General features: G+C 40.3%; 5 protein-coding genes and 1 long non-coding RNA gene across 8 annotated transcripts; 2 read left to right on the top strand and 4 right to left on the bottom strand.

Moving 5' to 3' along the window:
- Nucleotides 1-7,552: 7,552 nt before the first annotated feature.
- hsd17b10 (hydroxysteroid (17-beta) dehydrogenase 10) lies at nucleotides 7,553-14,834 on the bottom strand. Its single transcript, XM_067593301.1, has 6 exons — nucleotides 14,757-14,834; nucleotides 12,881-13,045; nucleotides 9,369-9,533; nucleotides 9,153-9,281; nucleotides 8,947-9,055; nucleotides 7,553-8,092 (listed from the first exon to the last, which is right to left on the bottom strand). The coding sequence occupies exons 1-6, from the start codon at nucleotides 14,778-14,780 to the stop codon at nucleotides 7,902-7,904; spliced, it is 783 nt and encodes a 260-aa protein (XP_067449402.1). The 5' UTR covers nucleotides 14,781-14,834; the 3' UTR covers nucleotides 7,553-7,901.
- Nucleotides 14,835-17,491: 2,657 nt separating this feature from the next.
- Nucleotides 17,492-21,018, bottom strand: LOC137185070 (uncharacterized). The gene is made up of 2 exons (XR_010928743.1): nucleotides 20,897-21,018; nucleotides 17,492-20,451 (listed from the first exon to the last, which is right to left on the bottom strand). It is a non-coding gene; the product is annotated as an uncharacterized lncRNA (long non-coding RNA).
- A 3,430-nt stretch (nucleotides 21,019-24,448) lies between these two features.
- Nucleotides 24,449-48,535, bottom strand: fam120c (family with sequence similarity 120 member C). Its single transcript, XM_067593300.1, has 17 exons — nucleotides 46,971-48,535; nucleotides 44,976-45,222; nucleotides 44,719-44,801; nucleotides 42,614-42,742; nucleotides 40,617-40,719; nucleotides 40,438-40,511; nucleotides 39,812-40,083; nucleotides 37,730-37,892; nucleotides 37,544-37,627; nucleotides 37,122-37,293; nucleotides 34,810-35,059; nucleotides 33,564-33,678; nucleotides 32,290-32,499; nucleotides 31,913-32,153; nucleotides 31,652-31,787; nucleotides 30,951-31,014; nucleotides 24,449-30,812 (listed from the first exon to the last, which is right to left on the bottom strand). The coding sequence occupies exons 1-17, from the start codon at nucleotides 47,484-47,486 to the stop codon at nucleotides 30,558-30,560; spliced, it is 3,114 nt and encodes a 1,037-aa protein (XP_067449401.1). The 5' UTR covers nucleotides 47,487-48,535; the 3' UTR covers nucleotides 24,449-30,557.
- A 2,022-nt stretch (nucleotides 48,536-50,557) lies between these two features.
- Nucleotides 50,558-59,078, top strand: LOC137185067 (isocitrate dehydrogenase [NAD] subunit gamma, mitochondrial-like). 3 transcript variants are annotated; one of them, XM_067593297.1, is made up of 12 exons: nucleotides 50,558-50,689; nucleotides 53,676-53,723; nucleotides 53,936-54,038; nucleotides 54,198-54,295; nucleotides 54,409-54,524; nucleotides 54,897-54,957; nucleotides 55,127-55,259; nucleotides 55,355-55,488; nucleotides 55,647-55,749; nucleotides 56,414-56,560; nucleotides 58,051-58,206; nucleotides 58,521-59,078. In XM_067593297.1, the coding sequence occupies exons 3-12, from the start codon at nucleotides 53,997-53,999 to the stop codon at nucleotides 58,620-58,622; spliced, it is 1,092 nt and encodes a 363-aa protein (XP_067449398.1). In that variant the 5' UTR covers nucleotides 50,558-50,689; nucleotides 53,676-53,723; nucleotides 53,936-53,996; the 3' UTR covers nucleotides 58,623-59,078. The 3 variants fall into 3 exon arrangements, with proteins under 3 accessions (XP_067449398.1, XP_067449399.1, XP_067449400.1); XM_067593298.1 differs by lacking the exon at nucleotides 50,558-50,689 and adding an exon at nucleotides 52,677-52,773; XM_067593299.1 differs by lacking the exon at nucleotides 50,558-50,689 and adding an exon at nucleotides 52,805-52,890.
- Nucleotides 59,079-68,058: 8,980 nt separating this feature from the next.
- On the top strand, nucleotides 68,059-76,464 carry LOC137185066 (vasopressin V2 receptor-like). The gene is made up of 5 exons (XM_067593296.1): nucleotides 68,059-68,697; nucleotides 68,835-69,080; nucleotides 70,212-70,358; nucleotides 70,463-70,736; nucleotides 75,628-76,464. Exons 1-5 carry the CDS (start codon nucleotides 68,428-68,430, stop codon nucleotides 75,822-75,824), a joined length of 1,134 nt encoding a protein of 377 aa, XP_067449397.1. The 5' UTR covers nucleotides 68,059-68,427; the 3' UTR covers nucleotides 75,825-76,464.
- Nucleotides 76,465-77,973: 1,509 nt separating this feature from the next.
- LOC137185065 (monocarboxylate transporter 1-like) lies at nucleotides 77,974-103,798 on the bottom strand. The gene is made up of 5 exons (XM_067593295.1): nucleotides 103,631-103,798; nucleotides 91,563-91,886; nucleotides 84,235-84,378; nucleotides 83,331-84,131; nucleotides 77,974-83,059 (listed from the first exon to the last, which is right to left on the bottom strand). The coding sequence occupies exons 2-5, from the start codon at nucleotides 91,777-91,779 to the stop codon at nucleotides 82,770-82,772; spliced, it is 1,452 nt and encodes a 483-aa protein (XP_067449396.1). The 5' UTR covers nucleotides 91,780-91,886; nucleotides 103,631-103,798; the 3' UTR covers nucleotides 77,974-82,769.
- Nucleotides 103,799-104,028: the final 230 nt, after the last annotated feature.

Here is a 104,028-nt window from a genome sequence, read left to right as displayed (position 1 = left end):
CCATCAAACTCCCTCCTCCTCCTTGACCTGCTTTTGTTTTAAAGTTGATATTTTGGGCAGATTGTTTCATGAGTTTTCAACACTTTTGAAAGGAATGTGGTGATAATAATATAAAATATAACTGACAATGGTATAAAATAAAAAATGTAATGAAATAAAAGTGTCTCAACCTAGTTAGTATATTTCAGAGGAAGAATAGAGTGTAATCAGAAGTTTTAACTTTTTCTTTCTGTTCAACAGGGTGGAGACGTGTGACTCAAACTTTCCACTTCAGGAAACAACTTTCAGAGCAAGTTATAAAAACAGGAAGGCCAACAGGAATCCTGATCCCAGACAGGTACCAAGCATCCCTGTGGGACTTTTGGTGCCTGTTCTACTTGCATTTAAGTCATGTTGAAGTGTTTAAACAAACATACATGTATACATGTCTGGAGAGGATCTTTGACCCACACCACATGTTTCTCTAACCTTAACAAACAGATTATTTTAACCCAAACCATCATCTTTCCCTAAACCTAACCAGATCTTAACCGTAGTGTTGTCACATCATAAAACATCACCATATTAACAGTGATGTGTAACAGTTTTGGAAAGAACAAATGATGTTGTCCTGCTGATTACTGCTGATAGGGCACCAAATTAGAAAACACTCCCATGTGTCGTTCTGGAGTCACATGTTCAAATGACATATTTTGTCATTTAATTTGGAGGATCTGTTGATGGATTGACATGATATTTGGCTCAGACATTCATATCCCCCTTACAGAATGAATTGTTATAACTTTGTTGATCCCTTAACCACATGACCAAATACCTGCAAATCAAATGACATCCCCATCAGCTTCAGCTGTACTTAATTAGCAAATGTTAGCATTCTAAAACACTGAACTTAGATGGTGAATGTGCCCCCCCCCCCCCCCTTCCCTTTCTGTGCCCTTTGTTTTTTGTAGTTACAGCATAGTTTCATACTTTCAGTTTTTATTTGACGCACACATTGGGTGGGGGGGACACTGGTATATATGCAGCCTGATGATGATGAACTCCAGTAGTTATACTGAGAACTTTCCACATATAACATCCACAAACAGCTTAAACCAAGCAACTTCATTCAGGTAAGTACTCTATCATGTGTTTTTGATGCAAACAAAACTTTATACGTGCCTTAAAGTACTAAATAATGAAGAATTGATCAGTAATTGAACTTTTTGAGGCTCATCTGTCAGCTTTCAGCTCTAACTTTTAAAGAATCACTACTCTGTTTTTGTCACATCTCAGTACACAACTATGCTGCTTATATAATACAAACGATATAAAAATTAATTTGCAATAGATCTGTACAGTATATTTCCATCACCACAGTTATTTTAACTCTAATTGAGATGATTTATTATCAGTTCTGATCTGCTGGTTTCATTTCCTTTTTCTTTCAGACTGAACGATTTGTCCTGAAGATGTCAGGTAGGCAAACATCATCTAGAAGAACAATGTCCTGTAGCAGTTTACTCTCCTCATATAAATATAGTATAATGAGGACGTCCTAGGAGACAGTTTACCTTTTTCATACACTTTTAGTAAATTTCTAACTTCCAACAAATGTGGGACATTTGAAGGGGATCTTTTTACAGCCAGTATGAACTGGAGGAAAGACTAGAGCGAGGAAAACCTCTTTCAGTGTTTATATGAGCACTTGACTGTTGTTTTTACACAGACTTGAAAAATTGTGAACTTATCCTTTAATGTAGAATTTCTCTTTTACTGTTACTCCTATTTCAACTTGACAGAGCACACACACGTGTTGTCACTATCACTGATTTGGGAAGTAATCTGCTCAACAATCACAAAACTCCTTCAAAACAGAAACTCATCACAACAGGACTGAAACCCTACAACAATAATAACATTGTGAAAAACAAACTACTCAACTGAAACCAATATTCCAATATTTGTGTAATACGACTGATAAATTAACAGAAACATTGGATTGAAATTAGTAATTTAACACAAAAAAACACTAGTAATGTTGGGTACCAGGGCCTAGTGAAAAGGGAAAGGAGCAATCTTTTATAAAGTCATGAAGTGGGATATTTGGTAATTAATGTCTAAACAATATTTGATTTTTGAAACATGACTTCACAATTTAATTCTCTTCTCCCCAAAATATTAACATGATATTCTTAAAATCTTCACACCACACAATCATTTTTCCTGGTTACGTCCTTCTCTTGTCATCTTTGAGATAAAATGCAGTGTCATTTTGTTTGCAGGACGTGCGGCTTTGCAGCATGGTTCAGAAGTCTCTCTTGGTGACCCCAAGATACTGGACCCATCTGATGAAGATGTTAGTGCTGGTTTCTACGGGGGCGCTGACGAGTTCAAAAAAGCACAGAGAAAAGGTGACTTCAAGCCCAGGGAAGGATTATATGCCGTTGTAGGAGTGGGCTATTCTCACGTGAAGAATGGGGATGTTGAGGCTGTGGTGAAAGGGCCCAACATAGGATTCGGAGTCTCTGGGTCGTCTGACGGTGCCAGAGTGTTTTACAATGCAGAGGCGATTAGCACCTCCCTCTCTGTTGGTCCAGCGAAGGCTACAGTCGGTCTATCAGCAAACACTGGCGTTGACATCAGCGTGACTCAAGTAGAGGCGAAGTTTCTGGGCACAGGCTTCTCCTTTGGTCGTAAAATGGGTTTTTCCCTGTATGGCTCTGGGTTTGAACTTGAGTTGTGGTAGAATGAGGCTTCATTCCAAATGCAGCTCTCTCCCACTTTGTCTTGTTCCTTCTATTCCAGTAATTAAACCATGTTAGTAGCATTTGAAGTTTGCTGCATTATAAATAAAACATGATATTTTAAACCTCCACCACGATTTATTTCTTTTCTCCAGTATTTATGCATGTCAATGTTCTCACTGTACTGCTTTTCAATAATGGAGAGTGCATGAATAAAAACTGTACTTTTACTTTTCAGAGGCCTTTGCCTCTATGATTGTTCCACTTCCTGCCAACACACCTGTTCTACCCAATAAAATCTCATACTCAAGCAATGTTTACTTCTTATTGTCTCTATTTTGACAAACATCTTGCAGCATGCAGTAGCAGAATAAGATTAATAGTTAATTTACCTCTAAGCACAGCAGACACTTGGCAGTAAATGTTTGCGGGACTCAAAACTCAACAATCTCAGTCTGCTGCTGACTTTGTTTGCATAGTTTCATACAGAGAACTGGCTCACAGCTGTGAATCTATTACCAACTTTGTTTTAAGGCTGGGACAAAACTAGTGTTTATTTTTAGATTAGGGGGGATTCATTTATAAAACAACTGATTAATTATTTATTTTATAAAATATATTTATCAATTCAAATACTAAAAGTCTTTTAAACTCCAAACAATTTTGTGACAGTGTCAAAACCTTTGAAACTACTTGTACTTGTGTTGGTTTCAAAATGACGTGAGTGTTTCACTGTTATTTTAAGGGAGCATTATCAAGACAGTAATGTGTGGTTACATAGGCTGGTGCACAATGTGCGTAACTCCGCTTGATACACACACAAGACATGCAGCAGCGCACAAACATGCAAAACATTACAAATAAAAGGATTACAATGTGAAAAAATATATTATTGTGTATATTAACATATTTTTAAAAATACATATCATAATGCTTAGTCATAATATTTATCAGAGTTAACTAATTGCAGTATGACAGATAAAATTGTTTAATTATTTGACCAAATCGTGGCAACACACGTTGGTATTTAAACAGACGGATAACAACAGATCACACACAGATTGACTTTCCTGCAGCGTCAATACATGATGACATGAGGAACATATGAGGAAATAAATGAGGTGACAACAATGATTAAACTAAAGAAGGAAATAAATCTGGACAGTTTCTATCTGCTGCCAGCAGCAGGATCAGCACCTTGGAGAGCTCAACAAGTCCTGATAACTGAGTTGATGATTCTTTACATGATTAAAATTAATGATTTAATTTTTGAACAATATTTAACAAATATTCTTTAACATTTTTGACAGTACAGTGATCAGGTTTCCATACTTTCAGCAATTTGACCTTTTACTCCATGACTGAACAAAACGATTTTAAAGAAGCCAAAGCTTTAATTAAAAAAAAACTTTTTCGAAAAACAAACGAAGATAAATTTGCAACAAATTAATGAACAGGATCTCAAACTGGTGGTCTGGGGCCCACGGGAAGGTCCAGGAGCAGCAGGGGCCAGTGTGCTCGTTATGGATCGTGCGCTTTCACTTTGCGCACGAGCAGATCCGTTTCCTCTGCAGAGAAAATCCGCCAAGGTGCAAGCGCATCTGGCTCTTAAAGGGAATGGGAGTGATTGGTTTATTGCATGTTACGCTGAAAACACACCCATGATTAATTAGAAGACTATGGACAACCCCTTTGCACCATGCACCTGACGCATCGACAGGTAAGTACATAAATTACTTTTTTTACATTTTAATCCACTGGGCTGATTCCACTCAAATCCAAATTCTTAGACAAAAAATGTAATTAGATCACAAGAATAAAGTTTAAAGTTTAACAAAAAATATATGAAATTATATGAAAACAAAGTCATCATATATGTATATTTTAAAGTTGCAGTAATAATACATTTAAAAAAGATAAATAATAAGAGGCGAGATAGGATCACTAACTGGACTTTTACCTTCTCAGCCTCTCTGAACTGGAACGTATAATCTACTCAGGTTAACATAGAGGGAACTAAACTGTTACAAAGCTCTCAAAACATACAGAACAACATTAAAAGAACGGGTTCTCAATTTTTAAACTCTGTCTTAAAACAATAGTCAGAAGCCCAAATGAACAATGAAACCAGTTGTTTTTTTTTTTTGTTTTTTTGCTGTAATTATTCCTTCTGTACATACTGGCCATTAGAAGATCCCTTCATAATGTACTTACAATGTAAGTGATGGGGGACAAAATCCACAGTCCTCTTTCCGTACAAAAATGCATTTAAATGTTAATATGAAACTTCAGTCGTCCAAATGAGTCAAATCTAGTAGATATCTTTCAACATTAGAGTCTTTTTAGTGCCAAAGTTCTTCATTTTGTTACTATACTTCCACCGCAGCTCAACAGGGAAACACTGTCCGAGGAAACACAAAGAGGGAATTTGATGCTAAAAAGACTGTAAATGTGTCAGATATCCACTTGATATGACTAACTCAGACTGCTGAAGCCTCATAGAAGCTTCAGAAACCTCTGTCACTGTTCATATGAGTACCTGAATGTTTTTATAAGATAGACTGACAGCCACAATTACCTACCAAATTATACAGAATGTAATTTACTACAGAACAGTTTTATCCTTCCTACCTCAACTTGACAGAGCACACACACCTGTTGTCACTATCATTAAGGATAATGATAGGACGTAATTAAGGTTAAAGACGTAATCTGCTCAACCATCACAAAATTCCTTTGAAACAGAAACTCATCACAGCAGGACTGAAGCCCTTCAACAAAAAACAACATTGTGTAATGTTGGGTACCTGAGCCTAGTGAAAAAGGAAAAGAACAACCTTTAATAATGTCCTAAAGTGGGATATTTTGGTAATTCATTTCTAAACAATAATCTTCTCTCAAAATATTATTTTTGAAACATGACTTTACAATGTAATTCTATTTTCTCCAAAATATCAACATCATATTCTTTAAATCTCCACACCACACAGTTATTTTTCCTGCTTACATCCTTCTCTAATCATCTTTGAGATGAAACACAGTGTCTCTTTGTTTGCAGCCCATGCAGTTGTGCAGGGAGGTACAGAAGTCACTGTTGGTCTACCCGGGGCACTGGAGACGCTCGACAACATTGACCGGCCTGGTAAAGCTTTTGCTACTGGTACCTACGCCAGTGCTGGCACATTTGCAGATGGATTTGAAGACAAACCTGGGAAGCACCTTCCCAAGGCAGGAGTGTACACTACTGCAGGAAAAGGCCATGCTCAAGCTGAGTGGAGCGTTTTTGATGCTGAGGCCAAAGGGCCCAACGCTAGCGCAGGAGCCGGAGTCTCTGTGCTGTCTGGTGCCAAAGCCTTTGCCAAAGCAGAGGTGGCCAGTGCTTCAGCCTCTGCTGGTCCAGTGAAGGCTACAGTCGGTCTGGCAGCAGACACCGGTGTCGGCATTGGCCCGACTGGTGTAGAGGCGAAGGTGCTGGGTACAGGCTTCACCATTGGTCCTAGAATAGGTTTTTCTCTGTTCGGGACCGGGTTTGAAATTAATTTGTGGTAGTCTGGCTTAATGCCAAATACAGCTCTTTCTCCCTTTGCTTTTTTTTCTTATATTCCATAAATGAAACTTCTTTTGTAGCATGAAATTTGCTGCATTTTTAAATGAAATTTAAATCCCCCTCCACTCAAAAGTTATTTTTCAAGCATTTTTTCAATTATTATTCAAAGTAGAGTATTTTATATACATCTTAAAACAAGTCTGGAGGGGATTTTTAACATATCAAACCTCCATTACTTTGAACTCTATTGGTTTAATATCTCTAAAATCAAAACTTGTGAGATCAGAATGACTTGAAAGACACCTTAAAGTGATAAAAGAAGATAGATGGTTAAATAGAATATTCCCCATAAATATGGACATTGTAACTGTGGATCATGCTAACTTTGTACTCACCATCTCCATTGTAGAGATTTGGGGGAACAAGGAACTGCACAAAACATTGTATATTGATGAGCCCTCTTAAAGGTTTCGAAATAAGTAGATTTTTAACTTTAAGGGGGCTAAAAGATGATTTTCTGTTATCTGCAATGTTATATCATCAGATATCTATGTTAAACATGAGGTTGACATATGCAGAAATGCCCCCTGCAGGTCAGAGACCAGGGCTTCATCCTGCTCTGAACAATTTGTTCGTAGCCTTGGTTGCTAATTTTTCCATATGTTGTTTGCATTGTTCACGCTCATATTTCAGCTTAAACATGTATGATTGTATTCTAGAGGTTGACATTTCAAATAAAGAAAAAGTATTGAAATCCTACTCCTGTTGTTTGTTTCATGGTTTGTCGATGTAGCCTCTGAAGCCAGCACAAGCCTCAGAGGGGCAGCCAATCAGAACAGAGTGGGCTCATCAGGAGGCGGAGCTAAAACAGCTTGTTTCAGACAGAGGCTGAACTGAGGGGCTGCATAAAGAGCCAGTAGAAGATAAATAAGGAATTTTTTGAACTGTAAATCATGCAAAGATATTTCAGTAGAGCCCCAGAAAAAAATATAGACCTGGATATGTGCATATGTCCTCTTTTAATCGTTTCAAATGCTTCTTGGTTTGTTTATATGTGTGAGGCTGTGGATCGCTGACCATTTAGTGACACTTCATGCAAAAGAGGAAGTAGCAAACAAGATAAAATGGTTTTGCATATGTTTCTAAACTACAAGGATAAAATGACAAACGCAGCTTTCCCAAGTTTACGCTCTTGTTTCCCTCAATCTCTGCCACAGAGCTGGCCAGAGTGAAATATGCTGGAATTTTCCTTCAGAAAAAAATAAAAGTGGTCTTGGAATAGATGATCAAACTCATCTGAGGTTTATTATAATCTGGATTAGTTTACAAAACGACCAAAGTGGAGTGCATAAAGTACTGCAATGTTTTGAATGAGTTTCACTTTCACACTCTTTCTCTCTCACAGTCTCGCACACAAAACTGATTCAGTGGTGTTTGTGATCGATAACAGTTTATATTTACTGTACGCAGCTTTCTACAACGTAAAACACGTCAAGCAGCCCCACAAACACACACATTCAGACGCAAAGATTCAACAGTTTTTCTTAAATGGAGGCAGTTTATGATCGGTACATTTTGCTCACGTGGCCACAAACACACACGCACAAAACACACACACACGCTTCGTCTCAGGGCTGCATGCGAATGGCTCCGTCCAGTCTAATGACTTCTCCGTTAATCATGGGGTTCTCAGCCAGTGATGTCACCAGATGGGCAAACTCAGCGGGGTCTCCCAGGCGCGAGGGGAAGGGCACCTGGCGGGCGAGAAAAGAGCGCACCTTCTCTGGAAGACCAGCCAGGAGAGGAGTGGAGAACAGACCTGAGGAAGAAGATGAATTTACACGCAAATGAAATGTCACCGTCCAATCATTTCAATCAGTGTTCATATCTTCAGTTTTAAAGACACTGATGTTTTTAGATGTTTGTTTCCACATCAATACAGCAAAATGGTACAAATGGACAATCTGGATAAAACACAACATCTTGATATTTTACACTTTGATGAAATGTCTTTACAAAAGGTTCCTACTGATTAAAACAATAGTTTAGACTCGCAGGTCTTTAATAAACGCTGTTACATTGGAACATTATGTCACTGAACGTTATTAAGCTTTAATTACTTTTTGTTTAGTTTATTCGTTTACTAAAAACTACAGTGCTCTGATGTTTTAAGAAATGACTGAACCTTTGAAAGTTTACATTTGTATCTTGGTTTGAGTGGAATAGTCCAACATTTCAAGAAATATGCTCATTTACTTTCTGTTCTTTCTCATGTCGGTTAGCTTAGTTTAGCATAAAGACTGGAACCAGCTAGCCTGGTTCTGTCCAGAACTAACAAAATCCTCCTAACAGCACCTCTAGAGATCACTCATTGACATATTACCATCTTAATTATTGATAATTACCATCATCTTCAATCCACAATGTTTTGTTTTTTGCACTCAGTTGGTGCAGATTAGACAAACGAGATATTACGTAAGAGCCACAGAGAAGTCAGAAAGTATTGAGAGATGGAATAACATCACATTGGTTTTATTCTTTTCATACATGTTGAAAATAACAAAAATAATATTGTCTAATCCTTTAACTATGAACAGAAGAGGTCATCTCTTGTTTTTTTTTTTAAAACTTTCCCTTAATTCACGTTTGCACAGTTGAAGTCTGATCACTAACCGGGTGCGATGGTGATGACCCTGATGCCCATAGGTGCCAGATCTCTTGCGATGGGGAGAGTCATTCCCACAATTCCTCCTTTAGAGGCTGAATATGCTGCTTGGCCGACCTGAAGCAAAATAAAGAGAGAGAGTAAAAAAAACAGCTGTTAAACAGAGTGAACACTTATTATTTTTTTATGTTTATGTGTGTGTGCTTTAAATCACCTGTCCATCGAAGGCCGCCACGCTGGCGGTGTTAATGATGCATCCTCTGTGTCCGTCTGCATCAGGCTCGTTCTTCCCCATCGCACCCACAGCGAGGCGAATCACATTAAAGGTTCCTGCGATGTTCACCTGCAGAACATAAACAGAACGAACACATGATCGTCTGATGAGCTGCGACTGCTGTTAGTTCTTCTACCGTCCGTCCGTCTGTCTTACGTTGATAACGCGCTGGAAGTCCTCCAGGCTGTGAGGGACGTCTTTCTTAAAGTTGTAGGTTTTGACAGCGACAGCGATGCCGGCGCAGTTCACTGCCAGGTCCAGTTTCCCAAACTTCTCTCTGGCCAGGGACACGGCCGACTGCACGTCTGCCTCCGATGTCACCTGGGAAATGACAAGTATCCTTTTAGACGTCACATTTACATGCATCCTGAATGATAAGATAAATATAACCAACGTCCTGAATTTAGATGCAACCACTATTCTAAATAGTTCATTTTGCAAATACTCTGTAGGTCTTACCATTGTCATTGTTGGTGAATGCTTTATCTGATCTTTTTATCATGCTTATCAAGCTTATTTGTCTATCTTAGCTCCCTTGTGTTTTTTAATTCCTTTTGTGTGCCGTACAGGGTCCAAAAATAACACCCGCCACGCGTCAAATACGTGAAGATTTTCTGTTTGGAGAGTAAATCTCAGAGGGCTCTTTTATTTTATTTTATTTTAAACACTTCTAAACAGTGCTGTGAAAGTGTTGGGGCGCTCACGGAGAGGGTCTGACACTGTGTCTACACAGAGAACGTAGTGTGACAAACACGTTTAGCAGAGCAGCAGCAGCAGCGAGTGCTCCGTCTGTGCGTCTACACAGGAGGCGTTCAGGTACAGTGTTGAGTGTAGGTCAACCGCGTTTTAGATGTGCTCAGAGCCCAATCACAATGACTGTAGTTACATGTGTAAAAGTCTGTACAGCACTTTGGTCAATTACAGTTGTTTTTACATGTGCTCTACAAATAGACTTGATTTGATTAACTTTTGATCAATATATTAAAATAATTTTGCTTTAAGTTTTGCTCAGGCCTTTTCTTCAAGTTTTATTTAACATAATATCTTATTATCTCAATGAAATGTGCTGAGACACATATATATGTGACACAAAAAGGCAGTTTATTATTTTGGTTGGTAAAATATATGCTTGGCAGGTGATTTTTTCATCTACCAGTCCTCTTGGCAGGTGAGTCTAAATGTTAATTTCGGACGCTGGTGCTGTTTATTGTATTATTTATTTGTATGTTATTGTGTTGTGTGTATAACAAGCTGCTCTAAAGAAATTAATAAAGTTGTTTGTATTGAATTGAATACATCTATAAATACACCAAAGATGCACTGAATATATATTTTGGTTCATTTTTTCATGTAGGTGAGGAACTACAGAAAGATCTGTCATAAATAAAGTATCTGCTGGGTCAACGTGTCCCGTCTGCACTAGTGATGGTGCTGGATTATGTGAGAGTGCCATCTGCTGAGCAGAGAGAATATTACAACTCTGATATATTCATATTTTATATGCGTCTTTTTTAATTTCCACAAGTGGAATCAGTCCACATTTTAAGTTAAAACATGTCCTGAAGTTCAATACTTCATATACTAATCAATACTGAGTACTTTTAGAGAATTCATTAAGGGTATGATTGATATGAGTTTCATGTGTTTTAGCACTGTTGCTCTTGAATAATACAATGATGTTTGGATTAATATAGATCTGATGTATTATTCTTATTATGTCTATATTCATGCTGGATATTTTACCTTTTTTTACCTTTTTCATTATTTTTCTGTTGTCTGGCTTTATGATGTAAACTCTGCACACTTCTAAATGACGGCTCCGGTACCTCAGTGTGTTCTTTAAAAGTGTCAATAAAGATTTTTTTTTTCATAACTTTCTAAATATTATATTTTCCTTTAAAGTCATAATCCTTAAGATTTTCACGAAACCTCTTTTTTTAATACCGCTTGTGGTCGTCATTCTTTCTGCAGCAGTTCAACGTGTTTACATTCTGTAATTACGTCTGTAATGTAGTTTTCTTTTCTGTTAGTGGTGGAGTCCGTCTTCCTCGTGCTGAATTTAAAACAGCCTTTTCACGTGCACAAGGGATTCACAGGAAATGATGCATGTATGTAATCCAGGGTTACTGTAGTTTTATCTCATTGATATCTGCCTCCTTATAAACTGATCACTCTCTTACAGTCATATCAGAGCCGTATTGAGTTACTTCTAACCCAATGTTTCCTTCTGCTGCTGCTTCATATTAAAAGTATTCAAATACAAAACACAAGGTGGCTTTTATTGTGAAGAAGCAACAGGAGACTTAATGTTTATGTCATCGAGTTTAGCAGCCACAGTCAGCTTTAAATGCAGAGCTGCAGGATGCACACCAACAACTTGTCAGCAAGGTATCCAATACTTTACCGTTGTGTGGAAAACTATTCTCTCTGTGTGCAGCGTGAAGTCAGAAGGCGGCTGCTCAAGTCATGATGTACAAATGGACGATTACTGACCGACTTCTTTATAAAAATAACTCGTGAGCTTGTTTGGTTTCACTGTAAACGGATATACCGGCTGTGTATCTGTTGTATTTATGACAGAGTAGCTGCTCTAAGAGTGTTTGCTGCACCCAGAAATCTTAAGGATCATAACTTTCTTTCATTAGAGATGGCGTGAAAAAAATAAGTGTTAAACTGTAACTGGTGGAGCTCAAATTATGCATTATGTGAGTAAAACTACAACGTATATATGATTTGTGTACAGACTCTAAAACAGAAGGAGCTTCAACATATTAACATGAGGTGTGTGTCCCCTGAGGCAGGGGTCCCTTTATGATTCCAAGGACCGTTTTTGTATTGATAGTTGAGGCTCCGGGGGAAGGAGGGGCGGGGGAGGGGATCTACCATTTTTAGACAGAGGTCTATCACGTCAGTTTTGATTATGTCAGTTTAGAGTGAGACAAGGAGAGAAAGGGGCATGACATGACAGGGACTGATGAGGAAAATACTCTGCAAAATTCTGTTATTTACCCTCCAAATAGCTAATAATAGCCTACAAAGTTGTATAATTAATCAGTTTCCCTCGTGGCCCGGTTACCAGTCTGCAAACCAGGGGTTGGAAACTTTTTTGTTTCAACTCCATCATATTGGTTATTGTGTGCCATGGACGTATTAAGGAACACGGGAGTGTTTTCTCCCTAAACTTTATTCAAAAACCGCACTAACGAAATGTCACGCTGGCCAGTGTATTCTGTGTCTATTCATGTCGTATTCTGATTGGCTGGTTTGTGGATGTGGGGTCGTAGCAGCAGTCACATTATGAGAATTTGGTCCTAAATTTCAGAATTTTGCTGTTTTCGGTCGTCTGTGCACTTGTCTCATAGCTTGATGTAGGAGAACAGTTTTGGGTTGGACCAAAGATTTTACCGCATGTCTCTCAGGATTGTCAACTTTGGTCTCAAACAGCCCAAAATCCCACAGTGTAAAGGGGCCATAAGACACTCTGACACCTACATCTATTGAGAAACAACAAGAAAAAACATAGAAATACAAAGATTGTGTACTTTTCATACATAAAAGCTCTGTATTAACTGACTTGTATCATCTTCTCTCTCTGAAACATACACGTTAATGATTTTGTATGAGTGAATGTGTCCAAATCTACTGTGTCTGGTGAGTTTTGGACTCACGTCTGCAGGAGCGAAGGCACATCGGTCTCCCAGGCTGGCTGCCAGAGCTGGTCCGTCAGAGGAGGGCAGGTCCAGGATCACAGCGGACGCTCCGTTCTTCACCAGACGCTCCACGGTGGCCCGACCCAAACCGGACGCACCGCCCGTCACCAGGCCAACCATACCCTGCTCAACACGCACACACACACACGTCAACAGACATGGACAAGGACAGGAGGAGAGAAGTGCAGGAAAAAGGAAACAGAGACAGATAAAAACAAACAAACAAACAAACAAAAAGAAACCTGGGTCACTGAGAAAGATGAGAGGAGAAAATCAAAACTGCTCTGATTAATTTATAATGCAAAAAAACCCTCAAAAAACAGCTAGTACTGTAAAAAGTTAAACGAATATGAAGATTTAATACAATGTAAACAGACTAATTATTCTGTCATTTTGGATATTTTCAAAAAGAATATCCCCTCACCCAGATATAATGCACAGCAGAGTACGGAAATGAAACCTTAAAAATGTGGAGTCTCTACTTGCAAAGCACAATAATTATGCAATAAAAGTGCATCATAAAGGATCTAATGATCATTTGTTTTGATTCAAGGGGATCACCCACAAAAGAAGGCAGGTTTTAAAGGGTTAAACTAAAGTAAGGTCAAACATTTGCCAAATATTCCTCAGTGTCAGCTTCAAAACTCTGACGATTTTCAGCTTTTATTTGTTTAGTGTGATAATAAACTGAATATATTTTGACTGTTAATCAGACAAGAGATTGAATAAGTATCATCAGCTTGATGTAGTGAAAGTATTACAGTAAAAGTAGTGGTTTGGTTCCTCTGATTGATTTATTATTATATATGACATTGTTAGATTATTAATAGTGAATCATCAGTGTTAGAGCAGCATGTTACTGTTGTAGCTGCTGGAGGTGGAGCTAGTTTCAACTACTTTATATACAGTTAGATAGTTTAGTCCAGTGGTTCCCAACCTAGGGGTTGTGCCCTCCAAAGGGTCAGCAGATAAATTGAAGGGGTCGTGAGATGATTAATGGGAGATGAAAGAAGAAAAAACAAAGTTCTGATACACAAATCTGTTTTCAGTTTTTGAACTTTTTCTCTAATCTTTGATTTTTGCTGAAATATTGGATCATTTGAACATTTATTAACATTAAACAATGTGAGAGGTTTAGAGGGAAAAATCACTATTTGGTGGAGCTGTTAACAACTCATAGACATGTGAAATGTGACCCCGACTACACACTGCTTTTTGTAAGACGTCAAAAGCTAAAAAGGTCTTTAATAATGTTGTATTTTAAAAGCTTGTTATATTATCCATTGTGTCAAATCTTCATCTGAAAAGTAACTAAAGCTGTCAAATAAATGTAGTGGAGTAGAAAGTACAATAGTTCCCTCTGAAATGTAGTGTAGTGGAAGTATACAGTAGCATCAAATGTTATCTCAAGTAAAGTACAAGTACCTCAATATTGTACTTAAATAGAGTACTTGAGTAAATGTACTTAGCTACTTGCCACCTGTCAAAACCAAAACTAACTGCATGTCTAGCTAGCATTAAATATAAGCACCATATTACATTTGTTTTGTAATTTAGGTGGATGTAAATAACGTGTCTGTAAAAGTCTCCGGTGTCATCGTGATAACCGAGAGGCCGGTTATCAAACACCGGACTGAGTGACTCCAGCATGTTAACGTTAGCTGCACAATGAAACTTCTGAACTACGAGGAAAAAGCAAACAAGCGGGACGAAAAAACACACAAACATCACGACACAAGCCTGTCACAAGTCTCATGCATCATATCCTCTCGGAGAAAACACAGTGAGTGATGCTGTGTGAAGCGATAATAGGTTTTATTATTTCTCTCCTCACCTTGACACACCGAATGTTCGCCATGTTGGTTCTGTGACGTCACGTCGAAGATCGTCTATGCGACAGAGGAACCACTGAGAGTGAAAAATGCTCGACCGTTTCCTGCTTTTTAAACGTATTCAGGATGTGTTTAAAACATTTCAAGAAAGATATCCACATTAATTATTTCTTTTGTAGTAGATCCACCTGAGGTTATTTATTTTGCTACTTCCCCTTTTGTGAGACCATAGTTGCGCTTTTATTGGCAGAATCATTGATGGCCATTTCATTTTTTTGTTGGATAATGCATTATTTGGCACCATATATTTGGTATGATAACAAAAACTTGAGCGTATACTTCCAATCTTTTCATTTTATTGTAATTTTCATAAATGTCACATGAAATTTTACAGGTAAAAAGTCAAATTTAATGGTATGCACAAAGGAAGTCAAAGAATACACTTATAATTTAAGTAAATAATTTATTAGTTAAGGCAGAAATTCATTGAAATTTGTGGTTTTTAATCCTTATATGAAATTGTATGAATGGTATTAAATGCTACATCCTAGCCTAAAACTTATAGCATTTCTTCTGTACATCTTATAATGTATACAAAATTCAAATTCAAAGGGCTTCATTGGCACGAAGGTTTCAAGAACAATGTTTCCAAAGCATCAAAGTACAATTTGTCCAAATATTTGGCCAATACACAATAATAGTAATATGCTTTATTTGTATACAAATATATTAACTGATATATACTTTATTATACTTTATCTAAATTTGTTATAATATACAAAGAAGATATTTGATCATTTATTTCAATAAAGAAGGTGGGAAATAAGATCAATTATGGGTTCAACATCATTTAGCTCCAGCTCTCGCTCTCACATACACATTAAAGATTTTTGTGCATTTGGATCTCTAAGATTACGGCTCTAAACCATCAACACTGTCCTCCAGTGCAGTGCTAAATACAGCTTCCTCTTGCAACATTTGCATACTGAGGTGTTGCAGAAACATAAATATTCATAATTGTCATAATAATAACCAGTACTCGATTTGATCCCTTCATCCCCTGGTAGCAGAGAGAGGGCAGGGCAGAGGGGTTGTTTAGTTGAATGTTAGTCTAGTCTGCCTGACTCATTGATCCTTTATCTGACTGAGGTTTGTTCAAGTTAGAATCTATGGCTGAGACCATGGCTCTGAAATATCAGTAGCCCAACTGTGCTGTGTATTGATAAATCCATGACGCTGTCCATGGTGCTGAAGTAGCAGACGAATTTGTAATTGCATCTTTTTCTCTCAGTCCCGCCCTTCTGTCAGTTTCGTCTTGGATCTATATTATTCTCTAAACTATAAACTATAAATACCCAATTCTATATTATATTTTATATAATAAAATAATTTATGTAGTGGCAAATTGCAACATGTAGTCATGGGGTGCTCCCATTGGGCCATCCCCCCTGTTAAAAATGAACAAAGCACCGATTGATAATAACAGTAAAAATTTGGCCACTTTTGTGTTGATTTTGTTAGTTTGGGCTCAGACTTTGGGAGAATATGGCTGATGGACAGTGGTGGAAATGTATACAAGCTGTATTCAAATTCTTTACTCAAGTAAAAGTAGCAATTCAACACTGTGAGAAACCATTATGAGCAAAAGCATTCAAAATCATACCCAAATAAAAGAAGCATTATCAGCAAAATGTACCTAAAGTACGAAACATAAAAGTACTCATTATATGCAGTACATGCTGGAGGATGACTAAAGTCATCGTGATATTATTATATTACATTATTGAGTTATTACTAATGCGTTACAGCATAAACAGCTTTTAACTGTTGTAGTTGACTCTGCTGTTTAACTTGAAGATGTCTTGTAAGTTAGCATTGCTTTAATAAACAAAATAGAAGACTGAAATGTCTGTGTCATAAAGCTGTAAATAATTAGTGTTGAAGGATTGTGAAGATTGTGTTCAGGCGTCACTATAACCAAAACGAGTTGGAAATACCCCTCCTCCAAACCATCTACTCCTTACAATGCTGAACATAGAACTGCGTTTTGCTTTATGCAAGCTTCTTCCTATTGCCAGGTTAATAAATGCAGGACAAAGATGAATGACTACAGAGATTTTTCATCAGTAATTTATAGCCATGCATCACAGTTTATAAACTTATTGTGGGTTTGCATGTGATCTACAAAGGTTATTAGTAACTACAATTATAAAGTAATTGTGGTAATAAAAACAGTTTCCTGCAGAAATGTAGTGGAGTTGAAATATAACCTAATACATAATGATAACTTAAATATAAGTTCCTCATTTATTTATTCCTCGTTTGACCTGTGAACGTGGTATTCTGTTAAATCACGGTACATTTCTCGACTGATGACTGGCTCCAGAAATTCAGTCAGTGTGAGAGCTCTGTCATGTTAAGTCTTCTTTGGTCGCAGCGTGGAAGAGCAGAAAGGCACGTAAGCTCCGCCCACTCGGTTCTGGTTTGACCAATGGGTGAGCGTTTCAGGGAACGCCCCCCTCCGAGTACATATGAAGGATGCTGACCAATCACAGCAGCCCCTGCGGCTCACTGAGGTCAGTTCAGGCGACCAACTGATGCTTCCTCAGCTCGACTTCAGGAGATTTTACAACATATTTGTACTCAGAGATGACCAAAACATTTAAGACAAGACTACAAATCTCCTGTCACAACATAAATGTTAAGATATGACAAACAGCAAAGCAAACAGACAACATTTACAAAGAAAAAGAGCCTTTATTTTCATAATCTGAATACAAAAAACAGGACAAACAGTAAAAGGAGCAACCCTGCATACAGCTGACTGTACAATACAGAACTGAAAGGAACATAAGATGGATAACTGAGGTCTTTCGGGTTCGTTTATTTGTGTTGTATATTGTTGTTTTGTGGCATTTTAAAAATGTATGCATGGTTTTAAGTGTATGCTAATTTGTAAATACATATGTATGAGTATAAATGTATGGGTGCATGCGTGCATATAGATATATATGTACAATCATGTAGATATATTTCTATTTTTTATTTTTCTTAATGTAAATTCTGCTTCTATTCAGTTGATGAGTCAACAGATGATACAGATGTGTGGTTGAAGATGAAAGAATCTGTAAATATTGTGAACTGAATGAGGCAGAGAACGAGATTATTGTAATTCTTTATATCATGATCTGTGACAACAAAAATTGTTTAAAAAAAAAAAAGTTCATCTTGTTCCAGATTTAGACTTAATTAGAATTGAAGCTGGAGCTTTAATTGAATTTTCTTTTTGATGTTTTTACATTTTCTGAACATATTTCTAAAGCACAGTAGTACGGCTGCAACTAACAGTTATTTTCATTATCAATTCATCTGTCGATTATTTTCTCAATTCATAGATTGGTCTTTAAAATGTCAGAAAATTGTAAAAAAATAAATAAATAAAACGTCAATCACTGTTTCATAAAACTCAAGATGCGAATGTCTTGTTTTGTCTAGATTAACAGTCCACAACTCAAAGATGTTCAGTTTACTGTCATAAAAGATGCTGAAACGAGAATATTGGCTCTTTTTTTTCAAAAAATGAGTCAAAATGATTAATTGATTAGTAAAATTAGCAATTCTTTAACTGATTAATCGTTTGCATCTCTAATTTTCTGACATTTTACGGCCCAAACAATTAATCAAGAGAATAATCGACAGTTGCAGCCCAAATTTATCTTAATATCATAGAAGATAATGAAATTCATTCTGTCATTTGACAAATCACTGCAGCTCTTACAAAAACTAGACATGCAACACACACTTTCTGCAACTTCTCATTCATTAACCAACTCAAGGCTACAATAAGGGCTTTCAGGAGGGAAACGATGCACACATCTGAAGCGCATTAAGCTGCCACAATGTGGAAGGCAGTAAGTTGTGTGGTTGTATCTCCAAAATAGGGGCTGCAATATCCCACACCCCACAACAACACAACTTACTACCTCACCACAGCACAGCTACACCAACACTGTAGATCTGTCGTCTATGTGGGAGGGGAGACCTACAATTTGTACAGATTAAGACTGGATCTTCATCAAATACGTGTACAACTGAGCTGCAGGAGGAGGGGGGGGGGTATCTGAAGCTAAATCATTGGATTGATCAATGAGACAGGCGTTGTCTTCTGGCCGGTGTCCAATTTGTCAACAGCCGGCGATACATTAGGACAAGACACAGCTTATAACCAGTGAAATGAATCCAATGTTCTTTGAAGCGCTTGATGCAATTTTTTTTTTTTTTTTTTTTTTTTTAAAGCACTGTCACCAACGGCAACAGAGGCTTCAGTCACCGTGGCAACCGAACGCAAGATGCGGATAGGCTGTCGGTCTCTCGTCATGTAGGGGATGGTTTGGTGGTCGTGAGAAAGACAGTAGGCTGTATAGTTATCTCCCAGATCTGGTGTGATCCTAAAACTATACAAACTACTACCTCATCCCACAGCCCCCTCTTCTTCTTCTTCTTCTTCTTCTTCTCTGGAGTCCAAATCATTGATATCATCACACTTCTACATTTAAAACCTTAGTGTCCCTGCTCTCTTGTTCATTTGTGCCAAATTTCTCTTGACACGTCTTTGACAGGAGCAGGAGGGAAAGATTAAAAAGGACAGGTTCATACTTTTTCCAAGTCTGTCTTAAAACAACAGTCAGGTGTCCATCATCATTCCTCCTGTTCATACCGGCTATTAAAAGATCCCCTTCAAATGTGCTTTCAATGTAAGTGATGGGAGCCAAAATCCACAGTGTGTAAAATGTATTTAAGTTTATCTGAAGCTAATATGAAGCTTCAGCCACCAAAATGAGTCAAATCAAGTAGATATCTTTCAACGTTACAGTCTTTTTAGTGCCAAAGTTCCTCCTTTTGTTACTATACTTCCACCGCAGCTCAATAGGGAAACACAAAGAGGGAATTTATTCATTTGACTCTTCAGCTGAACAGATTGACAGAATATTTTACAGATGGATTATTAAACTATTTTTAAAAAAACAGATTAATGGTTTAAGTCATTTTTAAGCACTGGTTGCAGCTTTTCTGCTTTGTATCATTCTAAACTGAATATATTTAATTTTGGACATTTGGTAGGACAAAAAAAAGACATTTATTTTGAAAAGACTTATATTTTAAGAAACTATTTTCTGTGAGGCTGCAACTAACGATTATATTCATCATCGATCAATCTACTAGCGATTGGTCGTTTTGTCTTTTAAGTGTCAGAAAATGGTACATTTTCAAAGAAGTGTCGATGACTTGTTTCCTAAAGCTCAAGATGCAACCTGAAATGTCTTGTGTTGTCTTGACTAACAGTCCACATCTCACATATATTCAGTTTCCTGTCATAAAAGACTATAAGAAACCAGAAAATATTCACATTCAAGAGGCTGGAACATCAATTGTGGATTTTGTCCCCCCATCAGTTAAATGCATTATGAAGGGATCTTCTAATGGTCAGTATGAAGAGGAGGAACGATTACAGCAAGAAAAACATGTCTCACTGTTCATTTGGGCACCTGACTGTTGATTTAAGACTTGAAACGTTGTGAACCTGTCCTTTAAGGTGTGAGAGAGCAGAAGAGGTGACCAGTCCTCAGAAAAATGATGCAGCCTACTTCACAGAGGCTTCCTGTCCTTGAAGGAGGGTCTCCAGAGCCAGACGAGAACCTTGGGGACAAAAACAAACACATGTATCATAAGGAGCAGCCACAACCAAACCGCATAATAAACTAAACCAGCAGAGCATCAATCATTAAGCGGCCGCTAACTTCTCTCCTAACTCAGGTGAGGCTAACAGGCTAACCTGGCCACCATCTTAGTTAACGTTAGCTGCCTGGTTCGAGAAAACAGTCGCTTCTGGACACTGCGGTGATGTTTAATACACGAGTAAGAACAAGAAGCAGCTCCTGTTCTTGGCAGGCGGTTAATTAGCGTCGGGATCCAGCTAGCCAGTTAGCCCGAACAAGCTAGCAGGAATTGGCGGTTCTCGACACCCGCCGCCCCGCACACTCTCACGCACCCGCGGCTGTGTGTAATCTGTTAACAGCGTCGGCTTCTCTGACTCGTCGTCGTCGTGTTGCCCGGTGCCAAAGTGAAGCAGCGGAGGGTTTACCTGAATGCTTCGTGTAACCCAGGTGGCTCCGTGTATCATCCTCGCCGTCTTTCCTAAGCGGAGCGGGTCTGCTGCTGCTGCTGCTGCTGCTGGTGGAAATATCGCGAGATGTACAGGTCCGTGGAGCGCGGCCCGCAACGAGATTTCAAGTGCTGCCTCACATCCAACCACACAGTATGGACGTATAATAAGACCTTAATAAGATCTAATAATACGTCCATGAGCAAATCTCACACTGGGACACGTTGCTTTAACCATACAGGGGGAGACTTTACCATTAGGCTGGATTTATGTTTATTAAAGATCCCCTTCAAACCTGATTCAAGATGCATATGAAATACTTTGAATAATAATTTGTGTCTGGTATGTTTTTTACACCAAAAAAAACAATTATCTTGTTAAAATCATTATCTATGAATGTGCAAATATTATTTCAATAGTTTAACAGCTGGACACAAGATGTCTCACAAGTCCATTCTTAGTGTTTGTGCACGGAGGTTTCAAGCTTCCACATCATACTTGTGTTAGTTACATATTGAACCAGGATTGGTTTCCAAACTGTGATGTCATAAATCATGGTTATAGGCCCACCCCTTAAAATTGGATTTTCAATGAGCACATTAACTTTCTACTTTCAGCAGATGAATATGAAAACAAACTCTGCACATAAATCATTCTGCATGGTGAAGCTCAAACATTTTTGAGGGGAACTTTAAGAATGACTATTTATTTGTATGAAGAAAGAAAAAAATCAAATTTGCTTTGAATTCTGTGTGATTGAATTGTGATTGATGTGTAATTTGTGTTTGGCTTTAATGTCATGTTGAAAGAATTTAGAGAGCTTTCGATTTATTATGATGTTTAAATATGAAAAATATTGAATTATGTTACTATTCTAACTCATTGTACACCCGAAATAACTTACAAAAGGCCCCCAAAGCACTTAAAAATATGCAAATGTATACCTCTACTTCAGAGGTAAACATTGTGCTGCATTTACCTGACAGATAAATGTTACTGGATATGTTGCAGATTCAGATTTTACTAACAAAATATAACAATTAAAATATGATGCATTATTATTAATTAAACTGTCCAGCATTATATAAAATAGTTAGAATTAAAAGCTCCGCCTTGAACAGATGTTAAGTAAATTTAAGTACATTGTGCTCTCTCTTTCACTCTTCACTTTTAAGTAAAAATTTGAATGCAGGACTTTTACAGTATTTTTACTTCACAGTATTAATAGTTTTACTATTATATGTATTCATAGTTTTACTTAAGAAAAACATTTTGAGTACTTCTTCCATCACTGCCAATACCAGCGTGAGAAAGAGTGAAAATAAAGCAGGACATCGTTAGCCGAGGGCCCCAAAATCACTAAATCCGCCCCCTTATTCAGCATTTATAAGCAGTATACAAACATTTAATAAATGGTTTATAACACACTATAATGTAGCTGTAAACAGATATGAGTTTTTATTCATGTACTTGTCATCAACTGCAGCAGTGGAAGAAGTATTCAGATCTTTTATTGAAGTCAAAGTACCAATAAAGCAATTTAAAAAATAAGGTAGAGTGGGGACAGTTGCAACTCTTTTTGCAATTACACTGAGATTATTTACAGTAGACCACCATCAGCTTAGTACCCACATCATTAAAATATGTCTACATATGATAATAAACTTGAAATTTGACATTCTCTTCTCTTCAAATTTGCATTTGAAGAGAAATCGGGTGTTGCAATTGATGCCATTCATGGGGACAGTTGCAACATACATTAAAATGGTACTTAGTTTTTATTTTACCTGTCGTACTAGTCTGAATATCTGAACTGTTTTACAAACAATGTACTATATCTATGAAAATCACAGTTAATTTGTTTTGTTTGGGCAAAGAGAAGGACTGCTGGGAAGGCAATTAATCTGACCATGTATCAGTGTTAGAACAATAACAGATAAAAATGTCTACAGCTTCCCCTGACTTCTAAACATGCAGATCACATAACCGTGGTGCCACCATGGTGAGACCATATGTGACCAGACTGTTCTCATGAAGCTCACTGGTGCAGCACACAGTATTTTTTCAACCATGCCGGTAGGTAGCAGTATTTGTATTAGGTAGCAGTCTGACTGTTTTATAACTTGTTGCACCTTTGAAACATTCATATTTCTTCATCCATGAGGGTAATCAGGATGTAATCTTGTTTTTGATGTTGTTTTAATAGTTTTCAATATGACTGCTGAGTACTGCTCCCACAAGCCATTTTATTTTACTTATGTAAAAGTATCAATACATCAATGTAAAAATACTCTATTATGAGTAAAAGTCCTGCATGACAAAGTAAAAGTACATAAGTATTAGCAGCAAAATGTAGTTAAAGTATCAGAATCAGGTTTGTTGTAGTAATCATAAATAATGTAAAAAAAAAAAAAAAACTGTTACAGATTTAAAGTTTAAATTGAAGAGAATGAAATGTCCAAAATATTGACGAGGAATGTGCAACTGTTCATAATGTAAACAGAATATGCAGAATGCAATTAATAATAATACAAGTGTGCATTAATGTAACACATCTTGTTAGATGTGATGGGTAAAAAAATCACAGATGTGCAAATATATGATTGTAAGATTTTTCATGTAGTGTCCATGGTAGAGATAGAGTCCATGTAAATGTGGGTCCTGGTCTTGCTGATGAGGCCAACTGCATTTTTATTTATCAAAGTAAAAGTAGTGGTTTGGTCCCTCTGACTGATATATTATTACATATGACATCATTAGATTATTAATAGTGAAGCATCAGTGTTAGAGCAGCATGTTACTGTTGTAGCTGCTGGAGGTGGAGCTAGTTTACACTACTTTATATACAGTTAGCTAGTTTAGTCCAGTGGTTCCCAACCTAGGGGTCGGGCCCCTCCAAAGGGTCAGCAGATAAATCTGAGGGGTCGTGAGATGATTAATGGGAGAGGAAAGAAGAAAAAACAAAGTTCTGATACACAAATCTGTTTTCAGTTTTTGGACTTTTTCTCTAAACTTTGATTTTTGCTGAAATATTGGATCATTTGAACATTTATTGAAATGAAAACATGTGAGAAGTTTAGAGGGAAAAATCACTATTTGGTGGAGCTGTTAACAACTCATAGACATCTGAAATGTGACCCCGACTACACACTGCTTTTTGTAAGACGTCAAAAACCAAAAAGGTTGGAAACCACTGGTTTCATCTTTAACAATGTGTTGTATTTTAAAAGCTTGTTATATTATCCATTGTGTCAAATCTTCATCTGAAAAGTAACTAAAGCTGTTAAATAAATGTAGTGGAGTGGAAGTATAAAGTAGCATCACATGGAAATACTCAAGTAATTTACAGGTATCTCAAAATTGTACTTAAGTACAGGACTTGAGTAAACGTACTTTGTTACTTTCCATCACTGGGTATTCAGTTACTTAAAAATTCAGATTATTTTGGCCTTTCTTTACTTCCGTACCAACCGATCACGGTGTTTAATCTGACCTTGATCGTCTAAAAATCAAGACACTGGACAAAACAAATACTTTTTTTACTAAAAGAATAAATTTTATTTCAGCACTGTAAGTCATTTCCCAACCAGTACAAACATGACTGCCATCTTTGTCTCTTTCTGAACCATTCCTCCCCTCCCTCTGTGAAATCAGACCACCAACAGCCAGACAAATTAAAAAAAAGCTTTCTTTTTTCTCGTCTTCCCACAAACAGTCTGGTGCTTCCATAATGCTAACAATGATGACAAATTATACCAACCATAATTATAACAGCAATAATGATGATGATAATATTTCTATAACAATAATATTATGGATAAATTTTAACCCTTTTCGCTGCACAGGTAGTTTTGGGTGGCCCTGGGTACTGAAGTACATGCATCGGTACACATGTTGCTGGAGGCATGATTTTGACCAACGTGACAAGAAACGGCCCACAATGATCAACTTGAGCACCTTTGCGGGACTCAGCCAAAGAGGAAGGGGGGGGGTGGGTGGGGGTTATACTGGAGCTTGGGGGGCTGGTGAGGGGGGGAGTGGCAGTGTAGAGAGAGACAGACAGAATAGGGACCCTTATTCAAACTGGATAAAATGCTGCGAGAATCCTGCAAATATAATCAGAACAGGTACAACACAACTGATGATTCTTTTCCACATTCTGTATGACAGACATTAATACTGTTTTAACTTCTACAATACAACATAGTACACTTCTATTCTGGGACTTTTGGTTCTCTTAACATTGTCGAGCTCTTCAGAGATGCTCCCATTTTTTTTTTTTTTTTGCGTAGGCAGTGAGGCAGGGTGCTTTTATCCGCCGGACGAAAACTGTTATCGTTTCACCGGTCGGTAAGAGGTTGAATTTTCCTCGCGACGCTTCGGCTGAGAAGGTTTGCCGTTACACTTTGTCTTTTAGACAAAAGAGAGACCACGTAAAAGAAATCTGTCATCTGTGGATTGTAGTTTGTTGAAACTGACTGCAGTAGGAAGTCTTTTAAGGCTGCAAATTATGATTTTCAAGTAATTTACTGTTTATTTTCTAAATTTATCATTTGGTCTAAAAAAAAAAAAAAATGTCAGAGAAGAGTGAAAAATGTGTTTTATTCACATATTATATTTACTGTCAAATTAGACAAAGAAATGTAGTAAATGCTCATAACTGAAAAGCTGCAACTAGAGCAAAAAAATGTTGCAGATTCATTTCATTTTGATTGTTTCAAAGTCTTTCTTTTGGTTTTTAAACACCTCAACATACAAGTTCATCCTTTCTTTTTTTGCACATTTTATACGTCATCTATTAAGAGACTGATCTCAGATTTGTGTTTCGAGGAAAATTCAGCCTCTTTCATCAGCCTCCGTGCCCACTTAGGAAGAAGACTCAAAGTGTCTTGAGTCTTTTTGGGGGGAGGGGGGAGTAAAAGGCAAGTTTGAGAGAGCGCAACAATTCCATGTAAGAAAAAATACAAAAGAGGGCGCCAAAACCCCAGCATGACTGAAAGCTTGTTTTGTCAGGTGTCATTCCTTCCTGTGTTATTAGTGTAGATCTGATGTGACCATGTGCAGCGGTTCACACAGCCTAAAATTCAGTCAATTAAGAAAACGTACAAATTGAGCGTGAGCGAGCCGACGGGAGCGGAGAATTTTTTATACCCACGATGCCTACAGGCCGACGTGCCTCACACACACACACACCTCTTTTAACGCCTTCACTCCGCTCGCTCACTCACCGTTCCACGAACACACTTCCCTTCCTTCTTCCCTGTCTGTCTGCGTCTCCGTGACGACCACAGTGTAAATACACCGTTACCTCACAGACTTGTCAGATAAAAATCACACGTGCTGTAATGTCATTATATATATAATCATCAGAAAACTTGTTACTCGGAGGGGAGGTGGGGGGGATGGGGGGTGGGGCAAACCGTTGATGGTGTAGGGGTTGGAGGTAGGGGGATGGGGGGGTATATCGAGGCTTTATAGGGGGGTTTTTAGAGGGGGATGCTAGGTGTACTTTGGTTCTCAGGTGTTTACAAGAGATGTTTCGCTGCTTTGTGCAAGGGCGCAGAGTTCAGCTTAGATTGATAATGAGTCGACCACAAAAATTGTTATCAGGGATATTATGAAAATCAAAAACATAGTGCAGACGACGATTTTCAATTCGTAACGGGCAATATTTACTTAAACGTACATAATAAACGGTGAAGTGGTCTAAAGATGCCATATAAAATACAGGTAAGGAAAATCGCAATCATTACAGTTCAAATCTCTAGGTTGGCTAAGCGTATTTCAGTACTAACTGAAGCAATGGTAGAAGGATTAGATTAGAAGATGTAATAACATTAAAAATAGTAAGAAAAAACACATTTGCACAATTGAATAAAACAGTTTTGATTTTTTTTTTTCAGGATTTTTTTTTCCAGACTCTGGCTAGATACATACAGAAACTGATTATCAACGTTAATATAACCTTTACTGTTAGTTGGGTTGATTAAGGGGCGGGGCAGCCCAAAGAGAAAAGAGAGAGAAAAAAAAAACGGCCAATAGAAACGGTCCTAGGGCTAAAAGGAGGAGAGGCAGAGAGGTTGGGGGGGTGGGGGGGTGGGGGGGGGGGGGGGAGGTGGGGGTGATAAGAGTGAAAAGAGAGAACTGAAATACAAGGAGGGTTTAACCTGTGTGTGAAATATCTTGAGTGTATTTGTGTGTGTGACTGCTTTCAATGAGAATCAGTGGGCATGGATTAGACCGTCCAGTCTGTCCTGTCTGTCTGTCAATGTATGTATGTATGTGTGTGTGTGTGTGTGTGTGAGTGTGAGTGTGCATGTACTCTATGAGGATTGGAGGGCAGAGAAAAAGTGAATGAACAGTGTGGTGGGGGTAGAGAGAAGAGGCGAGAGAAAGTGTCATAGCAGGGGGGCGGGGGGGCGTTAGGATAACAAGCATAAAAATCACTGATCAAATATCTATCAAACTAAAACAGACAAGGACAAAAGAGGGACACTACATCATGTATTGTGTTGACTTTTTTTTTTTTTCCATACTAGCTACTGTGTAACTCAGGGTTTAACATCTATGTATCTGTGTGTATGTGTCTCTGTATTCATGTGTTGTGTTATGTGTGTGTGTGTGATTGTTTTTGTGTCTACCCGACACCTCTTAACATGTATTTTTAAAATCCGTCCATGCAAAACTCCCGACTGTGGGGTTTTATAGTCAGTAGAATGTGTTACCAAAAAAATGATCTCTGATGAACCGACAACCACTCCACTGGGAACTGAAACTGCACAAAATCACTTCAGCACAAAAGCAGAGAGAATGCTGCTGGTAACAAATGCAACTGAATACCTGTCTGTCGTACGTGTGTATGCATGTGTGTGTGTGTGTGTGTGTGTATGTGTGTGTTTTGTATGTATGTGTGCTTCTGTGTATGTGTGTTTGTAACTGGCGAGCGAATCGAGAGAGGGCATCGTATACCAGATCACGCTCTGGCTCGCCGCAGAAAAGCCATCTTCTAACAATGTACTGTTGCGATACACATATTTGTACTAATGTCAAAAGTTGAAAGCAGTTAAGTATATGACTCCTAGTAATTCTAGACTTAGTATTTTTCGGCCAGTGGAGCTATATTCTCTAGCCTAGTCTTGGTGTCTTGAGTATTACAGTCCTGTGTTAAGCCCGACGCTGTTACCTACTCTTAACCTATAAAAACACCTACAGCGCTCGGTATGCTTAATCCCTACCAATAACGGCTAACAAGTCCAAACCTCTGATTTCATTTGGTGTTGGTGTAACAGAGACGGCGGCGCAGCCCGGCCCGGTCGTGAGCGTAGGCCTACACTCATCGCTGGGTCAACTGTCAGTGTTTCACTGTAATGGTTGAGTTCATAACAGAGGGGATGTCTGACGCGACTACATTAACACTTACATATAGTCAGGGTTTTTTCTTTTTTTCCTTCAAAAAAAACGGCATTTCATAAGAGCTATTTTTTTTTTTTTCCATGTCAATTTTGTGGCACACGATAGAGCATAAGTCATCAACATAGTAAGAAAATAAGGTGCTTCTTGTTGACTTGCCTTTTTTAAAATGCAATGAGCTCATTTCAACCTCTCTTCGTAAGTTTATAGAGATTTACAATGTTCATGGCCAGCATCTCTCAGGCTGTATCTGTCGGTCTACTGCTTTTTAAAAATCTGCAGTTCTACCAGTAATTGGTAAGAAGTACATAACTTGTGTTTCCGTTGTCAGATGAAACCTACTGTGGGGGATAACATCTCGTTCTCTACAAACATAAGTGCTCTAATAAAACAATTCGGTATCTTATAGAAGTCTCAGATTGTGAGCGGCACACTCTCGGGTCCGCTGTGAGGCCTCCCTCTCCCCTGTCATGTGACATGTGTTCCGACCCATAAAACCTCTGCCTTGTTTGGCTGAGGTACTCGAGGGCAGGGAAGTGCTTCCTGTTGGTCTAAAGTGACACACCAGAGCTCTGCGGGGCAACAGCTCTCGGTGTTGGGCTATCGTCATGACAACAGTTACTCAATCACCACCCCGGAGATGGAGGGATCTTTGAGGCTTTGCTGCCACACCGGTTATATATCGCTGGCAGCCTCAGTCGGCTAGCCTTATTAAAATACACTTTGGAAATAACTTTTCTGAAATCTGAAATGATTCCCAGGAATCCTTGACGTGGAGGATCAGGAGTCCTTTCAGCTTCATAGCAAAAAGTTCTTTTGTGAATGTGTGAGGCCAGTCTGAAGGGAACTCTGCCTGGCAGCAGTCACCGTAACCCTCACCATTCATTTCCGTCATTCGCTGGGCAGCATTATTCTTTTTCTTTTTGGCCTTAACTCCAGAAGGTGCCTCAGAGTTTTTCATTTCTTTATCACCTGGTAGAGGACTGTCCAGTGTGGTTTAACATTTTTTAAAACAAAGTGCTTCTTTGTCTGAAACCACTCTGTTCACATTCTGACGTCTCTCAAATAGATCTCTACCTTTAAATGTAGTTCTACATGTCATAAGGATTTACTTAGGCGCAGGGGACACCCCTCACAGGCTGTCAATTCAACTGTATAGGGGCTTGTTCAAATTCATTATATTTAAATACAACATTAAGTGCTTTTGTTGGGAGAATACAATCAAAGCTTTGGGAGAAAGGGACAAGGGGGATGGGAAGATAATATAATAATGCACTTTTTTTTTTTTTGGAGGAGCGGGGTAAAATCTTGCATACTTTAGGGCTTAAGGTGCATAAATTCATGGGGTCTCTTAGCACAGCTAAGCTCTAGGCTATGCTACATAGGTCAAAGTAAGATAGCACGCTAATACCATGGTGGTGCAGAAGTGCTCCAGTGATAGATAACCAATCAATCTATAAAAAGGGGTTTGTTGCTAGCGAGTATGCTAACTCTATGTGTTCAGCAGAGCGGCTAGCCTGCAGAGTTTTTGGGGGGGGGGGACGCGGGTCACTGCACAGAAGAATGATACTTAAATCTTTCCCCACATATCCAGAGTCAAACTCTGAAAACATCTCTCTGAGCTCATGTAAGACAAATCTTAACACGAGATGGCTATGGCAACGAACCGCATCGACACACAACTACCGACCATGGCGACCAGGCCTAGATGCTGTAACCATGGAAACCACATCCAATCTGTCACCGTAACCGCAAGCTTAACATCTGTGTGCAGAGATTCAAACAATGGGACCATTAAAAAAAAAACACAAAATAAGAAACTCAAACTGTACAGGTACCCATACTTAAGAGGGGGCTCGTTTAAGTGGTGGGCGGTAATGGGGGTGGGGGGGGGTTGGGAGGGTGGGGGGGGTGGGGCTTCAAGCTTATTTTACTCTGAGTGCGGGAGGGAGGCATTTAGGATTTTTGAGGGGTGGGGCGCTTACAGACTCATGGAGAAATCCTCTCTTCATAAAACAATGTAAAACCACATGAGAAAACTAAAAAGGGAGTAACAGCTAACTGCTTTGGCTTATCGCATGGAGCAGCAGAGAGGACGAGGAGGAGCCTCGCGTCGCTTCCTGCTCCATGTGATAAATGTGCACAGCTAGCAGGCAGGGCTACAAAAACAGGGAAAGGCAGTCGAACACAGATAACTCTCTCAGAGCAGCGCATCCCTGTAAGGACGCCGTCACTCTTCCTTCTGTAGCGCTCCGTCTGACGGGCAGTCGTCAAGGCAACAGGGGGCCTCCACTTCCACCCCCTCTGATTGGTTGTCTCTGCTGGCTAAGGCACACGGGATTGGCTGGGCCAGGGGGGCCAGCTCCAAGGGCTGGCCGATGGCGGAGGCTGCTGAGCTGCCGTTCAGCTGCTGGGTCGCAACCTCTGGCGTGGAGCCCGCCTCCTCTGAGGGCTTTGGGGGACTGCTGGATGGGGGGGATGACGTCTGGAGGTTTAAGAGAACAGCAGGAGGTGTCAGATGTTAGAAAATGACAGACGACGAGGGAATTTATAGCATGATTCATCTTGAATAATGAACTACAAGGCTACAGAGCTTTGAGTGAAAGTTAAGCTCGGGTCGTACCTGTGTTCTGTTGGCAGTTGCCTTTTTCCCTCCCCTTACTTTTGCTGGAATCTCTTTACCCCTCCTGTGATGAAGAAACAGACACGTTGAGATGCAGGATAAAACCAGTATCAGTGCCAGTAGTCCGCCTTAAGGCTCGGCCACACCAGCATTTAATACTGTGAGATTTCACACAGAGCTGCTTCATTGTAGCGAAGTAAATCCGTGCAGGGACTTCTTTACTTTCTGGCAGCTTGTGTAAAAGTCAATTGTTGTGCCTGAAATGTAAGAAGCTGTTGTGTCAGCTGATATTATTTCCTGTTAATATAAAATTGCAGTGCAAATGCCTTGAGGTACATAATCAAGTGGATGGTGTAACAATATTCTTAAATGTGCTTTGTTGGCATACGTTTGTTGGATAGCGAGCTTGTTGGAGAGCTGTTTAATGTTTCTGGCTTGATGTTGTATTTACCTTCTGGTATTTCCAATAATTGACTCAGATATTTCGCTCTGCCACTTTCCGCTCTAACGAGGCACTTAAACGAGAATATTTTCTTTAAGCTTATCGCCTCTAGCGGCAGTAACAACAGCCTGTCTGCCATTGAAGAAACAGTGATTAAGATTAAAGCAGTGACTGTTGTTAATAGGATTTCAAGGTTTTGGATACGGACTTCTAAACTATGGTAGTTGTGGTGATTTAAAAAAGTCATCATCGTACTCACCCTTTCCCTGCTCCCACTGACACCACCTGCATGTTGAACCCCCCTCTCCCACGGATTGGTTTGTTCCCAGCCCACTGGCCGACAACCATGCCAGCTATCTCCAGTTTCCCTCCCTGAGGGGGGATGGACTGAATGCCTGAAGAAAGAAATAACCGATTACTGAGATAGACTTCTGTTATCGTAGAGAATGTCTACATCCAACTAAAAGTGTGTTTATAAGTTTATTTGTATGAAAGCTGGAGAAAAGGAGCATCTCTGTACCTGGGAAGGCTCTGGGTCTGTGCTGGGCCGGGTGATGTGGATGATGCGGGTGATGATGAGGAGGCATGCCGCCCATGGGGCGAGGTGGGTAGAGGGGAGGCATGGGGTAGAAAGGGGGCACCATGGCGGGGGGTAGGAAGGCAGGAGGTGGAAGAGGAGGGGGAGGAGGAGGAGGGCGGGACAGGTTGATGCCCTCGAGGATCGCCTGACGCATCTTCTCAACCTTGGATACCAGCTCCTCCTGCAAGGCAGAGAGGACCGTGACTCACAATGACACACACACAGCTGTTAGTTGCAGCCCTACTGTTACTGTTGACTGTGGTTTTAAGATGCTTTCTGGACTTAAAAAGACATCATATCATATCCTCGGTTCCTACCTGCCCCTCACACATGTCCAGCAGGGCAGCCCGGTCTCGAGCGGCCCGGGCCAGTTTGCTCTGGAACAGTTTGCCGTCAAAGAAGCCCCAGGGACAGCAGTGTTCCCATGGCAATGGCTGGCCACACACATCATTGATGAACAGTGCTGTGTCAACGCCGGCCATAAAGAGAGCAGCCAGCTGCACGCCGCGGGCGTCCACCTTCTCCACCTGACAGCCAACACACAAACCAACAGTGACAGAATCTCCGCATCGTATGCAGCGCAGAGAGAAGGGCGGCAGAGAAGACAGGAAGATACAAGTAGAGACAGTGTAGAGGAGTCATGAGTCATGTGGTCTTGCTCTATCTTGTGTCTGAGGCTTCCGAATGCTTTTTATTTAAAATCACCCTTCCGTGGGTTCAGACTGCTCAAACGTCAAATTGATGAGGTTATTACTTACCATGATAAAGATCAGCTCTACATGTGATTAGAAAAGAGCAGAGGAGCAGAATCGCTGTGCAGAGAAATGTGCTTTTGACGTGAACAGCCAGGCTCCTGCTCGCACGAGAACTGATGCTTCACAACGCTTCTGCATCCGGTCTGAAGACGCCGTTACCGGATATGTCTGCTGATTTTCTGTATTTCTCTCATTGTCAACGAATCTCAGAGCCCAACCAACAATTAACTCATCCTACAACAAGTATCGTGTGTGCATCCAAAGCCTGATATATCTTATTCCTCTAGCAAATAAGCTAGTGAAGCTCTGCAAAAGGAACCACCTTCCTGCACACGTGCAGTGGCGTCCGCCATACGAGGAACTTCAAGGTTACAATCTTATCGCTGTTATTACTCTTTGGAGTCGTTTCTAAATAAAATACCGTTGCCTTTGGGGCAAAGGAACATGTCACCCAGTGCAACAATGTGGCTCACTGACATGATTTTAATCGTTTTCGGACAACAACGGAGATCTATGGCACAGAGCAATAAGATAAATCAGACTCTGGATACACATACACACAACACTTGTAAGTAGGATGAGTTCATTGTTGGTTTGGTTCTGCACATGAGATTTGCTGACAATAAGAAATATATAGAAAACTGCCAGCTAAATCCTTCAAAGGACTGTAAAAAGCTGAACATATCACTGATTCTGAGGCTGTTCTGGTCTTGTACCAGTAGAGTTTGTGCTACTCAGAAGTGAGATGCACAAAAACAAGCAAACCAGAAATATAATGAGAACTGTTTGCAGAAACATCTGTATTCAGTGATGATCTAATAACGACGGCGTCTTACCTTGAGCTCCTGTAGCTGGTCGGGTTCGTAGAGCTGGTTGGAAACAGCCTGCGCCAAGAAGGCATCAAGCTCATGTCTATGGAGGATCCTTCCTCCAGGCCACTGCATCATATACCTGAGGGGGGGGGGGGGGGGGGGGGGGGGGGAGGAAAACAAAACATTTTCACAGCAGATATTTTGACTCCAGCAGGTGTTACTAATAACATTAACAATGGCTCCGTTCTATTCAATCGTCCCAGTAAGTCATGAGAGTGTGACAGCGAGCCAGAAAGCAACTGAAAAGAATTCATTAATTTTTAGTATTTACACCTTTATTTTTTCCTGTTGTGACATTTCAAAATGTCTTCTGTGAAAAAGGCCTTTAGAGATAAACGGTGCGTAATTAAATTTGTAAATATCATCCGACCCAGCGGGCGAGCAGAACGGTTTAATAAAAATTTCTAGCGGAGGAAGAACACAAAACGCTCCCTGTCACGTCACGCTGTCACGCTTTACTGCCACTCTTCAAAAAGAACGGATGTCATTGTTAGTGTTATGAGTAACACCTGGGATTTTTCTACCGTGACCAGTTGAAATGTTTACTGTGGAAAAAAAATCCCATCAACATTTTGACATCAATTTGTGAGAGCGAGGGAGATGCCCATCTCGCATAGTCTGTATAAAACCACACAGCCTCGAGAGGAGGTTTAAGCATCTACTGCAGTACGGATAACACATGCTCATTTTAAAGCGGCAAATATGATGCTTTTTGTGATTTTCTGCTGTAATGATATTGGATGTTTATGTTAAACAAGTTCCAAAGCATAGCTGTCAGATAACATCCAGGTCTCAGCCTGCTCTGAACACTTCACTTGCAATGTTTGTTGTTTTTTTTTAACTTTCCCAGTGAGATGACATCAGCTCGTCATGCGTGTCCATAAACGACCGTCCTTTCTGTAATCTTAGCTGCTGAGGTTGTTCACGTTGTCCGCTTGCATATCTTGGATCAAATTTCATCTCAAACGTGTACAGATGTATTTGAGAAGTTGCCGAGGTGAAATCCTACTACTATTGTTTGTTTACGTAGCCGCAGGCCAATCTGAAGAGAGCGGACTCATCGGGAGGTGGGCCTTAAAGAGACAGAGGCTGAACTGACGGGGCTGCGTAAAGGGCCAGTAAAGATAAATTAATAATAAATAAATCATACAAATATATTCCAGCGGAGCCCCAGAATAGAAACATAGATCTTGAAAACGTGCCGTCATACCTGAGCACGCAGCACATGAGCAGCAGATGCTGTGGGACTTGTGCTGGGTTGAGGAGGGCTGGGCAGTCGGAGCGTAAGCAGGCCAGGAAGGCCCTGGTTCTCCTGGAGCGGTCCTCGCTGGCTCGACCCAACCACAGCCGCCGCAGGTTGGGGCAGGTCCACTCCCGGAAACACAGGGCCGGAACCAGCTCCGGAGTCAGGGCTGACTTGGCCTTACCGCTGCTCCACTCTTTGACAATCACTGGAGGAACTGTGGCACGGAGGCGAGAGAGAGAGAGAGAGAGGGAGATTTGGTATGGATATGTGCGGCATGCTTTGGTTTAAAAGGATCTGATGCAACAGTGGGACTATAAATACATCGGAGGCGGTGATACAGATGTTTCGGTGCAGGGGCTTTGGAGCAGATCATCATGCAGTTTAATCGTGCAGTTAACACACTCATCTAAACCCTCTAACAGTGACGGTGCAGGTGTGTTTCTAAGTTATAAGATAAATATAAACACGGGTTCAGTTCTCATGTTTAAGGACATTTTTTAGAGAATAGGCCTCTCTATCATCAGCATTTCAGGGAAAGCACACGTGTAATTACTGACATTAATGTTCTGATCATTTTGCTAACCTTAAACTCGTCTATTAATGTCTAAATCGGCTCCTCAGGAGCTCAGTGACCTGCTGGTAACACGAGGCGCCTCTACTGGGAATTGTAAGGTGCCCTTTCTTTAAATCCTCACTTGGACAGGAGGCTTTTTCTGTTCAGGGGATCAACATGTGGAAGTCTTTACTTACAGAACTCAAAATGGATCATGACTGAGAGCATTTCAAAGGGAGAGGGATCAGTCATGAGTCATCTGATGCTTATTGATTTATGAAACTTTTATGGTTTGTTTTGTAATGTAAACATATGTATTGTTGAGTCTTGTGCGGTTTCACATGTGTTTTACTGTTGAGTTTTATGTATTTTTAAAGTCCAACTAGGGACAGACATTGCAAACTAGCTTATGCAATAAACGCTGTAGTGTGTTGCATAAGTTCATGCTGCATACTTGTCCCTATACAAATATTTACAGCTGGGTTTGGTACATCAAAATGTCCTTCGTGGGAAAAGAATACAGAGTCGCATCAAAGTGGAAAATATTTCATAATAAGTGGCCGCCTCCCTTAATCAGTATTGTGACAAGTCAGCAGATATATAACCACCATAAATATACTTCCCATTAGTGAAGGGAACAGAGAAAAAGGGCCAAGTACTGGATTTAGATATACATGATGGTCAACAAGTAGGATTTCACTGGTACGGCAGCCCAGTCACAGATCAATATGACATGGTGGAGGTGTTCAGGTAACTGTAGAGAAACTGTATAAACATGCTCCAGTATGTGTCATCTTCATTCACTGATGCCTGCTTTTGGTCAGGGGTCTTCAGTGGTTCAGTAAGAAAAGATTTTAAAAATTAGAGGGAGAAGAAAACATATAAAAGCTTTACTGGGGTGGAAAAAGTCCCAGGTAGACTGACATGAAGCCAGCTGCTCCCAAACTTCTCTTCCACTAACACTCAGTTCTCAGTGTGTTCTGCTATCGATGGTTTCCTTCATTGGTTTTTCTATAAAGCTGAAACATGATACTTATCTGCTAACATTAGCTTACATTAACTGAAAACATTAACAGTTCTGTTAGTCATCAATATATTCCCAAGAGCTGGTGCTAAGTACAGTTAGAGCTGCAACTATATTGAAAGTCTAATGAACGTTTTTTTTAAGGAAAAATGTCAATAATTAGTCAGTTACAGCTTCTCAAATGTGATAATTTAAGCTTTTATGTGTCACATGAAAGTAAACTGAATATCTTTAGATCTTGGGCTGTTGATCAGATGAAACTGGACATTTGAAGACATCACCTTGGACTCCATGAAATTATAACTATAATAACGCTATTTTTGACATTTTATTGACAACGATTGAACATTAATCAAGAAAATAATCATCAGATTAATCAAAAATGACATGGTGGGCTCCATGTGCCCTTTTTCTATGAGCTTATGTCAGGTTGCACTGACAAGTCACAGAGACGAGTCCTCATATTCTAGGATTACAAGAAAAAAATAAATCAAAAGTTTCCAGAAAAAAACAGAGTCACAGTTTCACAGAAATGTTTGAAAAGAAAAAAAATGAGGATGTGCAGAAAACTTTTCCCTTTGGTTGGATCCTCAGACGCAACACAGAAAAAATCTGAGTATATGCACAGTCTATATAATATGTTCAATCTATCTCCAACGTCACCCTCATCATCTTTCTAGTCTCCGTCCCAGCACCTACCTTCCAGGGGAGCCCTTTTCCGGAGGGCGAGCCTCTCCAGGCGGCGGTGTGTTTCGGCCAGACTGAAGAGGACGCCGTAGGCATACTGTCTGGCAGCACGGAACAGCAGAGAGGCAGGAGGCAGCTCTGAGTTACACTCATCCTCTATACACACTGGCATCTTCATCTCTCCCTGAGTGGTGGGTGGGTGGGTTAGTGGGAGAGAGGTAAGGACGAGGGAATAAGAAGAGAGATTAAAGAAGGGAGCGACTTGAGGATTCTGAGGAGGTTGATGTATTATCTTTTTATAACACTTGTTAAAACTGTACCAGATGATTAATGGGCCTTGCGGCGTAGAGTGAACGCTTGCAGAGACGAATACAAAGACGTTTTTCTAACAATAGTGAATAATGGATGTCATTTAAGTGAGGAAAACGGTTTACCTTGGTCAATATGTGGTAAATCTGAGGATACATCAGTCCTCTTCTGTGTCTGTGCTCAGCTACACGAAGAACCTCAGCACTAACCTGAAATGAAAAAACTCGGTCAAACCCGACTACGACTGTGCTGCGTCACACAGTTTGAAAATATGTTGTTGTTTTTTTTTTTCATCTCTCACAGACTCTCACCTGAGGCAGAGGGGGTGTGGTTATGTCCATGTGACTCCGCGTCGCCATAGACAGCAGTGACGGAATGTTTGACCCGCTCCCGTTGCCTTGGGAACCGTCTCCAGAGGCCGAGCCCCCCCTTCCGGCGGGATCCTCCCACCGAGAGGGCTTGTCCGTCAAATGGCTGAGAGACAAGACACAGAGGGATGGGTTTAGTTATCCTGACCCGGCTCCACGCTCGATGCTTACTTTGTTTCAATAACGAGTAAAGAGTATTAGCATCGATGTAAGCCTCTCACACACTTAACACACTCCACAGTAAATCCAAGGTGTCCCCATTCTGACTTTTAAATCCCCTTTTTTTTTTTTTTGGAAGAGGACTGTGTCAACAAAACCTCAGTAGCTCTAATCCTTGATTCGGTAAATTCGGAGTCCAGTAGATGTGTGACAGTATTTCAGAGTTGTGATGATTATTTGATTAACTGATTGACAAAACGTGAATTAAAAAAAAGCCAAAAATTTGCTGGTTGCAGCTTCTCAAATGTGAGAATTTTGAAGCTTTTATGTGTCATACATTATAATAAACTGAGGATCTTTAGATTTTGGACTGTTGATTGGATGAAACAAGTCATTTGAAGGTGTCAACATGAGCTTTAAGATATTATAACAGGCACTTTCTAACATGATCGGATGAATCAGTAATGATACAGTATTTAGTAGCCATCTGCTGTTCTGCTACACCGGGTTTGCTCAGTCTGATTCGTCTCTGTTGGCCTCAGCTTTGTGAAAGTGGGCCAACATGTCGGTAACGCACAACGTGATGCTTTCAAAAAGAGCACTTCATCGATTTTGCCGGACTTCAAAAGAACAAGCAGAACAGTGATAGAAGAGAGAACGAGAAGAGCGGTTTGCTTTCTTCTTCCTTGTCAAAAATCTGGCACCTACATTACCCACAATGCAACTCGACTCCGTTCACTTCAGTGACATCACATGAAGCAAATAATCAGATTTCTTCTGAAACCATAAAAGGCCTCGTAAAAAACTATTTAAAGCTTTTCTTTAAGTGGTTTGAAAACCGCAACAACACACTGCGAGACTCAAACAATGAGCTCAGAGGTCATTACTTCCCAGAATTAAAACACTGGACTTTTAAAAAATTCAAGCTGACTAAACAGCCACTTGCCATAAATCTTTAAGTGCTTTTTTTTTTTTTTTTTTAAAAGTACAATCGACCTTTCAAGCAGCACGTTCCCTACTTTCTCCCTTTTTCCCCTTCTGAGCATTACTGTGGTAAAAAAAGGTCAACAAACTGCAAAAAGCCAAACTCTCCTTGTGATTAGTCAAAACATGCATTATTGCTCCACCTTAAACAACAAAGTCTCCTTTTCACTTAAAGTCTCCTTCCACTCAAAAAGATGTTTTTATTCTTAGTTGCATGTTTGAGCTTCACTGTGCAGAACGACGTGTGTGCAGAGTTCGACACTAGAAGGATGTTTTCACATTCAGCTACTGAAAGTTTCTCTGCACTCATAAAAAAACCTGATTTTAAAGGGGTGGGACTATGAGCATGATTTGTGACATCACAACTAGGTCCAGTATGCAACTGGAGGGGAGAGAGAGAGAGAGAGAGAAGGGGTACTGGTGAGCCGTGAATCACATAAATAAAACTTTTTTTTTTTCTCCGATTGTTTCACGGCGGATACGTTCTAAAGCACAAATAAACACGCCCACACCTCCGCACACAGCCCTGCGTGAAGGTGCAGCATCGCCAGATTTTGTGTGGATGCAGAGCTCCATCCTGTCTGCTGTGGCCTCTCTGCTCTCTGTGTGTGTGTGTGTAGTTCAGCACTTCAAGCAGACACACACACACACACACTTGCAGCTCTTTACACATCCGAGACACAGAGACAGAGAGCAGAGCGGAACAGAGGAGAGACACGGATAGGCAGATAAATACACCAGCACACACTTCTAGTGGGTGATACATGATGATGGAGAGGGGTTACTTTTACCTTTAATACCTGACTGGAGAGGATCTTTAAATGTAACAGAGGTAGCTATCAGTTTGCTAATCATGTCTCTTATGCTCGCTCCGTGTCTTACTTTGCATTGCTGTCGTTGGGTTCATCTCCATCTGATGACGAGGAAGGAGACGGAGAGGGACCGGACTGAGTGCCGGTGTGATGGTTGGGTAATCGGCTTCCCCCCTGAGTGGAATCATATGGAGCTGACCAGTCAGAGAGGCCCATCTTGCCTGTCAGTGAATCGTTGCAGTCTTGGGACGGTGGTGGTGGGTTCTGGAACAGAGGGGTGGAGCCAGGTCCGTACGGAGCATTTTGATAGGGTGGCTTTAACCCCGGAACCTGGGGAGGGAACTGTGGAAATGGAGAGGGGGGGGGGGATAGAGGGAAAAGAAAACGCATTGGCGAAGGAGGGAAAAGAAGCGGGGGGGGGAGATGTCTCACGGACAGGAACTGATACCGTCCTGTTTTATTTCAGATCAAACTATGAGCATCTAATGGAGGCTGGTAGGGAGGATTTGGGATTGGAAAGGACTGCGGTCTCCTCCCTTAGCCAGTTATTCCCCTAAATGAGCACATGCCACAAAGGGATTTCAAAGAGTAAAAACTTAATCCACTCTGCTACATGTAGATTCATGTAGAGCCGTGAACAACTACACACACACACATAAAAGAAGATGAGAGGATTACCGAGCAGAAGGAATCTACCTGATTCTTTCCAGGCTGCATCGGTCCCATGTGGCCAGGTGGTCCCCCAAATGGATTGGGTCCAAACCCAGGTACTGAGCATGATGAGACAAACAATTAAATACACATTTAGTAACTCAAAACACAATTACATGATTCTGTGGTCTAAACTTGTTTTCTAAGCAGTTTTACAAACTCACAAATGAAAGAGGAGGGCCCCATGTTGGGCGAACGTGGTTTGGAGGCGGCTGAGAAATACTCCACAGCTTTCTTGAATCGCTCCACTTTGTCCTCCATACGAGACTGTGAAGAAAGGAGAGCACACGGTGTTGACAACATGTAATGTTGGGATCATGTGGAAATGTTTGAATGTCCAGCTGAGGGACGTGCAGGTCTGCTGCCGAGTTATTTTATATTAAACCAAAGTAAAGACTTAAAGAAACTCATGTCAGGCGTTCTTGTTCATTTGTCAACATCTGTTATCCAACATGGCTTCCCCCACTAACCTCCTGACCTCAGGTCAACACAGTTTTAGCATTAAAGAGAGACCACAGGTGCCATTGATAAATACACAATCCAATAACTGGTTTCATCTTAAATCCAGTTCGAGACAAATGTGTCTCCCAAAACACACCGACTGCACCGACGGTCCACATTCAAAAACTACTCAAAACTCAACTTTAGAGCTACTTTATGTACTTTTAGTGTGTTTTAAATAGAGATTTTTCTACTTTCTTCTGTGTAAAACATCTTTGAGTACCTTGAAAAGCACTCTATAAATAAAATGTATTATTATTATCATTATTATTATTAAAAAATACCTGGATTTGGCTTGCATGTTTCTATATTTTTATTATTTAACAGATCCCATTAAAAGACCAAAATAGAAAAAATAAAATAAAAATAAATATATCTGTGTGACTTCCTCACCCTGTCTGTGGCTCTTCGCCATAAACCAATTTGTTCCAATCAAAAGATAGAAATCTTTAAAAGCAGGTAATAAAACAGCTCGGCACTGTAGTCTCTACAAACATTACTCAAATGGGAGGAAATAGTGCATTTGTCGGGGACTATTTTCAGCCTTGGATTCGGTAAGTGAGTGAGTGAGTGAGCCAGCGGCAGGATGTTTATGTGGAATCCGCTCAAAATAAACTACAGTTTGTTCATAAGGAAATGAAGGGAAAACGTCACCCGCTTTATGTGTTTGAAATCATTTTTTTGGACGACGACGACGGAGGAAAAAATATTTCTTGTTAGTAGAATCGATTCGTCGTCGGCCTCGGTCTTTTCGTGACGTTTGTTGACAGTAGAAAACATCGACAGACGGATCCTTTGAGGTCCAAGTTTAACAAACACAAATATACGACTGGCATCTGAAACTGATGACCGAACTGATTCTCACTACAAAGTCGGGCCGGTTGGACGGCTGTCCTTTGCTTATCTACCGTACTTCCAACACTTTTGATCAACTGTAACATCATACTGTTACATTATTATCTATTTAACTGACTTTAGCTAAATGATAGAGTAGAATCAATTATATTTAAGTCCAAAACCCAAAAAAGATATCACATTTACAGTCATATATGACATCATATCCTCAGATTGGAGAGGCAGGAACCAGTGAATTTACAGCATATTTGAGTTTTTTTAAATTGCAATGAATAATCAATGATCAAACTGTTCCATCCATCAACAGATTGCTTCAGCTCTGACTGTCTCCACTGCATGAACTTGATGTCAGCCATTAAAAGCTGCTGCAGTTTTAGCTCAGCCTCCCACTGGAGCAGCAAGAAGATAAACGCCACGTTGACGAACAGCAGTGACGAGACAAAGGATGCTGATTAGTTCAAACGCTAATGAAACCCCAGATATACATGTTCAATAACAGTCGACTGAGTTTACATTTAATTTCCCTTTTATGAGTAACACTGCAAATATTACAGCACCCTCTTCTGATAAAACTGCCAAACACACACATGACTATATATAAAAAGGTGTGGTAAGATTCTTCTATGGTTGAGCACTGATGTGTGAGGATGCTGACTCAGGCCTTGTGTCAACAGCGATGACCTATTTAAACTGTCAGAGGCGGTTTGGTATATAAGGTCGAATGAGAGTTGAAAGCATGTTCTTTTCTTTTACATTTTCTGATAGAATATCTCAGTTAAAAACGTCCGGCGTGCACTTGACCGACCTGTGACTGTTTGAAGACATCTCTGGCGATGGCGTCGAGGTTTCCCAGGTCTTTGATGGAGGAGACGTACTCGGAGACGGCCTTGATCACCACCTCACAGGGCGGCAGCACCAACTGATGGGCTCGCACCTGAGACGGAAAGAGTGCAGAGGTTTAAATGTATGTATTTGGTTAGATAGAGAGAAACACAGTGACAGTGCAATCTGAATATGTTCATCTGTATTATTTATCTTTTAAATTTAAACCTCACGACCAAATATATTTAATGCCACAATTAAATCAGACCTTTAAAACATGATAGATTCATTTAAATGCTAACTTTTACGTTGGATTTCAATAGAGAGTCTGACACCAAAATAAATCTTGCTTATCTAAATATTCTCCTGGTGCCAAATTTGAAAAATTACCACTCAGGACTTCACTACGAGCTGCACATTCTCCTCTTAGACATTATTCAGCATAAGAGCAAAGAGAAAACTCCCTCTGATGTCTGTGCAACATAACTGCTAACGTGTGTATTTTACAGGATCAAAACGCTACATTCATGTACTTATTAGGACTGTAACAAAAGGATAATAATAATGTTTTGTCTGACTATAAGTCAAAAGTGCAGCAGGTGTTCAAGTTTACTACAACATATGACAAAGAGAATCAGAAAGCTCTGTCATTTTAGAAGCTGGAACCTGAGGACGTGTAGCGTTTTTCCACTGTTTTTACTGGAAAAATGGCTGAAAATCAAAACAGTTGACTTGCCAGTTATTTTCTGTCAACCAATTAATTTTTTTTTTTCAGCTCTGGTACTTTTTATGACACATTAAAGGCAGACAGAGCAGCTACTTGAGGATTTCTAGTGTTATTCGTAAGCAGTGACACAAAACAAGGCGTCACGATATATGAGAATAACAGACAAAGTGAAAGTAAGGAATGCAAAGCAGCAGAGAGGCGTTTCCTCTGCTGAATCAGCTCATCACAGCACCTCCGAACCTATTATCACACTTCAAGTTTCAAGTTTACCATGACGATAGCTGTGTTTCCTTTAGATTAACTAGAGCATTTTAAGCAAACTTTTGAAATGTCGCCAAAAAAAAGGAAAACGTGAATTAGGTGCGTTTCCATCAACTGGTTTAAAGCGGATAAACTACACAGCGCATAGTTTCATCAGTAGATGGCGGTATAAACTTAAATAATCTGCCAGTAAACACAGTAGAAGAAGTAGAGGTTGCCAACCTGAAGCAAAACAAACAGTTCTACTGCGTGGCGAGAGAAAAACGGAGAGAGTTTGTTTCAATTTGGCAAGTTGTGATTGTTCTTCCGCGTCAGCTAGTGTCGGCCATGTTTCACGCTATCTGGAGACGCCGAGAGTAGAAACAGCTGATCAGTCATGCGAGTTAAACGTTCACTACATCATTATTTATCCGACAAATGCGTTTCCTTTACCAATTTTGCTTTTTTGACATTTCCAAAATCCACCTCGAGCGAGTGTAAAAACTCTTTCACGAGATTGAGGACGTTTTTTCAAACTTTGGCGTTTCCATTAAGCTTTTTTTAACGCCATACTTAAAATGCGCATAAAAATAGTTTAATGGAAACGTGACTAATTTGTCTAGATCACTCACTGTACAGATCAACACCAGAGATTCTAATGTATGATTGTCATTTCCCAACTGACTGGGAATCATTTCTCCCAGTTAGTATCTTCCTTATCTATTTATGACTCATTCGTTCCCATCATTTCTATTTTGACTCACTGCGATTATAGAAATTAACTTTTCCCGCAGATGTCTCACAATGGAAGACTTTTATAGAAGAGAGGACACTCCCTGAACCTTTAGAAGGATCTTATTGTGAAAGAGTTTGCGCTGAACAACAGCAAATAACAGATCAGAAAACAGGAATGCTTCTTTCTAAAAAAAACTACTAAAAAAAACAATAAAACAGGGAAATTAGAAATAAAGCTGCGTCCCAAGTAAAGACCCGGTTCTGTTTACACCTGACGTAAATCAAGCCTCACCTCATTATCAAAACATATGTTATTATTAGAGCTAATGCGATCTTATAGCAAATTGTGGTTTGCAGAGGACTTTGGACTTCGAAGCATATGGTACCTTGAGAGAAGCTAGTGGGTGTTCTGGTCCCAGCAGACTCCAGTGGAAGGCAGCCAGGTCCTCATCAGGCAGAATATGGTTTCCTGCAAGACGGAAACTCTTTCAAATGTTTGTTGTGTCAATGAACAAAGTATGACAGTCGAAGAGAGGTGCCAAAAATATGTTTTAGTTTCAGCAACAAAAGAGCAGGGTGGTATACATGTCTGACTGTGTGTGTGTGTGTAAGCTGTGGTATGTGAAAGTGTGCCGCTCCCTACCCAGCAGAGCAGCGAAGCAGGGCAGGTGCTGTGTCTTGAGCCCGAGCTGCCTGGCAGCCTCAGACAACAGATACTGGTGTGTGGTCAGGTTCTTGCCGTTCCAGCTCAGTTTGAGCGCGTGCGAGGAGAAGTAGGCGGGTACGTTACAGAGGGCAAACTCGGAATCCTGAGCGATCAGGCCAGCAAATCCATAGTCCCTGTACAGAGACAGCACTTCCTGGTGGTGGTCCTCCAAAGTCTGTACAACCTGTGGATGCAAAGTGGACAAAATTCAGCGTGATATATTATAAAAAGCCACCAAGCTAGAAGTCCCTGCAACATACTCAATTTATGATAAAAAGGTGGAGTTCACACATGCCAGTGGTGCTGACGCTTCAAGCTTCATATGCTTACAATATACTTTAAGATATCCAAATCACAGGTGAGGCACATACCCTGACGTAGGGCGACATAATAGCTTCATAGAGCGCTGACAAATAGCTAAAATCTGAACCGCTGTCAGCTGCGCCTGCAGAGGCCAAATGACGAGTGACGTGCGTGGTTATGTCTCAGAGTGAAAGCAAGAGAGAGAGTCATGATTACATGGGGATTGTTATGTTAATCATGTTCATCAAAGTCTGTGTTAATCAATGCGAAAACTAAAATTATATTCAGTTACTTCATTAAAAATGTATTTAATGAGCTGGTAATCAAATCTCTTCCCTCAAATGAATGCGATATGGGACAGGGACGGCAATGCTGATTGTGTGGCTCCTGTTTTATGACAGACTACTAAATCTGTCAGTCACCGATTATAACATTTAAACCAATTTGAACAGCTAAAATAATGCAAAAATTCCATATAGATGGATTAAACATGTGTTGCACTACATGCAATAGCTGCACAAAAAGGAATGGATTTAGAAAAAGGTGTAACTCAAGTTGATACTTGAAGCTGTTTCTCAGAATACAAGTTGGAAAAACAAGTACACCTGGGATCTGTGAGTAATGATGCCGTACAAGCGCGAGGAGCATCGGAGTGTGTTGTACTATCATGTGGGTGGGATTTTTCTATTCAAACAAGAACCCTCTGAGGATACACCATGGCATTGTGTTGTTTTTTTTTTTTTTAATGCAAGCATGCAAGCAGACGGAAGGGTAGATAAAAGGCGAAAAGAGAAAGCTATAGGTAAAGTTGACTGCATTTATGACAGGCCTCAAAAAACAATGTAATGAGTCACGTTTCCTTTTTGAAAAACATCACCTTAATTTATGCGGTGTACCATATGAGATGTCTGTTTTAGATAGCAGACATCCACCTTAACCTTCTATTTATGTCAGAGCAAATATTTTGTCAACAGGTCATTTGCATAAAAAAAATATTTTAATTGTTTTTCTCGATCATCAACCGACGGAAATACACAAAATAAGTCATCACAAATGCAGCACTGTCAGGCACTGGGGATCTATAAATAGTCTATCCACTCAGCAGTTGTTCAACAATGTATGAAAGGTTCACTGAGTTCATGTTATGTAATCTATAGGCTAGACTAGGTCATGTTGTACAACACATGTTTCTGACTCCTATTTAATCGGGATGTAGCTGCTGCTTCACATATCTAAAAAAAAAAAAATCTGTTGCACTGGATACATTTCTCCTCCCAGTAGACCATCCCAGATACATCCATGAGAGCAGAGCAGACCAGCAACACAAAATCAGCTAGAAGCACAAATCTATGCCCTGCTGGCAAGATACAGCCAAAGCAAAACAACCTGTTTGACAGATCGGGTTCGTATTTTTGCACAGCGTTAAGTTGAACAGCAAAATTACACATTGGCTCGTTTCAGTGGTTATGGGCTGGTGGTAGGACTTTCTCACAAACAGGAAGGAGTTAAACAGCTCCGAATGATGTAAGCTACTAAATGGGCGTGCAACAAGAAAGGGCAAGTATTATATGAACGGCATGGCAAATGACCACAATAAAACAACTTCACAGCTTTGATCACATTGCTCACCCGCACTCGGAAGCGGAACATGGCGAGGCGGACGCAGTGGCTGAGGCAGGCCGGGGGCAGGAACCATGCCCGGGGAGGCGGGGTGGCCTTGCTGCCGACGTGGTTGACTATCAGCTGCGCCGTCTGTCGCTGGCCCTGAGCTCGCCGCGCCCACTCGGGCCAGCGCTCCTTCCCCAGTGTGCCGTTGAAAACCACGACCAGCTCCAGGCCGCCCTGGTACAGGCAGGCCTGCGACAGGGCGGCCAGGTAGCCCAGCATGGCGTTCCACTCGCCCCCGCACACCCAGTCCGTCTGGTAGCCGCCGTAGAGGCGCTGCAGGCCGGAGTCAGCGTCGATGAGGATCCTGGCAGGCGGGGGCGGGGGAGGCATGGGCCCGGGGTGATGTGGGTGGTGGTGCGGATGATGATGGTGAGGGGGCTGGCGGGCCGCGGTACGGGCAAGCTTCAGGAGGTCCACCGGGACTGCGGCCCCGGGACACCGCTTCTCTAGATATTCTTGAAAACCCTGCACTCCCATGACGGTGTTATTGAGCCTGTGGGTTTGGCCGGGAGCGGGCTCTGAATACGTCCTGTACGCCGTGTTTGTGATGTGGTGTGGGGCGAGACTGTAGCTAGCTGTAGGCAAGCTAACTGGTCTCCGGTGTAGTGACTAACTGTAGAGTTTAGTTAAACCCTGCGAAACCACGTCTGTGTCACCCAGACTAGTGAAATGAGTCACCATGCACTGCTGTGCAAGTGTGTCAGCTAACGTTACTTTTTTCCCGAGATAATGAATTCCTCAGTTTTGGTCGTGGGTGCTCAGTTTAGTGTCCATCCCTGTGGATTTCTGGTGAGATGCCAGCAAGGCCAGTGCAGCTACCTACAACCAGAAAAAGTTCACCATATTTCCTGCTTCCATAATTTGGCTTTAACATAACCGGCTTCCAAAATGTGGTTGGCAGCTAATAACGGAAATGCATGCCAGGTGGTGGATATTATCAAGAAACTCTACAAAGTAGTGATCCTGCTGGTTTGTGCACATGAAACAGATGCAATACTGCGCATTAGTTAGCAACCCACAGGCTGGACGGCCAGTTCGCGGACATGATGTTACACCGAGCAGCTCGCAAAATCCTTATTTTTTTTAATCTGACAGCTGAAATATTTGACATTTATTCTGCACTACCTCAGGCAAATGTCAGCACATGTGTAGCGATAGGTTACTGGCTCGCGGGTGTCAGAATATCAGTTAAAAATAAACTAAAAAGCGGTGAGCCTGGTTGACTGACTAGCTGTACTAATATTTGCTAACTGTGCGGCTAGCTGCTGTTAGCTGCTGGCAGGGTCCCCGGCGTGATTTGACGCGTCAACTCCCGAAGACAAGTCCGGGGCGGACACGACGCGGAATGAGATGGATGTTTGACGAAATAAAAGAAAAGTAACTTAAAAGAAAATAAAAATAAAAGCCCGATGGTGCCTCCCTCGCTTTCTTCCACACTCACGGCTTCATGTTGCAGAGGGGAACATTACTTCCAAGCGACATCAGCCATCTTGCGACTTCCTCGCGGCCCAGTTGAGTGGGAGGGAAGAAGGTGGAGGGAGGAGGCGCGCCCGCGCGGGGGAAGCTGGGAAATGTAGTGTAATAGCTGTCTCACGTCCAGCTTGGGTAGCTGTTGTGAGACAAAGAAAAAAACTACAACTACCAGCATATGGATACCAACGGTTTGGATGAGGATAAAAAGCAGGAGAGTAGAATTTCTCCAAGTGGTCCACAAGTGATTCAACTATTACAACCGCCGTTATTTGACCGTTATCTGCCCACTATGCCGCTCTGAAAGTATCTCCTCTTGCATATAAACATGTACATATTTATAACAGAACTGCTGCTGAGGCTAAATATCTGCCTTATAGAAGACATTTATAATACTCCAGCAGTGATTTAGGAAATCTGAGTAATGAAAGCTAGTGAATAAAAAAAAATCAAGTAGGCTTTGGATTCGTCGTTATTTTGTACATGAGATATTCATTGTGGTGTAACAGGTAGAATCGTTCTGTCCCGTCCATGTTGAGTATCAGTGAGTATGTCGCCTCCCTGTGGATGTGTTCAGCTCGGTCCTCTCGGGAGGAAAAAAGTGTCTTTTGGGGGGAAAATGAGGAACAAACCAAAGTAGGCCACCGGGCCCTCAAGGCTCTCTGTTCAGTTGCCATGGTGACGTGAAGCTAGCCTGATGGACTGCAGCTCCACTGTGTTTGCCCTCCAGTGGTGGAAAGTAACAGTACATTTACTCAAGTACTGTATTTAAGTACAATTCCGAGGTACTTGAGTATTTCCATTTCATGCTACTTTGTACTTCCACTCCGCTACATTTCAGAGGGAAATATTGTACTTTCTACTCCACAACATTTATTTGATAGCTTTAGTTATTTTTCAGATAAAGATCTGACACACTGGATATTATAACAAGCTTTTAAAATACAACATTTTGGCTTTTGATGTCTTACAAAAAGCAGTGTGTAGTCGGGGTCACATTTCAGATGTCTACGAGTTGTTAACAGCTTCACCAAATAATGATTTTTCCCTCTAAACTTCTTACATGATTTAATTTCAATAAATGTTTGCTAATCAAAGATTAGAGAAAAAGTCCAAAAACTGAAAACAGATTTGTGTATCAGAAACGAAGAAAAAACTATTTTTGTCCAACCTTTTCTACATACTGCTTACACACCAATGCTTCAATATTAATAATCTAATGATTTATACATAATATATAATGTACTTAAGTACAATTTTGAGGTACCTGTATTTTACTTGAGTATTTCCATTTTATGCTATTTTATACTTTAACTCCACTACATTTCAGAGGGAAATATTGTACTTTTTACTCTACTACATTTATTTGCCACTTATAGTTACTTTTCGGATGAAGATTTTACATAAATAATATATTTTAATTTCCTAACTGTTGTTAAAATTGTCTGCTCTTTTCTTTTTTAAAATTTGTAGCACTTTTAGCTGTATTATTGTGTGAAAGGAGCTATATACTGTAAATAAAGTGTATTATTATTATTATAAAAACATGATTCACTTATATAATATGATGCAGAAGTATTACCATTAATCTACGCTTGGCTCCACACATGTATTTGTTAGTGATAAAAACAAACAATATAATATGCTTTAATAATATAACACTCTCAAAGAAGCCAGTCTGTATAATGAGTACAATTACTTAAACGCTTTAAGTACATTTCGCTGCTATTTATGCACTTCTAATGGAGTATTTTGACATTGCTGTATTGGTACTTTTACTTAAGTAAAGGATCTGAATACTTCTTCCACCACTGAAGATCTCTTTGTGGATGAGTGTGTGTGTGTTTCAGACTAAAGACCAGTTAATTGGGGACGGCTTGTCCAATTGGGGACAAAAGCCGTGTCCTCAATTGGGAAAAAGCTGATTTTTGCGTCAGTGGTGATGGTTAGGGGTAAGGATAAGTCTCCAGGAAATGAATGTAAGTCTATTTATTGTCCCCAAAAGTGACCTAAGTGAACGTGTGTATGTGTGTGTGTGTGTGTGTGTGTCAGAGAGAGAGAGAGAGAGAGAGAGAGAGATTAACGGTGAGCGCGCAGCACGTCCCCGTCATCCCATCCATCCACCGGCGGTGACAGTCATCATGACGGCCCGGTCTGTGAGGTCTCTCTCCGGAGCCCTGAGGACCGCGTTCGGCAACCGGTTGACCAGGGTAGGAGCAGCCTCTGAGTTTACCTATAGACAGTCAGCAGACGTTAAACAGACGTTGTTGTTGTTTTTTGTCACATCTGAACTGTTTTATCGGTTAATTTTTTTCCCAGAACAGCGGAGAGTCTAAGCTGATTAACGGTCGGTTAGTTGGCTAACGGAGCTAGCTGCGTGTTAATGTCGCTGTCCGTTCAGCACCGCCGTCACGTACCGTCAACCGTGACTGCAATCTCCTGCGGATAAAATGTATGCTTATCTACCAGAGAGCAGCATTCCTCATTTGCTCCCAAGCGAGACAGGACTGTAACTTTAACTGCTCCCTGCAGACTCATAAATTATTCAGAGACTAATACTTCTAATGGTGGCCAAGTAAACCGTTTCCGCTCCCTACCGAGGAGAAAAAATGCGACGTTCAATGGCAGACTTTTATCTAATTCCACAAAACGTTAAAAGACAATGTATTTACTGTGCGTGAAAAGCTTTATTCAGCCTTTTTTTTCCACCTGCAGGAACAGATAAACAGCATATTCACAGAGAAAATGTCATAAACCATCATTTACAACAGCGTATGCAAATTTGTTTATTGCATATTTGCACATTTATGGGCTGTTTAAAAACAAAACTAACACTCTGATAAACAGAAACAGGCTTACAGCTGAATTAGTTGATTAAAGCAGTGGTTCTCAAACTTTTTCATGTCAAGGACCCCTAAACTGGCACTAATTAGACCAGGGACCTCCATCTGATAAGATATTAGTTTTTAGATGTTTTATTACAGAAAGTGTATGCAACCCATTGGATGGAATTATAGTGAAAAATTATAGTAAAAATAAATTATTCCCCTATTTGCTGGGGACCCTCCTGGAACCTCCTGAAAGACTCCTGGGGGTCCCTGGAGACCAGTTTGAGAACCACTGGATTAAAGGAGAGATTAACACTTTTTCAAGTCTGTCTTAAAACAGTCAAGTGCCCATATGAGCATCGCTGTAATCATTCCTCCTGGTCATACTGGCTTTTAAAAGATCCTCTATAAATATGATGGTGACCAAAATCCACAGTGGATATCTGACACATTTACAGTCTTTTTAGCATCAAATTCCCTCTTTGTGTTTCCTTGGACAGTGTTTCCCTGTTGAGCTGCAGTGGAAGTATAGTAACAAAAAGAGGGACTTTGTCATTAAAAAGACTAACATTGACAGATATCTACGTGATTTGACTCATCTGGACGGCTGAGGCTTCATGTTCTGCTCCCTGCAGACTCATAAATTATGCAAAGATTAATCCTTCAAATGGTGGTCAAGTTAACAATTTCTCCTCCCTACCAAAAAGGACTGAAGAGAAAAATGCAACATTTAGAGAGACGCTTCTCAAATTCTACAACAAAACATTAAAAGACAATGCATTTAGCTTCAAATCCCCTTCAGACATGTTTTAGGACATAAACAAATCCTCTGATTGGAATAATAATTTGTCAGCCACCATGTTAAAAATCCTTAAAATTGGCTTTTTCTTCTACTAAAAATCCACAACCTGTGAATATGCAAATATGTTACATTTCAAAAGTTAAACTGCTGGACACAAGATCCCTCCTGCCTCGCTGTAAAGTCTATTCTCAGTGTTTGTGCACTGGAGGCTTCAAAGTTCCACATCACACTTGTGTCGACTACGTACTGACTCATGACCAAACTTAAGATTTAAGATGAGCGCAGAGAAACTTTCCTTCTTCAGCAGATAAACGTGAAAACAGCCTTCTAGTGTCAAACTCTCTGCATACATCATTCTGCACAGTGAAGCTCAAACATCCAACTGAAGGAATAATTTTATTAACACTGGTTCCAGCAGCAATGTGAATGTTTGCTAGTTTTCATTGTCTTTTATGATTGTAAATTGATAATCTCTTAGAACGAACTAACGAACTAACGAGGAGATGAGGTGCAGGTGGGGAGGCAGGAGAACAGACGGGGAGCCGACAGGGAGCAGAGCAGGGCGGGGCTGACGACGCTGATACAGAGCAGATGTGGAGAAAAAAGCAGAACAGGGACACAGGAGGAAAAACACATAGAACCGAAACCCAGAATTCACATGAATGTAACTTAAATACACACGTCATGCTGAGCAAAAACAGCAAACACACCTCAGCATAACATTACCAACCTTAAGGTCTACATTGCTGTTGATATAAACATGAAACCATGAGTGCATCAGGTGGAGCGACTTGCATGTAAAGGTTGCATGTAGCAAGATAATTTGTCACTTAGTTTCTATGAGGGTCAATGTGTAGCAAAACCGTATCTCAGTAATCCCTTAATACAATCTGCAACCTCTCTCATTCGTCCTTCTCCCAGTCAGTCCATTTCAACAAACAGGGAAAAAGTCTGAGGGCATCTGGTGGACTGGTGGATAACGACAACCGAGGAACACAAGTCCCTCTTCTCATTTCTCCTCCATTCCTTTCCTCGCCTCCTCTCCTCGCGTCCTAGTCCCTCCCACCTGAGAGATGCGAGCGGAGGAGGAGGCGAGGAAGCGACACGAGGAGAGAGGAGTCGAGGCAACAGGCATTTAACAAAATGAGACGTCCTGGCTTCGGAGCCGTCATGTCAATTAAATATAACATGCAGCTGACGTGAGCTGCGTCATCTGACAGATGAGCAGAACAGTGTTCATGACAACTATGTTTACTTCTAATTCAAATCACAACGTGGCATAATATGACAAGAATGTACGGATGTCAAACATTGTTATATTTTATTCAACACACACACACACACATGCCTCTTTTATACGTCACGTTACGTTACATCAAAAGACTTCTGCAAAGGATACACCCGTGCATCCTTGCTCGTAGCAAAAAACAACTCAGAAAGTGAATATCAGGACATTGTTTAGCCTAGATTTGTTACACAGGCCCATAAATAATAATTTGCTGATTCATCACTTGATTTTAATTTATATCACCTCTGTAATTAACCACCTTTTCTCTGTTTCCACAGGTATATAATCCAGCTACATATAACCAGAGACACAAGTCCACTTACACTGTAAGTTGCTCAGGATACAAAAAAAATGCATAAAAAAAGGAGCTCAATCAGCAGACCCATACTTGTTTTACCTTATTACCTTCCTAACCTGATAATCCCACTGTTACACATCTAAAGGGATTCATGCAACAAAAAAACAACAGAGCACAAAAATGTCTTTCCTGCATGTGCACAGGTGTAATATTGTTGTTTTGTCTCATCGATTCTACCAGGAAGCTGCGTGTCTTCCCCTCCTGTTTCTCCCACTAACCCCCCTGTTTTCTCTCCTCTGTCATGAATGCCTCCTTCGTCTGTCCACCCACACACCAGACCATAGTGAGTATGGCTGCTTAAACACACACAGGCAGTTGTTTAGCACAAGTCGTATATTTAATAAAATAGCCAAGAGATCACAAGTTGTCCAGCAGCGTAGAGTAGTTTGGATTGTATCTACTGGATTGTATCAGGAGGAGTTTAATTTTCTGTGATTTACAGCCTCCACCTGCACGTTACGGAGGCAGACACACAGTGACTCTGATTCCTGGAGATGGCATCGGACCAGAGCTGGCACACCATGTGCGCGAACTATTCCGGTGAGAATTCACACGTCGCGCATATACAGTGTTAAAATAAAGTCAGTAATGGACTCAGTAATCCAGCTCTGTCTGTTTTTATTACATCATCATATCATTATATTTATCACCAGGTTCTGCTGCGTGCCAGTGGACTTTGAAGTTGTCAACGTGGACTCAACTATGGCCTCAGAAGATGACATCAACGATGCCATAATGGCGATCAGACGCAATGGAGTTGCACTGAAAGGTAAGTGTGTTTTTTGTGTGTGTGTGTGTGTGTGTGTGTGTGTGTGTGTGTGTGTGTGTGTGTGTGTGCCTGGGAAATCTGTAAATGTGTATGTACATCAGAAAATAATCACCACGTCCCACAACAATATATATACTTATCTAAATATATCATATAAATATTTCACAGCTTATATGAGAAAATGACTTTAATGTCTGAGTATTTGCAGATTTACAATCAAAAATAAAATATAATATGTTAGGATTTCAGCATTAAAGTGAAGAGTGTAGCTCCGAATTTGTCTGGTTTGAAGAAGTCATGACATTTTGTTTATCTGCTACATCTGCTTCAGTTGTCATCCTCAGGTGTGTAACTTAGTTTTCATTTGTCCAGGTAACATTGAGACCAACCACAACCTGCCACCTTCCTACAAATCCAGAAACAACCTGCTCCGGTGAGTCCGACCACCTTTCATCATCCCTACAAGTGTTTCAGCTGTATTATTGATGTACAGTAGTGAGGTTAACAGCGTTCAGTCCTAAACTTTGGCTCTCTGTGCTTGTTCTTGTATTCTCTCCATCTTACCTTTACGCCCTCCAACCTCTTCCTCTTTCTTTCTGCAGCACCACTCTGGATCTTTACGCCAACGTGATGCACTGCCAGTCTCTGCCGGGGGTGAGGACACGCCACCGAAACATCGACATCATGATAATCAGGGAGAACACGGAGGGAGAGTACAGCAGCCTGGAGCATGAGGTGCGACTGAGTAGAGCTTATGTGTATCATCATCACTGTTATAGTGAAGTATCTGTAGCTCCGTCTCCTCTTTCTCTCTCTCTCTATCTCTGCAGAATGTACCGGGGGTCGTTGAATGTCTGAAGATCATCACCAGGACCAAATCTCTGCGTATAGCCGACTATGCCTTTAGAACAGCTCGGGAGAAAGGACGCAGACGAGTCACTGCTGTACACAAAGCTAACATCATGTCAGTTTCTGTGATCCTTTCACATTTGTTTTATGTCTTTGTCTTTGTTCTTCTCTGTAAAACACATGATACATCCTAATGTGTGTGTGTGTGTGTGTGTGTGTGTGTGTGTGTGTGTGTGTGTGTGTGTGTGTGTGTGTGTGTGTCTGTTGGAGCAGGAAGTTGGCGGACGGCCTCTTCCTGCAGTGCTGTAAGGAGGTTGCCAGCGGTTACCCTGATATCACCTTCGACAGCATGATTGTGGACAACACTACCATGCAGGTAGCCACAGCATGTTCACATACTGCCATACAGATCTTTTCATCATGTTGTGTTTACAGTATCGTCACCGTCATGTTCTTGTATTTCTGTTGTTATATTAAATTAACAGCTGCAACGATTAGTCAATTAATCAATTAGTCAATCAACTGGAAACTATTTTGATAACTGAGTAATCGTTTTAGTCATTTTTAAAGCAAAAACAGCAAATATTTGCTGGTTGCAGCTTCTCAGATGTGAGGATTTGATGCTTTTCTGTGTCACATATGATAGTAAAATGAATATCTTTGAATTATTGAATGTTGATCAGACAAAATGACATTTGGGTCATTTGGTCACTTTGGACTCTAAGAAATTTTCTGACATTTTTACAGATAAAATGATTAATCGGGAAAATAATCAGCAGATTAATCAATAACGAAAATAATAATTAGTTGCAGCCTCATATTAAATCTGAAGATTGTGACTCAAATTCAAGAAACTTCTCTACAGTCGCATAATTATTTTGTGTATTTAGTCCTGGTTAAAGCATTTCAATATTTCTACCAGAAGTGTACATACTTGCACTATATTCATGGCTGAATAAACAACTTTCTTCAAGCTGTACAAATGCTCTGAAACCGTGTGTGTGTGTGTGTGTGTGTGTGTGTGTGTGTGTGTGTTTTAGCTGGTCTCCAGGCCCCAGCAGTTCGACGTGATGGTCATGCCCAACCTGTATGGCAACGTCGTGAGTAACGTGTGTGCCGGGTTGGTTGGTGGACCGGGCCTGGTGCCTGGAGCCAACTACGGAGAGGACTATGCTGTGTTTGAGACGGTGAGACGACTCACAACCTTAATTTATGGGTTACAACAAAACAAGAGCGTGATAAAAAAATTTTTAATATACCAGTTTATTCTTGTGTTTATGTGAGACTGTGTGTATATATTTATTTAATTTACATTGTTTGTTTTCACCTGGTACACTATCTGCAAGCTGAGGTCAATATACTGTGCTCTTTTATGCTGGTGGGTATACGTATTGGAATAATTAGAGGGGATTTTTTTAGACTAATGTGTCTGAATAATCCTGTAAATGACCAGAAACAACAAATATTCATTCATTAATTTACAAAAAAAGAAAAGAAAATTAAAACAAGAATATAACTGATGAGAAACAATATGTGGAGAGTGAGAAAAGCTCAGAGTCCATACAATAAAGGAGAGCATCAGAAGCTTTGGATCTTAAACCTGCTTTACTTGATTTTTTCTGGCCACTTGTGGAACCAACTACACACAACACTGACATATTATCACCTTATAAAGTTGACATAGCGAACGTGTTAGCAGGCAGTTGTCTAATTACACATCCAGCAGTTATGGAGCAACATTAGCATTAATTTGGAGTCGTGTTTCTGGCCACCTGATAAATGAAAGTCCAATATTCACTCTTTGTTTAGCTCTGTAAAAAATATCTAGTTGTTAAATGTTCCACTATGATCACCAGCTAGTCGCAGACTTTGTCTGCTGTTTCGTTCTGAGCAGGTAGTGTACAGACATTTTTTAATCAAAGCATTGTTGCTGAAAACAGCTGACCCTAACCCTAACCCTGAAATGATGCTGATGAGAGCAACGAGAGTGAAGCAAAACAGTAAAGCTGCGGCCCATAAAACTGAAACAATGAGCTGAAAGATGTTTCAAACACTCCATTTTTCACATAACACGTAGTAGTTTGATACATTGTTCATTCAACACTATTGATTAGACACTGAATCAGAATCAGGTTTATTGCCGAGTGCACATACCAGAAATTAGCCTCGGTGTTGTTGTGGTGCATAGCAGACAAAAATATACACAAAATGAAGTAGTCCTAAATCATATAAAAAAGAAATAAATTTACAATAAATTTACAATAAAAAAAATATGTTAAATATATTCTAAGTGAGAGGAGCTGATACAGGTTAAAATTTTAAATATTAAATAGTAGAGAATGGGATGAATGTAAAAATATTGACCAGGAGTAAAGTCAGTGCAGCTCTCAGTGTTCTCTCAGCATTTGTTCATTTAAATGTTGAATGTTTTACCACATAAATTAGATTTATAGAACATTTTCCATATTCATGTAAAAATAGAATAAAAATAGCCTAAAATATCTTAATTCATGCTTTACTCCTCCACTCTGAACCATCTAGAAACTTAAAAAAGTACTAAAGTATTTACCAAAGAATTCCCCTTCATAGTGGAGCAGCAGCACATCAGCGTTTCAGTAACATTATAAATAATCAAATGTTAAAGCTGCTTCATGTGTCTTTGCTCAACATGTTGCAGGGAACCAGGAACACTGGGAAGAGCATCGCTAACCGCAACACAGCGAACCCCACGGCCATGCTGCTGGCCTCCTGCCTGATGCTGGATCACCTGAGGCTCCACGCCTACGCCAGTATGATCCGCAGAGCCATCCTGTCCACTGTCACTGAGACCCGGGTACGCCTCATGATCACACTCCCTCTCCAGCTTAACCGATGACGGGTTAATTTGTGACATTTCACTTTTGTTTTGATCATCCTGCTTTGTAATTGGACAGCTCGGATTCAAAGTGATCTGCTTCAGACCCTCTTTTTAGTCCAGTCTCTTTTATTTGACGTCATGAAGTGAAAGTTTCCCAAAGTGAAACAATAAAAGCAGACAAAAAACAGAAAATATGCATTAAAGATTTAAAAAAATAATTATTTTGAACATATATCTGGTGTTTGTTCCATCGTTTTTACTCTCCCTGTTTCATCTCCTTTGTCATCCAGCTGCACACTGCTGATCTGGGAGGCCAAGGCTCCACCTCTGAAGTGGTCCAGTCCATCATGAACGCCATCCAGAGCACGGGGCCTCTGACACAGAGCATCTAGAACACACACAAATATGCAAAGTCACAAAGATTGTACCTCTGTGCAGTAGCTCCTCTATGCAATTTTATGATAACTATAGCAAATTGTTTGATAGTACTACTAAACCTAAACTGTGTATGCAAACAGTTTGAATACCTATGCAACGGTTTTTATTTCTTCAGAGGGTTTAATAGCTCTAAAAGTCGTGTGTTTAAAGCTGAAACGCACATTCTTAACCTCCTAACCATTTGTTATTAACCTAAACCTGTTTACACCAAGTCCTTTACATGTTTATTAGTTTATTTATTTATTATTAACTGAAACCAGGTATTCATGCTTTATGAATTTTAACGTATTTTAAACCAAACGCAGCTGTTAATCATCTACTGGAACTCAGCTGTCCTACTGAATGTAATACTGAATGCTGAACTTCATTAAGACTCTTATCTCACTACTAATAAAGCATTTGTCCCCGTAGTTCATTCTTTTGTCTTCATAAACAGCTTTAACACACGTGTGTGACATGCATGCTGCACTGGCTCGTCTAGACCACCAGGAGGCCTCGTTGTCTCGTGTTACTGCAACATTGTGATTGATTGAAACTCTCGAATAACTTCTTTGTTACTAAGGCAAAGGCATGTTTGTTTATATTGCACAATTCACACACACACAGCAGTTTCAAAGTTATTTGAAGACATTTAAATTCAAAAAGTGATTGGAAACAAACTTCAGAAGATTGAACAGAAGAAAGGACATATATGTGTATTTTGAGACAATTCTAATAAGAAAATAAAGACATAAAAGCCTAATAAAAACTGGGTTTAAGCTTTTAAAGGTGGTCAGAGTTTTGGCAAACATTAGATCTTCTGGTTGTTAGGCATAAAGTAATTGAATGAAGCCTCACTGATCTTTGTTCTCACTCGTTTAGAAAAGCAAACACATTTTTTTCTAGATGATCTAAGAAGTCTGTTTCATATTGTACCAGCAGGTCAGCAACATATTTTAGAGTTAAGTCATTTATTGATTTATATAGAAGCAGGAAGATTTTCTCCTGTAAAGTCTGGAGAACAACAACAAGCTTTTAGTAAGTTTTACTCAAGTCAAACTGACCTTTTAGACTTTATGAGGGTCAAGAGTGAAAACCTAGAATGTAAATAGTTTTTTTTATAGCATCATAAAATAAAATTTAAAACTATTTACAACTTATTTCAACCACACAGCCAAACTTTGATGCTTTTATAGCAACTTAAAAGGAAAGTTTAGAGCTAATTGTGATTTTGCTCATAAGGATTATTGATATATTGATATGTTGATCGGCGGTGAGATAGTCCTGCTGGTTCGTGTGCAAGAATCACTTAAACAGTGGAAGAGACGCTGGTGTTCAGCTGGGACTGATCTCTCATCCTCATCTCATCCCAATGATGATTTTTTCATCTCTTTTATGAAAGGAATTCGGTGTTATTTTTCTGTTTGTTTTCTTTGTTTTTATTTGTTTTTCTTTTCCTTTTTTCTTCTCTCTTCTATTTATTGATTTAATTATTTTTTTGGAGGGGTTTTATCTGGTATTTACTACACATATAAATGTCTTCACTAGTATTTTCTGCAACATATTGTTTATTTATATGCATCTTCTTTATTATCTATGACATATTTAGAGCTGCAGTGATTTTTCAAGTTCACTGATTCCAGCTTCTCAAATATGAATGTTTTGGTTTATTTAGGATCACTTTGGGCTCTGGGAAACTATTTTATAGACCAAACGATTAATCGAGAAAATAATCAACAGATTAATCAATAAAGAAAATAATTGGTAGTTGCAGCCCTGGACACATTGCTTATTTATACATATTTTCTTTGTTATATATGTGATATAGTGCTCATTTATACATATCTTATTTATCTATGATGCAGCATTTATTCAGGCTTCTTTCTTTATTATTATCCCGGACATATTGTTTATTTACACATATTTTATTTACTATTATCTGTGACATATTGTTTATTTATATATATTTTATTTATCTGTGACATAGTGTTTATTCATACTTATTTTATTCATTGTTTGTACTTAATTAGTGAATGTTTGACTCTTGGGAAGCCACAATAGTTTTGTTTTTTTTGAAACTTTTTTGTTGTTTGCAGTTTTATCATAACAAGTGTTTGTATTATTGAGTTTTATTGAGTACAGAGGTGTACTTTTTTGTTATTAAAGTGTTGTAAATTTAGTTATGTAAACCCCAGGAAGAGCTACTGTTACATTACAGCAGCTAATGGGGATGTAAATATTAAAAAAATAATAATAATTAGGGAATTCATTCACCTGTGTTTGTGGCTATCTATGCAATCATTTATAAAGCAGCCTACAACTAATTACAGCAATCTGTTTTTATAGTTGTATCCTAATAGGAAAAGAAACAGCTTGAGCAGTTAACAGCCTCGTGTGCCAGTGTGTGCATGTTTGTGTATGTTTAAAGCCACTCAGCGGGCCCCTCGATAATTAGAGGCTTCTCCAAACGAGGGAGCACTTGAGGGGAAGCAAACAGATTACTGCGCTGTCAGAGAGAGAGAGAGAAAGAAAGAAAGAAGTAGAATGCAGCAGGAGACGGAGAGATGAGGGGGGAGGGGAGGAAAAATAGGGGGAAAGTCGTGGAGAAAAGATAACTCTCCTCCCTTTGCCGCCTTCTCATTTCTCTCCGTAAACCTTACATCCCATCTGTCACAACATCTGACCGTCTCTCCTCCCTCTCTCCTCCTGTTCCCACCCGTCTTCATCCCCCCCCCTGCACCCGGCGATGCAAAATCACACGTACACATATTAGATAAATATGGGTGTGTGTGTGTGTATGTGCATGAAAGGTCTTTGATCACTCTCTGAGACACTAATAGCAGAAATCTCACTTGATCTGCTAGTCATCTTCCCTGAACGTGGATCAAAGTGGGGCCAACAGCAACATGGTTAATATCTAAACAATCAGCCGGAAATTGCATTAATTCACCAACGCAGCCTGGGCATCACGTCCTTTGATCAGCACGCCCGCTTTCCACTTGAGTACCCCTCTTTTTCTCCCTCTTTCTGCTATTTTTCTGTCCCCTTTTTTCATGAATTCAGAGATAGGCGAGAAAGAGAGAGAGGGGAGGGATGCAAGAGTGTTAAAGAGCAGGGAGAAGGGAGGAGATGGGGAGGACAGGAGTGAACAGCGTGAGTTGGCAGAGGTCACCATCAGAGTACTAGGCAAGAGGAAAACTCACACACACACACATACACAGCATGGATAGTGTGTGCAACAGCAGATCAGGTTGTCCCGGCTCCTACAGATGCTTCACGGGACACTGAGGACGAAGACGAGGTGAGTAGGTCGTCTACGTTTGCTTGTACTTTGCTCCTGGTTTTCTTCTTTCTGTTTTCTACTCTAAACTAAAAATCTGAGGATCCGGCTGGTGAGGGTGGAGGGAATACAGGTGGAGGTTTGGGGAGTGTTTGATGCGAGCATATCTGTTGATGATTTCTAGACAAGAGTGACAAAGACAACTCACGAGAGGTACGCAGGTAAGGACTGATTTCATCTTTTTCATTGGGGGAAAGAAAGCGAGGGGTGAACAGCGGGTTTCCAGTTTTCTAATTGGATTAACATAGCCAAAAGATGTCAAACAGCTTCAACAGCACGATTGTTGATTAAAACAGAGTCAGGGGAATAACTGTGAAATATATTACTGGAGAATTTGAGTACTTGAGGGTTTGAACAGTTTAGAAAATGACTCTTTGGTGGAACTGCTAACAAATTCTAGACATCTGGTCTGTTCTTTTGTAATTTGCTAAAGTCGTCCTCTACTGAAAAAAAAGATGTTTTTGCAGAGTTTGACACTAGAAGGCTGTTGTCACATTCACTTATTAAAGGGGGAAATGTTTCTCTGTGGTCACCTTAAATCTCAGTTTAAGACGTGTACGTACTTGATGATTTGTGACGTCACAACTAGTTTGGTAGCTAATTGTGGTCCAATAAACAACTCCCACAAGTGTGATGTGGAAACTTTAAACCTCCAGTGCACAAACACTGAGAATGGACTTCTCAATGAAGTAGGAAACATCCTGTATCCAGCAGTGAAACTTTTTCATGAGGGAGAAGGAGAAGATACACACACACACACAAGCTAAAATGTCACACGTCAATTTTAACAGATTTTAACAAAGTAATTGAACTTTTTTTGTGAAAAAAACATCACAAATTATTAGTCAGTGTATTTGCATAGTGGTCACTACAGTGGACAGCTATTCAAAAGCCATTTTCTTAGATATGCATGGGGTTTTGATGGTATAGTTGCACATCAGCCACCGCAGTGGACTCTAGTGTGTCATCCCATGTTTAAAAAAAATGAAGTTCAAATGTTTTTTCATTTTTTCATTGCATTTTGTGTATGAAAGGTATGTGTATAAACATCATTATATGATAAACTTATGATATATCATTATTATCTGAAATGTGACAAGGGACCCCAACTCTATCATACAGAACGTTTTTTAACTAGTAAATACAGCTGAACAAAAAATGTTCAATTACCTCATTAAAAATTACATTAAATTAAACTGATATCTCCTCCTTTTCCCTCATCGAAAAAATTGAGAATCTATAAATATACAAATATTGTTCATTTCTTAAGTTTGACTGCTGGACACAAGATGTCTCCTACTTCAGTTGCACTATGATTTGCACTTCTGATGTCACAAATCATGCTCATACGTTCACACCCTAAACTCAGATGTAAGTCGAGCACAGAGAAACTTTCCCCCTTCGGCTGATTATCTACACATACATCATTCTGCACAGTGAAACTCAAAACATCCAAGTGACGTAATAATAAACAAGACATTTTTGAATTGAGAGGGACTTTTAAGTACAGAATCTGAATAAACTGCTTGTTGAATTATTGCATGACAGTTCTCCCAATTAGTGATGACCAATTAGCAGTTCCCATGTTTTCTCTATAGCCCTCCACCATATTTCCAGAAATGATCACAGGATGTTTTGTGACCTCAGTGATTATGAAACAGGCATGAGTATTAGGCAGTTCACAGTATGTTGATAATGACCATCTACAGGCCACTTGTTCCCAAAGTATCGACTCTGGATGTGTCTACGGTATACGGCTGCATATTTGCAGGTCAAGTTGGAGCCACGTCTATTTTAGCTGACCTCCATTGCCTGTAAACATCCCACAAACACACACACACACACACAATTGAAGTTAATAAGGGGCTATGTGTAGGGTCAATCTTCTGTGAGACCTTTAATTGTGAAACAATGAAATGTGAAACATGTTTACAGCCCCCTCTTACCGTTCAACACACACAGAGACACACACAATCGCAGAGGCATGCAGAGAGGGCCCCTCGTGTGGAACTATTTACCGAGTGCAGATGGGCAGGTTGTAATAAGGTCATGGTTGTTTGACTAATCTCCAGTGATCAACATTACACACTATTTGGCAGATATGGGTTACTAAAAAAACGGCACTTGCTACAAAACCAAAAAGAAGAGCAAGTTATGTTGTTATGTGGTCCATTTTTGTTTTTGGTGAAGCAATAACAAAATAGTTCTTCATAAAAAGTACTGAAAGTTCTCTGATGACATTAATAAGCCAAGTCCAGTGAAATGTATTTATAAAGCACTTTTAAGAGCAACAGAAGTATTTTACAGTGAGATTTAAGATGCAACTAAAATAAAACAAAAATAAACAGATAAGTAAATGTTCCAGACAAAGTTGAAACTGTTTCATCATTATATTAAACATCGAGGGGAATCAGAGGTGATTTTATGGAGGTGGGTCTTTAGCTGGGATTCAAAATTGGTGACAGATGGGGAAGATCTGACAGTGAGGGCCAAACTGTTCAGGGGCCAGCGATGGAAAAAGCTGGGTCACCTTTGGAGTTTGACTGAGAACAGAGAGAAGTAACTGATCAGAGGATCTGAGGGGTGTAGTACATGAACTTAGGAGATCAGAGATGCAGGTGCCTTCAGAGCTTTAAAAGCAAATGAAAGAATCTTCAATCAATTCTATTTCTCACTGGTAACCAGTGAAGGGAGGCCAGTATTGAGGAAATATGGTCTCAGTGTGGAGACAATAGGTAATAAAGGCATGTAAAACTGTCTCCAGATCACCAAAAGAAAGAAAAAGTTTTATTTTTGCTATAATCCTTATGTGGAAAAAGCTGCTACTGGCCGAATTTATTTGTTTGTCAAATTTGTGTGAGCTGTGTGTGCTGAGATTTGAGAACAGAGACACCAGAGATTTGGCTACACCAGAAGGAACATTTTCAAGACTGATAATATGAACTTCTGTTTTACTTTCATTTAGCTGAAGATTTTTTTTGGCTATCCAGCATTTAACTTAACGAGACAACTTAAAAGAGACTGAAGATTGTGAGTGTCGCTCAGTTTCAGTGGGAAGTACAGTTGTGTGTCATCAGCATAGCAGTGATAAGAGATGTTGATTTTTGAGACTGTCCTTTCAAGAAAAACAACGTATGTCGGTCACTAAAAAACAACATATAGTTACGTTTGAGTGACAGATGCCTTCTAGTAGCCGTAGTAATTACAACCCGGAGCAGTGGCATAGTTGAGATGGCATATATAAAAGTTGACAGTTTTCCTCATTTGGAGGATGGAGGCATTAACCAAACAGTAGACTCATCTCATTTCTCATTTCCAGCTGCAAGTGTCACATTTCCAAACATGAGTCACGACATTTGAAAAGAAAGCCAAACCACAACCACGATCATCCTCCGACCTTAAGCTCGTGGTTATTATCGTAGCCTTGATGATGAAGGTTGCCTAACTTTAAGGATGAAGTAACTGTAACCCACACACACCACATGTTTCTCTAACCTTAACAAAATGATTATTTTAACCCAAACCACAATCTTTCCCTAAACCTAACAAGTGGTTTTTGTGACTAAACCAAACCAGACCTTAACCACAGCGTTGTCACAACATAAGACTTGTTATTTTTTTAACAGTGGTTTGTAACAGTTTTGGAAAGCACTGACAAATGATGTTGTCTTGGTGATTACTGACAAAAGATGTGCCAAATTATCGTTCTGGACTCACATGGTCAAACAACATATATTTGGTTGTTTAATTTTGAGGGGTTGTTGTGATTTTTCTGAGGACAGACCCCAGTGGGAGCATGTATAATGGAAATAAAATAGGGCCTAGGATGGAGCCTTGGGGTACACCACAGGAGACAGTAGCAGAAGATGTAAAATTATTAATCAGATCTTTGTTGTAGATTTGATTTAAATCACTGTATCACTGTATAATGCCTTACCCTGAATGCCTACTACATTTTTGAGACAGTCCAGGAGTATACAGGGGTCAGCTGTTGTTACTCTCTTGGAAAGGGATAAGTTATTAGAAGACAACTTTTTCCAGAGCTTTTGACAGAAAAGCTCATTTTGAAATTGGACAGAAGCTATTAAGTACACCTGGATATAAGTTTGGGTTTTTGATTAGAGGTTGAATGAAGGAGCGTGGGATGTAACCATTAACTAGATAATAGTTTATTATGCTTAAAATACTGGGCCCAACTGTATTAAATATTTGCTTAAGAAGGTGAGATGGAATTATATCCAGTAGTGGGCTTCATCTGTGAAATAATAAATAATAAAGAAAAATAAATTTGAGGTAGAGCCTCAAACCTATGCCAGGCTCTTATTCACTGACTTTTCCTCACCATTCAATACTATCCAGCCAGATCTTTTTGCAGGGTAATGTCTTTGAAATTTTAATGTAAATATAATTCTCAATGTTTGGATATTGGATTTCTTGACAAACAGGGCCTCGTGTATCAGGGTCTATAGTTTGTTGTCCACCAGATTGCACTCCTCCTTCTCAGGATCTCCCCAGGGGTTGTTTCTTCTCATTCTCTACAGAAATGACTGCAGGAGCACTTATGATGATGGGCATATTTTGACATTTGCTAATAAATTGTTGTTAATAAATTGTTAGTCTATTAAATGATAATGAGTCTGTTGTTGATGTTTTTGTGTCTTGGTATAATAAGTTTTATGTATGAGGTGACTGGCGCTAACCACTGCACCACCGTGCTTCCCAGAATGGGTTTTTATCCCAGGATAAATGTACCAAAAACCAAATACAAGGTCATTTGATTCTTGGACACAGCAGGATACAGACATCAATATTATTCATGAGTACAAATACTTTGGCACTGCCACTGATAAGGAGACATGTTTTGAGTCAAAGCAAGGTCCAGCAGATCTTGTTCAAGTCAAATCATTTTTTATTTATACAGCACAATATCACAAATCACAAATTTGCCTCACTGGGCTTTACAATCTATATAGCATACAACATCCTCTATGCTTAGACACTCGATTTGAATAAGAAAAAACTCCCCCAAAAAACCTGTTAACATGGAAAAAAATGGAAGAAACCTCAGGAAAAACAACACAGGAGGGATCTTTCTCTCAGGACTGACAGACATGCAATAGATGTGTTTACAGAACAGACCAAGCCTCGGTTCCACTGAGGGGTAAAACCATAACAGTGTTTTTGTCCTTTCGAGGAAAGATGAATTATTTTAAGGTGTGCAATCCTCTTGTGACAGCATTTCATACATGTGTAATTGAATCGATTCTTTCTCTTTTCTTACTTGTGCCTTGGTTTGGTTGCATAAATTGCATCAGTCAGTCAACTATGAGGTTCCAGTTTGTGGTTTTAAATGAAATGTCTCGATGTATACATATAGTATACAGTTTACAGTCTGTAAGAAAAAGTAAATTTACACAATGTATGATACAAATTTGACATAATTTCACACCTATTTCACATTTTTAAGAATATTGTTGAGTGTCTATACATTTACAGTTCATGGCTATTTTTAGATTATAAAATTACATTCCATAATTCCCAAAAACAGTCAGAATTATTTTAAAATCAGATCAGCACCTGTTATTCTACAAGAATTCTTACAAGAAGAAAAAAAACACAAGGCTTTCTATCATTGAATTTATTTTTTATCTATATAGCGCCAAATCACATCATCTCAGGGCACTTTTCACACAGAGCAGGTCAAGACCGTACTCTTTAATTTACAGAGACCCAACAATTCCCCCATGAGCAAGCACTTGGCGACAGTGTCAAAGAAAAACTCTCCTTTAATGAGTAGCAACCTCAAACAGAACCCGGCTCTTGGTGGGCAGCCATCTGCTTTGACCGGTTGGTCATATTATGAGTAAATCGGTGAAAAAGTCTTTCTTTTTAAAAAAAAAAAAAATTTAATGATGGTGATTCTACAAAATGGCTGTATTTTTACGAGGGATGTGCAATGAGCTCAGTATTTGTGTTTGTATCTGTATTTGTTGAGGCAGCAAAATTATTTGTATTTGTATTTAAATAAAAGTGGAAAGAGGCTTAAAATCCTGTCACCAACCGGTATTTGACATAGGGGTTTTTTTCATCTCGAAAACAAATCATTTTTAAAATATTTGTATGAAACAAATATTCGTAAAAAAAACCCCACTATTTGTTCTTTGCTGAATAATGTATTTGTATTTGGGCACACCCCTAATTTTTACAAGATTGTGTTAGCAGGAAATACACTGAAATTAAATTTTACTGTTAAATCTGTACAGTATTGGCAGAAATTGACAGAAGTGGCAAGTATTTCTTTTACAAGTAAAATGGTGGTGATTCAGTAACATATAGTAACTATATTTTTACAATTCTTCTAAGATAATAATGTCTTAAGTTGAGACAGTCACATTTCTCTCTCTTTGAAATTTCTCTCCTCTCCTCTCCTCCCAGCCAACATGTCAGTCTCCTTGGCAACAGACACATACCCATCCATCGACTGGCCGGTGGTCTCTGTGACCCCGGCGGGTAACAATGTCACTGAGTTGGAGCGGGATGCCTTGTTGGCGGTGGCCGAGGTGGTTGTGCTGGCGGTCATCTTGGTGATGGCCTTGCTCGGCAATGGGCTGGTGCTGGTGGTGTTGCTAAGACGGAGACGACACCACAACCCGCTGCACCAGTTCATGCTCAACCTCTGTCTGGCTGACCTGGTGGTGGCGCTGTTCCAGGTGACACACACACACACACACTTCTGCCCACTCCTACACCCTGTGCACTTGTTGGAAACTGGATTTAGTAAACCTATATACTGCACCCCATCTCTTCCTCTCTCTCCATCTCTCCTCCCCTCCTCTTTCTCTCTGAGGTGTTGCCTCAGCTGGTGTGGGACGCCAGGGGTCGTTTTCCTGGCCCGGACTTCCTGTGTCGCCTGGTGAAATACCTGCAGGTCCTCGGGATGTTCGCCTCCTCCTACATGATCGTCGCTATGACGGCGGACCGCCACTACGCCATCTGCTGCCCCCTGCAGGCGCATCGCAATGGGGCCACCCAGCGGCGGAACTCCTTCATACTGCTGGCCTGGGGGCTGTCGCTGCTGCTCAGCCTGCCACAGGTAGGCTTGTACAGGTAGGCTGCCACAGCTAGGCTGATACAGGTAGGCTGATACAAGTAGGCTGACGCAGGTGGGCTGATACAGGTAGGCTGATACAGGTTGGTTGATACAGGTAGGCTGATACAGGTAGGCTTGTACAGGTAGGCTGCCACAGCTAGGCTGATACAGATAGGCTGATACAAGTTGGCTGACACAGGTGGGCTGATACAGGTAGGTTGAAACAGGTAGGCTGAAACAGGTAGGCGGATACAGGTGGGCTGATACAGGTAGGTTGAAACAGGTAGGATGAAACAGGTAGGCTGGTACAGGTAGGTTGAAACAGGTAGGATGAAACAGGTAGGCTGGTACAGGGAGGCTGAAACAGGTAGGTTGAAACAGGTAGGCTGATACAGGTAGGCTGGTACAGGTAGGTTGAAACAGGTAGGATGAAACAGGTAGGCGGATACAGGTAGGCTGGTACAGGGAGGCTGGTACAGGTAGGTTGAAACAGGTAGGATGAAACAGGTAGGTTGATACAGGTAGGCTGATAAAGCTGGGCTGATACAGGTAGGTTGAAACAGGTAGGCTGGTACAGGTAGGCTGGTACAGGGAGGCTGAAACAGGTAGGTTGAAACAGGTAGGCTGATAAAGCTGGGCTGATACAGGTAGGTTGAAACAGGTAGGATGAAACAGGTAGGCGGATACAGGTAGGCTGGTACAGGGAGGCTGATACAGGTAGGCTGAAACAGGTAGGTTGATACAGGTAGGCTGCCACCTCAAGCAGCTACAAGAGTAAAATGCTGCTTAAACACTGACACATCAATAACACTCAGTGATGTGATTTTTTTGCAGAAGTACTTTTACTTTTAATATTTTCTGTACATTTTACTGATAATACTTTTACTGAAGTAAGATTTTACTGGTAATTAGGTACTTTTACATGGCTGTATTGTTGTTGTAAAGCATCTCTTTCTTCCACTACTAGAATTTGAAAACAGAAGCATGTTAGATGACCACATTAGCTCTACTGACATTTGTTGGACACAGGTAGAGTTACGTGCTGGAGGGCATCTCACCTCCATCGCACCCGACTTAAAGACACACACTCACAAATCTCTCTGCTGACGCCCCACACGCCTCTTTGCCCTTCAGGTTTTCATCTTCTCGCGTTCAGAAGTGGCTCCAGGTGTGTATGAATGTTGGGGAAACTTTGCTGAGACCTGGGGCCTCAAGGCCTATGTGACCTGGATGACCCTGGCTGTCTTCATCCTCCCTGTCCTCATCATCACTGTCTGCCAGGTACAAGAGAGAACAGAATTTACTAGTTACACAAAATAATGCGTTTAAAAAGATTTTTTTATTGACAACAACGTCGTTGGACGTCTCCTGTTCTTTTCCCTCAGGTGCAAATCTTCAGGGAGATCCACAACAGTCTGTACCTGAAGTCAGAGCGCCGCCTGTCCCCCGCCTCCCTTCCTCCATCCAGACGGGACAGTCAGAGAGGAGGAGGAGGAGGAGGAGGAGGAGGCAGCAGAGGGAGGTCCAGTGTCTCCCTGTATGTTTCACCACTCGTGTTCAACAACCCCGGGACTCACACCGGCTTTGAACCTGGATCCACCTACCAGCACCTTCCTATGGGTCCGCTCAGGTCCAACAGCATCACTTCACACTGTGATATTCACACCTACACAGCTGTTCATCCAGGTAAGATCCATACAGAGTATAGACTGCTTTCACTTTACATAGCCTTAACACTGTACTGTCATCCTTTTACATTTCACCCTACATATATGTTTTCCCAAACAATTTTATCTAATTTTTAAAATTAATTTAAAATAAGTACTATGACATATGGTACAACATACATAAACAATAAGAAACTGACATACACAGGAAAAAACAACACAGAACAACATCAAAATAGATTCCACTATTAAGGTCCATCCACCATCAGCCATGTCACCTTTGACCCAGCCTTTGTCCAAGTACTTTAATATATGTTAATAACAGAACATTAACGCACATTAAAAATAATAGAATAAAACATGAACATACATAAAAAAGAGACATTAAAGGACCAGTGTGTAGGATTTAGTGGCATCAAGCAGTGAGGTGGCAGATTGCAGCCAAGTGAATACCCCTACCCACTCCTTCAGAGTGTGTAGGAGAACCTACGGAGGCGGTGAAACTTGCATAAAACATGAAAGGCCCTCTCTAGAGCCAGTGTTTCATTTGTCCGTTCTGGGCTACTGTAGAAACATGGTGGTGCAACATGGCGGGCTCCATGGAAGAGGACCTGCTCCCTATGTAGATATAAAGGGCTCATTTTAAGGGAATGAAAACACGATTCTTTATTATAATATTATATTCTGCCAATAGATCCCTCTAAATCTTACACACTGGTCCTTTAAAGTGCACACAGTACAAATAAACATACAAAGGTAGATGTTGAGGAGAAAGTTAGTTGAAGACCAGTTTGTATAAATAAGTTTTTATTTGGCTTTAAAAGTGCTCACTAAAGTCGCCTCTTTACTGCTGGTAAGTTGTGTCAGATTTTGGGTGTGTAAGCAGAAAAGGCCCCGATGTTTTATGGGTGCGGTTCTGTGAGAGCAGCAGCGGAGTATTGGTGTACCTCAGGGCATGCGGCTGGGACATGTGGTTTTTAGTAGCTCTGCAATATAGACTTGGGTAGTCATTTAGCACTTTGTAAACCATTAAAAGAATTTTTAAATCAGTTCTAAAAGTAACTGTGAGCCAGTGTAGAGTAGTTAAACTGAGTGTGTCCAGTACCAGTACCAGTACTCTGTCCTGCAGGTTTCCAGTTCAAGAAAGGAAGTCCCTTAATAATAAATGAACAGTCTCTGCTGGGAGATCAGTGATCAGTGGCCAACAAATCTTCAGACATGACTGATCATTACCTTTTAAGTCGAGGTAAAATGCAAAAAATGTCTTTTTAACCCTTTTAGATCACATCCCAGGTCATATTGTGCACTTATTTTAAAATTAAAATATATGCAGAAAAAAAGAAAATAAAAACAGTTTCTTTGTGTTCTTGTATTGAAATCCAGTCATGTTTCCTTCCTGTAAAACAAAATATGTAGTTTCATCTGGACCTTTAGCACAGAACTGATGGTCTCATGTGGTACCACATCAAAGATCTCTTTGTAGCACAAACTAACAGTCGGAGGGGACGGGTCTCCTTCATCCATTTTAACAAAATACATTTTCTTGCCAAAAGCAATAATTTATCCAGTAATTTAAATATCAAAGGAAGTGACACATCTTCAGAGGGTAGACCCAGCAGAAGACAAAACCCAGGATGCTTTTTAGACTTCACTTTTGAAAATGAGCTTCTTGACTCTGCAGCTCCAGAAACATGATAAATATTTACATGTTGCCATTTTAAGCATAAAGGTGATTAATTATGATCCATCTTGTTCCAGTTAGAAGGTGTTATATGTAATCTATAGAGTAGTAAATAGGATTTCTAAGACTGAGACGCCTCCAAAAACAGAAACATCATTATGTTTTTAGGGACTGCAGATGAAAATTAGCTTGTAGCTAAATCTGGCACAGTGCATCATTTATGTTAAAAACTACACTGTCCCAATAAATAAATAAATAAATAAATACATAAATATATAAAATATAAATATTTGGCAAAAAATAAAAAATTGCATCACAAGGTCCATAAGTAGCTGTTCTGGAGCTTTCAATTGTATGATATGATTTTCTGAAGAACTTCACGTCCATTACGGCTTAAAAGTCGATACTGAAAGTTCATTCTTGACCTTGGAAACAACATTTTGCAAAACAATCTTATTTTAGCTCTTATTGAGCTTAAAATACTCACAAAAAATTGGAATTTATTGAGGAGGTTTGCATTGTATGATTGAAAGCACCAGAACAGCTTCTAAAGGACCTTCCTTGTGTTGAGATTGTAGAAGTATGTGTGGTTATAATCAGCAGCAGGAACGTGGTCGACTTACTTTCGAATCGCTGAGCTGAGAAAATCAATTTCCATCATTTTAAGAGCTGATGACATTGTTGGACTGTTCAACTCTAACAGCAGTTTTTATTCTGCTAGACAGAGTTAAAAGTGACTCTCAGTGTATTTACAATTTAAATTTAATTTCAACAGCAAACAATGACGACGTGCATCTTTCTTGTTTTAGGTGGAAACATGAGGAATAGTTTCTCCCCATAAAGGAACATAACACTGTTTTTATATGTCTTAGTTTGGACACAGATTTCTGAATTATCTCTGATTCTTTCAGGAATTCAAGTAGATGTTAAATAAAGAAATGACTGAAGTGAAAATAAAGTAATTTAAAATAAAATAAAGAAACTCAGTGGGATTATCAGGCCACCGTGTATTAAAAATCACACATAGTTTACAGTGAGTGAGCAGTTACTGAAGCATAATATAGACATTTTACTAATATAAACAATATATTCAAACAAGCAAATATCTGCAAGCTGATTTTTAATCTGTACTGTCAGGATTGATAAAAACTGGCTGAATGGGAGATTAAAGTTGTGAAGTCAAAACCATCAACTATGATATGTTTTGGAGAATAGTAGGGAGTAATGTAAAGTAAAGTCTGTGGGTTAAATCGATCCGATAACTAATCAAATTAAGGATGTTTCTGTCAAACTTATTCATAGATTTTACAGCTAAGACATATTTTTTTAAAAATCAGAAAATATATTGATATAAATTGTACATTTTGTTGTAGTTCCTCTGAGACTGTTGTTCACTTACTTTGTTTCTGCCCTTTTGTGAGACTCTTTTGGAATAACGTGCATCTTTATCAACATTCATACTGATTGGCAGAACTCTAATCTGAATTCTCATCTATATGTTACTAATCTTTTAATTTTATTGGCTAAATTTCAGATTCATAAAAGCACATTTACAGTAAAAAGTCAAACTTCTTGGTTTTCATACAGGAGTTTAAACTTTACATTGATTTAATTGGATTTTCCTTTAATCCAAAGGCTGTTAAAACTATTAATACCTGTTTTTTGTTTATATTTCTTGTATGAAATGTAACTCCCTGTAGCTCAGTTTTTGATTTTTCTTTTGCAAACCAAAGGATCAATATTTTATATGTGATCATTTTGTGGTAGAAGAACCTGTAATTGTATCCATATGTCAATAAAGAGATAAAAAAGAAGTCCTTTAATGCTGTTTTTTATGCTTCCTGTCAGCTGAGCTGCAGCCTGACGTGCTGCCTGACCCCGCAGTTCCCTCCACTGTCTGCTCCCCCCCGCCGGTCAAAGCCGCCCCCGCCCGGGGAGGAGAGGTGACAGCGGCCATGTCCAAGACGGTGAGGATGACGCTGGTCATTGTGCTCGTCTACTCGCTCTGCTGGGCCCCGTTCTTCAGCGTCCAGCTGTGGGCCGCCTGGGACCCCAACCCACCTCAGAGTGGTACACACACACACACACACACAAACACACACACACACACACGCAAACACACACACACACACACACACACACACACAATCATACCTCTATACTTGTGAGGACCCTCAAAAAAAAAAAACAACAACAAAGACTTTTTCATTTGGCACTGACAGATCAGAACTTAAAATCTGGCTCTTTGACACATCTGTGGAGTTTTCTTGTAAACAAACAAAAGTTCTGTTTACATCGAGTGTTATATTTTAAATCCTGCATTGTTTACATTCATGTTTACGTGTTTTTTTTTTCTTCTTCTGTGCATCGCCTCACAAGACAAACAAAACTCATAAAAACTGCTCCACAGCGCTACCAGAGGTCAGAAACTCTACAGGCTGCCTTTAACAGATTATTAAAAGATTATTTATGTAAATGACATTTTAAGAAAATGATGCAACATGACACATTATCCTGAACATCAACACACAAAGCTTCATGCAGCAGGTTTCATGTACAGTTACACTGATGCTTCTTAGTATTAAAGCTGCAACTGCTGATTACTTGATCAATTAATTAGTCGAATCAGCAACAACTTTGTTAATGGAATAATTGTTTTAGTCATTTTTTATGCAAATATGCCAAAAGGTTTTCTTGTTCAACAATTGTTGATTAATCTGCAAAAAAATCTGCAGGTGAATTGATAATTAAAATGATCGTTAGTTGTCAGTATTTGTATTATCAGTTAATCTGCTGATTATCTTGTCGATTAATTGTTTTGTCTATCAAATGTCCATCTTATCTTGTCTGAAAAACAATCCAAAACCCCAAAATAATCAATTTATTATAACGAATGACAAAGACAACCATGAAATCATCACATCTGAGCAGCTGAAAGCAGTAAAACCTTTTGGCATATTTGCTTAAAAAATGACTGAAACAATTATTCAATTATCAAAACAGCTGCCGATTAATCTTTTGTTGATCGACTAATCGATAAATGACAAATTTTTGCAGCTCTAAATGAAATTAATCATCAACGACAGTCTTCTACTGGTCAGAACATCCACTGAAGCAGCTGTGTGTGTGTTTGTGTGTGTGTGTGTGTGTGTGTGTGTGTGTGTGTGTGTGTATGTGTGTGTGCGTGTGTGTGTGTGTGTGTGTGTGTGTGCAGGTGCAGTGTTCACCCTGCTGATGCTGCTGGCCAGTCTGAACTCGTGCACCAACCCCTGGATCTACTCGGCCTTCTCCAGCAGCGTCTCTCCGGAGCTTCGTCTGCTGCTTCTCTGTCGCTCACACACACTCCGCCGAGGCTCTTTACCCAACGACTCCACGGCCACACACACCTCCAACTACTGAACTATACACACAACCAACCAACCAACCACACAACAGAGGGCTACATCTCATCATGTGACACCGAAACACACAACCGAGTCCTTTCCACATGTGAACATGTTTATTACTGTTAAAGGAATAGTTTGACATTTCAGGCTTATTTGCTTGTTGAGAGTTAGAAGAGAAGATTGATAACAAATATGAAGCTACAGCCAGGAGTCGGTTAGCTTAGCTTAGCATAAAGACTGGAAACAGATGGAAACAGCTAGCCTGGTTCCATCTAAAGGGAATAAAATCCACCTATGAGCTCCTCTAAAGCTCATTAATTAACATTTTATATCTTGTTTATTTGATCTTTAGAAAAACCTGAGGGGTAAAATCTACATTTCCTACAGACCTTTCTATGATTTTATTCCTGGTTTTTCCATTTTCTGTTACTTTCCACTTCTACTCCGTCACATTTCAAAGGGAAATATTGCACTTTTTACACCATTATATTTATTTGCCAGCTTTAGTCATAAATTACTTTACAAATAAAGATTTGACATAAAAAACTACATATGACCAGCGTATAAAACAGTGTATCAAATTTACACAACAATACACACAATTATTAAACTTTATCCAAATACGATTTACATATTAATTCATCAATAATAATCTAATAACCTCATATGTAATAGTTGAACAATCCAAGAGTTAATGTTTCTGCATTGAGTATGTTTACTTTTTATATTCTAAGTACATTTTGTAAATAATATTTATACATGTTTTACTTTTAATTGTACTAAAGTATTTTTATATTGCAGTATTGCTACTTTTATTCAGGTAAAGGATCTGAATACTTCCTTCAACAGTGTTTATTATTTTGTTTTAGTAAGTTATCACCTACTAGACATGTTAATAAATGTATAAATATGACAGTTAAACCTTTCCAGTTTACACTCACACTTCAGGATTTAAAGGACCAGTGTGTAGAGTTTAGTGCCATCTAGTGGTGAGGTTGCAGATTGCAACATAGTGAATACATGTGTATGAAAAATGACAGACTCTGTGGAAGACGACCTGCTCCCTCTGTAGATATAAAAGGCTCAATCTAAGGTAACAAAAACACAATGATTCTTATTTTCAGGTGATTACACACTAATTAGAACATAATTATGAATATTATATTCCATTTCTGCCAGATGTCACTAAATCTTACACGCTGGTCTTTTAAAATTTAAAGGGACGGGCTCGTAGACACACATCTTAAAGGCAAATTATGAAATATTATTATTTCATTTAGTCCACAAACAGGATTAGAGTACATCCCAAAAAACAAACAAACACATAAACAAACAAACAAACAGCATACAGCCAGGCTGTTTCCTTGTTTCCAGTCTTTATGCTAAACTAATTTGGACTAGAAACAGTGAGTCTACATCACATTTTCTTGTTATAATGAGAATAAAAAGTTATAATGAGAAAGGTGAAACATGAGACTGTATCTGATAAAGTGTTGCTGCTGCTGAGATGAACGCTCGTGAATGTTTAAATTGAGTGATCAAGTCTTACTTTCTTTTAAGACGAACACATGATGAATTTCTGCTCTTCCTAAGAAACCTAGATGTGTTTGTTATTAGCTTGCAGACACTCTGGAGGAAACTGTTCACTCTGCATCTCAAACCAGAAAGAACCAAAGTGAACCAGATGTGTTTCTGAAAGCTTTGTTGTTATTGTTTATGACAATAAAAGCAGCTACTATTCTGAGATTTCTTGTTATAACAAGAAAAATGTGAGGCACAGAGTGGCCTGATTAATCTGATTAGCAATTCTAAACCTCACAAATCAACATGTTGTTTTTTCAGGGGTTTATGTGTCAGACTGTTTCTTGGCCTGGAGCAGTGATCCCCCCCGCCCCCCCCTCCCTCCTTAAAACCACAACTAGATGCTTATTTGCTTTCTTTCTTTATTTGACTTAGATGAGAAGATTGATACCACTCCTCCTCCTCTAACTGTCAGCAGGAAAACTCCCAAAATGTCAAACTATTCCTTTAAGTCAACCAAGTAATTTAGATAAAAAACTGCTGTAATAAGTTGTATAAAGTGTAATTATTGTAAATGATGTTTTTGTGATTTTTGTGCATCTGACTATTGTCTCCTGACAGAACAGAAGGAATATGAGGAGTTTTGTTTTAAAAAACTTTTATTCATTCTCTCACCAGTCATATAAACACTTCACACATACAAACATAAAAACATACAACTACTGAGACTAAAAAACAACAAAAAAACACCATCAAACCAAAAAAAAACAAAAAAACAAACAAAACATGTTATTTTCCATAAAACTTAACAAATTGATTTGTTCTTTTCTTTTTTTTTTAAACACATAAGGTGCTGTAGCGATGAATGTACAGTACCGTTATAAAATCCCCTGCACTGAGAGACTCCGACATCCAGCTTTCAACTGAAACGGTCTTTCAAGGTGTCGCCTTCTCTTTTCAAATACACGTCTGAAAGGAACAAAAAAAAATAACTGAAGGTTTTAGTCAATTATTGAACTTCTCAAAGCTGTAATCAGGAGTTTATTATTTCTCATGTCAGACATTTATTACGTCTGCTGTCACTGGAGGACATCAGAGTTTATAGCAGGGGAATGTGGACGCAATGAGACAATGATAATCTCTCTACTCGCTCCCCTGAAACATCTTAATCCCAAATAAATCTGCTTCAAAGTAACAGAGAGGTGGATACTTCAGGTAGAGCTGCAGAGAAACTATTCTCCTGTTGGGACAAATGATTAGAGATGTGCCGGTAAACTGTTAAATACACCGACCGAGGACTCTGAACACAACGCAGTCCTGCCTTCATCAGCTGCTAGAGCTCAGTAAAACTGTTGTTTTCTGTGTGTGATTACAAATTTCTCTGCTTTTTTTTAATTTAACCGTTAACACCCAGCAGATAACACTGACTACAAAGTTTTTGTCAATTTCATCAGGAAGAATTCAAGAGTAATTTAACTATATTTTAACACTAATAGGAGGATTTCAGGACACTTTGATGATTATATTGATAATAATACTGTTTACCAGGATATTTTTGAGAGTCTGATACCGGCACATGTCATGATCCGTTGTCCCAACAACCGCTGGGAATCAAAGAGGACGTTTACTTTTAGACAACTTACACTTTGTGATCAGTTTGTTTGAATAATTAATACTTCATTGGGTCGTGGTTTAAATCACCAGACAGCTTTCAAACAAACAAATAAAGATACAGTGTAAAACCTTTTCAACACATTCATTTACATTCCCGCTTATAACATCTGATGTAAATTAAAAGGTTCCTGTGTGTCACCGTGTTTGCGTGTTTACTCTCACACACAGTGAAGGGATTCGTTATTCAATTTGTTGAAATGAGACATCAGGGAATACAAAAAGAAATAAGTGCTCCGTTACAGAAACATTCAACTGTTGCATCTTTCATTCAAAACAGGATTTTTCTTCAGATTTTAAAGGATAAAGCAGCTGATATTAGTCAACAAATCCCAACAGTGGGGAAAAAGGGAAACGTTATTACGTCTCAATAACATCTCAGACTCTCAAACCCACCGGTTCAACTCAAGACAAAAAATCTAAAATATATATAAACAAGTTTATACTTTCATTTAGGCTAAATGATCTTAAACAGCTGGACACTGTAGTGTTTAGATACTCCAACAGGAGCAGTTAGTACGTTTGTTGGGGACTATTTTCTGCCCCGCGTAAATACACATTACTGAGTATAAATACATTACAGCAGCACAACAGTGTGAGTGGGACTGACTCAAAATAAACAAGGCTGCAACTAACCATTATTCTCACTATTGATTCATCTAAACTGTTAGTTTTTTTTGATTCATCGGTTAATATTTTGTCAATAAAATGTTAATAAATATTGAAAAATGAGTCCCAAACTTAAAGATATTCAGTTTACTCTCATTTATGACAAAAAAAAGCATCAAATTCTCACATTTGAGAAGTTTTAACCAGCAAATATTTGCTATTTTTGCTTTTAAAAAACAAACTAAGATGATTATTTGATTATCAAAATAATTGCAGATTCATTTTCTGATCAATTAATCGACTAATTGTTGCAGCTCTAACTGAAAATACAGTGTGTGTGTTGGTGGTGATGAAGGAACGTGTCACCCAGCGTAACAATGAGGCTCATTTATGTGTTTGATTTAAGTTTTTTGGACAAAAATCAAGTCTTCAGAAGAAAATCAGACTTTGGATAGACAGGAAATACTTGTTGGTTGGATCAATTCATCATTGGGATTTGTTGACAATAATACAATATAGAACAACCAGGCTTATCCTTTAAAGTATTTTTTTATACAACTAAGGACACACATTATTTACCACTTCAAGAAATGATCAGTCTGGAAAAAGTCTGTGGTTTAAAAAAAACAAAACAAAACAAAAAAAAGGTAAAAAACGTGAGCCTTCCTTCAAAACTGATAAATATTTTATGTTTTTCAAAATGTTTCAGTTACAACAATCATCTTTTTTTTTTAAAAGCTTCAACATTTTTCCCACCAAGCAAATACTTTAAGTTAAAAAGTGAATTGTTTAAAACCTCCATTTATTTTCCCCCCGATGAAGAAAAAATAAGGAGCTTATTCAAGCCGAAGAGGGCCGACATCATCATCATCAACTGTCCTCTGCTGCTGGTAAAAAAAACTGGACTCTTTCTCCCACAAACATCAGCAGTAAAACCCCCCCCCTCGCCTCCTCCCACTCCTCCCAGTCATTGATCAACCAATAATTAACCACTGAATATCTGCGATTGATCGATTTGAAACAGTGAATCTGATATGACACAGAGTTCTGCACATGTTGATACTGCAGAGGCTGAAATTGAAAAAAAAAAACAAAAAAACAGATGAAATGATGAAACCTGGCTACAGTTCAGACTCTCACACACACACACACACACACACACACACACACACACACACACACACACACTTCCTTTCATCCAAACACATCAAAATCCGTTAAAAAGATTACTTGTAGTCAGATTGTCATACAGTGAACTAAAATAAGATTTTAAATCACAAAAGGTTTGTTGATATAACTGTAAACTAAAACTAAAATGTTTTTTTTTTAAAAAACACTAGGGTGCTGCGACTTCTATAATCCAAAGTTTTTAAAAAAAAAAAATAAGGATCATGTGCAAGTTTTTTTTTTCTCTCCCCTATTTTGGCACCACAGCCAGGCTGATCAAAGCAACACATGCGCACACACAACCAACCAGTAAAACACACATGTTTCTGGTGCAACCGCAGCTTGTTGTTTCCCCACAAACCAGCACGTGTGTGCGTGTGGTGTCAATTTTAATACTGTGAGTTGCACAACAGACTGTCTGTGTGTTTTTTTTTCTGTTTTTGTTTTGTTCAGATGTGTCTTTTAGTCAGTACATCAGTGTTTGATGAGCTGCTCTGGTTGGAGGGTGAATGATAACAACAAAAAATGACACACAAAGTGCACACACGTTTATGTACAAGCACACCGTCAACACGACTGTAACATTCAACCACCCAGCCCGCTGCAAAAGATTCCTACGTTAGTTTATCCAACTTTCCTATGTCTTTTAAAGGGGCCATATTGTGCTTTTTGTGGTTTTTTTTAATTTATATACTGTTACGGTGTCGGATATCTAACATTAAACGCGGTCGACGTTCCAAAAACTTGAGGTTAACGTGTAGAAATGCTCCCTGAAAGTCCAAAAAAACAGGGCTTCAACCTGCTCTGAACGCTTCATTTGTGACGTTTTTTTTCTACCTCGCTGACAATCTGATGTCATCTCGTTTGTGCGTGTCGATAAACGGTCGTCTGTTTCATAGCTTCGCTCGCTAAGGTTGTTAAACGGTGTTGTTTGGTGTTGTCGACTCGGATTACATGTGCGGATGTGTCTGAGAAGTTGACGTGTGGAAAAAAGTAGTGAAATCCTACTGCTATGTTTTCGTTTCACGGTTTGTTGTCGTAGCTGGCGAGAGGTCGGCCAGCCAATCACAACAGAGCCTAAAACGGCTTGTTTCAGACGGAGGCTGAACCGAGGGGCTGCATAAAGGGCCACTATAAGATAAATAAGGAGTTTTTTTTTTAACTGTAAATCATGAAAAGATATTCCAGTAAAGCCCCAGAATATAAATACAGACCTGGAAATGTGCATGATATGGCCCCTTTAAACTATTTTTATTCTATATCTATGTTTAGATATAGTTACATTTTAAAAACTGCTGCCAACATTAAAACACTTCTTCCTCCTGCGTGCTTCCAGATTTCTTTTTCTCCCAAATTCTTCTTGTGATTAAAAAAAAATTAAACCTGGAAATTTTCCCACTTTAAACTAACACGTGAACACGCCACAGATATACAGATATACTGTACCTACACTAATACTAACGTATTAGTCCCTTTTAATGTATGTCCAGCCCTTGAGGAGTGAAGCGATGCAAGTGTGTGTGAAGGGAAAACGTACAGTATCTCTAAGAAGCTACTGTAACAAAACCTGTGTGTGTGTGTGTGTGTGTGTGTGTGTGTGTGTGTGTGTGTGTGTGTGTGTGTGTGTGTGAACCTTTACGGCAGCTCAAGACCCTGAGAGTAGAGTCCTCATTAAGTTACTCGATTATTCTCTTACACTGGGAGGACTTGAGTTTACCAAAGGCACGTCAAATACCAAAAAACCAGAGGTCTGAAAGCGGTGAAACGCTGCGTGTGACGAGCGCGTCACGGCAGCTGGTCTTCAGTTTTTTTTTTAAAAGATAAAAGTATTTGTTTGTTTTTGTCTCTATGGCTTCAGGGTTGTGTACGAGGGTATGAAGTATTATCTCTCTCTCTCTCTATAAAGTGTGTTTTTCTGTGAAGCGTGTGATGCAGTGTGTGTGCGTCCTTCTCAAGTCCCGTCGTTTGGATTTTTTTTTTTTCTCTTTCTCTACACCGTGTCCTCGTCCATCTTGGCGACGTCGTCCAGCGTGACGCCGGCCGGTACGTTGTTCTCCTCGCCGTCCTCGACCGATTTCGAGGGCGAGGCGGGCGCCAGCATTGCTTTCTGCTCATCCTTGGCTTCCGCTCGCTCTCTTCTCTCCTCCTCTTTTTTCTCTCGCGCCAACAGTCTGTAGTTGATGCCCATTCCCACGAAGAGGAAGACGCTGGAGACGATGAGGATGATGCCGCAGCAGATGTACGTGTAGTCGTATGACTTGTAGTAGTTAAAGAAAGTACCTGCAAACGGACACGAGAAAGAAAGACAAGTCAGATTTAAATGTTCAAATAATAATAACTAAGATTATTTATCTGGCACTTCTTGAAAGTGATTTATAACATAAATTAATGAAAGTTACAAGTTAAAGGAGCCTTTTAACAGTGATGTGATAGAAGATATTACCCTCTATCACATGTGAGTCACATGACATACATGTTCGTCGGCTACCTCACCATGTAACACTATCCCACCACCCCTCCCTTTTTCCGCAATGCATGCTGGATGTCTTACTTGTGAGCGGTGGTCCCAGCAGCACCGGTCCACACTCCACTATAGTGACTAGACCCACGGCTGAGGAGAACCTCTGCGCCCCCACCAGGTCCATCAGCGTCTCGAACAGCACCGCGCTCAGCCAGCCGAACGCGAAACCGAAGAAAAGGGCGTAGATCACGAATCCGGTGTAATCGACCGACAGCGGCGCCAGAACGTGACACACTCCGTTGTAGAGGACGGCGGCCGCGAAGAAGTACTGCACTCTGGGCCGGACCCAGTTGGTGTTGGCCAGCAGGCCCATGGAGGGCCGGGCGACCATGTCGACGAACGCCAGCACCGACAGCAGGAAGGCGGCCTTTTCCTTGCTGATGTCTTTGCTCTTGGCGTAATTAGAGAGGAAGACGAGCGGAGAGAAGAGGCCGAAGAACATAACGACGTTGCCCATGAGGTACAGCAGGAAGCCGCGGTGTTTGAACAGCGTCAGGTCGATGAAGGAGTTGATGGTCTGCATGACCGTCTTCTTAGGCTGCCCCGCTTTAGCCTCGGCTACCTCTGAGTCGGGCTTGGGAGGTGGAGCTTTGGGTCCGATGGGCCTCATGAGGGATCCGGCCACGCAGCAGTTGAGCAGAAGCCCTCCGAGGATGAGGAAGCTGCCTCTCCATCCGAACTCGTCGTACAGCCAGGAGTTAATAGGAGCCAGAGTGGACAGGAAGACCGGGCTGCCCGCCATAGCTATGCCGTTAGCGATGGGCCGGCGCTTGTAGAAGTATTTACCGATCATAGTGAGGGCGGGATTCAAGTTGAAGGCCAGTCCCAAACCTGGAGGCAGAAAAGGGAAACAGAAAAGAAAAGTTAGAGAAGAAGAAGAAAGACAAAATGATGCTCATTAAACGCCGTTCAATAGGACATATTTAACACTCACCTCCCACTACTCCTATGAAGAAGTAGAGCTGCTCGACAGTGTTGCAAAACGAGGCTGCGATCAGCCCCGACCCCGCCAGACAGCCACCGAGGATGATGATTGGTCGACTGCCGAATTTGTTCACAAGGATGCTGCTGATCGGACCTGCGGAGAATGACACACGTGGGACGAAAAGGAGAATTAATGATACCGTGTAGATATAGCGAGTTAGAGAACAGCAGTGTTGAATCCTGAAATAGTTGTTAATGCAACATGTAGAGCTGAATGATGGGCATCCTCCACTATCTTATATTTTATAGATTATAGGAGGATTTGTTGTTTGTCTTTGTCTTCTAGTAAATTAAACATCTTCAGTTTGGACAAAACAAGGGGAACTTTTCACAATTTACTGTCATTTTATTGTACAATTAATTGATTAATAATAATAAAAAATCCCTGTAGATTAACTGATAATGACAAAAAGTTTCTATTTATAAATCTAATCTAAGACTCAGCTCACCATTTCTACTGCTCACCAACAGGTGGCGCTACGATGTCAAAAATAAAAAGGAGGAACAATGACTGATTGTGTAACAGCTCTGCCAGTAGGATGGATGCTACATAAAGGAAGAAGGGAGGAAGAGGAGGGAAAAGAGAGAGAGAAGAGAGGAGAGGAGAGGAGGAGAAGGGAAGGGGAGAGGAGGGGGGGGAACGAAAGGGCGAGAAGGACAGAGCCAGGCGGTGCAAAGTACATTACGTCAGAGTGATAGTAATGTACACCGAGAGATAAACTGTAAGGCGGCAGAGAACAGAGGAGAAATCATTCCACGCCTATCAGCTTTGCGTGCCGAGCTCCCTGTGAATGGGCCTTCACATGGGTCCGGGCTGACGCTGGCTCTGCTGGGTATGAATACAAAGTAAAAGGCCTGCTGAATCTATAGCTCTGTGTGCATGAAAAGGCCTGAAAGTCAACGACAGAGACGGAAAGAGCGATACGACTCTTCCTCTGGCTGAATATTATGTTTGACAGTCGGGAAAACAAAGATAGTAGATACAAAAATAATAAATTTTTAAATATATGAATGATCCTCTGGAGGGGGGTAACTCTCAGCAAGACAACCAGCCCTTCACACAGACCATGGTGGCTTTGACCTTGATTTCTGGCAGCTGACCATAGAGGCCGGGGGCGCTCTGGATGCACGAGCATTCACTCGATAAATGCCTCTCTGGCACTTCAGCTGAGTCCCAAATCCATACTACACACTCACTCTACGTCAGGGTTGGTGTAAGTAATGTGCTCGCAGTGGAAAAGTGACAAAACTAAACAACAACAACAACAAAACCCCCCAAGAATTTTACACATTTAAGTCTTGTGGAGTACTACTGCATATGTGATTAGTAATTTAAAGGGACATATTATGCTTTTTATGAGTTTCTGTTATTAATGTGCTGTTATAATGTTGGATGTCTATATTAAACATGGTCAAAGTTTCAGAACTTGAGGTTAACGTATGTAAAAATGCTCCCCGAAATTCAAACGCCAGGGCTTCAGCCTGCTCTGAACGCTTCGTTTTGCAAAGTCGTCTCTACTTCCTCCTTGTGATGATGTCAGATTGTTCACACACGTCCACAAACAGCCGTCTCTTCTGTAGTCTTAAGGTTGTTCCAGGCCCCGTCATGTACGGATGTATTTGAGAAGTTGACATTTTCCTACTTTTAATGTTTGTTTACGTAGCCGTTGTCCAATCAGAACAGAGAGGGCCTTAAAGAGACAGGAGCTACTAAACCTCCTGTTTCAGAGCTGAACTGAACCTTTTTTGTCCATCATGAGTCGGGAAAATATTGTAGGAGTGCAGAGCGTTATTGTTGGAGTGCTCTTAAATATACTCAGCTGGTATGCACACTAAAAAGCCTTGTAGCACACATAGCACACATATTGCATTATTTCCTGTTTTCTTGCTGTGGAGATTATGTACTGTTGTTTTGTAGTACAGAACTGGGGCACAGCTCTAGATTCAGTGTTGCGTGTGTCACTGAGGGTCTGACCAAACCTGTCGCGGTGGGTTTCGGTGTTGCAGTCGAACGAGAGATAAAAGAGGTGATTCGAGACTCGTTGCAGCTTCACAGTAAAGAACACAAGTGAACCTCTACTAGGACAGGAATGAATCTGCATCCACTCAACACTCATGCACACATAAACAAATCAGCAGTGACAGTCTTTGTTGCTGTCTGGCAAAACACAAAGAGGGCAGTGAGTAGTGTTCTCGGAGATATTATATAAACGATTTGTTCTCCCCCCTCTTCTCTTCCCCTCCCTCCCTCCCTCCATCCCTCCATCCATCGTTTGCTCACTGTGAAAGAAAGAACAACAAGGAGGAGAGGGAAAGAAAAGACCTGTCCTCAGCTTTACACCGGCAAAAGCATGTGAGCGTGTCGGGGATGGGGGGGGGGGTGAACTCAGCTGTGACAAGCTTTTTCTTTTGTCTAATTTTAGCGGTGACATTTCTGCTTCTTATAGTTCCTGATCAAGGTTTTCCTACAAAAAAAACCAATCCTACTAACCCAAAACTTCATTACGGAGCAAACGCTTTCATAAAAATGTGAAGTTTTAGTGACCATCTGAGGCGTAAGAGAGAGAGAGAGAGCAGCTGGTGATGAGTCAGTCCTAACGGGGGAAAAAAATAGACCAGAAGAGGAATGATATGACAGGAGGCATCTCTAGCGCTGAAACAGCTGATTGGATTTGCCCCAACAGTAATTGAGAGAATGTATTACATTTCTCTCACAGAACGACACCCCCCCCTCCCCATCCTTTTATTCAGACTGAAGCCCTTTTAAGGAGCATTTCAACATTTTAGAAAAATATGATTATTTTGCCATCTTTCAGAGAGTTGGAGGAGAAGATTGATGTTAGTCTCATGTTTGTAAAGCTGCAGCCAAGAGACTGTTGGTTTAGCTTAGCACAAAAGACTGGAAACAGTGGGAAACGGCTAGCTTGGCTCTGTCGATCGACGGAAATTAAATCTGCAACTGTTCTGATAGTTTGCAGCCAACAGCAAAAGTATTACCTCAGCCATCAGATTCTGTGGGAATAGGGATGACGTCCAAAATCAGACAAAGAACAAAATAAAAGTCCAAAAAATACAGGAAGTGCAACTCCCAAAACGTTAATAAAAATGGGTTTTATCACTCTTTATCACTACTTTGTTTTACCTCTACTACAAGGTGGATAAATATGCTCTCAGCTTTAAGGGATGAAAGCAGAAAGTGTAACGTTGCCATGGATACAGTGAGTTACGTTGTGGGCTTCAACTTATATTTAAGCTAAGTTAGCGATTAGCAGTTCTTGTCTTGGATAATAGGTGCGCAATAAGAAGCTTTACGAATAAATTTACCAAGATATGGGGCTATTTGTGTTCTTCTATTCGTAATTTAACTTTGCTTGCTTAATTTAACTGTTACCTGAGTGATTCAGTTCCCTTCTGGTATCTCTATACGTCAGCATTAGGCTGCAGTTAATGATTATTTTCATTATCTGTTAATCTAAGGATTATTTTTCTCAGTTAACCTAAATATATATATTAATGTCTATAAAATACTGAACCCAGAGTCAAAGGTGACGCCTTCACATGTCTTGTTTTGTCTCATCAACAACCCAAAGATATTCAGTTTCATGTATGATAAAGGAAGCGTATCATCATCCCATTTGAGACGTTAAAACAAGGATTGTTTTTGGCATTTTTGCTTAAAAAAACAATAAATTGCTTATATTCATTTTGTGTCGACTGACTTAATTAGGTTCTTCTATCTAGAGAAGAGAACTGATGAGTGGTGTATGGTTTTGTGTGACCATCCTGCCAACTTGTCGTCTTTTCTGCTCCTTTTACGTCTATAGTGCATCTTATTTACAGTGTTGTTTGTTAGCGTTGGCTATACTAGCAGCTGTAATTGATTGTAATTGATGTAACTGCTTTATCTTGTTTATTTCATGCCTTGAAACTAAAAAACAGATAAGAAGAGAAAAACTTAAGAGACAATCTCACTTTACATATTTTCCGCTTCCTTTTCCTCTGCGAACGGCATCCTGCAGACTTCTTACTAATTCACACTATTAGTCATCTGTTACTGGCATCATCGAACGTCAATGGATGAATAGGTGAATAGGGTTTGGGGTTTTTCTTTTTTTCTAACTTTTTGGTGAGAGAGGTGTGTGTACGTGCGCTGCAGCGTGTAGGACCAGCCTGTGAGTAATACTCTTCAGCGTTTCCCCTACCACTGCCTTAGAAGGGCCGCCCTCCTGGGGGGAAAAAAAATGTTTATTTATGTGTGTTACAGTAAGCGCAATAAAAGCTTCACAAGTAAAACGCCAAGACAGCCACAGGGAGAGAGAGAGAGAGAGAGAGAGAGTGTGTGTGTGTGTGTGTGTGTATGTGTGTGTGTCACAGTGAAGCTGGCGACCGGAGCAGAAAGTATGAAGTTAGCGGCATAGCTGTGAACATAGCAACGCAGTGTGTGTACAGTTTTAGTCTATTTGTCAGTGAATAAATGGTACAACCCCTTCTCTGCCCCCTGAAGCGGTAAAACCAAATGAGGAAACACCATTTGTGGTAATTTATGTCCCAGTTTGGCCAACAACAATCCCAGACTACTCTTGACTGTAGTAAACGCAACAGACATACTGACATCACCAAATGGGAAACCACACAGGCAGCCTCGGCAATCTGGTGAATTGTGAAATCGGAGACAAAAGGAGGAAAAAAAAAAAAAAAAAAAACTGCTATTCCAACATCTGGCTCCTGTTATGCAATGTCACTCCTCCCCTCTGTTCTTGCCTCAGCAGTTCCCTCTCTCTCCGAAAAACCTACTGAATAAGACTGCAGGCTGGCACGTATGCTCTTGAGAGGAGGCTCGGATGAGTAAGTGGAAGGAACAGATACCATTTTTAGATATGGTAAATTTGAACTTTGGAGAATAAAGAGAAAGAAAAGGAGTTGATGTGCTGGTTGAATAAACGTTGTGGGAGAAAAGTAAGAGTCTGTAAATGAGGAAAGAGCTCGCTTTGTGTCCTGAGACAGAAAAGGAGAAACTTGATCTGAAACCAAACCTGAAACTGGAGTCGTTCTCTTCAAATCCTGCCTTAACATGTAAATGCTGCTGTTGCTTTGGTGCTAATGAAAGAGTTCACTAAGTCCACTAAGTACTAAGAACTGGCTGATTACATTTCAGTAGTGTGTTTTCCTCTATATTTTGTGTACGGAGGCAGATGTCAGTTGGTAAATTAAACTTTTTGTCCAGACTTGTAATATCTAAAAAAAAAAACTCTTGGTTGGATCCTCATGAAACTTTGTACAAACATTCATGTTCCCCTGAAGATGAATCCTAATGAATCCTTAATCCTGTTTGTGTGTCCGCACCCTGAGGAAGGTGCAAGCCGACACATGTTGGTGTGTTTTTTTAATGACTCTATCTCATTGAAGTAAAGGCCTTTTACTTTTCTACCTTGAGCATCAGGATCTGGATTTTTTTATGCCAGTTCTTGGTCTTAATTCTTCTGCTCTTTTTGGATATTATTCCCTTCCATGAGCACCGGTACGCCAGGGACACCAGCAGCGCTCCTGTTACTTCTCTCTTCTTCTAATGAATCCTAATTTGGCCTCGTTCACACCTGGCATTAACACAAGCAGACAGCTCTAAGGGCGTCAGTTCACACAAGATCTGTGGTGAAACTCTGCTCTGTGCTGGCTGTGCCGTTGCCCAACTTCAAATCATTTCAACTTTGACCTCGGTTGCTGCTGACCTTTCGGGACACAACCGATGAGATACCAGCTGTGAGTGACATGCGAGCGGGGGAGGTAGAGAGTGTGATGGTAACCTCGCCGTGAGCGAAGAGCAAATCTCTTATCATCCGAAGGTGTCTTCAGGACGCGAGTGACCGCTTGTGATCGGATCTCACTTCCTCTCTCTATATGCAAATAAACATGTACATCGTTTACATATGCAAACACTAAGTGCATTTTTCCTTTTAACTGGTGTGAGGCACAGCAAGGCACTTCCTGTGTGTAGTCAGGCAGAAATTAAAAGAAGAAGTTTGCAAAGGCCTCGGTGTGCAGACCAACTCAAAACTCTTTGGCCCATATGGAGCTCAGACGGTCTGTGTGTTTACTCCACATCCATGAGAATCCACTTTGCCTTTGCTTCTTCTTCTTATTTTGCACATTTTTCTCGGGCAGCTTTAGATGGATTACCGTAGAACAAATATGTGCTTGTTTTCATATCTTGCTTGCAAGCGCTCCTAATGTAAGTATGAGTTTCTCTTATTGTCTGCTACTCTCCCTGCAGTAGTGAGCCTTATTTCAGCTGTAAGGACTGATGCAAGAGGAGGAAGAAAGAAAAAAAAAAGGCTTGCGTTTATTTTTGTTTTGCTTCAGTGAAGTGTGAAAGACAAAGAGGTAGCACCTCAAGACGCTCACACTTGAGCTCTGACAAAAGAAACAGTCTAAAGATACGACGAGTCAAACGGCCGTAAACATCAACACGCCCTCCTCCTGAGCTGCTTTTCCATTCACCGTCAAGACTTTCCAGATTACTCCCTCACGTCAAGGAAACACAACACCGGCCCCGACGTGAGCAACAATTGGAGAAAGGGCAGAGTGGCATCGCTCTACGTGCAGAGTTGAAACCCCCTTCTTTATGTGGTAACTCTATCTCCTGCTGTTTATAGAGAACTGCAGTATAAACCACAAACACCACAAGCTGCACAGCCTCTTGAGTTTATTTTGGTGTCAACGTTTGTGCAGAAACCTTTTTTTTTCTGTTGAGTGCAAGAGTAACATGACAGTGTCCGTCTGCTGGTTTGATGCATGTTGAAGAGACTGAGAGTCTGCCACTTATAAGGAGTGTACTGAATGCTGCTTATGATGTCAAGCTGCAGTATTTTGGGGTTTTTCAAAGACTTGTCTCAGACACTCTTTTGACTGTTGAAGATTTCAAGATAAGGGAGGCACAAACTGCTCACTGTTCACTTTGTGCTCGTGCAACTTGATAGAGCTTGAGCAGTTTTGCAAAGACAGAAAGGGAGGGAAATGTTCAGAGTCCAGATGTAAAGCTAATTAGAGCTGATAGAAACATATTCTGCAGCTGTTTTGATAAGCGATTATTTGTTCAAGTCGTTTTTCAAGCAAAAAATGCAGAATATCCACTAGTTCCAGCTTCTCAGAGTGTTGATAAGCTGCTTTTCTTTGTATTACATGACAGTAAACTGATTATCTTTTGGGTTTTGTGTTAAGAAACTGTCCCAACTTTTGCCTGGAACTGTAGGAATAAATAAACAGCAAACACAAGACGCTCACCTCCTCCGTACATGACGGCCAGCATGATGGAAGAGATCCAGGACACCTGACTCGGCGTGGCATCGAAGATGGCCTCGATGTCTTTGAAGAAGACGGTGATGGATTTGGGGAAGGCGTAGGAGAAGCCGATGGAGATGAAGGCGCCGGCCACCACCGCCCAGCCCCAGCCGCCCTCTGGAGGGGTGTAACCCACGGGCCCACCCACCGCTGCAGGCATGTCTGCTCACGGAGAGGAGGAAGAAGGAGACGAAGGAGTCACACCGCTGGATGGGCCTCGGAGGATTTCGAGGAGGCCGGACAAACTGGGAGCAGGATTCAAAACACCTGTGGAGAGAAGGAGAGGTTGTAAAACTCATCATGACTCATCAAAAATACTAACATTTGCTGTCAGCTGGACGCTCAAATATGTAGGAAAAGATTGATGAGTAAGGAGAGCAGGAGGACAGGAGGAGAGCGGTGGAGGAGCCACGTGCCAACACACACCGGCAGTAGACGAGTCTGCGTGTTTATCCTACAGACCAAACGATTAGACCGTCGGGACATCGGTGTGAAACCGAGGCTTTCATCACCACCATCATTTCTCATCTAAAATAAAAGCGCAACCTCACACGAACTGTGCAGCGTAACGTTATACTAGTGTCGACTGTATCCGCTTATCTAAGAAGAGTGTCTCTAATTACACAGAGATTATGTTTCATTGAAATTTGGTAAAGGGAGTTTGAGCAGTCCCTCCCTGGCAACACTCGCTTTAAAAAAAAAAGCATGCATGTAAAAATAACACAAAGGGCCCAGAGGACTTTTAACTAGAAAAGTGACTGAGCCCGAGGAGCTGTGACGCACCGCCGGCCGGCTCGGCATCATCTCACAGCCTCCTCTTCCAAAAACAGCTGACGACCAAAATATTATAATGCTGAAGCAACTGCAGCATTTGATATTTCAGTGACATACATTTACAGCTGCCAAAAAAACTCCGTCCTCAATGAATGCATCTATTTAACCTCTTTTTTCCATTTAGGCCACACATAACAGAGTTATTTATGGTCTCCTCTGACATCAACTCTGCTGCTGTTTGGGTCATTTACCTTAAATGGACTCTACAAAAAGCAACCACACAGGAACTTCACACTAAATCTGTGTGGTGGTGTTATTTTTTTTTTAGCAAACCCGAACTCTGTAGACAACAAGATGAAAAAAAAACTGGATGTTTGTACAAACAAAAAGTCCCAAGATACTGAGAGAGGGTTCAGCTATTCTTGTAGTAACTAATGAACAGCCAGGCGTCACGCTTCCCTACATGGCGTTTAGACTCGATCATGCTGTAAACAACCTCGCTGCACCAATCATTACACTGTCAGCCTTCTGCAGTGACTGGTTAACTGGTCTCACAGCGTGTCCAGAGAGTGCTGACGGTCGTCACGTGTGGCTTTCACATCCTTCTTTTCTTTCAAGTGTCTTCTCTATAAAGACCAACATTAATAATTAATTTAAAAAAGCACTTGATACACATGCTAAATATATAAACACTTGCATGAAAGTACACGAGATTTGAACTGGAGTTCTCCTCTGATGTATCATAACATCAGGTTGTTTTGCATGTTTGATGATTCACTGTTAATGCTGACCATTCAGTTATTTCCTGCCGTCCAGGTGGTTCATTCCAGTCCGCTGTGAAAAACAACTTGTGAACTTTAAACTGCAGCCATAAGTTATATCTTTGCTATTAAGAATGAGTTAAATTACTGTTTAACATGACAGGGCCACAACTAACAGTTATAATCTGCAGATTTTTGTCTGTTTCAACATCGTTTTGTCTATAAAACATCAGAAAACGGAGTAAAATGTCTGCACAGCTCCAGATGTGCAGGCAGCAATCTCTTGTTTTGTCAGATCAACCATCCAAAATCCAAATATATTCCATTTTCAATCATGTACGACACAGAAAAGCTTCAGATTCTCACATCTGAGAAGCTGCAACCACTAAATGTTTCACATTCTTACTAAAAAAATGACTAAAACGTCTAATCAACTTATCATCTTTGGGAAATATGTATTTGACATGTGCTGTGATTGTTTAGTTTGGTTCATGACAGGAGGAGCGATTTATGAGCTGTACCGCAGCCAGCCGGCCGGCAGGGGGACGATGGAGATGTTTTGGCTTCGCTTTTTGGGGAACTTGTCATGTCGTCCATCTTTGTATACAGTCAATGATTACAACACATTTGTGCAATGAGAACATTCCTGGAAAAGGAGCAGATGTATCCAGACAGCGTCCAGTTTTATCTGCGTACAAGCTGCAACTCCTCCATAGACCCCGACCCCCCCCCCCGACGAAACACTGTAGACTGAGTTATGATGAACTGTGCGAGGTTTGTTTCTTCATTTACTGTAGATTTCGCTCTATAAAGGTTGATGCAACATGGGAAAAGAAAGACGTGAATCACTAGAATTTGTGGCCTCGACCCAGAAAAACAACCAGAAAAAAGCCTCATTTTAGAGCAGCCAATCCTGACTTGTGTTTTATTACTAAATATGTGTATTACAGGATGTTTCTGCTTGTTTTTAATCATAACTCCAAAACATCCTTTTCCATTTAAAAAAACAACCAAAGTTAGTCTTCCTTCTTTTAACTTAGGATCACTTATTCAGTTGCAGACATGGCTGCTATGTCGGTTAGGTCGTGTTTTCCCAGTAATCCGGGTCAGAAGCCTCTGACTAAAGTCAACAAATTCAGTCGTGTGTAGCACTTAGCACCAACAAACAGTCAAAACGCATGACGTCAGAGACTAAACAGTCAGCGCACCCAAAAAAATGAGCACAAGAGCGCAGGCGGTTCCACTTCCTCTGTGCTTGTTTCTTCTAAAAGGTGTCAGTTACGACACATAAGCAACCCAACAGCTGGTTGACAAAGACCTCAACGTGATCTGATTTAATCGGTTCCTGTGCGGCCAATGTGAGCTCAGACTCTTCATATCACAGCAGCGGTGTGAGGTGTGCATCTGTATTTATTCAGCAGGAAAAAAAAAATGGAGACTGTCCAAGGTCTGTAAGCTAAGAGATTTAACACTTCCACCAGTCACTCAACACTGATCCAGTCCAGAAACCAGTGCAGACATAGAAGAGAAAAGAGTTTTATGTCAGATGGGAAATCTTTATTATTCTGTTTAAGCTTCTCTAAAACCTGGATATCCAACTAAATGTCATAGTAGCTGCCGGACCTTTAATTCATTAGGGCCTCTGAAGACAGTCCGTGTAGCTATGGGTCATCCGAAGGCCAAAGACTAAGACTGGCAAAGACTTTCTGGCCCTCTCATGTTCCTCACAGAGCTTTTTGCACACATAGCCCTTCCTCCAATGACCTCACTAACACACAGCCACGCATACTCTCACAAATGCTTGTACAAACACTCGACCATTACTCTCTCGCGCTGTCACTGCCGCTGAAACTTTGATCTGTTCCACTGCGGCTGCGAATTCGAGATCAGACGTAGTAAGAAAAAGCGACCTCGGAGTACGTCTAAAAGATAAAAAAAAAAAACAAATCCCAAAGTGTTGACCTGTGCATGTGTGCTAACGGGTCCTGACCTCGGTGCTCGCTGCACGGTCTTCCTGTATTCAGGAGGAATGTGATGACTGCAGGAGTAACTCCGCAGCCAGTTCTCCTTTACTTTGAACATGAGACACTCAGGACGAGGCTGCGTTCACGTATATGCAAAATATACTTTACACATTTGAGTTCTCTAGCAGAGAGGAACAGGAAATGTGACTGCGGACAAACACTACAAGAAGTTCCATCTGAATTATCTGAAAAAAGGGCTCAAAACAAATAATCAGTAAAAATGACATTGCTGTTTCAGAAACAGGAAGACAGAAATCAAATAGGAAGCTGGATGACACCGCAATATTCAAGTTTATTACTCAAGCAATTTGTTGTTTAACTAACGAAACCTCACAGCTGATATCTGCGGTCTTATCATGCATCTCTCTTAAGGTCATATGAGGAAAAAACATGTGAACACACATATAAAAAGGCGTTTCTTTCCTTTTTTTTGTAGTTGTTGAGTTTTTAAAGTGCTGGTGAGCCTGAATGTGTACCACCAGATCAGGACGACTGTCATTCTGTCCTGTCTGGAAAGTTAATTAGCCAATCAACTGAAGATTAGTACAACCAAATACCTCATTAGCAGGATATTTCTTAACTTATTCCAACTTTACTGGATGACCTCATACGATCAGTTCAACATTTACCAAATAAGGAAGCATCTAAAACTCAGAAGTGGATGCAATTTCCTGTTTCTAGCTTCCTTACGCCCATCTTTTAGCTCCATCTGACCAACCTGCATGGTTGTTAGGGACTGATGACCTTGGTCATAAAGGTCATCCAAAGGTCCATCTGACACGGACAAACCAGCCTTCTCAATCAGACTTGTGCCGATTGGCGATGGGATCGTATATATCGACAGTTGGTTTGGTTTTTCCTGCGCCGATATTAAGGCGACTTTAACTAGTTTACTATCAGAATTAATATACATAAATAATCTCTAGAATCTACTAGATCCTACTGTGTATTTAAAGATGTTTCTGATAGTAATTACAAACCAGTTTTGTCTCTTTTCCATGGATCTGACACCCCGCATATGATTGGATTGTGATATTGAGACAATAACGTTAAACGGAACATGACGCTGCAATATTTCGCACCTATCTGCCAACTCGAGTGAGCACGGTCGGCCGATATGAAAATAGAAATGATTGCCTCCTCTCAATTACTCTCAATAGTGATGAGGAGCTGGTAGTAAGTAGTGACCAGATATTTCTTTCCAGATTATGAATTTCACAGGACAAGATAAACGACAACTTACCACTCAACAGGTGGGGTGAGTTTTTTTTTTTTTTTAGTTTTTAACCAAACTGTGGTCTTAAATCTAACTGTTATGTACGACTGGCACCCTGCAGCATGCATGGGTTAGAAAGTCTTTGTGAGTTTGGTGGGGACAGAACCACATGAGTCGTTGAGATGAAAAAAGAGGCAGGAGGAATGTGATATGTGGTCTGTGGCCTGGTCTGAATGGGAAGCAGGCTTCACCAGAGGGACTGGATTTATGTTGCTATCTCCCTCTGAGGTCCCCGCTGTGTGCTGGACCTTAGCTAGAAGTGTGTGTGTGTGTGTGTGTAAGTCTGTCATAGCATACTTTTGGGGACAAATTTCGGACCAGTTAATTGGGGACGGCTTGTCCGATTGTCGTTTCCCCAATTGGGAAAAGGTTGATTTTTGGGTCAGTGGTTAAGGTTAGGGTTAGGGTGTGTCTCCATGAAATGAATATAAGTCTATGTAACGTCCCCAAAAGTGACCATGGACTGATGTGTGTGTGTGTGTGTGTGTGTGTGGTTGTGTGTGTGTGTGTGTGTGTGTGTGTGTGTGTGTGTGTGTGTGTGTGTGGGCGCCGGTAAAGCAGGACAACTCCTGAAGGAGTTATCAATGAGGCCATTCATTCTGCAGTAACAAACGCTCCCTTTACCAAAGTGTGTAGACGGACTGGAGTTACCTGAAATCACTTAAACGACAAATAGCTTCATCGGCTGAAACAGTAGATTATATAAGGACAAAATAAAAAAGAGCGAGTTTATACTGTACTAAAATAGAGATCTATTGTTACAGTAAAGATTTAAGATGCCTCGTCTTCCCGAATTAGTGCGATAAGAAAGACAGGATGCTGATGACAGTGAGGACTTGTGAGGAGAGTAAACAGAAGGAAGGAAGGCAGATAAACAGGCTTTTCATTTCTTCCATGAATGACTAAGTGACTGTAATTTTCAGAGTCATCGTGACTCTGTGAAAAGTCTTTATTTCCCAAAACTTGAACTCTAATAGGGAGCTGAAGTCAGCACGTCAGTCTAGACTCATGTTCCATTAGCTTTCTGTAACTCAATGCAGTCTCTCATTCAGCGTTTTTCTTTTCATCTGTGTGTTCCTGGGGTTCCTGCGCTCCGTATTTCCCAGACAACTCCAGCTTTGTGATTTAAAAAAAAATTAAACAACAACTACTTTGTGAGCACAGGAAAAAAAAAACTACAAACTCCACAAAAAAACAGTAAATGGGGGTACTTGATGCTGCATTCCAGACAACATGGGAAATTTCCAGCCTCCTACTTGAAAAAGTATGATGGGACGGCTCTGGAAGCTGGAGCTCTTACTGGGAAACTTCATGCACCAGAAATTTGCCGAGAAACAGACGCTCTGACGTCACTCGGTATGGTAACTTCCACAGAACCGAGCATAGAGGTCAACACTGTGAATGTTGAGCAGTAAAGCCAGAAACACTGCAAATAAAATTCAGATTAATTATCGATGTGGAGCGATGTCAAAACGACTAAACGTTGCAAATATTCATTCGCTGCCTGCCATGAAAAGGTTCTCACGATCGGCCATGTTTGCGTTTGGCATCGTGAGCTCAGAATTTGGAATTATCAACTTGGAAATTTCCGACCTCCGACTTGACTTTTCACCCGTAGCCATATCCATAAAACTTCCCAACACTTTCTTCTCAAGTCATTTCTTCTAGTTGTAATCTCTGTTGTCTACAAACTCTCTCATGAACCCGCCTCCTCCGTCCAGCCGTGACCTTTAAACCCGCAAACTTCTCAGGTTTATGGGAAATGTTGTTCGTTAAAAAGGCAGCTAAAAATCATAAATATTGAATAAAGAGTTTTCAAAAAGCTGCTGTTCTTATCTAAACATATGAACTGAGCCACACTAGTCGGGTTTTTATCCAAATGTAGCGCAAATTTTAACCGAAATTTCAGAAAATCGAACATCTATCATCACAACTTCTTGCTTTTGGAGGCGTTTTGATCGCAGCTCTGTGTCAGTTATACATACATCAACTTTTCCACCTCGTCCAAGCATAAAGACTTTTTTTTTTTCCAAATATCCGGCATTTCCACTCACATGTTTTTTTTTTTTTTAGGCACAAATTGAAAAACAGTGAATGGAAACCCACCTGATGTTGAGAAAGGCTCTGCTCCAAGCCTGGATTTTTAATTATTAGCGTAGTTACAACCGTCAGCTGGATTTTAAACGGAGGTTTTCTTACTTCCCGGAGGTTCCGGTTACACTTCGGCTCTCTAAAAACACACACACCAGGAAACAAAAGACACGAGGAATAATCGACTACTATGACATAACTCCTTGTTTTGCTCGTTCACTTAGCTTCTGTTGGGGTTTAATACCTCGAATAAGGCCACTGACATCCCTTAAGTCCAATTACAAAGCATTAAAACATTTGTTGTCTGCAGCTAAATGGCTGTGTAATAAAAACCAGATTAGCACTGACCTCTTAAACCTCCCTGGCATGAACTTATGTTAATGCCGCTCCATGTATCCCTTTCTCACACACGTCTGTAAATCTGAGAGGCGCTGCGAATGTGTTCACATGCGGGTCACATGTACTCGCCACATGTCCACTTGTACACACACACACACACATATATGAAGTAACCTGCTCGGGACCCTTCAGCTGCAGATATTTATATGTTTTTGCCATGTGGCCGTGTGAGGAACTCGTGTGCGAGTGTGCATGTAGAGAGAAAAACAAATGTGATTCGTCAGGGCAATGATCTACAACGGAAATGTGGTTGCAGAAAGAGGTCACTCGTATTCAGGTAATCCCTTCACACACACACACACACACAAATGTGTAAAGCAGCCCCTCCCACTTCATACAACAGGTGTTTACTCTGCAGCCACTCTGTCAGATAATGGTTTGAAGGCTCTTTCCTATTCAAAAAACCCATTTCAACACAGTAAAATGATGAATTATGGCCGGCAAAATGCTTATGAGTTAATGAATCCTGGAGACTAACAACTTGAGACACAAGTTTACCCTCCAGAGTCTGAAATTAACTCCCGGCCGATGTAGATTTTTCCGTTTGGTGAGTAAACCTCATGAGGCTATCTGCCACACTGCTGCGTAAATGTTTGTACCAAAATAGTCATGTAATAAAATATCTGTCATGACGGCTCGGAGGAAATTACTCATGTTTGTTCAGTTTATACAGTGTTGACAAGAGCGTCGTATTTGTTTTCAACGTGCGTCTAAACAGTGCCGCGAAACTGAAGAGGTCGACACCATCCACTGACCCGTCTCCTAGTTTCACCAAACAGAAAATCTACCCACGTTAAGAGCTTGGCTTCTTATCTCAATAAAAAATCTATTTGTGACAAAAAAAAAAGGCTTTTTATTATTTTGGCTGGTGCCGGTAGATTTTTTTTTTTTCCATCTATCGGTCTCCTTGGCAGGTGAATCCAAAAGTTAATTCGGACACCGCTTGGCTCCACATCTGGTTCTACTTGTGGTTTTTCCCTCTTAATCATAACCACGCTTCCTTTCACACATACACGGTTAAAAAAAAACAAAAAAGCACAACAACACAGAGCGCTGACATATCTCCACATTCGTTGTCCCTTTCCTAAACCTCAGGCTCAAACCGACATTCCTTCGTTTATTCACGGCATTTTTCTGAAGCGTTTGCTCAAATCTATCTCCAAACCGCCTCTCAGCTCGATTGTTAATTCTTAAATAATAAAGTTAAGATATCTGATTATGAATTCCAGAGAGCAGAGTTTCCACATTCACTATGGATACCAGCCAAACACTCGTAGCACCTAGGAAAGCACCTAGTCAGCATTAGTTAAGGTACACTTGTGTCTTTTCATGGCTCATATCTTCTTCAATGACAACAATAAAGATTACACATAACAAAGGTTGCACGATTCGGAAATTCTGAGAACATTTTTTTTTTTCTCCTGCCTTCAGCCTAGCATGAGAGCCAGAACAAATTGGTGATATGAAAACAGAAAGGACAGGTTAGTTTTGGAGAAGCACCAGGAATGAGATGAGGGCTTCATGAGAGCAGAAATATGCGGCTGGAGAGTTGCACAGAGCACAGTGAAGCAAGAAAAAACACTATTATATAATACATTTAGGGCCTGGATCACTGCAACGCATGAAACGTAAAGGTCTCGACGCTGACTCATCACTGGTGTTGGGTGATTACTTTGTGACACATTACAGTTATGTGATTACTTTTCCTCGTAATGAGTAGTGAAATCCAGTAATTACATCACAATTACTAATCTCAGTAAAGCTCAGCTACTTCTACAGTTTGGGGGATCGTCTTCCGTGAACACCTCAATGCTTGACCTTTTCAGCGCTTGTTGCTTAAGGTATCTCTCATGCACATGTCTACTTCTTGTTGTTTCTTACTTTATATAGGCTACTGCACTTGTACCTGGTCAGCTGCTTGAGAGTTTGTACCACGGCTCTTTCAGAGTCATTGTCCTCTAACACTTCATTGTCTTGCCTCGCTTCTCACTTCCTTTTGATAAAAGCCTTCACTACTCGTAAAATGTAAATGTCTTGTCTCGCCGCATTTGTACGTCCCCTTTGATAAAAGCGTCCGCCAAATGTAAAACGTATTGTTTGCCGTCTTAGTCTGACAGAGGTAGGGCTGAGTGATACGGACGAAGTCAAATATCATGATGAGTAACGTGGATATAACGACTAAGTAGGTGAATAATACACCAGCTAGAACAGTCTGGTGAGTTCAGAAAATGACATCACTTAACTGTAATGCAGCCTTTAAAACCAGGAAAAGACAACACTTATACCATATGAGACGATATCGAGTCGCATATCACCATATCAATATAATATCGATGTATTGTCCGGCCTTAGATGGAGGGTTGATGTAACAGTTGGGACAGACTGGTCTGGTACATACTAGCTTGATGTGGGGACCACATTAGCTAGCACATTAGCACCAATTAGCAGCCACCAAATGAGGAGGAATGCAACTGCAGGTAGGTAACTCCGAAGTAGGGCTGCAACTAACGTCGATATTGTTGATATCATTGATAATGATGAAAAATGGCCGTTCTAACTTCTTAGAGCCCAATCTGACTTCTTCAAACGCCTTGTTTTGTTGGATCCTGACATTTGAGAAGCTGCAACCAGCAAATGTTTGGAATTTTTTTCCTTAAAAAAAATGTCAACACAGAAGATGTAACATGTGGCTGTGGAGGCTTTGAAGCAGACAGACAGTCCATAGACAGAAATTAATCCCCGACTATTTTTTTATCAGTTTATTGTTTTGAGTTGTTTAAGAAAAACTGTCAAATTTCTCTGGTTCCAGCTTCTTTAATGTGAATATTTTCTGGTTTCTTTAGTCTCCTGTGATCATAAACTGAATATCTTTAGGTTGGTCAGGATAAAACAAGACATTTTAGGTTGCTACTAATCGTTGCAGCTGTAAAGGAATGCAGCACATAGCTTCAACTGCTCTGCCAACTGTAATGTTTGATGTTCTACTGACCCCCTGAGGGAAATATTCGACTGTTTGTCCTGCAGGGAGGTCAGAGGTCAGAGGACAACACCCTCGGAGCTCCTGCGTGCGTTTAGCAAAGGAAACTTCAGCAGGGTGGTTGTTTGAGACCAGCCAACCCAAATGGAAAACGACACAGCACATTCCGCACCACGGTTAGAGAATACCGTCTGGTTAGACACTTATTAATAGACAACAAGCAGCTCTGGCTGTTTTGGGACAATTGGGACAAGCAGGGGCAGCAGCGCGTGTGGCTGTCGTGTGATCTTTCCACTGACTGCTGACCCTCAGAGAGTCAGCATGTGAGACTCAGTGCTGGAAGAAGTATTCAGGTCCTTGACTCAAGTAAAAAGCACCAATACAGCAAAGTTAAAAGACTCCATTACAAGTAAAAGTCCTGCATGGAAAGTCTTACTTGAGTAAAAGTACATAAATATCAGCAGCTAAATGTGCTTAAAGTATTAAAGTAGTGGTTTGGTCCCTCTGACTGATATATTATTATATATGACATCATTAGATATTAATAGTGAAGCATCAGTGTTAGAGCAGCATGTTACTGTTGTAGCTGCTGCAGGTGGAGCTAGTTTACACTACTTTACATACAGTTAGCTAGTTTAGTCCAATGGTTCCCAACCTAGGGGTCGGGCCCCTCAAAAAGGTCACCAGATAAATCTGAGGGGTCGTGAGGTGATTAATGGGAGAGGAAAGAAGTTCTGATACACAAATCTGTTTTCTTTTTCTAATCTCTTTCTAATCTTTGAATTTGGGGGAAATATCAGGTCATTTGAACATTTATAGAAATGAAACCATGTGAGAAGTTTAGAGGGAAAAAATCACTATTTGGTGGAGCTGTTAACAACTCATAGACATGTGAAACGTGACCCCGACTACACACTGGTTTCATCTTTAACAATGTGCTGTATTTTAAAAGCTTGTTATATTATCCATTGTGTCAAATCTTCATCTGAAAAGTAACTAAAGCTGTTAAATAAATGTAGTATACAGTACAATATTTCCGTCTGACATTGTGGAGGAGTGGCAAGCAGCATAACATGGAAACACTGAAGTAAAGCACAAGTACCTCAAAACTGTACTTACGTTCAGTATTTGAGTAAATGTGCTTTCCACCACTATACTCATTCAGCTCTATACAGAATAGATGACATATTAGGCCGCGGTCAAATGCATCGCTGCACCGGGTAAGAATCACTACTATGGCTGAAGATCACGTCCCCCTCCTCTGTGTCTATTAACGGGAGGTTTTGGCTCCGCGCCGACGGCACCGAGAGACCCGGAGCGACAGTCCGACAGTCAGCACACGGCAGCCTCACTCACTTCACATGGGAGTGTAAAAAAAAGAAAAAGAAAGAAAGAAATAGCGCCAGCAGCATCACGCCACACTGAATGAAACTACGTGGGTAGTTATAAAACCCGGTTATATGAATCATGTGCACCTTGTCGTATGAAGAGGGGGATATAATAACGGCAGCCGAAACGGAGAAAAACGGAGCTTAAGCTAATTTACCACTAACCGAAATTAGCCGCCGGTTTCATTCACTCAAGCACAAGTTAAAACGTTAAACAGAAAACAAAAAAGGAGCCGTTTGATTCATCAGCAGCCTCATTGTGTCTCGGGCACAACGCGCCGGGACGGTTAGTTTATTCCGCCGTACGCTCGCTCTACTCACCGTGGTTGTTCAGCGGTGTCCGGTATCCAGTGTCCGGGAAGGAGGCTTAACGGTTCGACGTATATGTGCGTTTGTGTGTCTCCCGGGGAGTCGTCGCTCCTGACGATGGATACACGTTGATACAGCAGCGCAGGGTACCAGACTGGTCAACTTCTGGGATGGTGATGATGACACTAGCTCAGCGCGCATGCGTAAAAGGGGCCCCCCCTCTCTCTCTCGCTCGCTCTGTGTGGAAGTGGTGGAATCTGATGAAACGCACGTGCGAGTGGTATAGACGTAGAGAGGCACGCGGAGGGTGGTCAATGTCGTAAACTACTTTATAAACATGTTATTAGATTGTTAGTATGTCTGTTTGATTGATTCGCTTACTATTTTGACCAGATTTTATATTCACAAAT

This window comes from Thunnus thynnus, chromosome 6 (genome assembly GCF_963924715.1).
Source record: "Thunnus thynnus chromosome 6, fThuThy2.1, whole genome shotgun sequence".
In the NCBI taxonomy this organism is placed as follows: Eukaryota; Metazoa; Chordata; class Actinopteri; order Scombriformes; family Scombridae; genus Thunnus; species Thunnus thynnus.
This window is presented reverse-complemented; position numbering and strand designations above follow the sequence as displayed.

Bases quoted from the DNA above. Each gene is read 5' to 3' on its own strand.
- fam120c (XM_067593300.1), bottom strand. From the start codon at position 47,486: ATGGGAGTGCAGGGTTTTCAAGAATATCTAGAGAAGCGGTGTCCCGGG. The intron at 37,893-39,811 runs GTAAGACACGGA...CTTGTCTCTCAG, and splicing joins CCCAACGACAGCAATGCAAA to CCATTTGACGGACAAGCCCT. The intron at 37,294-37,543 runs GTAAACCGTTTT...CCCACCACTCAG, and splicing joins TTTACCACATATTGACCAAG to GGAGAGATGAAGATGCCAGT.
- hsd17b10 (XM_067593301.1), bottom strand. From the start codon at position 14,780: ATGGCGAACATTCGGTGTGTCAAG. The intron at 13,046-14,756 runs GTGAGGAGAGAA...CGTGTTGAGCAG, and splicing joins CGAACATTCGGTGTGTCAAG to GGTATGGTTGGCCTGGTGAC. The intron at 9,534-12,880 runs GTGAGTCCAAAA...GTCATTTCCCAG, and splicing joins GTGCCTTCGCTCCTGCAGAC to GTGACATCGGAGGCAGACGT.
- LOC137185067 (XM_067593297.1), top strand. From the start codon at position 53,997: ATGAATGCCTCCTTCGTCTGTCCACCCACACACCAGACCATA. The intron at 54,296-54,408 runs GTGAGAATTCAC...ATTTATCACCAG, and splicing joins CATGTGCGCGAACTATTCCG to GTTCTGCTGCGTGCCAGTGG. The intron at 55,750-56,413 runs GTAGCCACAGCA...TGTGTGTTTTAG, and splicing joins TGGACAACACTACCATGCAG to CTGGTCTCCAGGCCCCAGCA.
- LOC137185066 (XM_067593296.1), top strand. From the start codon at position 68,428: ATGTCAGTCTCCTTGGCAACAGACACATACCCATCCATCGACTGGCCG. The intron at 68,698-68,834 runs GTGACACACACA...TTTCTCTCTGAG, and splicing joins TGGTGGTGGCGCTGTTCCAG to GTGTTGCCTCAGCTGGTGTG. The intron at 69,081-70,211 runs GTAGGCTTGTAC...TTTGCCCTTCAG, and splicing joins TGCTGCTCAGCCTGCCACAG to GTTTTCATCTTCTCGCGTTC.
- LOC137185065 (XM_067593295.1), bottom strand. From the start codon at position 91,779: ATGCCTGCAGCGGTGGGTGGGCCCGTGGGTTACACCCCTCCAGAGGGC. The intron at 84,132-84,234 runs GTGAGTGTTAAA...TTCTGCCTCCAG, and splicing joins CTTCATAGGAGTAGTGGGAG to GTTTGGGACTGGCCTTCAAC. The intron at 83,060-83,330 runs GTAAGACATCCA...GTCCGTTTGCAG, and splicing joins GCTGGGACCACCGCTCACAA to GTACTTTCTTTAACTACTAC.